Source organism: Mustela putorius, unplaced genomic scaffold, assembly GCF_011764305.1.
Source record: "Mustela putorius furo isolate JIRA1106 unplaced genomic scaffold, ASM1176430v1.1 tig00003875_pilon_pilon_pilon, whole genome shotgun sequence".
Classification (NCBI taxonomy): Eukaryota; Metazoa; Chordata; class Mammalia; order Carnivora; family Mustelidae; genus Mustela; species Mustela putorius.
In genome coordinates, this window is record NW_025422026.1 from 654,242 (window position 1) to 769,319 (window position 115,078).

At 58.7% G+C, this 115,078-nt stretch overlaps 4 protein-coding genes and 1 long non-coding RNA gene across 12 annotated transcripts; 3 read left to right on the forward strand and 2 right to left on the reverse strand.

Moving 5' to 3' along the window:
• The first annotated feature begins 4,707 nt into the window (after positions 1 to 4,707).
• WDR61 (WD repeat domain 61) lies at positions 4,708 to 21,400 on the forward strand. 3 transcript variants are annotated; one of them, XM_004781708.3, is made up of 11 exons: positions 4,708 to 4,760; positions 7,401 to 7,447; positions 8,216 to 8,243; positions 9,819 to 9,924; positions 10,307 to 10,479; positions 15,665 to 15,813; positions 15,944 to 16,037; positions 16,851 to 16,944; positions 18,345 to 18,437; positions 19,157 to 19,235; positions 21,157 to 21,400. In XM_004781708.3, exons 2-11 carry the CDS (start codon positions 7,436 to 7,438, stop codon positions 21,244 to 21,246), a joined length of 918 nt encoding a protein of 305 aa, XP_004781765.1. In that variant the 5' UTR covers positions 4,708 to 4,760; positions 7,401 to 7,435; the 3' UTR covers positions 21,247 to 21,400. The 3 variants fall into 3 exon arrangements, with proteins under 3 accessions (XP_004781765.1, XP_004781766.1, XP_044923271.1); XM_004781709.3 differs by having other exon boundaries at positions 4,737 to 4,828; XM_045067336.1 differs by lacking the exons at positions 4,708 to 4,760; positions 7,401 to 7,447; positions 8,216 to 8,243; positions 9,819 to 9,924; positions 10,307 to 10,479 and adding an exon at positions 11,040 to 11,225.
• A 679-nt stretch (positions 21,401 to 22,079) lies between these two features.
• Positions 22,080 to 36,069, reverse strand: DNAJA4 (DnaJ heat shock protein family (Hsp40) member A4). 2 transcript variants are annotated; one of them, XM_004781710.2, is made up of 8 exons: positions 35,930 to 36,069; positions 34,925 to 35,063; positions 29,559 to 29,739; positions 28,063 to 28,167; positions 26,863 to 27,090; positions 25,843 to 26,073; positions 23,799 to 23,899; positions 22,080 to 23,711 (listed from the first exon to the last, which is right to left on the reverse strand). In XM_004781710.2, exons 1-8 carry the CDS (start codon positions 36,007 to 36,009, stop codon positions 23,496 to 23,498), a joined length of 1,281 nt encoding a protein of 426 aa, XP_004781767.1. In that variant the 5' UTR covers positions 36,010 to 36,069; the 3' UTR covers positions 22,080 to 23,495. The 2 variants fall into 2 exon arrangements, with proteins under 2 accessions (XP_004781767.1, XP_044923270.1); XM_045067335.1 differs by lacking the exons at positions 34,925 to 35,063; positions 35,930 to 36,069 and adding an exon at positions 31,876 to 32,024.
• Positions 36,070 to 55,123: 19,054 nt separating this feature from the next.
• On the forward strand, positions 55,124 to 96,360 carry ACSBG1 (acyl-CoA synthetase bubblegum family member 1). Of its 3 annotated transcripts, XM_045067141.1 has the most exons (16): positions 67,967 to 68,138; positions 68,712 to 68,862; positions 71,388 to 71,486; positions 72,410 to 72,507; positions 82,127 to 82,347; positions 82,723 to 82,811; positions 83,085 to 83,205; positions 87,241 to 87,321; positions 87,404 to 87,553; positions 87,864 to 88,040; positions 88,683 to 88,864; positions 89,631 to 89,861; positions 90,345 to 90,562; positions 93,747 to 93,886; positions 94,288 to 94,534; positions 95,747 to 96,360. In XM_045067141.1, exons 2-16 carry the CDS (start codon positions 68,822 to 68,824, stop codon positions 95,830 to 95,832), a joined length of 2,181 nt encoding a protein of 726 aa, XP_044923076.1. In that variant the 5' UTR covers positions 67,967 to 68,138; positions 68,712 to 68,821; the 3' UTR covers positions 95,833 to 96,360. The 3 variants fall into 3 exon arrangements, with proteins under 3 accessions (XP_044923075.1, XP_044923077.1, XP_044923076.1); XM_045067140.1 differs by lacking the exons at positions 67,967 to 68,138; positions 68,712 to 68,862 and adding an exon at positions 55,124 to 55,370; XM_045067142.1 differs by lacking the exons at positions 67,967 to 68,138; positions 68,712 to 68,862; positions 71,388 to 71,486 and adding an exon at positions 55,150 to 55,370.
• Positions 96,361 to 97,176: 816 nt separating this feature from the next.
• IDH3A (isocitrate dehydrogenase (NAD(+)) 3 catalytic subunit alpha) lies at positions 97,177 to 110,755 on the reverse strand. Of its 3 annotated transcripts, XM_045067144.1 has the most exons (12): positions 110,627 to 110,755; positions 106,991 to 107,053; positions 106,073 to 106,189; positions 104,905 to 104,988; positions 103,576 to 103,690; positions 102,211 to 102,398; positions 101,726 to 101,859; positions 100,920 to 101,022; positions 100,761 to 100,825; positions 99,686 to 99,770; positions 99,124 to 99,276; positions 97,177 to 97,831 (listed from the first exon to the last, which is right to left on the reverse strand). In XM_045067144.1, the coding sequence occupies exons 1-12, from the start codon at positions 110,651 to 110,653 to the stop codon at positions 97,748 to 97,750; spliced, it is 1,218 nt and encodes a 405-aa protein (XP_044923079.1). In that variant the 5' UTR covers positions 110,654 to 110,755; the 3' UTR covers positions 97,177 to 97,747. The 3 variants fall into 3 exon arrangements, with proteins under 3 accessions (XP_044923079.1, XP_044923080.1, XP_044923081.1); XM_045067145.1 differs by lacking the exon at positions 106,073 to 106,189; XM_045067146.1 differs by lacking the exon at positions 106,073 to 106,189 and having other exon boundaries at positions 104,905 to 104,963; positions 110,627 to 110,699.
• Positions 110,756 to 111,669: 914 nt separating this feature from the next.
• On the forward strand, positions 111,670 to 113,302 carry LOC123388120. Its single transcript, XR_006602671.1, has 2 exons — positions 111,670 to 112,563; positions 112,810 to 113,302. It is a non-coding gene; the product is annotated as an uncharacterized LOC123388120 (long non-coding RNA).
• The last annotated feature ends 1,776 nt before the right edge of the window (positions 113,303 to 115,078 follow it).

The window sequence follows — 115,078 nt, forward strand, 5'->3', positions numbered from 1 at the left end:
CTGCTGTTGAACCTTCCCAGCACAGGGAGGAGGCAAGCCCTCTGCGCTCCTCGCTTTGTGGGGGCTCCTGCCCCCCGCTGGGGGGCTGCCACTTTCGCTGGTGCCTGGCTCACCTTCTCCTTCTCCAGCTCACCCATAGTGCGCCTGTAGCCCAAATTACAATCAAGGGGCGCTATGGGTGAGCTGGAGAAGGAGAAGGTGAGCCCGAGAATCTGTGATTTTGAGCAAGTTTCCCGGTGGTGTCGGAACCACACTGGAACTGCGGTTAGGGTGCTGGTGTTTTGAGCCCCGTTTGCTAGGTGAGAGGACTGAGGCCTGAGAGGCCCTTGCCCGGGATCCCAGTGGTCAGCAGTCCCTGCCTTTGGGGTCTGCAGGAGCTGAGGGCGGGAGCCTGCGGAGCGGCTGAGAGCAGGCGGTGACTGCCGCCCTCTGGTCAGCAGCAGGAAAGACGCGGGCTGCTGGCTCGGCTGCCTGGGCCCCTGTTCTCCAGCCCAGGACCTGCCCAGATGGGCTGCAGGGGCCTCCTGGTTCAGCCTCCCCAGACCCACTGGAGAAGGAGCCACAGGAGCCCACCGTTGGCTCCATAGCACTCCTGCCCTAGCCTGGCCACACCTTTCCTTCCTGGGATCTCCTGCTTCCTACCTTCCCCTCTCCCAACACCCTGCGATTGGGAGGGAGCAGGAGAGGGCCATCCCCCAGCAGCCTGGGTTTCAACCCCACGGTGCACCTGCGGGCCGAATGACCCTGGAGAAGTCACTTTGCTTCCCTCAGTGTCGGGATCCTTCCTGTTAGTCCCAAGAGGGGACGACCCCTGTGGATTAAGGCGGAGGGTTGAACGTCATGGGCGCTCTGCACACACGCGCTTCTCCGGCCACCGTAGCTCTCCGAATGTTTAAAATGAAAAAAAAAAAAAGTGGATATTTTGGGTTCTCCAATGTGGGATTTGTATGCCCCAATGGTGAGCAAGACCATGCACTGGGGTACAGGAAGAAAATATTAGACCTTCAGTTTATACTTACTTTGATTTCATCCTTTTTTGACGCTATCTTTGTATTTGTTTTAGAATATGTGTATTAGCAGAATAGTACATACACATAGCTAATAAATAGGGTACACGTGTCGAGGTGCATGGTAAAAAATTTTAGTGATAGGTATGTGGAGTCACAGCTTTGAAGGAGAGAATCCCGATCACTTTCTAGAAGTTTCCTTGTGAAAAAGTGCTCAGAGTAGATCATTTCTGGGTGGAGCCCGGGAGTCGTCCTGGCTGTCGGCTTCAGAGGCACGTGCCCTTAGGTGTTCAGAGAGCCAGTGAAGGAAGGAGAGCCTGGGCTTTCGGGGCCTTCCCCAACGGTAGGTTGTGTGTCTCGAACTTTCCAGAAAAACAACGGCATTGATTTCCTCGTATCAGCCCTAAAAGGAAGGTACTATCATCCCATTACCCCCATTTTACAGATGAGGAAACAAGGCCTAGGTTAGCTGCGGCGTGCGGCAGCCTAGACTGGGCCCGGGAGCCCTGGCGCTAGAGCCCGCGTCAGCCCCTGGGTGCCCAGCCCCAAACAAGAAGGGCCGGGAGCCTGTCCGTGGGGGCAGGGAACACAGAAGGAGGTGCACGTCCCTCCAGGAGTGGGAGTCTTGGGGCGGAGGGAAGGGTGGCGGCCCAAGAGAGAGGGGCACCGGTGAGATACTGCAGCCTGGGGAGAGGTGCGGGCCGGGGAGAGATCAGCCTGCGGCCAGGGGCTCCTGGGAAGGACGTGGGAGAGAACATGGGAAAGAGGGTGAGGTTCCTGACATTAGGTCTGCCAGACGGGGTTCTACGGAGGGTCACGGAGAGCCCCACACAGGAAAGACACCCAGCCCATGGAGTTCCCCTGCCCTCTGCCTGTTCTGAGCAGAAAGTAGGACCTTCCCCTGTGCCCCCACGCCACACCCACGGATCCCAGTGTTTTCTTGGAAGTCAGCTAAGGCTTCCTGGAACTGGAGCGAAGGCTGCTGTTCCTCCTGATGCGCTGCTGAGCTCCCTGTCTTTGAAGGTGTGCAACCAGAGGCCAGATGACCTAATAATGGGGTTGTGTAGAGGAAGATAGATGTGGGATAGATCTGGAAAGCTCCTTCCCCTCTGGAATGCTCAGACCCGTGACTCGGAGTGGCAAGGAGAGCTGTAGCAGGGAAGGTGCGGGAGACAGTGCCTGCTACAGCCTCCCCCAGGTCCAGCCTGCTTAGAAAGGCAGCTGGCCCCACTCTGGGAACAGCTCCGTCCTACCTGTCTGTCCCACCTCTGCTAGGACTTGCCGCCCAAACTTGGCCTCCGAAGGATCTGCACCGGAGCGAATTATTTCAAAATTAGCTTGGGTTTTCACTTATTTCCATTCTTTCCCTCCTGACCTGTGAGACCACAACTCATTGCAAACATTTAAACGCGAGTTACACCAGCAACTCTCTCCAGATCTGCTCTGCAACAGGCATTCAGGGGATCCGTGAGAACTGGGGATGATAAGTACAGCTTTATTTTCCTTATCCTCTAGCTAGAATTTAATACTTCCTGTAATTACAAATGCAAGCAGGAAACTGCAGAAGTATTAGCAAAACCCGTCACTTTGTTGCCAATACAAACCCTGTAGAGGTTCCTATCATAGCACAGCTGTTGCCAATCGCCTGAAGTCCTGTTTATGCTCATCCCTACCAGGTGAAGTTACAGATGTGCTTAGACCTGCGGCACGGAGAGAGCACCCCATTCATTACCGTTCCACAAATATTTTGATAATGTCTTTGATATAAGTGGTTTCCTTTGTAAACCCATGCATTTCATTTTATGCACTTCTAGACATTATATTGAGACAGGATTCTCGGACTTGATGAGATGCCAAAAAAGTGATCAGTGTGCTTTTAGAATAATCTAGGGGGATTTACAGTTAATGTACAGAAAAAGAAAAAATAACCACATAAGCCTGAATCATACATATTAAAATTCACCTTACTTACACAGCTGGAAGCACTTTTTAAAAAAGATTTTTTAATTTACTTATATGACAGAAAGACAAAGAGATCACAAGTAGGTAGAGAGGGAAGCAGGCTCCCTGCTGAGCAGAGAGCCGGATGTGGAGCTTGATCCCAGGACCCTGAGATCATGACCTGAGCCGAAGGCAGAGGCTTAACCCACTGAGCCACCCAGACACCCTGGAGGCAGTTTTGATAGCCACAATTTTATCATTCTTAAAGTGAGAGTCTTCGAAAATGCTTCTTTATATTCAAAAGCTAAAAGTCAAAGTAAAGTTGGCCCAATTGTCCTGGTTTGGGAGTGGTCACATCATTCAGTTGGTCAAATCAGTCTATTTTCAAAAACCGGAGAAACCCACAAATTTTGCCAACAAACACAAAGGGGCAGAACTAAGCAACGGGGTGTACAGAAAGGCAGCCGATTACTCACAATTTCTCTGCTAACAGCCAGTGCTCTGTGGACCGACATAAAGGCCTTTCTGCACGTTAGGAACCTCAGTTCCTTCAGCTTTGCGAGTTCAGTTTTCTGTGGTTTGAGCCTGAACAGGGTCCACTCAGCATGCAGGTCAATGTAATGGGAATCGCCCCTAGTTTGAAGGTATAATTTGTACTTTTTTTCTTGGCCTTAGGAGCAAATGTCCTGTGGTCAAATATAGCCAGAATGATTATAGGGACAGCTTGAGTTTTAGGAGGCACCACATAAGAATTTTGGCAATTAAGGACGTCTTGAAGCCTGCTCACTTCAACCCAAACTTCCTCAACTAGTGACCTGCAGGGGATCCACCGGGGCTGCATGAAGTTCCGGTAGGCCAGGAGTCACCGAAGGAATTACGGAGGGCCAGATAAAGGGTCTTGGTAGACTTGTGTGTGTATTTGGCCAATTTCCGAGCAAGGCGCCCTCCTCAAAGAGCCCCCACGGGTGAACTTTATATCGTGGTGTGAATAAACCGTTGTGGGTCTGGCGGTGTCCTGAAAGCGACGGTAGACCTGCAGACCGCCCTAACAGACCAGACCCCTGAAGCCCTAACTTCCACCGGGAAAGGACTGGGAGTCTTCTTGGCTTTACCCCAGTTTCAATCAGGAGAGACAGCAACCTGCTGACAGAGCTGGCCATTCAGGGTCAGCCCAGACAGCTGAGGTCCTGCCTGTCCCTCCATCCCTGCGGGGGTCACTCCAGCAAGGAGGGACGGCCCCCGTCGCCCTCCACCCCTGCAGGGGTCACTCCAGCAGGGAGGGGCGGCCCCCATCTCCCTCCACCCCTGCAGGGGTCACTCCAGCAAGGAGGGACGGCCCCCGTCGCCCTCCACCCCTGCAGGGGTCACTCCTGCGGGAGGGGCGGCCCCCATCTCCCTCCACCCCTGCAGGGGTCACTCCAGCAGGGAAGGGCGGCCCCCGTCTCCCTCCACCCCTGCAGGGGTCACTCCAGCAGGGAGGGGCGGCCCCCATCTCCCTCCACCCCTGCGGGGGACACTCCAGCAGGGAGGGGCGGCCCCCGTCGCCCTCCACCCGAGGGACGCGGAGGGTCGGAGGCCCCACCCAAGGGAGCAGAAGCCTAGAGCCTGCAGGTGCGGAAGGGGAAACCTGCAGCGGCGCTGGGGGCCGCGTGGCGCCGAGGCGGTAGGGGGCGCTGCGGCGCGCGCCTGCGCCCGGGAGCAGGGCGGGGCTGCGAGATGCCCCGCCCCCGCGTCGTAGCTCATCGCTGCGCGACGCTGTCGCCGCGAGCCGTGCGTCACAAGCGCGGCGACCGTGCAGCCGGCAGGACGGCGGTGAGTTGACGCGCGTGGACGTTGGGGACGGCGGTCTGTGGGGCCCCGGCGGACCGGCCGGAGGGCGGGTGAGCGAGGGTGCGCCGGAGGCGGCCTCCAAGCTGGTGTGCTCCGGGATGCTCCGGGCGGCGGGCCTGGCGGGGGCTCCTGGGCGTCCCCTCGCCCTGGCTTCCTGTGGGGGCGCGGGGCCCGAGCGGGGGAGAAGGGGTCGCGTCTGGCCGGAGGAGGCCCTGGGCAGCGGCGGGGCGGGGGCCGGCGTCTCCGCGGGAGAGGCCTCTGACCGTAAATGGGAGTTTCCCCGTGGTCGGCCGCGCTGCCTTCCTCGGAAGCGAGCTTCCCGTCGCCGGACAGGGGCCAGCACGGGCCGGGTGCTCCGGACTTGCGGTCCTGGGGCTTCCTGACCCGCCTGGGTAATAGGGCGCGTGTGGCGCTCTTCGGAAGCCGTGAGGAGCGAGCGATGACTTCGGCTGGGGAGAGTGGGGAGACTTCGTCCAGAAAGGGCGGAGGAGGAGGGCTCCGGGGCCTTCAGCTCGGAAATCACTTGTCGGGGGGGTGACGTCGCCTGGTCGCCTGTGCTCTAGCGTGTGTGCACCGTGTACCGTCCCTGCGATCCCGGGGAGGCCTCCTTGAGCTGTGAGGTCGTGCGGAGGGTGGAGGCGCCCGCAGGGGTGCCCGCAGAGTGGGGGTGGGCGGTTCAGAGAGCTGGTGCGCGAGCTCGCGTGGACCCAAGCCTTGGTTTGAGGAGGCCGCTCCCTGCCAGCCTTCCTGCTCCCCGCTGGGTTCCTCTGCTGCCAAGTACAGATCCGGACTGGAGGGGGGCCGCAGCCCTGTTGGGAGCTCCTCCCTGCCCTCCCTGCCCTGTTCTTGGGTCGCAGATGAGCTAACCCTGCCACCTTGATGGAGATCTTCACAGACGGGTTATTCAGAAGTTTTTTTTTCCCCTTGTCCTTGGAAAGTCTTCGTGGTGGCCTTTTGGGGTTTGCAGATTTAAAGCAAGTAACCTGAACCTGGGTGCCTTCATTGTGTGGTCTCTTCGCTCCCTGGAGGGAATTGGGGGGCATGAATGTGGCTGAGAAGAACTGCACTTCCAGGTTCCCTAATCTCCAGCCGAAATTCAGCATTTCCTCCAGTCGCGAGTACGGGCAGCAGACCCGGTGTTGACAGCGTGACTTTGTCAGCGACAGAAGTCACAGCTGCGTCCGCGTCTCGGGAGACTGCGTGAGCGCAGCACCCCGTGAAAGCAGGGTAGCGCTGAGACTCGCTGTCAGGCCCTGTTCTGTAGGTATCAAAACGCAGCTTCACAGATTTAACTTTCACGTTTTGGTGGCGTTTTACTTCGGGGTGCGGTTGGTCTTCCTTAGTCTCGGGCTCCGTATCGGCAGGTTTGCCTACAGCTGAAATGTACCTGTGGCCCCAAATCACACTCGCGGCGCTGTCATGGTCTCGCACGGATATGTGCACGGTGGCGGAAACTTGGGGTCCCCTGACACATTGTCAGTTGCAGCAGAACAAAGGGACGCCCTGCCTTCTTGTGACACTTCTCTTGTAAACAAGGGTCCTTTTTCTGGTCTATTTGGTGTCATGAGTTTTTCATTTTTGTGCTTTTTGTTTGCAGTATCACCATTAAAATCGTCTCCAAACGCGGTGCGAAAGTTTGTGTTCCTCAGTGCACCTCCTGTGAGGGGCCTACAGGGAGATGCGTGTGTGCAGTCAGCTTCGGGTAGGCTTAGGAAGTGCTGTGTTGGTTGGGACCCTGCCCCAGTATTTCTCCTGGAGCAGTGGGGTCCGTACGCACTAGTTTGGTGTTCCTGGTGACTTCACCGACAAAAAGAGCCTCGAGTAACAAGCTTTGGTTCCCTTTCTAGTCCTGTGCATTTACAAAATCCTGAGAAGGGGTTTCCAGGCTTGACAAGGTGGCTGGAGGTCTAGGGCACACACACGAAATACAAAGAACTCTTACAGCCTGAGAAGATAGGACTGATCTTTTTTTTTTTAATATTTTATTTATTTATTTGACAGACAGAGATCACAAGTAGGCAGAGAGGCAGGCAGAGAGAGGGGGAAGCAGGCTCCCCGCTGAGCAGAGAGCCCGATGCGGGACTCGATCCCAGGACCCTGGGATCATGACCTGAGCCGAAGGCAGAGGCTTAACCCACTGAGCCACCCAGGCACCCCTATATGTCTGTTCTTAAGGAAGTTCGTGTTTAGCTGAGCCCAGTCCTTGAAGAGCCGGGGACATGCATGTCTCATTCACGTGCCTGTTGGTTCTCGTGGGCGTATTTGGCCAAGATCCCTTCAGAGACTATAACCACTTTACTCCCACATATTTGCTTCTTGAGTTTTGACTAAATAATATTTGCAATTAAAAGGACCTGTGGTTTTGTCTCTCTGAAGAGCAGCAAGGGGTGCAGACTGGTGCCTCCCGATAGTCAGATTTGGGGAGAGGAACACGTGGCATGGGGTAGGTGTAAGTTGAGTCCCTGGGCTCCAAGAGAGAAAGGAGACCTTGCTGCCCTATAGGCCCCGCTGGGGCCGACCTGTGCTCCGGCAGAGGGTTGCCTTGTTTTCTTGATAAGGGGACCTCCTGTATCCCTCTCCGTCCTGATGACACCGCTCACTGAAGTCCTGATGTTTCCACAGAACCGTCTGGCCTGTAGCCTTCCTCAGTTAAGGAAATGACCAACCAGGTAAGGCCTGTGGTGAGGCACAGAACAGCAGCTGGTCTCCCTGGCAGGTTGGAGGGCAGTACGAGGTCTGGGTGTCTTGGCAGGAGACCATCATCTCATTCCTGCTCTGCTCAGGAGTGCTGGGGGACGGTGGGTACCTAGTCTCCGGAGGGTTAGGTGCGGCACAGCACGCACTGGAGGAGGCTGTCTAAGTCTCCAGGTTGACGGAGGGACTGAGGAAAATAATTTGTTCTCAGGGGTGCCTGGCGTCTCGGTCACTAAAGTGCGTGACTCCTGATCTCAAAGGCGTGAGTTCAAGCCCCACATTGGGCATAGAGCTTACTTAATTAAAAAACAAAACAAAAAGCTTATATTCAAAAACAAGAAGAAAACAAAAATCAGAAAGGGAGAGATCTTTGCAGTAAGATTAGGGACAATGGGAACAGGTTAGGCAGGCTGTTCGTTTCATACAACTACAGAACTTGGGCCGGAAGCTGGATGCAGAGCCTCCTGTGATCCAGCCAGGGGATGCACAGAATTGATCTGTCCCCTCGGGATGGGGGAGAGAGGACAGTTCCTGTAAGGACTGGTTTTCTCCTGGTGCGGTCAGCTCTGCAAGTCTTGGGTGAGAAGGACTCGGGGAGCTTGCAGGATGGGCAGGGCGAGGACGGGGGAGTCGCTCACACACTGGGGGTGGGGGGTGAGGTGGGTGCCAGGGGGTGTTTTAGGGAGGGGACGGGCTACTCTGAATCTGACCCCTGGTTTGATGAGGCATCCGTTCTTTTTTAGTACAGCATTCTCTTCAAGCAAGAGCAAGGTAAGCAGCCTGCCAGCAAATTCACCTGTGAGAACTCTGCATCATGTTGTTTCGGGTATGCTGACCTGAGGGACTGTCCCCAAGTGACTCACTTTGTGGAAGAATCAGCAGACGCGGCTGAAAACAGATACTTACAAGCACACTGCAGCAGAAGCCCCAAACAACTAACTGGAAAGAAAAAGCAGGAGTCACATGAGAGACACTCCGGGCTGAGGGATGTTTTCCCGCCTGAGGAAGATGCCGCTCGAGCTTCCCAGCTACCAGGGTGAAAGAGGGAAACAGAGCCTCAGCACTTGCCCTGGGGTCTTCACAACAGCTCCTCCGCTCAGACAAGGGCAGGAGCTCCCGCAGCAACCATGACCTTACTGAAAGTAGGGGACGCAGTAGTGTGGGGAGGGCTGGGGGCCATCCCGTCTCGGGGTGCAGCTTGCCAGGGGCACAGGGCTTCATGTGAGCCTCATTTCTTCACACCTGGAAGAGGTGTGCAGAGCCTGGGGGCGTTTGTGGGACTGCCTGAAAGCTCTTGCAGTCTGAGCAGCCGCCATTTAGGTAGTCTGAAGTTTAAGCCAGAAGCTTTCTTCCAGGTTAGCTCAGAGGGTTAACTGGTAGTCAGGCGTGCCAGTCGGCACTCCGGCTTGCAGCTCATGCCGTCCCCGTGGTGCGCTGGTGGATGTGGCTCTGGTGGGCATCGTCCTTGGAGCCACGGTGCTGCGCATGAGTCACAGCCGCTTGGTGCCAGTAGTCACAGCTTGGGAAGCTGGTCCTCAACTGTTGCTACGCGGCATGAATAGAGCCTACGCGTGCCCTTTGCCACGTGTATGGACCTGCGCCAGGTCTGCGGACCCCACGGTGAGGCCTCCGCATTTACGGTGGACTTTAGTTCTTAAAGAGCTTGGCTTCGAACCCCAGTTCTCCTTAGCTTTTGACTTCGCGTGAGTTACTTGGCTTTTCTAAGCCTCTGATTCTGTAAAATGATTGTCTGTAAAATGAGGGTGTTAATGGTACCTACTTCATAGGGTTGTTGTGATTAATTGAGATAATATTTAATTTAAAAATGTAGTAGCGGACTCATCAAGCACAGTAGACATTTGTGACAAAAGACTAATCAAATCAAGTGTGGAGATACGTATTTTCAGACCTGTGCTATTTGCTTTTGAACTGCCTGGTGGTTCCCAAGCATCCCTAAGAGAATGAGTCTTATCAACTTTTGGTCTTTCTTGGGGAAGGGAGGCCGGGGAGATCCTGCTGGTTTGCCTGGTTTTAACCAGGTGATGGCATTGCAGACTGAGGCCCACGGGAAGCAGGCTAAAGTGGGAAAGACTCGGGTTATTCCAGAACTCCCTCCCTCCCGGGGACACCTGAGATCTGGGCATGTGTGTGTGGGCGCGCACGCGCGCCTGCCTCTACTGTTGAAAGAAAAGCAGGAGGGAAAGCACTGGGCCGGACAGTGAGCCAGGTGCCCGGTTCACCAGCGGAGTGAACTCATAACTGTTGGAGCAGCATTTCAGCTTCCCTGGAGCCCAGGAAGTGTAGACCCTGCGTGCAGATTCTTACATGAGGTGCTTTCCGTTGTAGCCCATGATGACGCCATCTGGTCAGTCGCCTGGGGGACAGACAAGAAGGAAATCTCCGAGACAGTGGTCACGGGGTCCCTGGATGACCTGGTGAAGGTCTGGAAATGGTGAGCACCCTCTCCCCAACAGCCTCGAAGACTGGGGTTTAGGGTTTTTCTTCTGGACTCCGAGCAGCTGCGGTCAGGAAAGTGTTAAGTGTAGTCCAGGTAAGGAAGCAGGAGCAGTATGGTGGTCTAAGAAGACAGCCAGTTTTTTCTCATTTGTTTTCCTCTTATGTAGTATAAAGGCCTGTAGTTCAAGAGAAAAAAAAAAGTCCCACAGTTAAAACCTGGCTGACTTCGGTGTTCTGTGCTTGTGGGTTCTCTCTGATTCTGCATTTCACAGACCGCGGGTGATGGGAGCAGGGGTGGGTCACGGGGGCCCAGGATTTCAGATGCTGGTACAGCGCATTGTGTGTGAAGAAACTCATCTCTCTGTCCCCCACCGAAGGTCTGACGAGAGGCTGGACCTACAGTGGAGCCTGGAGGGACACCAGCTGGGTGTGGTGTCTGTGGACATCAGCCACACACTGCCCATTGCCGCATCCAGTTCACTCGATGCGCACATCCGCCTCTGGGACTTGGAGAACGGCAAACAGATAAAGTCTATAGATGCAGGACCTGGTAAGACTCTTAGGGAAGGTAACCTCTCACTGTCCCTTTCTAGACCTCTAGGGACAGAAGTCCGACAGGTCAGGAGTGTTTGGTTGCGGGGTAACATGGTGCACGGACTGTGTGTTCGGTACTGCCTTTGGTAGGGTGGTGGCAGTCCTCCAACCAGCAGAGTCTCAGCAGCTAAGCGGGGGCTTTGTAGGTCTGTGTGGGTCAGATTTTACTGCCAGGTAACTTTTGGTGCTAAACCTGTTGAAAACTCAACGGTTTTCGGAGGCTTTCAATTTTAGAATTGCCAGTTTGGGTTTGTAGACCAGAATTCAGATGGGCCAGAGCTGCGGTTTGCCATATTCTGATTTGTTACTTGCAGTGACTGATAGACGTCTCGAATGTAAGGTGCTGTGTCCTTCTAGAACCGTATCGTGGTCCTCTCTGCTCATCATGATTACAGGGCCTGATTCCCAGCATTTGACAGATAGGACACTTGTAGAGTAGCATTTTTTTTCACCGACCGTAAGACAGCAGAATCTTGTCTCTCAGCCTGCTGCATGTCTGGGGTAATAGGAGTTCATGATTTCGGTGGGCTGCATTAATGTGGAACGAGCAACACGACATCTCAGGCTTCCTGGGAGCCTTTGATCCCCCTGCGAATGACTGCATCGCATTCTCCGCCAGAGGCTGTCCTGCTGGGATGGGCGGCAAGCCCTTGAGAGCCGCCTGCCTCTGTGGTGCCCCTGAGTGGATGGGTGACACAGAAGGTGCTTAGGGGTTTCCTCAACATGGTCCTCTTGATCAGAGTCCCCAGTGGGTTGGCCTCCCGCCGGTGATGCTCCATAGCCACTACACTGAAAAGGGTAATAGCCCTGCGGTTCACAGGGAAGCGAGGCTGTCAAGAAACAAGAGTGTGTTTCCCCTTGGAGGCAATACTTCCATCTACGATTCTTACTGCTGGAGATTTTTAAAGAATATGCATGCCTAGGCCCTCTTTTGTATCCACTCAGGCACTGTTTTCAGGGTGTGTGGGGTAGGGTAGGTCTGGCAAAAGCTACCCAGACGCTGACTCCCCAGACGATGGTCTTCACCTGTATCCCCACCTGCTGACGTCACTCTCCGAGGACTTGGGGCCCCAGACCAGCCCCCAAAGTCTATGAAGACACAGAGCCAGGGAGAGGAGGAAAAGGCAGCTCTCTTGCTGCCTTTTTACATTGGGCACCTAAGCCTTCCCAGACCCGTGTCGCTGAGGTCACTGCAGGGCTCTGAGGCCCTGGGCACACTGCAGTTGAGAGGAGCACTGGAGCGCTTCCAGCGAAGAGGACCGGTCTGCACCCAGCTTGCTGTCCCCAACAGTGCCCTGAACATCTGGTGTCAGTTCCATGTTGGCAAGTGCTTGTGGAAAGGAACAGGTACAGAGAGTCAACAAGGGGTCGGATGTCCTTTCTCTTTGGACAAGAGTCTGGTCATTACAGAGCAGGTACTGGGGTAGTGAGAGCAGGTGCTGCTGTCGACAGCTGAAGAGCGGCTGAGCCCGAAGCTCACACTGCTCGGATCCTGAGCGCAGGGACACCGGCAGTCGTCAGAATGTGCATGGGGATGTGGGTCACCACGAGCAGCAGGGAGAAGGGAAAGAGAACACCCCCGATCCCGAGGAAGGAACAGAGGACGCAGTGGAAGGCCGTGACGCAGGGGAGGGCCTCGTGAGCACAGCAGCCAAGCTCCCCGGCGCTCAGGAAGGGCGTCCGTGCCGTCAGACGGGCAGCACGCCCGTGAGCGGAGAGCTGACCCGGTGGTGAGGTGCAGCTTGGGGACTGCATCAAGTTTCTGTCGTGCAAGTAGCAGGAGTCTTAGCGTGTGGGACAAAAACGCCCTGAATTCCGAGCATTAGGGTGTGTGACGTGAAAATTTCTCCATTGTAAACCAGCTAGTGGGAGAATAATTAGGAATGTTATTTTATTAAACTGCAAGGAATTCATGGAGTCAATCTCCTTTTTAAAACAAACATTTCATGAGAAAAGTGATAGAGCTAAATTATTTATTACTCCTTTGAATACGTGTGTTAGAGTTTGCAAGAGACTTGTTAAAGACACCTTGGGAGACGGTGCTGACCCGACTGTGCTGGGGCATGCTGGGACCTGCTGTCTGCCGTGTGTCGTTGGCAGTGGCCTCTCTTCAGTCCCACAGGCTGAGAAGGGGCTGTCCTGTGCGAGCCCTTCCTGGGAATGAGGACGGTGTCTTGGGAGAGAGACTTTCTCTGTTTTCCCTTTGATCTGGCAAGCACTGTCCTGTCGGGGCAGGGTGGCAAGACTCGGGGCGTGTTCCCCTACAAGAGTACATATGGCTAACGGGACAGGCAGGCAGTGGGCAACAGGATGACTCCGTGGCCTTGGCCCTGATCCCAGAGGCCCCCAGAGCGCTTTGGGATGGCCTCCGAAGAGGTTCTGAGCAGCCCAGGAAACAGTGGTGTGTTCTAGAATTCTAGAGCACATGGCTTGCCCCAGCGGCGCAGGAGTCTGGAGACCCCTCCATCGGGCCGAGCCGCACTGCGACGCTGCTTGACCAATCCAGATGACATGAATAGAGCTGGGTTTTGCCGTGTAACTGAGAAACAGGTGATTTTTCTAAAAACAATAGTGCCTCTTTCCAGTCCTTGTTAATCTGTGGTAAATTATTGGTCATATTAGAGTTCACCTGGGGAGCGTTCGGGGTAGTACATCTCCATTTATTTCCAGCTCCAGCGAGGGGAGCTTTCGCTTCTGTGCACTGTAAGGTTTGCCCGTTGTAAGTGTTCAGTGAGTTTTGGTCGCAGGTTGTGTGGGCACCACCGTAGTTGCAGGCCTCAGGAAGCCCCCTCATGTCCGAGGAGAGTCTGTCCACGCTCTGCCCTCAGACTCAGACAGCCCCCGATCTGCTCTCCATCCACGTGTCAGTGTCGGCGGGACGGTGTATGTCCACGCTGCAGCTGTGAGCGCTCCCTCCTGTTTTGTTCTGCCACCCACCTCTTGAACACGTGCATTCTTTCTACTTAGTCTCTAGCAATTCTTCTACTTACTATGTGGTTCCTACTGTGTAGACGCCGTAGTGCTGCGAACGCCCGTGCCCAAGTCTGTGTGGACGCGCATTTTCATTTTTGCTGGGTATACACCCAGGGATGGACTTGCAAGGTGTTTCTTAAGCTTGTTTTCATTTAAGAAACTGTCAGACTGTTAAGAAAACAATCCCATTTACAATCACACCCTAATCAGTAAGATACCTCTGCACCAACCTAACCAAAGAGGTAAAGGATCTTTACTCTGGAAACTATAAAACACTGATGAAAGAAACTGAGGAAGGCACAAAGAAATGGAAAAACGTTCCATGCTCACTGATTAGAAGAACAAAATTGTTAAAGTGTCTATTCTGTCCAGAGTTATCTACACATTCAATGCAATCCCTGTCAAAATACCATCAGCGTTCCTCACAGAGCTGGAACAAATCATCCGAAAATTTGTGTGGAACCAGAAATCACCAAAGAAATGTTGAAAAAGAAAGCCATAGTTGGTGGCATCACAATTGCGGACTTCAAGCTCTAGTACAATGCTGTCATCATCAAGACAGCATGGTACTAGCCCAAAAGCAGACACATAGATCAGTGGAACAGAACATAGAGCCCAGAAATAGACCCTCATCTCTGTGGTCAGCCAATCTTTGACAAAGCAGGAAAGAATGTTCAATGGAATAAAAACAGCCTCTTCAACAAATGGTGCTGGGAAAATTGGACAGCCACATGCAGAAGCATGACACTGGACCATTTCCTTACACCACACACAAAAATAGACTCAAAATGGATTAAGGACCTCAATGTGAGGCAGGAATCCATCAAAATCCTTGAGGAGAACACAGGCGGCAACCTCTTCGACCTCAGCCACAGCAAAGTCTTCCTAGGAACAATGCCAAAGGCAAGGGAAGCAAAGGCAAAAATGAACTATTGGGATTTCATCAAGATCAAAAGCTTTTGCACAGCAAAGGAAACAGTTAACAAAATCAAAAGACAACTGACAGAATGGGAGAAGATATTTGCAAATGACATACCAGATAAAGGGCTAGTGTCCAAAATCTATAAAGAACATACCAAACTCAACACCCAAAGAACAAAGAATCCAATCAAGAAATGGGCAGAGGACATGAACAGACATTTCTGCAAAGAAGACATCCAGATGGCCAACAGACACATGAAAAAGTGCTCCACCTCACTCGGCATCAGGGAAACACAAATCAAAACCACAGTGAGATCCCACCTCACACCAGTCAGAATGGCTAAAATCAAAAAGTCAGGAAATGACAGATGCTGGAGAGGATGCGGAGAAAGGGGAACCCTCCTACACTGTTGGTGGGAATGCAAGCTGGTGCAGCCACTCTGGAAAACAGCATGGAGGTTCCCCAAAAAGTTGAAAATAGAGCTACCTTACGACCCAGCAATCACACTACTGGATATTTACCCTAAAGTATACAAAAATAGTAATTCGAAGGCATACACGCACCCCAATGTTTACAGCAGCAGTGTCCACAACAGCCAAACTGGAAAGAGCCCAGATGTCTGTCGACGGACGAACGGATAAAGAAGATGTGGTGTATGTATGTGATGGAGTATTAAGTCAGCCATCGGAAAGGATGAACACTTACATTACAAGAGCATGGACGGAACTGGAGAGTGCCGTGCTGCGTGAACTAAGTCAGTCAGAGCAAGAGTTATCACACGGTCTCACTGATGTGTGAAATCTAAGAAACAAAGCAAACAAGCAAAGGGGGCGAACAGGCAAACCAAGAAACAATATTCTCAGCTCCAGAGAACACACTGCTTGTCCCCAGGGAGGCCATGGGGGCTGAGGGCATGTGTCCTGATGAGTGCTAGGGGATTAAAAGTTTTAAAAAGAGAGGAAAACTGTTTACCCGTTTCGGAGCGGCTGCACTGTTTTATGTTCCCACCCCTATGTGAGGATTTTGGTTTTTCCATATCCTGTTAACACTTGGTATTGTCATATTTTTATTGAAAATTTAAGTCCTTAAACTAAATTGGTAAAGGATTAACATCTTTACACATACGTTTTTGAGTCAGACATTGTTTCTAATTTTTAAAAAATCATCTTTTGATAAAGCTTTAAGTCTTAAAAATTAAGGTCGCACCTTTTCTCACTGTGTTTTTTTCCCTTTTTTTTCTGTTTAGTGGATGCCTGGACTTTGGCCTTTTCTCCTGATTCCCAGTATCTGGCCACAGGAACTCATGTGGGGAAAGTGAACATTTTTGGTGTGGAAAGTGGGAAGAAGGAATATTCTTTGGACACAAGAGGAAAATTCATTCTTAGTATTGCATATGTAAGGAAACACAGCGGTCTTTTGTCGGGGCCCTGCCCTGTGCGCTGTCAGCCTTGTGCTGGGGGCGGGGGTGGGGGGGGTGGCCTGACCGCACGGGGTCTCAGATGTCCTCCACATGTTCTCTGCACAGAGCCCCGATGGGAAGTACCTGGCCAGTGGAGCCATAGACGGGATCATCAACATTTTTGATATTGCAACTGGAAAGCTCCTGCACACGCTGGAAGGTACAGCTCGTTTCATTTTGTGCGGACTGGGCTATCAGGTCACAAAGGACAGGTCAGTCTTTGAGTAAAATGCTGCTAGATGACAAAGGAGCTTGAGATTCGCAAAACTGCGATCTCAGTCAGAAATCTGAAATGCCTCCAAGAGTTTTGTCATCTCCTTATAATGGGGGTGGGGGAGGTGGGGGTGGGGGTGTCCTGGTGCAAAGAGCGGGTTCCTGTGAAGGGGCTTATCTTTTCATGTGTTAATGTGGCTTAGCCTGAGGAGAGGAGGAGGAGGAGGAGGAGGAGGAGGAGGAGTGCTTCCTCTCCATCCTGATCCTCGCTACAGAACTTTATGATTAGGAAATTTGAAGGTGGATGACAGCCAGGCCCACGCCAGGGGCCTGCCGCCCGGCCTCAGGGCGTGAGTAGGGGCGCGTCTCCGACTCTGCCCTCTTCCTGCTGGTGTGAATTCTGACCTAGTGAATGCATTGCCTCCTCAGTTTACTGCTTACCCACAGCACAGGACGTGTAGGAAACAGCACCCTGTTGTGCATCCGTGCAGATCAGACCGTGTATTTCCTTGTTTGTCCGTGTCTATAGCAGAGGAGTTTCTCCCAAGCGGTGTGTGCTAAGGTCCAGCTCGTGAGGGAAGGGAACCGAGGAGAAATGGCTCCTGGAGGAGGGGCTTGGGTTGTGTGGATATTTCTAGAACACTGGGAGGAGGGGTCCATGCAGTCATTCCCTGCGTCTCTGACAGAGGCTCGTTACTAGGGACACTGTCGGTGGGGAGTGCACGATTTGCCACATGAACACAGGCTTTGTGAATTCCAGGCCACGCTATGCCCATCCGCTCCCTGACCTTCTCCCCGGACTCTCAGCTCCTTGTCACTGCTTCCGACGACGGCTACATCAAGATCTATGACGTGTGAGTTCCCATGCAGACTCGGGCTTCTCACCCAGGACCAGTGCCCTTCCTGTCTTCCACTGCTTGGAGGAGCCCCGGGTTTTGCAGGGACTTGTGTGCAGGGTCTAGGCATCGCTCCCCCTTCCACATCCCTGTCCTTGAACTTGGAATGTCATGGCTGCCCGCTAGGATCAGTACTTCCTGCCTGTTTCCAGCCTTTCCATCTCTTGTGGGCCTCATGGATTTTAAGTTCCGTCAGGGCAGTCAGCCGTGTAGGATGGAACCGTGTAGGTGGAACCACAGGTGGTCGTGGGCCCAGGGTGATGGCAAAAACATGGCCCTCCCGCAGGCTGTCCTCTGCGCTGCCAGGGTGGCTGTCAGTTCACTGGCCACCTCACTGCAGGTCTAGATGAAGGAGGCTCTTTGTGGGTGGTTTTGGCTGCAGGTGTAGGAGCAAGGGGTCATTCTCTTCAGGTCATAGCCATCTTTGGTTGTAAGCCTGTGAAGGCCCCTTCCTCCTGGGCTTCCCCAGTCAAGCCTCCCCTGGAAGGGGATTGACTGTGTCCTTGGCCCTTTGACTCAGTACCAGGCATGCCTCCGGTTCACGCCTCCCAAATATGGCCTCCTGGTGCCGCGGGTACACACGGCCCGCTTGTCCGTGCCCGCGTGGGGAGTGGGCACCGGGATTGCCCCAGTCCTGACTGTCCATGTGCACACCATCCTGTGGGCCTATGAGGGGGCTTTCCCAGGGTCTGCGAAGGGAGTGGGGACACTGAGAACAGGAGGTGGTCAGCAGGGCAGCAAGCAAGAGCTGGCTGGGTGCTGTGGCTCGGGAGGGGTGCCCCTGCCCAGCTGTGCCGGCTCATGGGTCCCAGAGCCCCAGGCCGCTGTGGCCTACACTTCAGTGCCCGACTCTGCACGTGAATCCGTCATGACTATAGTTCTGGCCTCCTGACTAAGGGGGACGAGTGTCCCCGAAGTGCAGAGGACAAGCCCATCCAGAGGCGGGTTCCTCTGAGGCCACCTCCCCTCCGACCCTCTGTAGTGCGCTCTGTGCTGCCCAAGGGCCTGCACCTCAGTCGGGCCACAGGGTTGTCCTCCCGCCCCTGCTGTCGGGCTTGCGCTTATGTGGAACTAAAAATGCCTTTTGTCGTTAGACCTGCCTTGTTCTCGATTCGATTAAAAATGGCCTCTCTGAGCTCCCTCTGTTCTAAGGAATGAGTGTGGCCAGCTCCAGGGACGGGAGCTCTGGCTCCGCGTGGAGAGGGCACTGGCAGCGCGGCAGGCTTGGAGTCTGCCAGCTTGCCCTGCTGCTTCGCTTTCCCCATCTCGGCAGTGGTCTTGCCTCGCGCCCTACTCTCTGCCGTGGGGCAGGTCACACATTCTGTCATGTCCGTTTTGTCTGACGCTCTCCGTTGCAGACAACATGCCAATCTGGCCGGCACACTGAGCGGCCACGCGTCGTGGGTGCTGAACGTTGCCTTTTGTCCCGATGACACACACTTCGTTTCCAGGTACGTGCGATTCTCAGCAGCTTCTTACATGCTAAGAAGGTGAAGGTCATCTTTCATGTATTGCCTTAAGATTTGAAGATGGTCTGACCCTTTGTTATTCAGGTAGACTTTGTTTTCTGCGTTAGTTTTTTCGGTGGTTTGGGTTTAAGTTATGCAGGTAGTTAGTTGTCTTTCACCAGAACAAAGATGAATTCTTTGGAACAGTTCAACTTTGAGTGTTTTCTTATAAATCTAGGCTTCCACATGTAGGGACCTTAGGGATCTCTGCGGTCCGGTAGGCACGTACGCTGCATACCTCTGTGTGCAGAAGTCGTGCCTTTGGAGCCTGTGTCGCTAAGGCCGAGGACGGCCAGCTTCTAGCGAGCGTCGCACAGCTACAGAAGCCTCTTCCTTTAGACTTTAGAAGTAGCCTTCAGTGGGGGCTTTCCCAGCCCCACCCCCACCGACCTGGAAACAGGCTCACGTGTCTGAGGCTCCTGGTGGGAACCCAGGGATAAGGACTGGGCAGATGAGAACTTGAGGGACGTGGCCGCTCCGTGCATAGGAAAAGCCACCAGAGAGGCCAGCACCCAGAGCTCCCTGGGGCCCCTGCTGGCCAGGGGGCACACAGGTGGGCAGAGTGTAGATGAGCAAAGGAGGGTGGAGTTTCTGGTCAGATTAATCCAACTTAAAACCAGACTACAGACTGTTTTGATACTAATGTTCCCTTCTGCACATAGTTCATCCGACAAAAGTGTGAAAGTTTGGGACGTCGGAACGAGAACGTGTGTGCACACCTTCTTCGACCACCAGGATCAGGTACGGCGGAGTTCAAATTCGCATTCCTTTGTCTTTGGTGGCTGGCGTTGTCTGAGCGCCGCCGCCGACGCCGACGGCCGTCCCCGTTCCCGGCCTGCTGCTGGGCTGCTCTCCCTGCGTGGGTGGTCCGACAGCCAGCTTCCTGCGTACACCGTCTGCGCCGTCGGCCTGGAGAGCTGTGAGGTGTGATGTCCCTTCAGGGGCCAGAACACACAGCGCCAGCCGCGTGGCCGTCCAGTGCTGGTGCCTGGAGCACGTCAGGAGCCCTCCTCCTGGTGCCGCCTGCCCTGGCCGGCTGGGGAAGGGCCTTCCTCAGAAGTGCCTGTTGCTCTGGGGCACCTGGTGGCTCAGTCAGTTAGGAGTCTGCCTTCGGCTCAGGTCGTGGTCCCAGTGTGCTGGGATCGAGTCCTGCGTCGGGCTCCCTGCTCAGTGGGGAGTCTGTTTCTCCTCTCCTCTCTGCTCATGTGTGTGCCCTCTCTCTCAAATAATTGTTTTTAAGTGCCTGTTGCTCAAACACACAGCACTTGTTATTTTTAGAGGTGTCCACAGAAGTGGTGTGATATTTTCTTTTTTATAACATACCCAAAGCCATAAATCCTTATCGGTTGTTTCGCTTTAAGCAACATTGGTAACTTTTGCTTCAGTCTTTAAATGAGGAGGAAGGGGCTCTGTGCTCCCACCGTTTTGTCTTTGCCAGCGTGGATGTGAAAGGAACTAGGGCTCCAGGGAAAGGCGGGAGTCTGCACAGCGCCTGGGCTCCCACATGTCTAAGCAGCTCCAAGTGAGGCCCGTGTTGCTGGTCCCAATTAGCACATCTCAGGAAACTAGTCACTTTAGGGAAGAAAATGCCTATGGCGGTAAAAAATTGGCTTCTAATATTTTTAATGAAGATCCTGAGGGTTTTTTTTTCTTTTCTTTTTTTTTTTTTTAAAGTAACGTGGGGCTTGAACTCACAACCCCAAGATCAAGAGTCGCACATTCTGCCGACTGAGCCAGCCGGGCGCCCTGAAGGGCTCTTTGGAACGTAGCTTAACGCTGACGTTGCTGTCCTGCGCTCTCACGTCTGACCCAAAACCATTGCTGATGAAGTTGGGGGGTTCGTCTTGATATTTCACCGTGAGGGTAAAGCCTCCCTGCGGGCTTGTTTCCCTGCACGTGAGGCTCAGAGCATGCTGTTGTCTCAGAAGGGCTGTTGGGATAGAAGGGAGGTCGTCGGCCCGCCCAGTGACAACACTGGGCTCAGGGCTGGAACCCGTACTTGGGGTCAGAGTGACAGGCTGACCTGGTCCAACTCCAGCCACATCACCTCTGTCAAACCAGTGCCCCGTGCTGGCTGCTGTCTCAGCTCCGGGGCCTGGCAGGCTCCAAGGGCCTTAGAGATCATCCCCAGCTGGGAGCGGGTAGTCGTGGGCCACCTTCTTTCTGGAGACGTGAATGAGAGCCCATGCTGGTCCCTTGCAGATGCCCGCTTCATGGGATGAGGTCACGACTCCCCAGAATCTGAAACTGAAAGTTCGTGGAGTGTGGGAGGTGAGGGAGTGATAAACAGTAGCTACACAAGGTGCCGGGTAAGGGGGGGGCCCCATTCCCGCGGGCTCAGCACCAGACACAGCCCCGTGTGTCTTTCTCCGTTCAGTATAGTGAGAGTACACAAGGATGTTTGTTCGTAAGGAATAAAGGCATTAGAGGGGCGCCTGAGGGGCTCAGTGGGTTAAGCCTCTGCCTTTGGTTCAGGTCATGATCTCAGGGTCCTGGGATCGAGCCCCTGTGTCCGGTTCTTTACTCAGCAGGGAGCCTGCTTCCCTCTCTATCTCTTTGCCTGCCTCTCTGCTTGCTTGTGATCTCGGTCAAATAAATAAATTTTTTTTTTTAATTTTTAAAAAAGGATACAGGCATTAGAACTTTTATTTTTGGTTTACAGGTCTGGGGAGTAAAATACAACGGAAATGGCTCAAAAATTGTGTCCGTGGGCGATGACCAGGAAATCCATGTCTACGATTGCCCTGTGTAAATGCCACTCTCAGACTGGTGTGTACATCACAACATTCCTTACCTTTCTAGCATTTATTAGAGCAGAAACCTAAATTTTGTAGATACAGATCAGTCTTTTCATGTTCTATTAGAAATGCTGTTCATGCTCGAACATAAAGTGTTCATAACACAAACACCGTGTTCGTGAACGGGCTTTTTCAGCTGCCCTGGTGTGGGTGGGAGCGCGGGAGGGGTGTCTGCCCCAGAGATGGCGGGATGTGGCGCTCACTGGCCCTCCCCAGCCCTCCCAGCCAAGAAGCCCAGGCTTGCTTTCCAGAGGGTTGAGCCCCACATACTGTCGGTCTCAGAGTGGGGTCCTGAAGGGAACGGGGGGTTTGCCCCACTAGGAATGTTCTGGAGTCCTGCCTGTCTGGGCATCTACTTGATAGCCCGAGAGCGTCCCCAGCCACACTGTGCACCTGACGGCAGCACAGAGGGTTGTGGCCTGTGGTGGACCCTACCGCCTCCGCGATGTCCCCAGGCTCCAGCCCTGCCTCCAGCACCCCAGAGGCCGGTGCCCCTTCAGCGGGGCCTGTGTGAAAATGGCTCACTCTGAAGATAATTGCTTTTTATTAATGACTTCATATGCCTGTGAGATTGCATGCTTGTCCCCCAGTCCCGTCACCCTCAGGATGAAGCCCGTGCCCCTCTCCTGCCCCTTGGCCTTGGCAGCACAGCCGTGGACGCTTCCCCCCGCCCAGCGTCGGCACTCGCCCCACCTCGGGTCCGGACTCCCGTCCGCTGGTGCGAGGCAGGCTGGCCCCTAACACCTGTGGGGGAGCTCCCGAAAACAAACAGCCAGAGCCGCTGGTCTCTCATCCCAGCTCAGGTTTAATTTTGCAGTGATGGGTGCACAGGGTGAATGAGTTTTAGGCAACACCCTCCAGATCCTACCCCCACGACCAGGATTGGGAGCTGAACATAGTTCCGCCCCCCAGCAGTCGCGCGGTGGGGAAGACCAGGGAGTTGCGGTCCATTTATGGACGGGTTTTCACACGGGCTTGGTTGGAAGAGTAGCTTTAAGGTCTGTCCTGATCGGTGGTCAAAGCAGGGACCATTCTGAGCAAGTGGCACCCACCCGCCCGGTCCTGCTGGAGCCTGGTCCCCCCACACAAGCCAGCTCAGCCCAACTGCGTGGGCCTGATGGACCCCTCCACCCCCGCCCACGGCAGCCCCTGGCGTCAGACTCTGCTTCTCCAGAACCAAGGGCGGGCGGTCTGATGAGCGAGCGGCTTCCGCTCTCACCCAGCCACATCTAAAGCATTTTCTGCCCCCGACGGCCATGGGAGGGAAGGGACCGGTGATGGCTGGGGCTGCGGCAACTCCATGTGAGCTGTGGCCGCCTGCCGGGAGTGAAGCCGTGAGGACGGTCCGTCAGGGGAGGCGGCCCACGCCACCACGCACAGCAGAGCCCTGCCCGAGCAGGAAGCCGTGTCCCATGGCCGCACAGCCAGAGGAACGACCTCTGGGAGGGGGTGCAGACGGACGGCTGTGCCTTCCCAGCCTGGGCTGCTGCTCCGGTGGCCTCTGCCAAGGCTACAGGGTGCGGAGGGGTGGGGTGGGGGTGTGTCCTTTTCTTCACGGTAAGCACTTGGGTGGGAGAACATTGCAAAGGCGGCCGGTAGGAAGTCCTCACGGCCACAGACAAGATGCAGGGCCCAGCAGACAGTTATGTCAGCCTGCTGTATCCTCACAAGGCCAGGAAGCTTCCGGAAATTTCTGAGAGAGATGATCACACACCCACTGCAGCCACAGAGCAGCAGCAAGGCTGGTGGCCCCGCAGCCCTCGCCCTGTGAACCAGGCCACAGACAGGCTTCTGTTCTGGAGGAGGATCGACTAGAATCTAGACTCAGCAGCCCTGGAGGCAGGGCAGGGAAGCCGCGCCTGGGGCGCTGCCCAGGGCCCTGGAGGGGGCTGCCCTGGCGGACAGGACACGGCACAGCCCCACGGGAGCAAGTGTCAGTGCCGTCACCGGCATCTCAGAAGTGTCCTGAAAACATGAATAAACAGATCCATGTGCAGACTGGAAGTGATTCACACTTGAAACGTTTAAATATAAATTAAGCTATAACTTAAGTGACAACCAAAGGAAAAACAGAAGAAAAACCAAGACGACACTCAGCACCTGAGCAGGCTGAACACATACACAGGACACCCCAGACACGAGGCCGCTAGGCGATGCCATTTTCATTGTGCCAACGTTACACTCGGGGCGCTCGCGCGGCCACTCACGCCGTCTGGCACTGCACCCCGGCCCGCGGCCCGTCGTCGTCCTCCTCGTAGGCCTCCTGCTGCTGCCGCCAGTTCTGCTCGCCGGGGCTGAACTCCTTCAGCTCCACCTGGTCCATATCGTCCGTGACCCTCACCTTCTGCCGCGGGGGCAGCAGGGCCTCCAGCTGCGGGAGCTTGTCCTGAGGCAGCCAGTGTTTCTCGGGAAAGATGACCTGCAGGGCGAGGAGCGAGCGGTGGTGGTGGGCCGGCGCGGAGGCACGCCCGGACCCCACCCGCGGCGGCCACACTCAGGAACTTACGAGGAACTGGATGATCAGGGTCCCTTTCTCCGGGGCTGCTTTGTAGATGGGCATCCCTTCGTTGCGCACACACCTCAGGTCCCCGTGCCGGATCACCTCGCCTGCCGCAGAGAAGGCTCAGTCAGGAGCGGGAAGACCCTGCCCGGGCTGGGGATGGGGACATGCCAGGGTGGCGCCCGGCCCCTCCAGCCCAAGGTGGACGAGCGTGGAAAGCGAACCAGGAACCAGAACCCTGGGGTCAGGGCTGGAGGCAGTCCAGCCCACACTGGGGTCTGCCACAACAACTTCCAAAAGGCACCACCGGGTCTGGGCCCCAGAACTGCAGAACTCCCATCTCCCCCAACAGAAAGAAAGGGCCCAAGAGTCTCCCTGGAGATAAGCTGTTCAGCCTGGCAGTGACGACACAGACAAGGGAGTGAACCTGCAGAGGAGTGGGGGAGGGGTGCCAAACACTGGTTGCCGGGCAGCCAGCTCCCCACTGCGGACTTGGCAAGGGGGAGGCACCGAGCACCCTCTCCGGGGGCATGCAGGGGCGTGGGGCCTTCAGCTGCAGGGCCTTCAGTGGTCCTGTGTGCTGGAAAGTTCTGTCTCCATTCCTACCCCTCATGCTCCTGCCTCTGACTGACCGGGCCGGGAAGCCACCTGCGGAAGGCCCCTCTCCATCGGCTGCCAGGGCGCCTTCCCCACCCATCCTGAGTCTCTGTGCCTTGACAGCAGGAGCGAAGGGACGAGAAATAACTACAAGACGGTGCGCGCAGGAAGACAGGACACGGAGCAGCGTCAATGAGCAAGACGGACAAGAGAAGTCTCCGGCAGAAGGTCCTCCCAAGCCCCAGCCCCTCCCGTCACCACGCTAGGAACAGGGTCTCCCCTCTGCCCCAGGCCACCAGCAGGGTACTGCCCATGCGCAGTGGGATGCCGGGAGCCCTGCGACCGTGAGGCTTCCCACGACTCCCTGCGGACGCTGGCCTGTCGCATCCTCGGTGCCACAGTCGGGCCTGGGGCCACGTGAGCAGACCCTGAACCCACTCCTGCTTGCGACCTTCTCCCCTCAAGCAGGGAGGAACTAGGGACCTGGGAGGGGTCGTGGCTTGCAGCTTCACATGGGCGTTGCCTTACAGCAAGGTGCCCAAACGGGCTTCAGTGTCAACAGGAGGGGATGACCTTGGTACTGTTTATTTTTACAACTTTCTGTGAGTTTAAAGTTTCCAAATAAAAAGCTTTTTAAAAAAAGAAAAAACTCTGATCGAGGCTTGGATCCAGAATCCATATCCTTTTACGTACAGAAAAGGAGGGAACAGTGTACAGGGAAGCCGCAGAGACAGTGAACGAGGCCATGGGAAGGAAGGAAGCAACCGGAGGCCGGGCCCTCTACGGTCTGCGCACCCTGCACCGGTCGCGCCACGCAGTGACAGGCAGGTCACGACCCACCCAGCTGCAAGCCACTCCCCGACCCTGGCAAGGAGGGCATGGGTGTGGCGAGGGGACCAGAGCAGCTCCACTCACGGCCAGAGTGTCAGCCTGCACCCCCCCGCCCCGCCCAGACGCACTCGGACACAGACGAACAGCCTCCATGTTGCCAGAGGCGGCTTCGTGTGTGCTGGGTGCACGTGCCCTGGAGGACACCGGCAGGCCTCAGTGCTGCCCCCCGGCCTGTGCGTGTGAGCAGCCGAGGCCAAGCTGACGGGCAAGGTCTCCTCAGGAAAACTGGACCTGACGGTGTCTCCCATGTGCCCACAGCACGGAAGCTGGAGGGGCACGCGCAGAACAGACCTCCACTATCTGCTTCCCACACTAAGTTTTTAAAGCTTGAGGTATGGGGCTTGGCCCCAAGATTGCTGCTGGGGGCCCTCCCCCTAACTTGGAATACTTTCTAGGAGCATATGTAAAGAGTCATAAAATTCTTCAGTCATCAGCAGGGACTCTAAACTTGAGAGCAAAGGACATGGTGCTAACGTCAGAGGTGAAGCGGGGCTAGCGGCCAGCAGCGTCCCAGACGCACCCACCCAGCCCAGCACTCAGAGACGCGCCTCTGAAACCTCACCCGACTTGGACGTGATCATGAGGATTCGATCATCCAGCGTTTTTAGCGTCTTCTTGAAGCCACAGAGGGCTTCAGAAAGCTGAATTTTCATTTTCATGATCAAGTCGTGGCCGCGCCTCTGAAAGACACTATGATCCTTCTGATCAAGCACAATTATGACATCGCCAGGCTCCAGCTCAGGCTCCTGGTCTCCTTCTCCGTGAAACAGAATCTTTTGCCCATCTTTCATACCTGTGAGATATTATCCTTTCTGATTAGCATTTCTCTTAAAAACCGTGCACTCTACAAAGCTCTGAAGACGGCACACGGCCCTTTGGGGACTTGGACGCATCAGACCTCCTGAGCTCATGGGCACGCGCACCAGAGCAGTGCTGGGATCACCGCGCGCCCGGGTCACCATCCACTTCTTGCTGCACCCCGGGGCCTGGCTCTGAGGGCATGCACAGTCACGTGCTTCAGTAGAAGTCCTGGAAAAACGCCCTCCTGGTGTTAATTTGTACACTTTGGTCTCATCTCTCATTAGTTCATATTCACCGGAGTAGGAACTCACAGAACAGCGTGGAAGTACCTGGAGAGCAGCTAACCATGAGAAAGGCCTTACACTGACGGTGTCGGGCGCACGGAGATGGGGGGGTGGGTACCTGGGAGCATCTGGGCAGTGAGGCAACCAGGTGCAGGAAGGAGCGAGCCCTCTGGCCGACAAGCGGCCAAGGCGGTCAAGAATGATACCAAGGGAATGGTATGAAATGGGGGAGGGTAGTTAACCAAACTCAAGGTCAAGCACCTTTCAGAGCACTGTAAAACCTTCATTCAAAAGGGGTTGTTTTTGACCTGGAAGAAGCCAGCTGCAGCACAAAGACTGGCTGGTGACCGGCCCGGCACTGAAGCCGGGAGGGCGGGGCAGCGGGACCAGTGTCTGCCGCGCTGCGCTCCAGGTCCCAGACGCCTGACCTGTGCGCCCCACGGTCAGCTGCCAGCAGCACACCGAGCAGGGAGGAGCGCCTAGCTGTGCGGCCTCACCTTTCTCCACGTGCACCTCGATAATCTTCTTCTCACGGATCACCTTGGAGCCACTGCAGCTGTCGCAGCGGTCCTTGGGGCTGATGCGCTCGCCCTGGCCCTTGCACTCGATGCACACGGTCTGGATCTGCTGCACCATGCCCGGCCCAATCTGCTGGATGTGGATCTGCATGCCACGGCCCTTGCACAGAGGGCACTTCTCCACAGACCCCTTCTTCCCGCCGACACCTGCAGGGGACGCGGGACTGAGAGCCAGGCTCCTCCACGGGTGGCCTGTGCCTCCGGCCAGCAAGGGCGGTCAGCAGCCCTTCCACGGGACACTGGGGTTGGAACTCTGTCTGCAGTCTTGGTCGGCAGTATATAGTCTGGAGGATTCTAACCCAGCAAGGAACATCCAGACCTTAACACGCGACTGTGAGTATCCGCAGCTTTGGCCCTGCCGGCCACATTCGTGACATGAGTTTCACCAGCTGGGCCTCCAGGTGGCCAAGGGGACTGGGCTGAGAGACTGGAGGGCAGCAGCCCCACTCGGCCAGCTCACGACCATGTGCGTCTGAGGTCACCAAGACGACTTTTCTTTAAAAATCCTAGTTTCAGGGGCACCTGGGTGGCTCAGTGGGTTAAGCCTCTGCCTTAGGCTCAGGTCATGATCTCAGGGTCCTGTGATCAAGCCCTGCACTGGGCTCTCTGCTTAGCAGGGAGCCTGCTTCCCCCCACTCTCTGCCTGCCTCTCTGCCTGCTTGTGATCTGTCAAATAAATAAAATATTTTTTAAAAAATCCTAGTTTTTAAAAACTGTGTTCATTAAACTTGCATGCGAGTCCAGGGACTGTAAACCACAGCCAGCGTCCCGGGTCTCGGCGGCTCTGCCCGTTTCTGCCCACGCTGCCGGGGACCTGAAGCACTTCCTGCCCAGCCCTGTCACAGGACAGGTTTGCTGACCCCTAAGTGGGGTGAGCCCTCTGCACTTTTACGGGTTTAAAATAATGATCTACGTGTTAAATAAATGTCAGTCTGAATAAAGAACGTACATGGCACAGTAAAACAGACCTGGCCCTTAGGTCACCAGTTTGCAGTCTGTTGGACCCTTATATTTGAAAAGACAAAAAAATGGACTTTTCTCCCCATTATGGAACAATCAGAACTGTTCCCAGGTCTAAGGGATCACAACCATGGGACTCATTCAGACATTCCCGCTTACCTTCACATTTCTCACAAATTACATTTTTCTGGAGGGCCAACTTCTTTGTGACTCCATTATACAAATCTTCGAGAGTTACAGACAGCTGATGGACAACGTTCTTGCCTTAGGGGGAGAGCGGGAACAGAGCAATGAGTAACACGGCAGGAGATGCAGTCGCCATGAGCTCCGGCTGCAGAGCCGTGTGGGGCGCTCACTCCCCCCCCCGGCAGATCAGGGTGCGTCGGCCACACACACCCCCACTACCCCAGCCAGCCATGAGAACGAACACCCTTTATAGCTAAGGGCCAATCCCTCAATCGTTTATAGACATCGACCAAAAGACCTTACATCTTTATTTCCTAAAAACAAACCTGAGGCCAGTGCCCCACGGAAGGGGCCCTAAAGAGCCCTTCTGTAATCTGTGGCCAAGTGGGAACTCTCTCCTCTGCTGAACTCTTATCTGTGGGCCCCATGTCTTTGGGGAGGGAGTCTGTGCACCCAGGGCCAGGCCAGAGTCGGATGGCTCGCAGGGTCCAGGGGCTCCCTCGGAGCTCCCTCGGTCGTGAAGACGCACTGTCCTGTTCACTGGCCAGGACACGGGAGCTATTCACCACGGACAGGGAGAGCACCAGGCAGGAGGGGCCCGCAGTTTCCATCGTGCCCATCGTCAAGTACATGAGCCAGCAGCCCCGACATGGCGCCAGGGCTCTTCCTGAGGGACTCGGGATTCTCAGCACCCTGTGTTCGAGAGCGGGTGGCCAAGCTTCTGAAGCTCAAAGTCGACAGACACTGCCTCATCCCTCCAGGGCCTCTCACTGCGACAACCCGCAACCCGCCCTTCGTAAACACCGGGGCGGAGCTCATACCTCATTTTACCCAGGATCTCAGTAGGCTAGGCTATCTGGACTCAAAGCAGAGTATCCACAGTCAACTGGACAGGGAAAGGGGCCACTGGGGACCATGCGTAATAGCCAGCGGCGGCAGCGCGTGGCCTGGCCGGCGTCACAGCTGCCTGGGGCCCTCGTTCACCTCCTGGGGATAAAGCCATGAACCACGACGCACGGCGGAGTGCGAGGCGGGCAGGCTCTTACCAACCTGGTCACACCTGCGCACCTGTGGGGGGACGGGGCCCGCGGACTGAGAAAGCGAGACAGCCCACAGAGCGCCGGCCGGAAATGGAGCGCACGGACCGGGTCGGGGGGCAGGGACAGGAGGTGCTGTGATGTCCTGTAGGACACCCCATGGCCTGACCCTCATGAGCGAGACGCAGACAGCAAAAGGAACGTCCTCCCCCCCCCCCCGCCCCACTCACACCCGCGGGCTCCCGTCGGGTAGTGTCCGCAGGTGTCAGGCGCGTGTCCAGGTGCCAAGAGGCTCGGGGTGGTCTGGACACTGGAGGGTGGGGGAGCTAGTTAAGGCTAATGATCCCTTTTAAGGCATGACCTGCCCCGATTCCCATGACTGGTAGCATTCAAAAATTATGAAACTTGGTTAGTGTCTTTAAAGGCACTCACCTCTCCTCTCTCGAGCCATCCGTCCCCCGCCCCCGAAGAACATGTCGAAGATGTCCATGGGTGAAGAGAAGCTGGGGCTGCCTGAGCCTCCTTCCTTGATGGCCTGCTCGCCGCCCTGGTCATAGATGTCTCTCTTCTTTGGGTCTGAAAGCACTTCATAAGCCTGGGATATGAGCTTGAACTTTAAAGTAGAGAGAGAGAGAGAAGGTGTGAGCCGCTCGGTAGACCACGACTCTGAGGTGCTGGCGGAGGTGTTCCGCACACAGTCACGCTCCCCAGCAGGCCACGCTCCCTCTGGAACCCGGCTGCTCAGGAGCGGGGGACTATGGGGCCTGCGGGGAGCGGTCGCTCCTCCCAGCCTCACCTGCACCCAGCTTGAAGCCAAAGACCGTGAGGTCAGGCTGGGTGTAACCCGGCGCCCAGCAAGGGCCCGCTTCCCGGCCTACGGCCGCCGGCCTCCCCGGCCCCCGCCGTGCACTAGCTCATCCACGCAGGGACGCAGCGGCAGACGCCTCAGGGGCACCTGTCCACGCATGCTGCTGACACGTGTGAACCCGTCCTCCGGGCCCGGCCCAGTCCCCCGTCTCCAGTACCGCCAGCGCCAAAACCGTGCTTCCCTTCCCCTCACACCTCAACTGGCAGCAAACCCTCTGCTCCAGTCCCTAAGACACCGCCCTCCTGCCACCAGCGTGCCACAGGGATCCGGCTGTAAACAGAAGTATCAGAAAACCCGGACTGAAAGACATTCAGCCAGACAGACCAGGGAACCAAGTGCCACATGTGACTGCAGATTGGGGGGTGCGGGGGTGACTACAGGAGGCCCTAGAGCGACTGCAGAAGGCAAGTCTTTCCTCAGGGTCCGAGTTCTCCGGCGAGGCCAGCGCGCACAGGCTGAAGCCACACAGGAGCATCAGGGCCGGGAGGTGAAGCAGGCGCCCCACGTTTGTGGGGGGCGGGAGGGGGCCCAGCGCTCACTGCCCCCACGCTCCTCTGGGTACATAGGTCTTTTTTTTTTTTTAATCAAAGGGCAGGGGGGACATGGATTTTTTTTTTTTTTTAAGATTTTATTTATTTATTTGACACAGAGAGAGAAAGAGAAATCACAAGTAGGCAGAGAGAGAGAGGGAAGCAGGCTCTCTGCTGAGCAAAGAACCCGGTACAGGACTCGATCCCAGGACTCTGAGACCATGACCTGAGCTGAAGGCAGAGGCTTAACCCACTGAGCCACCCAGGCGCTCCATGGATGTTTTTAAAATAAAATTAGAACACTATGAAATATCTGCGCTCTGTCCTCACCACACCGCATGCCTACGCCACAGAGGCCACCTTGCGCCCAGGGCCGCGCCGGAGCTCCTCAGTGGCCTGCACCTGTCCTCCACGTGCCGGCCTCGGGGTAGCCCACGGCACCCAGAGCCGGCCGGCACCCAGCCCACTGCCCCAGCTCTTTGAGGCAGCCTGTGGCCCCGGAATCCAAGCCAGACCTCACTCTAGGCCACCCGGCCAGCTGCTGCCTTGCGCTCCCTACAGCACCCCCCGCCCCCCACCACAGCGGCCAGTCCGAGAGCGCAGGGCACACGCTCAGCCACGCTCAGCCATGACCCGGGACCCAGAGCCACGTCTGCGTGTCTGATGAATGGCTTGAGGCCAGGAGTTCAGAAATGAGTACGGGACGTAGGGTGCCTCCAGAGTCCTCTCCAGTCTGTCAAACGGGGTCCCTGTCAACAGCCTACGGCATGGCTGGCTCCACAGCCGGAGAAGAGAACGTGCTAGAAGCAACCGAACATGGAAGCAAACAGAGAAGCTGGGTTTCCTCAGATCGCTGAGCGAGATCCACTCTAATTAACCAGCAATAAGCACGAGCTAACAAGTAACGAGCCAATTTAACAGACCCAGTCCTCAAGGGATGTCAGGCGAGCTCTCAAGGCAGCCACGTCTTGTGCTCCGTTGTTTCTCTCTGTTTCTGCGAAGCAGCAGGCCTCCCTCGCCCCTACCCCATCCAAGACAGGAAGACTGCGGCGTGGGGCGCAGGAGCCCCGACCTTCCGGGCCCGGCTGCACGTCAGGGACCAGATGAATACGCTGCCCGGGAACTTCCACAAGGACCACTCCCCAAGTCCTCCCAACACCTGAAAGTCACCCAATGACCAATCTAAGAAGTGGAAACGCCCTGTCCCTTGGGCAGTTAACAATGGGCCGCATCTCTGGCAGGGTGCGGGCACCCACAGCCCTGAGCAGGCCCGCCACACCCCTGCGGCTCCAGCCCCCCCTTCCAGTCGTCCCACCCCCTCAGCTTGAGCTCAGTGCTCTCACCGGCTCACCTCTCTGACTGTGGTCACGTCGTGGGACCGAGATCACCGCGTGGCTAGGAAGACTTCGGGACGATGTCACGGGTTGGAAGCGTGTCTGTGACACGGGCTGACGAGCAAACCACCATCACCCCGCGGGAGCCCATGTGCACAGCGGCCCGGGAGCGGCGGCAGGGTGCCGTGTGCGGCGGCGCTCCTCTACAGGCTCGCGCTTCTCGCACTGCTACGCTCTTGTGTGAGTTTTTAATATTTTATTTATTTATTTACTTATCTGACAGAAAGCGGCAGAGAGATCACAAGCAGGCAGAGAGAGAGGGAAGCAGGCTCCCCGGTGAGCAGAGAGCCCGATGCAGGACTCGATCCCAGGACCCTGGGATCATGACCTGAGCTGAAGGCAGAAGCTTTAACCCACTGAGCCACCCAGGTGCCCCTCACGTGTGACTTTTAACTTGAAAATCTATTATTCCAATGAAAAGCTACAGTGAAGTTGGCCAAAAGCCCGAATTCCTCTCCAGCTGTGGAAGGTAAGAGCCCTGACCTGCGAAGGGGGGCCCCCTGGCCCGCGGCCGAGCACCCCGTGGAAAAGCCACCACAGCGGGCCCCCACACACCCCAGGAGGGGCCAGTGGCCAGCACGGCTGCCCGATGCTTAGCAACACAGGACAACAGGACACAAAACAAAGGCCACTCCCTCCACCCCCGCTGGCTGGCTCACTCGCCTCCCTGCCGGGTGAAAGCACCGGCTTAATCTATTTTTGAAGAGACATGAATAATACAAACTGAGGAGGAACAACAAACATTCTACCAGTTCTTCCCACACAGAGAAGGTGGACAAGACCCGCACACAGACTTGCACGAGAAAGACAATGTCTACGTCTACACCGTGGACCCAGCACACAGAAGGACAAAAACAGGGATCTGGTGAATGAGTGAGGAAGCCCCCCTCAGGGAACCTAACGGCAGAGTTTCCATGAACTGTCACCTCAACCCTTTGATCTCCAACCCCACTTCCACAGCAACTGCCGTCCCAGACCGTGTCTGTACAGGCTGTGCTGATTCCCTCCACCAGCCCGACCACCTTCCAGCCCCTGCACGGGATAGCAGACCGGGGAGCGAGCGTGGGGGCCAGGGGGTGGGGGTGGGTGCAGGAATCAGACAAGAATTATCACCAGGGCAGGAGGAGGACGGGGCCGGGGCTCAGGGCAGGGTTCAGCCTGCTGGGACCACAGAACTGAAGATTCATGAGTGGTGGGGACATCACAGGACCCCCACGCCCCAGGCCCGCCGGCAGAAGCCTCACATGGGACACCGGTTCAGTGCCTGGCTCTGAGTAAGTACCAGCTTGGAGCAATCCAGACGGTCTACTGAGAGGGACGCACAGGCAGCACCCCCCGGGAAACGTGGAGGTCAAGTGAAAGTTTTCGAGCAGACCTGCTCCAAGGGCACGCACACAGCCTTGAGCACGCTCCTGGATGCTGCTCCGAGCCCTGACCGAAGCCAGCCTCAGAGCCGTCCGTCAAGAAGCCTGGACCCGCTCCCCCCGCCCGCCCCCCCAGAGGAGGTTCTCCCCGACAAGCTCCAGTAGGGCCACGAGCACGTCTGTGACTCCCCACACTACGGACGAAGCCAGGCCCTCCAACAGCCACAGTGACCTCTAAATATAGACGAGAGAATGCGAGTGAGCAGCGAACGGTCTTGCGGAAAGCATGGTAAACTTGTGACAGCCGCACTCGGCACATGTGGCTAAATATAACCTCCCAGCTCTACCGCCAGCCGCCAGCATGGGAGCAGGCACACACGGGCGGCGTCCGGGGCTCCTGCCTCTACCTGCCTGATCAGCAGCTTCAGCCACTGCTTGGGGGTCTCTGCTGTCCCTACGGCAGGAGACCCTCCCCTACACCACCTGAGACTGCAGAGTTTTCTAAGAAAGCGGCAAACCGTGGAAGGAGGAACGGGGACAGCTAAGCAGCCTTCCCAAGAACCAGCAGGCTGTCCTGCCGGTCACCGGCTCAGTGGGTAACGGGCCTCCTAGGACAGAGCAGGGCGGCTGTTCCAGTCCGGTCGCCACCATACACAGCATTCCCGCCCGCTGCGGGTCCTGAAGATTGACTCTGGGTCATTTGCCACAATAAACCTGAACCACTCCTGTAAAGTGCTGTGTCAGGGTAGAGAGCTCCCTGTCCCTGCTTAATAAATGAGATTATTCGGTGTCTCATGACCTTGACCAGGCGGGAGACGGGCACACAGACCAAATCCACGGGGTTCCCGGTGCCGATGCACCAACAAGGAAGAAACACCAACCATCCCACCCACGGCTCCGGCAAGTGCACAACTTCTGGTGTTGCCTCTGTTTCCCGGGGTTGCCAGCGGCCCCTCCTACAGGCCTGCCCTCCGGGGCTGTGCCAACCACACGCCCCCGGGAGCTGGACACATTGGGTGGCATGTGGGCTTGCCGTGGCAACGGAGGAGTGGGGGGCTCCAGGGCTCCCGGGGCTTGTTGCAGCCCCAACCACCCCCCCCACTCCCCCCATCTGCCCTCTCACCCCAATGACCACAACAGCCACGACCCTGTCGCCTGCCCCCACCCCAGCCCCCTGACCCCCACCACCTGTCCTGAACCTGAGTCCAACCCCAGTCCCCCAACCACAGCCCTGCTGCCAGCCCCTCAACCCCAGTCCCTTGACCCCTGCCCCCAACTCTAAGACCCCAGTCCCTCCACTGGCCCTGACCCCAGTCTCCCAACTCCCACTGCCTGTCCCCAACCTAGCAACCCCAGCACCTGCCCCAGACCCCAGCCCCCTGACCCCCACCGCCTGCCCCCAACCTCAAGTCTCCCAACCCCAGGCCGCCAACCCCTGCTGCCTGCCCTCCGCACCAGCCCCTCAACCCCGTTCCCTCCACCCCTGCCCCTCCACTGCCCGACCAGAGTCTCCCAACCCCCGCAGCCTGCCTCCAACCCCGCGACCCGGCCCCGCCGCCAGGCCCCCGACCCCAGGCCCGCGACCCCCGCCGCCAGCCCCGCCTCCCCCGACCCCAGGCCCCCGACCCCCGCCGCCCCGCACCTTCTCGCCCTCATCCGGGTTCTTGTCCGGGTGGAACTTGAGCGCCAGCTTCCGGTAGGCCTTCTTGATCTCCTCCGGGGACGCGCTGGGCTTCACCCCCAGAATGTCATAGTACTGGGTCTCCTTCACCATCTTGTCCCTGCGGGCGGGCGGGGCGGGCGCGGCGGGTCAGCGCCGCCCGGACCTCCCGCTGCCCGCCCGCGCGTCCCGCTCCCGCTCCGGCTCCGGCTCCGGCTCCCGCCGCCCTGGGCTCCCGCCGCCCGCCGCCCGGGGCCGCCGCACTCGGCCTCCGGCTCCTCCGCCGCGGGTTTTATTCGGCGCCGGCGGAAGGTTCCGCGAGAGACGGTGACGCCACAAAGGCCCAGAACCTTCGCGGAGGTTCCGGCGGCGCGCGGGCTGGCGGCGGGCGGGGCGGTGGGGGCGCGGCGGGCACCGGATCCCCCGACCCCGGACCCCGGACCCGCGACGGCGACGCGCCTGGCTGCAGACCCCAGTTCCCCGGACCCCGACCCCCAACCCCGACGGCCGGCTCACCTGGCTGCGGACCCCTGCCCTCCAGACCCCGACCCCCGACCCCGGACCCCCTACCCTGGACCCCGACGCCCAGCTTGCCTGGGTGCGGATCCCCGCCCGCCAGAGCCCTACACCCAGACCCCCGACCTGCGACGGCGACGCGCCTGGCTGCGGACCCCCGACCCCCAGACCCTGACCCCGGACCCCCGAGCCCGAGCCCCAGAGCCCCACCCAGACATCCCGGACCCCCGACCCCGACGGCCAGCTGGCCTGGCTGCGGACCCCCGACCCCCAGAGCCCCAGACCCCGGTCTCCTCATCCTGGACCCGCGACGGCGACGCGCCTGGCTGCGGACCCCAAACCCCGACTTGCCTGGCCCCCGACCCCGGACCCCGATGGCTGACTCACCTGGCCGTCTGTCCCCGCCCCCGGCTCGCCCGCCCCCCGCCCCTCTCCCCTGACGCGGGGCCTGACGCGACCCCGCGGGCTCACCCGGTCTCCTCTGCCACGCGCTCCTCCGGCTGCCCGTCAGACTCCCCGGAACTCCAGTTCTGACTGCCGCCCCGGGCCATGTCGGGGGGGCTGGGAATGGGGCTTCGGCGCAGTTACTGCCCTCCGACGACCGTCCTGCCGCCCAGGGGCCGCCGCCTTGCCCTTCCGTGGGTCTCCGGGTCCCCCTGGCCCGAGGACCGGCCGGCTCCAGGGGTCGCGCGGGCGGAAACCCTGCCCCGAGGGGTGGGACTGGGCGAGCTGCGTCCTGCGCGCCAGAGCTGGGCCGCGCCCGGGGAGGGGGGGGGCCCTCTGTGCGGTCACGGCTGGCGGGCATAGGGAGGCGTGGGGAGGCCTGCAGCGCACCGCTGCATGCTTGAGGGGTTGAGGGTAGGCGGGGGTCCGCGGCCATGGCGGGACCCTGGTTCCCTGGGCCCTGCCGCTGCTGGCACCCCCCGGGTCATCTTCGAGGCTGGCAGGAGCGTAAGCCCTTCCAGATTCGCACTGTGGTGCTCTGCCCGCCCCATCTGTGGACCAGGGCCTCCCTGCTGCGCACAGTGGGATTCCCCCCTGTCTCCCACAGGTAAGCAGTGATGTCGGGGGCGTGTGCGCCCTGACGCGTTTCAGGGGTGAGTAGCCACGTGTCCAGGTCTCCCAAGAGTGGGCAGCGGCCCCTCCTGTCGTGCGGGGGTGGGGGGGTGGGGGGGGGTGGACCTTCAGAACCACTAAGTTGGACCCGGCTGGAGGGCCCACCTGGTGGGCCCAGCGATGTGCACGTTGAGAGTGGGGGTTGGCGCTGGAGGTGGGCCCTGCCTGGGAGGCTGCAGGCACAGGTATCCCACCCACCTGGGCTGTGGCCTGCCCTGCCCCACAGCAGAAACGGGCCTAGGAGTGTTATCAGTAAACTGCAGGCTCCCTGCTCCAGCCCAGCCTTGGATACTGTCAGGGAGGGGAAGCCAACGCTCACTTCTAGGATCCCCTGGTTTTGTTTGGGGTCCTGTGGCTGAGGCAGCCTCCATGCCCTCTTCCGGGTCTGCGGGAGAGTGATGTGACTTTGAACATCCAAGCAAAATTCAAGCAAACTTCTTCTGCTTAGGGAGACGTCTCCGTCCATCAGGCTGCTCTAGAACAGAGCTCTAGGTCTAGCTGCAGGTCAGGAAGCAAGTTTCCGTAGCCGCCATCAGAAGCTGCTGAGCTTTCACCTGAGCTCGTCCGCAGGACCTGGTCACGGCCACCTGCCGCCCACCTCTCCGGCTTCTCTGAGATCAGATGGGATGTAATAGCAGAGGCTTATAGCACCGTGGGTCTCCGACCCGGGGCTTCTAGGGGTCCCTGGGTCTGGGCTACACTGCAGACCCATGCCCTTCTGGGGTGTCGCCGAAGAGTCAGCGTTTGCAAAGCTGCTCCGGTGATTCCAGGAACAGCCAGGGCTGAGAGCCGCTGCCTAGCGCCCGTGCCCACCAGCTTCTGTGCTCCAAATCAGGGACACCGGCATGACAGCCATCCAGGGTGGCCACGGTCTCTGGATGCAGAATAGGGCGATGAACTTGGAAGCCATGAGACGTGAGTGAGTTCACATCCCCACAGGGTTACTTCTGGCTGTTTGACCTTGGGGAAGTAACTAGCCTTTCTGAGCCTTACATTTCTAGAATTTCATGGGGTTAATGGTAGTAGTGTCTGTTTCCTGACTGTGAGAAAGGCCCGGCCGGCTCCAGACGCTGGGGTACTTTTTGTCTTTCTGCTTTCATCTAAGTTAAAGCAGCTGGCAGAGATCTCTCCTGTGTGACATCTACCCAGGCTCTTCTTAACTAGGCCCAACCCTGGTCTCTAAAGGCTGGAGCAGACACTGACGTTGATTTCCAGCAGTTCACGGCCGCATCCCTGAGATGACCCACCACCACCCCCAACCCCGGGAGTGCCCGCATGAGTCACTCACGGCTGCTGGGTAACCCGCAGACTTGTTACGGTCTGTTCCGCCCGACACCTGAAGCTGGGGCCTCCGTCTCCAGCGTCTGTGAGAGGGTGGAATCCGCCGTCAGCGCCAGCCAGCAGACCCAGCTGGTGTGCCTGTGTCTACACTGGCTCCTTGCGAGGGCCTGCCCCTCCCCAGCCGCCCCACCCCCACCCCCACTCCCACATCCTTTCTTGGGAGCATCAAGTTACTTCTGGACACCTAGAAGCAGACTCTTCTCCGCTGCGATAGTAAACCCGTCGTCCTCTAATGAACATGACGGGGTGGGGAGGGCAGGAAGAACCTTGTGGAGGAAGGTATGCACCGTGCACCAGCCATGCACCAGAAGCGATGCTGCCGTCTTGGGCCAAGGGGGAGGGAGGTTGTGCTGCAGCGAGGGCAGAACCAAGGCGGAGAGCACAGGACCAGGGTGGAGGGAGGCTCTGAACTGTGAGGAAAGTGTCTGCTTTCCCTCTGCGGAAAGCAGGTCCGCGGCGGCTGGGTCTCACACATCTCCCGGCTGCACGGCTCCAACAGCACTCCCCGCTCTGTGTCTCTGTGCCACACAGTCTCATAATTCTCCCAGTATTTCCAGCCGTTTTCTCCTATTTGTTAAGGAGGTTGGTGACCTGCAGTGTTACTGCTGTTGCTGTCTAGGGGCCCCAGGAGCAGCACCTGTGGAAGACCATGAACTTGCTGAGAAAAGCTGGGTATGTTCCCACTGCCCCCCCCCCACGCCCGCCGCCAGCTGCCCTGTCCTCTCCCCCCGCAAGACACACCAGGGTTGAAATTAGGCCACTTAATACCCCGACGGGGGCCTCGAAGTGTCCACACAAAAGGGAAGAGTCACCTGTGTCTCACTTTAAATCAAATCTAGAAAAGATTAAGCTTAGTGAGGAAGGTACGTTAAACGCCAAAATGGGCCAAAAGCTGCCCTTTCCCACCCGTTAGCCAAGGCGGGGATAGAGGGAAAAGTTCTCCAAGGGAATTAAAGGACCATGCCTGCCAAGGCAGGAACGACAACGGGAAAGAGCTGTATTGCTGATCCGGAGAAAGTCCGTGCGGTCTGGACGGAAGGTCCGACAGCCACAGCACCCACTTCCGCCAGAGCCCAGCCCAGAGCCAGGCCCCTGCGTGCTTCGGGTCCATGAAGGCAGGGGCAGGGCTGGAGCTGGCGGAGATGGTCTGTGAGGTGTGAGGGGGGACACCGCCTCCAGAACGCAGAAGTGCCTGGTGAGGGCACGCGTTCCCCGGCAGATCCCCTGCGATCGGGAAGGCGGCTCCCTGAGCAGCACAGCTTGTCAGCGCAGCCAAACCAGCCTTCCATGGAAGACGCCACCAGCTCGCCCCGCAGCCGTAGAGGGGAAGTCAGCATCCAGCTTCACAGCTTCACAGGGCCAGGTGGACTCATTCAGGGGCTCGGGCTGCTGCTCGCTCGAAGGTGACCCGATGCTCGCGAACCACGTGGGACATCCCTGGGCCGCCAGGAGCCGCACTCCATCCGCTCCGGCCATGCTCTGTCAGTGGCCAAAGCCGGCCGCTCAGGAGAGAGGTCCCTGGGAAGGTGCGAGCGCTCGCTGACACCGCACCGGCTCCCCCAGGAGCTGTGATGGAGATGGGCAAGACTCGGGTTGTCCTCACACCTGTGGACGGTCCGCGGCCTGTGGATGGAGTTATCTCAACTTCCAAGTCTTGTTCTTTAAGAAATACACTTTGCAAGACTATGGCTGCTCTGGACAGGGATTCATCTGAGGATCCGGGCACAGTAAGTGGAAAGCCTTCTGGAAAGGCTTCACATCCCAGATGCCATTAAGAACAAACACGATAGGGGCACCTTGGTGGCTCAGTTGGTTGAGCGACTGCCTTCGGCTTGGGTCATGATCCCAGGGTCCTGGGATCAAGCCCCACATCAGGCTCCCTGCTCAGTGGGGAGCCTGCTCCTCCCTCTCCCTTTGCTGCTCTGCCTGCTTGTGCTCTCTCAGAATCTCTGTCAAATAAATAAATAAAATCTTAAAAAAAAAAAAATCCACGATCTGTGGGAAGAAGACAAAACAACAAACAGGAGTTTGGAAGCCGTGGGTTCCTGCCCTCGTGGACGACTTTGAGGGGTTCCAGACTGAGGGGAGGATGTCACCGCAGACGTGGGAAAGCAAAACGGCCAGAATCAGAAGAACTGCCAAAATCCCATGATGATGCTTGAATGGACAAATTGGGGCTTCTGGACAAACCGAGAAACTGGATTCTTGAGATGGAATCTGCTCCCGGGGGAGATGCTGTGAAGACTGTTGGGAGGACACGAAGGGTCTAGAATATTCCATAAGCTAAGTTGGGGAGGCAGTAGGATTTCAGAGGCCTGATTCATCTTGAGAGAAGTGTAGACAGCATCACCCCCTACAGAGAAATCCTTCATGAAAGGAAGAGTCGCTCCATGCATCCGACATTGTCATCATCTACTTTAAGAAGCTGCCCGTGGCCCCTGTCTGATGCAGCCGGTTAAGTATCTGACTCTCGGTTTTAGCTCAGGGTCATGAGATCGAGCCCCGATCCAGCCCCATGTGGGGCTCTGCGGTCAGCGGGGAGTAGGCTTGAGATTCTCTCCTCCTCCCTCAGCCCCTCCCCCTCAAAGAAATAAATTCAATCTTGAGAAAGAACTTGCCCCAGCCCCCAACCCCCACCTTCAGTGACCACCACCCAGATCAGTCAGCAGCCCTCCACTCTGAGGCAAGACCTTCTGCCAGCTCAGAAGATGGTTGGAGTATCTTTTAGCAACAAAGCCTTTTTGCAGTATGTACATTGTATCCTTTGCACTTAAGGCTGTGGCACAGCTGGTCTGCTAAGGTATAGTGTGAACCCAACGCAGCAGCAGGAACCTCACACTAGGGCCGCGCTCCGCTGCACTGTCTGGAGCCAGGGCCACAGCTTCTCCCACTCGTGCCTGCAGCCTGCTGGGTTCCAGGTGGGCGGGGGGTCTACTTCCCAGACCTGTTACACGTTTACAGTCCATAACTGTATTGCTGCATGATCTCAGAAAAATCCCGCTCATTAATACAGGCTTTCTGCACACGTTGTCTTCTATTTTTGCTTAGTCCAGAACATTTCCGGAGCCCCTGCTGCGCTCAGCTTTGATCTGCAGACACTTCGCTCTTCTGAGGCATTGCCAAATTCTCAATGCTTAGATTCAGAAAAGAATCGTGAAGTTTTTCGCACCGTGTTCAAACATTGCAGTGGGCTCACATAAGGTAAATAACAGTTACTGTGAAAATGTTACAAATGGGGCACCTGGGTGGCTCAGTCAGTTAAGTGTCTGCATTCAGCTCAGGTTATGATCCCAGGTCCTGGGATGGAGTTCCGCATCGCATCGGGCTCCCTGCTCAGTGGGGAGTCTGCTTTTTTCCCTCCTTCTCCCCCTGTTTGTGTTCCCTTTCTTGCGGTCTGTCAAATAAAATTTAAAAAAAAAAAAAAAGTTGCAAATATTTTCATCTCATCATATACTTGGTATCTTTTTTTTTTTTAAAGATTTTATTTATTTATTTGACAGAGAGAAATTACAAGTACACTGAGAGGCAGGCAGAGAGAGAGAGAGAGAGGAGGAAGCAGGCTCCCTGCTGAGCAGAGAGCCCGATGCGGGACTCGATCCCAGGACCCTGAGATCATGACCTGAGCCGAAGGCAGCGGCCCAACCCACTGAGCCACCCAGGCGCCCCATTGGTATCTTTTTTTTTTAACAGCTTTGTTGAGGTAGCACTGACATACAACAGGTTGCCCATGTTTAAAGTGTACCATTTTGGGTGCCGGGGGGCTCAGTTGGTTGGGCAACTGCCTTCAGCTCAGGTCATGATCCTAGAGTCTGGGACCAAGTCCCACATCAGGATCCCGGCTCCACGGGGAGTCTGCTTCTCTCTCTGACCTCCCCTCTCATGCTCTCTCTCTCTCAATAAATTAAAAAAAAAATTTTTTTTAAGTGTACCTTTTTGGAATGAAAGCTGGTAAAGCCACTCTGGAAAACAGGATGGAATTTCCTCAAAAAGTTTAAAATAGAGCTACCGTATGATCCAGCAATCACACTACTGGGTATTTACCCTAAAGATACAAATGTAGGAATCCAAAGGGGCACGTGCACCCGAAAGTTTATAGCGGCAACATCAAAGGAGCCGAACTGTGGAAGAGTAGATGTCCATCGACAGATGAATGGATAAAGAAGTGTATACCCTCGTGACCACCACCCGGATCCAGAGAGAGGACGTTTCCTTCATCCCAGAAAGTCTCCTCTGTATGCTGAGCTCTGGCCCCACAGGACGGCTGTGCCCTCTGCGGCACCCCATGCGGCCATGACGTTCACGTCCCCCCGCGCAGCTGCCATTACATCCGTGTGCGCGCTCACGGCAGCGTGTGCGAGCCCCTGCAGCCTCCCAGTGTGCCGACACCGGTGTCACCAGCCTGGTCGACTGTCATTCCTGGTGACTGTCGTCCTAGGGGAAGGCTTCCGTCGGCTTCCCTGAGAACCCAGCATGCTGGGCATCTGTACCCACTGTCGAATGCCAGCTGGGAGATGTCAAGGACCCAAGGCGTCATGGGGGGGTCCCCTGAAGATCCCCGTCCCCCATGGGGTGGGCGGGGAAATGTGCACCTGTCGTCATTTCCCAACCCCTTGCCGCCACCTGTGGGCCGGCGATGGAGGGACCGGGGAAGCTGACCTTGTGTATTTGGGGCCCAAATACAGAAACCATGGGGAGATGCGGCCTGCGTTGAGCCATCACGTGAGGCTCCTGGGCAGTGCGTGGACCAGATCGGTTCTGACTTCCCTGTGCCGGTGGGGAGAGGCCTAAGGAGCAGCCCCACCCGGCAGCCCAGTGCAGTGAAGTGTGTCCTACCGAACATGGTTATGCGACTGCCCAGCGCCGGTCTTCTTTCCCAGGAGCCCTCCAGAGAGCAGTCTCTCCCTGGGAGGGGCTGAGTGCCCCCGGCAGAGCCCGCCTCCCCTCCTGGAGGCCAGGGATGAGGGCATGACCTGGAATTGGCCACCAGATGCTCCTTTCTAAGACACCAGGTCCCACGAGAGTGACCCAGGTGGAAGAAGGCCTCCAGGCAGCTGTAGTGGGGCTGGCACGGCTCCCGGGCGCTTGGCCTGTTTCTTGCTCCTGGCTTCATGGCCCCCAGAGCACCTGGAGGGACGCAGCCCATAAAGCTGGTGTCTGGCCTCCTGCCAGTTCTGCAGGTCCTCCCACCGCCCTCAGGTAGGTGGTCCCGGGTCTGAATGCAGCTAACGGAAAGCAAGGGGAGGGTTCGGACGCCAGGCCCCAGGAGCCCTCCTGCACCAGGGGAGACCCTACCCGCGACTGCATGTGGGCAGGTGACCCGGGAAACCGTGTGCTGTGCAGTAGAGCCGCCTTCTGCCTCCGAGTCTGACCCGGCAGGAAGAGCTATCCTAGTTCTCGGGTTTTCCCAGGGCATCAGCCAAGTATGCCCTAGCTCACAGAGCTGGCCAGAGCCAGTTTCTGGTGCCCACTGCCAAAAATGCTCACCAACGAGACCTATCAGGGAACTCGACACCTACCTCAAGAAGGCATGCGCAAAAATGCCAACAACCGCCATTTCTGGATGACGAAATTCTGTGTAATTTTTATTTTCTTACTCTGCTTTTCTTTGTGTGTATCTCTCTTTTTTTTGCATGAGCATTTATATAAAATACACTTAGGGAAAAGTCATTAAAAATAAGCAGGTTTAGGGGCGCCTGGGTGGCTCAGTGGGTTAAGCCTCTGCCTTCGGCTCAGGTCATGATCCCAGGGTCCTGGGATCCATCCCCGCATTGGGCTCTCTGCTCAGCCGGGAGCCTGCTTCTGCCTTTCTCTCTACCTGCCTCTCAGCCTACTTCTGATCTCTGTCTGTCAAATAAATAAAATCTTAAAAAAACAAAAAACAACAACAACAACAACAAAAAAACAGGTTTGGATCCTCTGAGACCGGGCCAGGGCAACACCAGTGTCCACCCAGAAGGCTACAGGGTTTGCAGAGGTGCGGACGTAGGGCCCCTCAAAAGTTCTCAGAGCCATGGCGTCCAGCCCAGCAGCCTCCCCAGCTGTCCCTCCCTTGTCAGGACCTTCCCCGAAGTCCTGTTTGCCTCACAGAGCGGGGCCGGGAGCTGAGCACAGGAAGAGAGACTGGAATGCCATCCAGTGAGGTGTCTCTGGGCCTGGGGTCAGCAAGCCCACAGGCCCTGGGAGGGCCACCCAGGCAGTGAGGACAGGGCCCCAGAACACCAGCACGTACTCCTCCCAATTCTCTGACCCTCCCAGGGCTGTGGGCTGGCAAGGGAAGGCCCTCGAGGCACTGGATCGGCCCTAGGAGGCCTCTGTATCTTTGCGTAGTTTGCGTGAACACGCTGTCAGGAGGACCGGACGTTGGCTTTGGGCTGGTCCCCGCAGGAGACCTAGCTCGCCAGCTGGAGGGAAGCACCACGGCCTGGCCCCTCCTTGCGGAGCTTCACGCCTGCCCAGCAGCGCGGGCACGATCACCCTCAGTTCCCCAGTGAGGAGACAGACCCCCGGCTTACCCCGGCTCACAGACTGCGAAGATGGGGACCCTGCCAGGACCCCAGCCCCATCCGAAGGATTCCAGCGCCCTCCGCGTTCTTCCCAGTCCGGCACACCTGCTGTGGCCGAGGTCGGAGAAGCGCCGGTACCGGTACAGCCGAACCCTCACGTGACCAGCGCGAGGACGTGGAAAACCTCTTCAGCTCCCACAAAGTCTTGGCCTCTTTCTTGTCTTTTATGAGGAGGCTGGTTAGCTACAGGGCAAACATTTTCCTCAGTTTCTGCAAAAATCGAATAATCCACCTACACACCCTCCCAATTTGGGGATGAGGAAATGAAGACCGGAGTGGCCCCAGCTTGTCCAGGGTCACACGGCGTCTTCGTCCTGAGCTACCCTTGCTCCCAGACGAGCCCCGTACCACAGCCAATAGAACGCCCTGACCACTGTCCTCTGCTCTCATTCTACTCTGTTGTATTTTACATTCCGGGACAGTTAACGTAATTATATTAGTCTCACCCAGTGCTCACGGTGAGTGTAGGCTCAGGGATCGGAAAAATAAACTTCTTACTACGCTTATAACGTCCCCACCAGAAACACACCAACCCCAAGTACAGGGCTCATCCAATCCCCACAAAGTGAACACTCCCAAGTAACCCCAGTTGAGGGTTTCGGAGCAGCCCCCACGGCCCCCCTGCCCAGGGAGCCGCCCCGACTTCAAGCACATGGAGTCGCGGTCCCTCTTTGTGAACGTGGTCTGAGTGAGTCCGGTAACACGTGAACGTGGTCTGAGTGAGTCCCGTAACACGTGTCCTTCTGTACTCGCTGCTTTTGCTCGGTGTGAGCTTGGTGAGAATTACCCGTTTCTATCTGACAGTAACTCGCCCTCTCTCCGCCACTGGGTGCCCCGCGGGGTGCGTCTGTCTCCCATTCTGCTCGCGTGCGCATTCAGGGTGTTTCGGGTTTGGGGCTAGTGTGGCCACGGATCGTGCGTGTCTCTGGGCCACGTGTGTCCACGTCTGTAGGTCCGGCCCTAGGGGTGGGATCTCCTCGTGGGCGTGGGTGGCGCTGCTTCGCCCCCTCCCGGTCCCTTCACCCCATGAAAACCACAGCTTGGTGCGTGGAGACGTCCCTGTGGGGCGTGCGCAGAATGGGCCGAGGGCCGCAGCGGGCACAGACGCGCTCCTGCGGAGCACTGCCCCTGCCCCCGCTGCCCCCGGCTCCCGCGTGTCCGCAGAGAAGGGCTCCCCGAAGAACCCTCCAGATAACCCTTAACAGATAAACAGAGGCCCCACCTGCAGGTCGGGCCCTGGCTCTGTCCAGGCTGCCGCTTGGTGATAACCTGCTGGGCCTGCGCGGCCTCTGGGGGGTTGGAACGCCCTCCCTGCCTTTGCACAGCGCCCCCCTTGCCCCTGTGTTCCCCAGGCCCCGCGCATTGCCCGCTACAGGGAAGGCGCTCGGTGAGTATTTGGGGGATTGAATTTAGCTTTCTAAAATGCAAACACACTGGACATGGTCAGTAGCCCCTTGTCTGTCCCCATGTCTGTCCCCGTGACTGCTGCGCTCAGGGCCCTTCCCCCGTCTCCTGACTCTGTGTCCGTGGTCACATCTCCCCTCCTGTGGGCCCTGCTGCCTCCCTCTTATAGGGACCCCTGTGACCACATTGGGACCCCCGATAATCCAGGATAGGCTCCCATCCTGAGGTCCTTAACTTGAGCACAACGGCCAGGTCCCTTCTGGCGTGGATATTAACATATTCGCAGGTTGTGTTAGGACATGGTGGCCGTAATCCTGCCCCAAACCCAGGAACTGCCTGGTGGGTCCACACACACGCTCTCCTCTCCCGGCCCACATGCCCCCGGGTTCTCTGAACAGCACCTCTCTATTCCCACAGCCTGGTTCCTGGAATTCTCAGACTCAGTGCCCCCGACCCCCTGAAGAGCCCCCTTCACCAGGGAGCCCCGGAGCTGTGTGCGTGGATAATGGCTCAGACAGGTGGCACTTATGGGCTCAAAGTCTGGCTCTGTCCTGTGCTGTGTGACCCCAGGCCAGGGTCCTCAGGTGTAAAATTATAATAACACAGTTTTTTTAAGGTTGTATAAGGCCTAAACAAGAGAATGTGCATAAAGTGCTGTAGCATAGAGTGTGGTAAAGAACAGCTTGATTCAAACAGTGGTCCCATTTCCATGGTTACTGATGCCCAAGGCCCCCTTCCCAGCCAGGCTGGACTCTATGCCTTCAGAACTGTGTTCCTCATCCCCGTGCCGAGTGACCAGTCCTTGGAGACACCGGGAAAAACAGAGGAGCCCCAGACTGAGCAGAGGGGCCGGCGTAGCTGTGCATGGCAGGGAGCAAGTCTCCATGGAATGTACCAGAAGAAGCGGGAGCATATAGGGGTATCTGGGAAGGCTTCCCAGAGGAGGTGAATGTGGGAAGCCTGGAGTGAGGGGAGGCAGCCCTCCCCGCATTGTGCCCCTCCGTCACCTCTCCAGCCTCCCATGGCCCTGCGGCGTGAATGCCCGCTCGGAACAGGGGTAAGCCCAAGGGAAGGCAGTTACAGATGCTGAGAAGGTCCCTGGGGGTAACTCGCTCCTCTCTGACCCGGGTCCTCAGAAAGGGCTGATGGAAGCCGATCCTGAGCCCCCAGCTTCCCCCTGGGGCTCCACTCAGTCTTCTTGGGGGTTGGGGGCTCAGAGTCTGACTGTTCTGCCCCAGGGAGAATTCCATAAAGGCTGGATCTCCTGAAGTCCTCCATAGCAAAAACGGTCTATTGGGGTGATCAGATTCTTATTTGGGGGAGGGAAGCTTTTCAGACTCCTGGGCAACGCGTTTAGCTGGGGCTGTACCTGCCCTGAGCTCCATTCAGGAGGCTCCCTGAGCACAACAGACACTCACCTCCCGCCCCCCATCAGGGAGCCTCCCCAGAGTTCCCACCACGTTCAGCAAGCCGTCCATGTGAGCTCGGGTGCATCGGGACGTGGCTCTAATCAGAGGGCCGAAAGCCGTCAGTGGAAGGGCCAGGAAGGAAGCCCGAGTAGGGGTCTCACCTGGCAGCGCCTTCCGTGAGCCAATCTGGGCTGGGTGTGATGGCCCCTGAGCCGTCTCCGAGTGAGCTCCAGCAACTTACTTCACCAGGAGCACCTGGGGTGGGGCTTTCTACCACTTCTGGACCGCCAGCGTGTGCAGCGGCACGTTGAAGCCCGCGGACCCACGACCGAACCCGAGAGCTCGTGCAAACTCTGTGCCCGGCCCCGGGTGAGCTTCCTGCAGTGACCCCACTGGAGATGGCTCTGGGAGCTGTCTCCCGGGCTCCCTACTTGTAACAAGGCATTCCCACATGTCCTTGGCTTGCGTTCCATGTTCCATGTGTCTCACACAGAGGGCAACCACCTCCCAAGCTATACTAGCCCTGCAGGGCCAGGCCCGGCTGGGAGGTCAGACCACCCGGGTTCTGGCCTCAAGTCCGTGACAGTTTGCTATGGAACCTCGGCACATCCTTGCCTCTCAGAGTATCCCCGTCTGCACAGCAGGGTTACACGGATGCCTCCTGGCAGGGCCATCCTGACACACACACGAGCCTCAGGCATGGACACATGGCACGGTTCTGGGCCCGTGGGACACCAGCGTGACCCCGCTCCCCTCTCCTGTGTTAGGGGGCCAGGCTGCCGGCCCCAGTAGGCCAGGATGCGGCCACTCACACCTAAGCACTGGGGCACCTCATTGCTTCCCAGCTGGTGCTCTCTGGACATCGAGGAGCAGGGGCTGGACAGGAAAGGGTCAGAACTCGAAAGGCCCCAGCCTGACTCTGCTAGAGACGCTCTTCTGTCACACCCTGCTGCCCGGCCTTGGAGGCTGGCCATTAAGTACAGCACAGTGTTCGAGCAAAGGACACCCGCTCCATGCCTGTGTGTTCAGTCCCAGCAGGGACCAGTGCTGGCCTCCCCCAGGGCCTCGGGCCCATTGCCTGGCTGCCCAGGCCATGTGCCAGGACTCCAAGGCCTTGGGGGGCCATCTGCTGGAGAGGCCACAGACAGAAGCCGGAGGGTCCCCAGACCCTGTCCCCTGCTCCCTGACGTTGGGGGTCTGCACTAGGACCTGGAGGGAGGTGGGTGTGCCCAGGGCCTTAACCCACGTGGCCCAGCTTGCGTCCTCTCTCTGGGCCTCAGTTCCCACAGGTGTATCACAGAGGCCAAGGCGCCCAGGCCTGGCACGCGCACACCTCGCCTGGGGCAAAGACTCACTAAATTTTCAATCAGTGAAGCCCTTGGAGCTCCATGGGCCCAGCCGCGGGGAAGCCCCGAGACAGGTGTGCACATAAATGTTGCTTCATAAGTGGGGAAACTGAGGTTCTGGGCCACAAAGACCTCTCCCAGGGTGGTACACGCTGGCGCCGAGGCCTGTGGACCCTCGTCTGGGGCTCCCTCCCCAGCCCCAGCCCTGCCCCAGCTCCAAAGGCAGCTGGCGTGGGCTGGTGGGCTGCGGCGGGGACCTGAGCCACAAGCTGCACACCCCCACCCCCTCCGGGAGGACCTGCCTCTGTGCCAGTCGGCAGCTTTCTCGAGACCCAGGGTAATAAAAACAACGAACACTGACTCCTGCTGAAAGTTCCCACGGCTCTCGGCGCTTTCTGTGTGATTAGCTCCCTGTGAGCCGTGAGACGGGTTATTAGGGCTCCATTTTTTCGGATGAGAAAATTGAAGCTGCAGAGAGGTCACATAAGGTCACACAGCTTGTGAGCAGCGGTGTCCTCCCGGGCTCCCCAGAAAACAGAGCCAGAGGCAACGCTTCTGCCCTGAGGCTTTGTTGGGGCTGCACTTCTTGCGGGGGCCGGGTGGGGGGCAGTTAGGCGGAAAATAGTGGAAAGCAAGTGCAAGGTAATGAGCCATTGCGGCTCAGGGAAACAGCTCTTGGTCTCAAGCCCGTGGGATCCCCGGTCTGTCTCCACGGGAGGGAGCTGGTGCAGACAGTGTCTGGGAGCACGGGGTCCACCAGGCGGCACGGGGCGGGGCCGGGGGAGGGGGCAGAACGGGCCGGTCCGCTGGCAACCTCCCCACCCCCTCCCCCATGATGACTTGTTATCCCCGCCTTGGAGTACATCACTGTGGGGTCCTTGTTCCTAAAGCTGGCTTCTGCCCCTGGCCACCAAGAGTCCCCATTTTATAAATGAAGAAACAGACTCAGAGGGGGGTGACTTGTCCTGGGCTGGGTCATAATCCTACGCCAGGGCTCAGCCTCTGCCCCGAAAATCCCAGCCCTGTGGCCCCCCGTCTGGACCTTCCAGGTGAAGGCAGAAGGGAAGGGGTCTCCTCTGCGGACGGGCAGGCCTCCGCTGATGCCCACCTGCTCCTCGACCACCAGTCTCCTCCCTCAAAGGGCTCGTTCCCAGGCAGACCCCCGCCCCCACCCGGCCATGCACCCACTCGTCAGAACCCAACGCATCCCGTTCCTCGGCCCCAGCTCGGGGAAGCTCTGCCCTGGTGAGTCTGTGAGGTCCTGGGAGAGGGGTCTGAACCTCAGGGACCCCCTGAACCCCTCTGATTCTGTCCAGAGCTGGAGGAAACGCAGCTCAGAGCAGAGGACCCAAAGCCCTCCTGACCACAGGACACAGGCACAGCCCTGGCCACAGGGCCCTTGGGTGCACAGGGGCCTGGCAACTGGGCCCTGGGCCCCGGGGGCCTGCTATGGGCCAGGGCAAGAAGGTAGTTCCTGGGGGTGGAGGTGGTTCTTGGAGATCCGGCACGTGGGAGCTGCAGCCGTTCTCCTGAGCCCACGGCTAAGACCAAGCAGCCCTAAGTCAGGGCCCCAGAGCGTAGCATGTCAATATTTAAATCACAAAAACGATGCCCTAGGAATACATACACATGGCATCAGAAAACAGCCCAGAGGAGTCGATGCTGAAAACAGACAGCAAGGCTCCCCTAGCCGGAGCTGCAGACGCGCCCATGGGCTGTTCTGTTTCTTGACCGTTTCTGTTTGTACCCCCTGTGTCTTGAGAGGGCTCCACGGGCTTAAAGCCTACGTCATCTCCCGCGGTCTTGGTTCATCAGTGTTGGTTCATCAGCGGTGAGGGACACCCGGTAGGACGACTTAGCTCCCCCGGCCTCCTGCCCGTGCTCCGGCACTGTGCTCCGATCGCCGGCTCTGTGATCTTCTCCGACAGCTCTGAGCAGCACCCTTATGCCCCCAGCCGCGCTCCAGCCGCGTCCACGGAACCCGGGAGTCCTCCGCGTCGCTGCGGGGTCCGAAGCCCCCCACTCACTCGTGCGAGGCTCTGGGCAGCCGCTCCCTGACGCTGGCGTGCTTCAAAGGAAGATCATGTACACCCTTCAGCGAAAATTAAACTAGATTTCCCTGGCTTTTTCTATAGCAGATTCCAAAAGTGTCCCCTGACCGAACGGAATATGTAGAATGGACATTTTTTGGAAATTTCCTGGGAATTTCAGCGTGCCTTGGGAAACACGTGTGTGGAACCAGTCCTGCTGTTGGTGACATCACTGACAGAAAGGCTTAGGATGGAACCAGCATCAGGCTCTAGATTTTAAAAGTGGGTCAAAGTCAAGAGGAATATTTAAGGGTGTAGGAGGCCAGAGTGTGCAGACCTGGCAGCCTGCGATGGTCTGGAACGAAACAGAGTTGGCCTCGGTCCTCCAGGCAGGGGATCCGTAGGGACATGCAGACTTGATTTTCTCCCAGCTGTTCACAGCGTTGCCACATTCACATTTGTGCCAGGATTTGTCTTTGCAGGTTGTTTTCTTGGCACTCCAAACCGCCTGTCCTGCCGTTCTGTGTCCGCCCTGACCAGATGGCAGTTCTCTGGGTGCGGCCACTGAGTCAGGAGCAGGCCTGTCCCAGGAACTGCCCCTTGTGCCGGGAGACATCCTCTTTCCTAAAGGAGCTACACAGTGGCCAGGGTCACACAGAAAACTCCGCCTTCCAGGAGAGTGCATTCTGGTGCACAGGTAGATGACAAAAACCAGAGCATCCCAGAATTTGGTGATGGTAAGGCGCACACAGAAAATCGGGCGCCTGGGTGGCTCAGTGGGTTAAGCCGCTGCCTTCAGCTCAGGTCATGATCTCAGGGTCCAGGGATCGAGTCCCGCGTCGGGCTCTCTGCTCAGCGGGGAGCCTGCTTCCTCCTCTCTCTCTCTGCCTACTTGTGATCTCCCTCTGTCAAATAAATAAATAAAATCTTAAAAAAAAAAAAAAAGAAAAGAAACAGGAAGGGGGCGGGGGGTGCTGGGGGAGCGAGGTTCCAGCCCCGTGCCTGGAGAAGGCGAGGACGTCTGGGCAGGGCTGAGGGATGTGAAGGAGAGATAGCCAATATTTGTGGACGGTGTGTTCCATGCAAAGGCCCTGAGGCAGTGGGAACGGCAAAGAGGCTGGTGTGGCTGGGGGCCCAGCGCTTGTAGGAGGTGCTGGGACTGTGGCTTTAATTCTGACAAGGGAAGCTTTCGGAAGGGTCTGGCACAAGAGCAATGCGCTCTCAGCGATAACCTAACCTGTGTGGCCACCCCTGCGCGGGGCTCCAAGACGCCCCTCTGCTACCTCAGGTCCAGGCCTGGGAAGGCCAGTCCGCGGCTGGTGGGGGCAGGGGCTCCACCCGCAGCCGGCACACCCTGTCCCCTGGATCCCTTCCTGGACTCGTCCTTCCCGCGCCGCGCCCCTCCCCCCTCCCGCAGCCCCGCAGCCCCTCCCCCTCACTGCCCTTTCCCTCTCCTTTCCCAAACCCGCCTGATCTAATCTCCCGGAGAGGGAAGTGCCTTCTGCGCGCACATTCCCACGGTCGTGTTCCAGGTCAGTTGGGCAGGGCCGGTGGGGGGACCGTTGTCCCCCAGGCCCCGGAGCAGGGAAGGGGGCAGAGACCAGGCTATTCCTGCAAATGCAGTGGTGCCGCGAGGAAGCCCCATCGGCTGCCTCTCGGAGCCGGGCACCTCCCCACCTTGTGCTTCACTCCTCCCCCACGACTCTCAGAAGTCCGCCACTCCAAACCCACCCGTCTGCGGCCACACTCAGGCTCCTGGGGCTAGGGTCCTTTCCCCAAGGTCGCTCAGCCCCAGAGCACAAGAACGGGGAGCTGAACTGTGGTCTGTTAACCCCAAAGCTCAGGGCTTTCCTCCTGCTGTGGTTGCTCACTGTCCGATCACCTCGGGGTCTGCTGTGGGCTAGAGCCCTGTCCCTAGAAAGACGGGGACAGGTGGGGACACACAGAGCCTGTGATTCCAGGAACTTCCCACACCCCCAGCTAGGAACACACCTGTCCCACCCACAAGCCCCTCTTACCGATGGGCCTGGAGCATATTGGAGACACTCAGCAAGCCCTCCCCACCGACCCCCCCCCCCCGCCCCCGCGCCCCGACCGAGCAGAGGGGGCCCTCCAGCTGCTGCAGCACGAGGAGGGAACTCCCAGCCCACACACTCAGGCAGCGAACTGCGGTGTTCTCTCTCTGTACGCCTGTGAAAAGAATTGTAACCCTCTCCCCTTCTTCCTCCTAATGGCAGAATGTTCAGTCTGTCCCTGTCCCCAACACTGTCATTTCTAACTTTAAGCTTTAGAGTCCCACCCCGGCAGCACCACTGTGGGAGCTTGTCCTGGGGGGAAGCGCTGATGGTCCAGGCACCGCCACTCGCTGCAGCAAACAACCTCCACGGTCCTCCCAGGACAGGGGGCGGGAGAGCCGGTCCTCTGGTGGCCCAGGAGCCCGGAGGGGCGGCCCTCCCCGGGGCCACGCAGGGCCGCGTACAGGAGCGCGGACGCTGCTGCAGATCACGCCGGCCACCCGTGGGTGAGAGGACGCAGCCCCCAGCCTCTCCCTCACCCCGTGACCCCCTGCGTGGGCCTAGCTCAATCCCGCGGACGTCCACACAGCTCAGCTCAACCAGGCTTGGCCGCTCCCCGTCCTTCCCTTCAGCCCTGAGCCCCAGCACCGACCCTCTCTGCACGGCCTGTGCCCTTGGTCCTGGGGCCCAGCACAGGGGCCAGCAGCCTTTCGTGCCAGCCCCCAGCTCTGCCATCTCCCCAGGGGGGCCGCTGCTCTGAGGAGGGGGCCGCCCAGACCCTCCCATCTCTGGGGCCCCAGCACCATCTCCTCGGTGGCCCTTGGGGGCCTTGTCATCTCCACGTCAGAAATGGCCCAAGGAAGCCCCTCCCCGCACCCCTCCCCAGGGCAGCTCCCTTCCTAGGATCCCTGAAAATCTGGAGGAGAGGGGGAGGGGCAGGGTGTCCTGGCTAGGCCCGTGCACACCTCCTTCCAAACCTTTCTAGGCCCTCATCTTAGCCAAGAACTGGACATTGTTCTCCGACTCTGCTGCCGCGCGGCTGCGGGCTCCCCGACCCACCACTGCAGGTGAGGTCCCGCCCGAGCTCAGAAACAGGCCCCCCACCGGTCACCGTCCCTGTCCCGGTGGCCAGTTTCAGACCTTTACCCACATGATTCAGTCAGTCCAGCGGAGGCCCAGGGAGGGACGCGGACCCACGCAAGGTCCCAGGGGAGGGGGCAGGAGTGAGGGGTCCGGCCTCAAAGCCAGGCTCTGGGGCCCCGTCCTGTGTACGGTGAACAGCGCCGGCAGGCAGCACCCCGAGGCCGGAGGCCGATGTCCGAGTTTTCCCGCAGACTGCCCAGCTCCTCCTCGTCCCGCTGCCCCCACCTGCCAGGAAGCATCCCAGCGACCCGGCGGACCCCACCGCCCCTTTCGGGGTCGCCACACGGGGATCGCCACCAACAGCTCCTGCGTGGAACTCTCACTCGTGTCCCCAGAACTCACGGCCACTCAGAGCCCTGGAATGCGTCCTCACTTGGCAGGACGGCCTTTGCGGACGACGTGGGATGGGGTCAGGCGGGCCCCAGTCCCGGAACGGCCGACCTCATGGCAAGGACAGGGTGAGGGGCATAGGCACAGACTGGGGTGCGGCACCTCCAAGCCTGGGCTGCCGAGGGCGCCAGCAGAGCGGGGAGAGGCCGGGGAGAGGCTCTGCTGGAGTCCCGGAGGGGGCGCGGTGCTGCTGCTGCCCGACCTCCCTCGATGAAACGATGACCTTGTGCGCTTCATGCCCCCCATTCTGTGGTGCTTTGCTCCAGCCTCCTTCAGGAACCTCTACACAGTGGGAGGGGGGCTTTCTGGGATCCAGAGGAAGCCCCCTGTTCTCCCTGCCCCGCGTCCAGCCGTCCTCCGCGCCCTGTGTGCCTGCCGCCCAAGGGGACACCCGTGCTTGTACTTCGGTGCCCTGGGTGCTCTCCGTCCTCGGTCCCTCTCCCATGTCTGCTTCGGGTCAGTCGCCTGTGACAACGACAGGACAGTCCTCAGGGCGGGAATGTCTCTCCTGCCCCGAGACTGGGCTTCTGGAGGACAGGAGTCAGGGACCCCCTCAGCGGGCCCTCGTCTGTCTGGGCAGGGCCCGGGCAGGGAGGTCAGCGGGGAGACAGCCAGCCGGGGCTGGTGGGGCAGACGGTGAGCTCGGCAAGGCTGCAGGCTGCGGGCCGTGGGGGCAGCAGCCGTGGGGGGTCTGGCGCACCTGGGGCCGGGATCCCCTTCTGCTCCAGCGCCGCCTGCAGGGCCAGGGAGGACCGTTGGGGGGGCAGCAGCCCGGAGCCCGGGGCCAGGCTTCCGGTAGATTTGCATCAGAAAGAACACGGCTCCATTGAAATTCTCCTCGCCTCCAGCGAAACAAAACCGCGAAGAAAAGTGAAGTTTTCATCCTGAGCAACTTCACCACCAGGAGCAGGCGCGGTCTGAGCTTCTGAAAATAGAGAGGAAATGGGCCTCATGGGGCTGCCCCGGTCACCGCCTCCCAGCCTGGGGCCCGCCCCCACTGCCCACTCAAGGGCAGCCTCCCGCCCCGTGGGACACCCGCCGCAGAGGCCACGCAGCTCTGGAGCTGGACGCGGCCACCCCGGAGGAGCCCAGCATGCCGGACAGTGTGGGGGCCCCGCAGGCCAGCGGGCCCGCCCCAGAAAGCTCGGCCGCCAGGTGAGCCCGCCGTCAGGCCGGTGTCCGTGCTCTGGGCGGGGGGCTCTGTCCTGGGGTCCTGGGGCAGCTCTGCTCTCTAAGCCTCGGCCTCCCCATCTGGGAAACGGAAAGAAGGGTCCGGACGGTCCGTGGGATGAGCGCCGGCTAGGACGGGAGTCCTTTGAGCTGTTCCTTAGGTTCCCCCGGGGTGTGAGCCAGGGGCTGCAGTGGAATGCGGGAAGGACCCCTCAGTCCTTCAGAGCCTTCCCTATCTCCCCACGGGCCCTTGGCACATGGAGTCGATAAGAGGCGAGGACAGGGAGACCTCGGGCTGGCGGTGTGACCTTGCACGTCCCTGCCCCTCTCTGGGCTGCGGCCTCCCCGAAGCCCCGGCGCTGTGTGTTCTAACAACCCGCGATTCAGAGGAATCAGACACTGGCTGGCACCCACGCAGACCCAGGCCCTGTCCGCCCAAGGAGCGGGGGCTCCTGAGAAGAAGGGACCCAGTCCCGGCCACAGAGCGCTCAGCCAGGAGGCAGGAGAGGGCAGACATCTCCAGACGTTGTGCTCGGTGCCCAGAAGGGGCGCCGGCCCCTGGGGAGGGAGAGACTAATAACTGGGGGTGCCGGCCGGTGAAAAGACACGCAGAAAGTCGGGGACTTCAGGGATGGGAGAGGTCCGGGCGCCCACTGTGTAGGATCCGAGGGGGACGAAGGGGAGCTGCCAGGTCTGAGCTCCAGCGGGACCGGCCGCTATTCTAACGAGAGAGGGTAGGAGAACAGGACGAATGTTAACGAGCCTCAGAGACAGAGGCCCCTACAAGGGCTGGGCCCTGGGTCTCCAGGGAACCCTCCAGAAGTGGGGGGGGTCCTTGCCCGCAAGTCCACAAGTGCAGGAGGTCCGGCATCCCTCCCTGGACATAGGCCGTATCCCGAGGGTCAGTAGGCCCCTTGAGGTGGCTGGTGGAGCAGCCTCACCCAGGGGTAGCTTCTGGACGTCTCTGCACACGGGTCGTCCCGGCACCAGCCTCCATCCTGGGAGCAATGCGCTCATAGGCAGGCCTCAAAAGCTCACCCTTTGACAGGAAGCGCCAGGCTCTGCTGGTTCTCTGGGTTCCCCATGCCCGCGGACAAGCAGTTGGGGTTGGGGGGGGTGTCAGGAGCCCAGGGTTTTCTGAGGTTCGCTGAGAAGGTCCATGGGGACAGGGGTGGCCAAGGGTCCTGTGCACTCACTGGGGCCCAGCCTCTCTGGAGGGGCTGGGGAACAGGGTCTGCAGAGGCTGAGCCTGGTTTGTAGACACCAGGAAAGGGAGGCCATCAGACAGGGACAGAGCCCCCGTCGGGGAAAGAGGGCTAAAAGCGCAGTTACAGGACCTGCCCCTCTGCCTTCTTGCTTGGAGGCTCTGGGTAAGTCGTCTGGCCTCTCTGAGCCTCAATCCAACCCTTCGTGCCCACGAAGACGGACCCTGACCCCCGCAGATCCCGTAGGCTGGAGAGGATGGCCTGGTTCCGGAAGCAGAAAGCCATCTCCCAGGCACAGGGGACGCCCTGGCAACGCGGGGAACTCTCTTAGTGGTTCGGGGGATGCTGGTGGCAGGGGATCTTGGGTTCCCACCACGCTCTGCTCCGGACCTACTCTGACCCTGGGCAAGTCTGGCTGGCAGAGCCTCCGTTCCCCCGTCCGTCCAGTGATTGTGAGACCGCGAGACCGCGGGCCAGCTCTCCTCCAGTAGCCCGAGAGGGGACTTATCTGCCCACCCTGCTCTCAGGACTACAGAGGGGACGACTGGAGGTCAGAGGGGGGGAAGGAACTGAGAGCCAGAGGAGGGCTGGCGCACCAGCCAGACTGACGAGAATTCCCTTCTGTGCCAAGCTGATGGCAGGGCTGGCGCTGGGCAGGGTTGAAGGGAAGGAGCCAGACTCAGGCCGGCAGAGCTAGAAGCCGCGGGGCCGGAGCAGGGTCCCCTTGAGACCAAGGTGGGAGCCATGCCGGATGTCGGGAGCACCACTGGGTGTGTGCAGAGCCCCTGTTCCAGTCTCTGTCTGGTACAGAGAGCAGCTGTCTGAGGCTGAAGAAGCCCATCTTGGAGGAAAGCCTTCAAAGGAACCGGGAAAAGCAGCCATTCTGGGGCTGGGAGGTCGTGGATGCCCAGGGGGCAGGCAAGGGCACCGCCAGGACTGAAGGTGTGGGTGAGGGCAAGTCAAGGGCCTCGTTAGACCGGTCAGAACGGGCCGGGCTAACTTCTAGGTCTGGACGGGCTGGTGTGGCCAGATGAGGGGTGGCCGGAGCAGCTGGCCCTGAGGAGCCCAGAGAGCACAGAAGCAGAGGAGAGCCCAGGACGGGGGGGAGAGGAAGCTGGCGGGGTGGGCTGGAGGCTGGAGGCCAGAGATGGGAGCCTGCAGGGCGAGTCTGGTCCAGGGAAGGACAGTGAGCAGACCACACTCGCCCTGGGCTCCCAACTGCCCCCTGCCGGCAGGGCCCACCCAAAGACTGGGTGCAGAGAGATGGCCCGCGGGAGCCAGGGACGTGAGGCAGGCAGGGCCCCAGCAAGCCTGGGGCAGGAGGCTGTTCTCCCTGACGGAGCTTCCCAAGGAGGACAAGGGGTGAGCTCCCCATCTCTGCGCTGGGTAAGCCTAGGAGGAACAGTTAAAATGCAAATACTAGGGGAAGGATACAGGCCTTCGAAACAAGGGAGGGCTACCCAGTACCTCCAGGTTCTCCCCGGCCTCCTCCGTGCTCCCCTGTGTACGAAACACGGCTAGGGCGGGGCGTTCGGTTCGTTGTCGTGGCATCTTCGTTGCTTTTCTCTGCTTTCCCAAACACACGTTCACTTATGCAAAATCATTCATCACTGACGACGTCAGGCCCTGTGCTGAGCCCGGCAGAGTCATCACGGAAAACCAGGCAGGCTCTTGACCTGAGGAGCGAGTTTACATCCATGCCACGAAGACCCACATCACACTGTAATTGTGCAATGACCTACGGACTTGTCATTGCGAACGTGCCACGGAGGGACTCGGGAATGGGGGGAGAGGATGAGCAATGACACCAAACACTACTCGAAAACGGCTAAACTGGCACATTTGTGTGACATATGTTTTATCGCAATAAAAATTGTCTTTAAATTGTTGGTAATATTTTTAAGGAAATTATGGATAGCACATAACAGATGTCCAGGCTAGGCTCGACAACCCCTTAGGAGAAGCAACACCTGAGCTGAGATCTTAGGTGTCGAGGAAGGGGTGATTAGGGGAGCTTTCTAGGAAAAAGTCACAGCACATGCAAAGGCCCTGAGACGGGAAGGAGCTCAGAGTGTTTGAGAGTGTGCAAGGCCAGTGGGCACAGGCAGAGAGCTTGGGAGTCTACGTGCCCCCTGGAAGGCTGGTGCAGATGCCAATAGTCCCTGGGCAAAGGGCACATCGGTAGAGTCAGAGTCCCCGGTCCCGGACATCTGAATACAGATCCGGATGCCTTTGGGATGCAGGTCAGCCCAGGCCAGCTCTGGGTCCTTGCAGGGGGTGCCAAGCTGTTGGCTGGGGACGCCAGAACCTAAGCTGGCCTAGAGTCAGGACACTGGGCCCAAAGCTGACTTAATCTGTCCCCACGCAAGCCCTCGAATGGTAGACCCTCAGGTCACTGGGGTTTTTTTTTAGGTCACTGAGTCTAACCTGCTCCATCAGAATGTTCATAAATTATCAACCTACCCTGACTTGGAAACTCCAGTGATAGGGAACTCACGACTTCTTTGTCCCTGCAAAAGATGTGGTTTCATTTAGAGAAATCCCTGCATCACTCTCTCCTCCCAGGCAGTCCTGGCCCCTTGCAAGGGAGCCGGTGAGGGACACTTGAGGTCAGGGCTAGGATGGTGCTTTGAAAACCGTGAAGGTCATGGCCATGGGAGGGCCAAGCAGCTGTGAACTAGACTTTACATATGCAGAACCTAATAGGTTGCGTCCTGTATTAATGGAAGGAAGTTGTTTATAGAGTGCGACGCACAAAGGCGAGTAGAACTTGATCAGTGGGCTCGGCGACACGGTAGAAACACCGAAGGTTTCATCATCCCAGAACGTTCTCCTACTCCCCGACAGTCCGCCCTCGCCCACTCTTACTTACGTCAGCAGCCCGTGGGAACAGACCCTGCTCTGGCAATTTCTGGACGTCCTGTTAATGGGTCACACAGCAGGTGCCTGTTCCCTCCTCCCTGTGAGACTCACCCTGTGGCTAAGTGTTTCTGCCACTCACCCTTCTGCGCTGCGGGGTGAACGCTGCTCCGCGCTCTTCCACACTTGGATTATCCTCTCTTCCGGACATTTGGGCTGTTTCCAGATTGAGGATTTTATGAACAGAGCTGTAAGGAACATTCTTGCCGAGCGTGTTTTGTGACAGGCGTATTTGTTTTCTTGGCTCAACTCCTGGGATCCTACTGCCGGCTCCGGAGGGGGTGGGAGGCTGGGGGGGGGGGGATGTTTGAAGAAGCCACCAGACTTGTCTCCTCGGAGTCGGGTCGTGCCGTCCGCGCTGGCGTGCTCCGCCATCCCGCATCTCTGCCGGTGCTGGGGCACTGTTCTTCGCGAGCCACTCTGCGGGGTGAGTGGTGGAGTCTCCCTGGGGGTTTGGTGTTCGTTGCCCTGCTAATGGGGTTGAGCCTGCTTCCAAGTGCCGACGGGCCGTTTCTCCACATTCTGTTGTGAGGTCTGTTCACATCTCCAGCCCATTTCGTAACTGCACTTAGCCCTTTTGCTCTTGTTTGTCGAGATTCTTTCTACGTTCTGGACATCAGCCCCTCATTAGATACAGGGCGTGCCAATATTTTCTCCCACCTTATGGCTTATTTTCCCTTTTGCAATGCTGTCTTGATGAAAAAACGTCTTCTATTTGATAAAATAGTCTCCTTGGGGCGCCTGGGTGGCTCGGTGGGTTAAGCCGCTGCCTTCGGCTCAGGTCACAATCTCAGGGCCCTGGGATCAAGTCCCGCATCGGGCTCACTGCTCAGCGGGGAGCCTGCTTCCCCTTCTCTCACCACCTGCCTCTCTGCCTGATTGTGATCTCTCTCTCTGTCAAATAAATAAATAATATCTTTTTTTTTTCTTTTATGGTTGGAGACACTGATCATTTTAGCTTTTACATTGATGTATATGATCTGTGTCAAATTAATATTTTTCCACACATTGATTCAAGTGCCCTTTGTCAAAAATATTTTTTTTTCACTATTAAGCTGCCAAGTCTCCTTTGTAAAAAAAAAAAAAAAGAAAGAAAGAAAGAAAGAAAAAGAAAAAAATCATTTGACCATATGCGTGTGGGCCTTTTTCTGGACTTTCTTCCCGGAGCCAGTCTTCCATCCTGATGTTCCTACCATATTGTCTCCTTTGCCCTGGCTGCATTGTAAGTCTTAAAACCAGGCAGTTTTGGTCCCCCTTGTGGTTCTTTCCTCCTGCTTGGGCAACGGCCAGTGCCGTTGGCGGCCTCTAAGTTGTTCTAGGACTCTTGCCTCCGGATTCTGTGCAATGGCCACCTCTGGGTGTGCGCTGAGCTAGTGACTCATCTCTAACAAGTGGAGAATCGCAGAAGCCGTGGGATTTCGCTTCAGAAGTTGGGTCACAAAAGGCTCATGCTTTCACCTTCATTTTCTTGCTCGTTCTGAGGGAGAGGCCCCTGTGGCAAGGGCCGAGGGAGACCTCTGGCCAAGAACGAGAGAGCTGAGGCCCTCAGCCCAATGATCTGCCAGGGACCAAACACGAGCAAAGACAGGAGTAAGCTTGGAAGCCGGTCCTCCCCCAGTCAAACCTCCAGATGAGACACAGCCTGGAGGACAGTTTGACTGTGGCCTGTGCGAAGCTTCGAGCCAGAGGCAACTGCAAAGCCACACCAGACTCCTGACCCACGGCAGCTCTGAGGTTATCAGTGCTTAAGTGACTGCATTTTAGGATGCTTGTTATGTAACGATAAATGACTAACACACTCACTGCTTTGTGTCCACACACAAAATTTAGAATCATCTTGTCAGTCTCTGCAGAAAAAGGCCGTTGGAACTTTGATAGGGAATGAGGGAGACTCTTCTGATCCATGAACATAGTCTGTATTTTCATTTATTTAGGTCTCTGATTCCTCTTATCTGTGATTTGTAATTTTCAGTGTAGATTTCTTGCACACTTTTTCTTCCATTTGTTCCTAAGAATTGTATGGCTTTTGATGCTATGTAAATGTATTTCACACTTAATTGTCCAACATTTATTGTTGGTAGATAGTAAAACAATTGATTTTTTAAATTATTGACCTTTGTGATCTTACTAAATTCTTTTATTAATTCTAGTAACTTTTTGGGGAGGCCCTCCCTAGGATTTTTTATTTGCAAAGTTTTGTTATCTGTTAATAAAGATAGCTGTATGCTGTATTTCTTCCTTTCCAGTCATTATGTCTTTAAGTTTTCTTATCTTATCGCACGGGCTAGAACCTCCAATGGAACTTATGTAGAGGGGACATCCTTCCCTGTTCCTGACATCATTGGCATTTCCAGTGTCCTTCATTCCTATCTGGAGATTTATGGTCCTGGTGCAATCCCCGTCAGCCTCAAACCAATAACGATTATTTATTATTTTTCATGGTTTCCATGGGTCACAAGCAGCTTAGCAGAGGGGCTCTGACTCAGGGTCTCTGGAGGTCATAGTCAAGGTATCAGTCAGCCAGGTGCCAGATATCTGGACTTGGAGGACCTGCTGAAAACTGTATTTGTTTCCTGTGGACATTGTGACAGGTCACCACAAACCTGGTGGCTTCAGACAGCAGACATTTATTCTGAAGTTCTGGAAGTCACACTTTCATGGGGCTCAAGTCAAGGTGTCCGCAGGGTTGTGACCCCCTCCAGAGGCTCTCAGAGAGATTCTGTCCCTCAGCTACCCATCGTCCAGCATTTGTCCTTGACCTGGGGCTTCACCACTCCAATCTCTGCTTCTGTGGTCACACGGACTGTCTCCTATGTGTGTCTCCCTCTGCCTGGCTCTTGTAAGCATACAGGGGACTGCGGTTAGGGCCCACCTGGAGGGTCCAGGTCAATCTCCCTGTCTTAAGATCCTTAATTTAATCATGTCCGCAAAATTCCCTTTTGTCATATAAGGTAATAGTCACATGTTCCAGAGACTAAGAGATGGATATTTTGGGGGGACAGTTTTTAATTTACCACATTGGTTGTTGGCCAAAGACTTTAATTATGCCAGTGGACCTCTCTGTCGGCTTCTTGAGAGATAACGCCCAGAAGAAGCAAATCTATAGAGTAAGAGTAGGTTAACAGTTGCTTAGGGTTGGGGGGCTTGAGTCGAAATGGAAGGTAACTGCTAAGAGGTTCAGGGTTTCTTCTGGAGATGACAAAAATGTTCTCAAAATGACCATGATGATGACGGCACAACTGTGAAAATATTAAAAATTATTGAATTTTACAGTTCAAATGGTTGCTTCTTCTGGACATTTTATGTCAGTGAACTCGTGTATCATCTACCGTGAAAGGCTTCTTTCACTAATCCTGCTTTCGTGATTCAGCCACGTCGTGCTGTGTGGCCGTGCTCGTTCAGTGGATGGCCAGCTCACATTCCAGTGCAGGGAAGCGCCCCATTCTGCTCGCCCTCTCACCAGCTGGAGGACATTTGGGTTGTTTTCACTCAATGGCCGCAGTTCATGACGCTGCCAGGAACACATGCTCAGGGATTTATCAGGACATGTTTGTATTTCCCTCAGGTGTCTATGTGGGGGTAGAGCCGCTGGGTCATAGGAGGACTCTGAGGACCCGCCAGACTGTTCCCTATGGTGGCTACACCCCCCCCCCCGAGTCCCCAGCAGCTGTGTGCAGGGGCTCTGATGCCTCCCACCCACTCAGCACTCCTCCTCATCTCTCCGACTACAGCCGTCCAGGAGCGGGATGGATTGTCTCCTGGTTTTGATTTCCTGACGGCTGGCTGTGCTGAGCGCCCCTGCGTGTAGCTGTTGTCCACCCGTGCATCTTGCAGAAATGTCCACTGAAACACTTTGCCTGGTTTTAATCAGGTTACTTGTCATCTTGTTGAGTTGTAAGGGTTCTTTGTATATTCTGCATGTAATTCTCTTAGCAGAAATATAATTTGCAAATGTTTTCTCCCATTTTGCAGGTTATCTCTTTGCTTTATTGATGCTGTCCTTGAAGCACAAGAAGGCTTAATTTTGATGTAGTCCAATTTATGTGTTTTTCTCTTGCTGCTTCTGCTCTTGACATCGTGTCTCAGAAGGCTGTGCCTAACCCCAGGCCTCATAGACTTCGATTTTCTTCTAATGGTTAAAGTTTTAGCTCTTACTGTTAAGACTTTGACTTTAATTTTTTTGAGTATGGTGGGGTCCAACTTCATTCTTCTGCATGTGGATATCCAGCTGTCCCAGAGCTATTTGTTGAAAAGACTATTTTTCCCCTACCGAATGGTCTTGGTGACCTCGTTGGAAACCAGTAGACAGTATATGCAAACTTGAGTTCTGGACTCCATGTTCTGCTCCCTTTATCCACACACGTATCCTTGCACTGCACTGCGTTGTCTAAATGACTATAGATGTGTAGTGTGGTTTGAAATCAAGAGGTGTGAATCCTTCAGCTTTGCTCTTTTTCAATATTGTTTTGACTATTCTGGGGCTTTTGAATTTTCGTAGAAACTTTAGACCAGCTTGTTGATTTCTGAAAACTAAGTCATCTGGGATTTTGATAGGGATTATGTTGACCTGTAGATCAGTTTGGTGGGGGGCGGGGGTGGAATTGTCATCTTAATATTAAATCTCTTGATCTTAAGATGACTTTCCATTTGTTTAGATCTTAATTTCTTTCAACAATGTTTTGTTATGTTTAATTTTTAAAAACCTTTTTTTCTCCCTATTCTTTTGATTGAATAATTTCTACTGTTCTGTCTTCAAGTTCACAACGTTTTTCTGATGGTCTCAAATCTGCTGTTAAATCTCATCTGCTGGGCTTTTCATTCAGAGATTGTACTTCCCTTATACTTTCCATTTTCATGGGCAACCCTCCGTTATTCATCAATGATGTCGCTATTTTTTCTTTCAATCATCAAACATGTGTTAGGAACTGCGTTAAAGTCCTGGCACGCTCATCTCAACATCTGTGTCAGATACAAGTTTGTTTCTGTTGACTGCCTTTTTCCCTCAATTTTGGCTCAAATTTCTTGCTTTTTCGGATGTCTGGTCATTTTTTGTTATATGCTAGATATTGTTATGATAGGTTGGGAGTATGTTGATTCAAAGGGTTTAAATCTGCAGGAGCGTCAGCTGGTGGGTTTAAATCTGCAGGGCTCTGCCTTTCTGAGTCAGTCACTCCTAAGAGTTCCCATGTTGCTGGCTGTGTGCAGCGGCCCCAGAGCCTGGCAGACACCCAGCCACGTTCGGGCAGTGTGTACGGTGCTTGAGAGTTTGAAGTCTGGAGTCAGACTACCTGGCTTTGAATCCCAAATATTCTGATCACCAGCTGCATCAGCTTCAGCACTTCAGCTCTCTGTGCTTCCATAACCCATATGATGCAGATTAGAATTCAGTACCTACTTCACAAGACTGTGGGTATAATTGAGTGACTTTGCACATGTAAAACGACTGGAGCAGCACCTGCCATATGCTAAGGGCTCAGGACATGTTAGTTTGAACTTTTAAAAAAGTGAAATGAGGGGCACCTGGGTGGCTCAGTGGGTTAAGCCTCTGCCTTCGGCTCAGGTCATGATCTCAGGGTCCTGGGATAGAGTCATGTATCGGGCTCTCTGCTTGGTGGGAAGCCAGCTTCCCCCTCTCCCACTCCTCCTGCTTGTGTTCCCTCCCTCGCTCTTTGTCAAATAAATAAATAAAATCTTTTAAAAGAAGAAGAAGAAGAAGAAGAAGAGCAGTGGACACTAGTGACAGGGACAGGAAGTGCCCTCGTCGGCCGTCTGAGGGCTGCCTCTGTTCACGTCTGTACAAGGTGTAGAGAGAACAGCCTGACATGTGGAGCCACATAAATGCTAGCTACCGGCTATTTACATAAAATTATTATTTCTGCCGGCTTTCCCTCTGCCCCCTCTGGGCTAGGGGCCTGGTAACACCCAATCTGGCAGCCTTGTCCCTGCCCGAGGCAGCTGAATTCCGGCCCAGATGCCAGATCACCCTTCACCGGTGCAAGGCGGGCCCAGAGAGGACCAAGGACTCACCCACGATCACCCATCCGGGGCAGGCCCCAAGCTAGAAGCCACAGGGCTCAGTGTCCAGAACACTTTGTCTTGGGCAGGACGGGAATGCCTCCCGGCTCAGTCTGGGTTTTGCAAGAGAGCCTGACGATGGACAAGTTCATCCCCATGCAAGCCTGTGAGCTTTGTCCCGACAGGGCTGGAGACTCTGGGTGTGGCCAGAGCTGGGTTAGAACCCAGCTGGCCGGCCTCACCCAACATGGCAGAAGCCAAGCACGCCACTCCCCAAACACACCTCTGTGGGGGCCTTGCCCTGGGGACTCAGTCCCCAGGTGCCTGCCACAAATATGTTCCTTCTAGTGGGTGTGGCAAACTTGGCTTAGACCACTCGTGCCCTGGGTCCCCCAGGAGCTGGTCTGTCACGGGGTCTCAGCTGCCTCCCCTCGGAACACATCCTTCGTCTCTGGCCAAATAGACGCATCCTGTCTCCTTGCCAACTGTCTCCTTTAATTTCGCTGCGCCGGCCCCCCACCCAGCCTGGGTTTGGTGCCCCAGTGACCCTGAATGCTCCTCCATTCACGGACGGTCCCCGGACTGCCGTCACCTCTCAGCCTTCGAGGCACGAGCCAGGCTGGCTGGCTCCCTCGGCCCCCAGACCCCCCACACAGGGGAGGTACTGAACCACTCCCCGAGGTAGAAGGGGGAATCCTCTTGGTGCTGTCAGTCCTGGGGAAGGGTCAGATCATTTCCAAGGAATATGGGCTTCATTAGAATTTTTACTTCATGGTAGACGGTTATGCTTAACAAAACAACACCCAGCCTCTAGACTGCATGCTCTGGGAGGGGGTTAGCTAGAGCGGCTCCAGAGGGTCCCTCCCAGAGGGCTTCCTGGAGGAGGAGGAGTCTGGAGAACAGGAGGCAGGCCAGTTTGTGGATTTTGCAAGGGGATGGAAAGTGAAGACGATGTATCTCCCAAGCCACCCTGATCCCAGAAGGAGCCTCTCGGCCTCCTCGTCTGTTTAGGAACTGCTGTAGATCCAGCTGTCCGGGGGGGTGCCGAGGCCTGGGCATGGGGTAGCTGCCAGCCCTTGAACGGAGGCGATCTCTGATGCCATCCCCCACCCCACCCACAGCCATGCCCAGCGCCAACTCTAATCATTAACACCACCAGCGCGAAGCCCTCGGCCCTCAGCGGGCATCATCCATGTCCTGGGGACAGAGGAGGCCTGCATTCCTTCCTGGGGTTCGTGGGGGCTGGGAACCCTTTCAAAGCACGGATGGGGGGGTGAGGAGGGGGCTTCTGGCAGGTTCTCAAAGGAGCACCTAACCCATGGGAGGCTCAGGGCTAGTGCCCCAGACCCAAACTGTCAGGGTGTCCTGAGGCCGCTGTGGGCGTGCATGGCCAGGAAAAGGGAACTTGAAGGAACTGGAATTTGGTGAAAGGCAGAATTTTCTTGAAGTTGGTCCACTGGCATTGGCATACCAGCTTCCTGGGGCCGTCTGGGGGGTATCTGCCATCTGACTGGGTTCAGGCCCTTGGAACAACCGGTGTCCTGCCCCTGGACCCTCCGAAGGGACTTACAATGCCCTCAACACCCAGCGGGGCTCTGCATGTCTTCACCTCCCCCAGAGGCAGTCCAGATCCTGAAGCCGTAGCTTGCAAGTGATGAGTAAAGGTGGGGACCTCCCGGGCTGGAAGGGCAGCTGGGAGGAGTTTCCAAGGAGCGGGGTCCTGGTGTTCGAAGGTTTGGGCTTGATGTGACAATCCTGCCAAGTCCCGGGGGGGAGAAGCAGAGGGGGCACAAGAGGGCAAAAGGGCACAGGGCAGGACGCTGGCTGCCGCGGCACAGGGACCCTCCCAAGGCAGAGGTGAGGGAGCAGGGGACTGTTTCATGACGCAGAGGATGAGTAAATGTAGCACCCATTGTGTCCTGGTTCACGGAGACCCGGGGTCCCATCCCTGTTCTGCCTCTGGCTGGGCACACGACGTCGACCCCGTCCCAGGCTCTCCAGACCTCTGTGCTGCCTCGCCCAGAGCTCGGAGCTCTCCACGAAGCCTCCGCTGCAGGGCTGGGAGACTGCAAGGGGAAGGCACACCGGGGCTGCTGGACACCGGGCGTGCATTTAGTACAGAAAAGTTAAAAAGTCAAAACCAAACCAAAAGTCAAGCTTGTACCCTGCCGCTGGGGCCCGGGTCGGCTTCAGGAGCAGTGCCCAGCCGAGGGCGGCACCAGCAGACTGGCTCCCCAACCCACACCGGCGGGGCCCTCTTCCTCGCCTGTTCCCCGTCCTCTTGTGTAAGGCTCGCAGGTGGGCAGCTGGGCCTGTGCCAGGTGGGTCAGAGGTGTCTGGGGACACACCTCACCCACAGCCCCGGGGCAGGCTGGGGCGGGTCCCCACGCATGCCCGGCCCCCCTGCCTCATTACCTGGAGCTCAGGCAGCACCAGCTCCCACACTGGGAGCCTTAGCCGGCGGCGCGCAGGGAACACCGAGCCCTGTCCCTGCCTCTGCCTCGGGGAGGCAGGTAAGCCCCCTGTGGGGCTGGACCTGGGGCTGCCTCCACGGGGTTTTCGGCCCGGAACCTGGGATCCTGAGAGAGCCGCGGGGGTCCAACCGACCTTTGAGGTGAGACAGGCCATATGGACTAAGGAGAAGCAGGGACATGGACCACCGTGTGGGGGGGTCAGAGAGGCCCCGAGGAAGCGGCTCTCTGCAGGGCTGGTGAGCCTGGCTTCCGCCGCCGCGGTGGGGACAGTGGGATCTGGAGGAGGAGCTGCTCCTCTCCCAGCCCGGGCCTTTTAGGATTCGGGGAATGTCTGGGCAAGGCCCTGAACTGGAAATCCTCTGCTGAGTTTCCGGAGATAAGGTCTCCCGCTTGCACTCCGGGCGGAGAGAGGTGGGAACGGGAAGAGGAATAGGGAAGGCAGCCAGGGCGGGTGGCGGGAGGCGCAGGAGTCCCGGGGACCCGGTGGGTTTGCTCGTCCTGGTCAGCGCCGCCTGGCCCTGGGAAGAGAAACTGGAGCCCGAAGGCGAATCAGTGCTGTTCTCGATACAATCAGGTGTGTGGGCTCAGCAGGCGGCAGACTACAGTCAGGTGCCCGGCCCCAGGAGCCGGTGAGTCCTGCCTAGCAGGGAGGGCACCCGCGTCCTCACCCAGCCCGGCCGCGGGCCGTGACGCACGCTGTGTCTCTGTTGCAGGGCGGTTTGGTGGAGCGAGGCCTCTCTGGGGCTGATGCGTCCCCTGAGGTCCCCACTCTCTCCTGGGGGAGCTCGAGGGGCACAGCCGCCCCACGGGGACCACGCCAGAGATGCTCCTGCTCAGGTCTGCCAGCTCCGCCCTGAGGACCGTGTAAGGAACCAGGACCCCACCCTCCTGCCAGAGACAGTCCCCGCACGGCACGGCACGGCGCCTGGACCCCCAGGCCTGGGCTTGGCGCCTTTCTTTCCGCTGAGTCACCCTCCCAATCCCATCAAAGAACTTTCTCCTCCTTTCTCCCGGGAAGACCCCTGGCAGCCCCCCAGCAATACGGGAGAGCGGCTGAGCGCACGAGGCACTTTGCAGGGTCCCGTAGCCTCACCACAGATGCAGGGCTGGCCCAGGACCCCGAGGCTCAGAGAGGGACGGTGACTTGCCCAGGGTCACACAGCCAGCGGAGCTGAGCCCAGACAGGCCGGTTCTGATGAACCTTAGAAAGCATTTCTTGAACACATGTTGCATATGGCCCAGTGGCTCGGCTGTTGAAAGTGGAAAGGGAAGAGTGACCGAGTCGGAGGAGGCGGACCCGCATCCAGGAGGGGCTCCCATGGAAAACCAGGGTTCCTCTTGGCTTGTGGGTCTCACACATGGTGATAACTCGGGATGCTTACTGAGCTCCAGCTGTGTACCTCAGGGCCTCTCAAGGCCGGAGGACAGACAGACTCATGGAGCTTACCAAGTTGCGAGTGGCCTTCAAGGCCCAAACCGGAGTGTCCAAAGGCCGTGAGAGTGAGAAGGTGTTGGGGGCAATCCCTGAGGGCTTCCTGAAGGAGGAGCTGAATGAGGCCCAGTAAGCTCTGTCTTCATAGGGTTCGCTTCAGCTCCTGGGGCAGGACAGGAGGACAGAGGAGAGTTGACCAGAGACGGTTGAGAGAGGAAGTGCGGGCTCTCACAGCCCCCTCTGCCTGTCCCACAAACCTCGAATATACCTTCAGTATATTACCACACATCAGCCCTTCAAGAGCTTCCTCGCCCCAGGGCGACCGGGCCGCTGCTAAGGACATTTGGTTTCTGTGCCGGCGGCGTGAGGCCAGGTGCTGATGGGGTGCGTGCGCGCAGGAGGGGGTCTAGCTTGCCAGAGGGACAGGAATACTGTGTTCGTCCGTTCCCTTGGACAGGCTCTGGTCATGATCACGGTGGACCCACCTCGCCTGCTGGTCCCTTGCCGGACCCCGGGGCTGCCCAGAGCAGCAGCAGGAGTCCAAGGGCCCCCGTGCGTGGGAGGGTCAGAGCCGTCCCAGTGGCTGCCTTCAGAGGACGCTGTGGAAGCCGGGTCCCCAGGCAGAAGAGGCTGGTTCGGTGCGCTTGGCTCTCCCGGCCCCCAGGACGGCTGCAGACAGGCCAGCAAAATGGGGGCGAGGTGGGGCTGGAGCCCGTCCCGGTAGCGGCAGGAGCAGGAGTGAGGAGGACCACTGGAGCCTCCACTGCGGCACCCCCGCCCGGACACGGGGCAGTGGCCACACAGGGAGGGCTTGGCCCCTGTATCACACAGCATGGCTCCCTTCCCTTCCGTGCTTCGAGCGGGCCAGGACGTCAGGGAGGTCCTGCAAAATCTGTTTCCGAAGGGGTTGGGCGAGGGTGACAACCCCTTCCAGGGGCCAAGATCCAGCAAGGGCAAGGCCACGCCTTCCTCGCCCAGGAGACAGGACGCTGCCCTCTCCCAACAAGGCATTCAGCATTCTGCAGGCTCTGGGCCATGCGCAGGGGGAGCGAGGTGTCCCCGTCACAATCCCCCAGGACGGAGCTGGACGGCAGCGCGTCTGAGCCGCCAGAGCCCGGCCCATGCGTGGGGCTGCCAGGTGCTCGGGAAAGGGCCCCACACAGAAGCAGAAACCGGAAGCTCTATCAGGTGCAGGACAGGCTGTCTGTACCCTTGGTGGTGGGCATTTTTTTTTTTTTTTTTTAGGATTTTATTTATTTATTTGACAGAGATCATAGGCAGGCCGAGAGAGAGGAAGGGAAGCAGGCTCCCCGCTGAGCAGAGAGCCCGATACGGGGCTCGATCCCAGGACCCTGGGATCACGACCTGAGCGGAAGGCAGAGGCTTAACCCACTGAGCCACCCAGGCACTTCAGTGGTGGGCATTTAAAGCAGACTGTGCCGGTGGTGGGCAGCCTACACGAATCTGGCCGTGGGGAGTCCAGAGGCCCGTGGCTGTAGGCCCCGGGTTTGCCCCTAGGGTGGCCTCACCCGCCCTTTGAGGACACGGCCAGGAGAGTGTGGGCCCCGTACCAAGTTCACCGTGCCTGCTCAGGAGCTCCCAACGGGGGACCCTCGGCCCGTGCCTGTGCATGTCCCGCATCCACCCACTATTTGCGGTGTCTGTGCCCAGAGTTCGGGGGCCTTTTGGTACCAGCATGGCTGTCTCTGTCCCAAAGCAGACGCAGCATCCACTCTGTGACCCGAGAGGGTAATGGTGGTGGCCAATGACCCAAAGTCAGCAGGAAAAGTCCCACGTGCTCAGACCCTCCTAGCACAGGGGCCCCTGGCCCCAGACAGAGGGGACTTGCTCACAAAGTTCCCAGGAAGGGGACCACCTTGGCCCCCACCCAGCCCCCTCTTTCCTGGCCCCTCCCTTCATAACCTCCTGATGTCTTTCGCTTTAAAACCTATCCCAGGTTCTTAAGCAGACTGCTGCCAGGTGGGCCTGGGTGCGTTCAGAAACTTAGTTTGAACCTGCAGAACCAGCAAGGAGTAAGGCCGAATGTGACAAGCAGGTAACTGGCGCAACAGCCTGGGAAACGGGCACGGATGGGACCAGCCCCACCCTGACAGACAGACGAGACTCCCTGGAGCCAGGGTCCTGCCCTCAGGGCTGCCATGACCAGCTACACAGGTTGCACACTGCACAAATCCAGTAGGCTCTGTTTACATACTGATGCGTGTGAAATATGCCCCTGGAGCTGAGTGAGGTTATAGCCCTGGTTGACCCTGGTGCGTGTACTGAACTCCATCCACTCATCACCCAGGACACTGAGGTCTGGCCAGTTGAACCCTGAGGAGGAATGGTGCTGAGGTTCTGTCGATTGACAACAGAGACCCCATAACCCCTTAGGCCGTCCAGCTGGAAATGGAGATCCATTGTCCACAGCCACCATGCCTGAGCCCCAGATCTCTCTCGCCCCACACCTGTCCTCTCCCTGGAGGAGTAGGCGAGGGTCTCCCCACAGGTGCCCCGGGGGCGGGGAGGTCCTTGCTGGGGCCCGCACGGGACGCGTGGAAGCCCTAGGAATGTCCTCAGCTCCAGTCTGAGCTTGTAAGCATGAGTGTGTCCGACGCCTGAGGCCCAGGGGTCTGGGCGTGAGCAGGAGGGGCTCTCATGAAGTCGTGCCCAGAATCGGCCAGTGCTGGACCCCCACCCAGCCTTTCCTTGTCCAGATGGGGACACTGAGTCCAGACAGAGCTGTGCCCTTGCCCAGAGTCACACAATCCAGAGCAGAGCAGGGCTGAGCGCTGAGAAACCACGGTGGGGGGCTGGGGGGGGCGAGGTCAGCCCTGCAGCTGCTGCGCTCTTGTCCCCAACCCCCACCGGGAGGCAGGGACGCCCGTGTCACTCCCGGTGCCCAGATGTGTGCTGGGCGAGCACCAGGAAGCCAGGCTGGGCCCGAGGGTCTCACGTTGTTTCTCCCCTCCCCGCCAGCTCCCTGACTGATGCACGGAAGCTCTCCAAGGAGTCCCTAAGCCGTGCTCTCACGCTCTCATCCCCGGAAGAGAAGGATGCCCAGCTGGATGGCTCAGGTGAGCCGGGGGGTGGTGGGGGGACCGCGGGCTGTGCCGGGGTGCTGGGGGACTGCGGCAGAGCCCGGGCAGAGGCGAGCTCGGGGAGCCACAGGACGAGACTTTGGGGGCCGGATCTGGTGGAAATCCTGCTGGTCGCCACGTCCCCAGGAGCCCCATCACACCCCTTTTCTTATGGCCACGTCAGGGCCCAGCACAAGAGAAGGCAGTGACTGGTGGGGAGGACAGAGACAGGGGGGCGGCCGGGGACTCTAGACGGTTCGAGGTCCCGAGCAGCAGCCTGGATGCCTGGGGTGTGGGGCCGCCGGGGCCTGGAAGGGGGCGGAGTCTGTGGGAGGCTCGCAAAGACCTTCTCCCACAGCTGCCCAGGGAGGGCGCAGAGCTATCATTTACCCCGAAGAGTCATCCCAATGACAGTAGCCACGTAGCTTCGCTCATTTTTATTGGCTGTGTGACAACATTGTAGCAGAAGCGCAGGTCAGAGGTAAACAGAACCAGGAAGCGCCTGGTGCGCAGATGGCCGTCTCCAGGTCCTGCGCGGTCCCTGGGGCAGTGCCATCCTGTGTCACCTGCCCCTGAGCTCCTGGGAGCAGCCAGGCGTGACCCCGAGGCTGCCCCCTTGCGTGGGTGTTGGGGTGCAGGCTTTTGAACTCGGGGCATCTTTTGCAGAATGTTCTTAAATTTGGGTCTGCCTGGTGTCTTCCTCGTGCTCAGACTAGGTCTGGGATTTGGGGAGCAAGTGGAACTAGCTGGGGAGGCCATTTCTTTCTTTCTTTCTTTTTTTTTTTTTTTAAGATTTTATTTATTTATTTGAGAGTTGGAGAGAGATCCCAAGTAGGCAGAGCGGCAGGCGGGGGATGGGGTGGGGGCAGGCCTCCTGCTGGGCAGAGAGCCCGATGCAGGGCTCGATCCCAGGACCCTGAGATCATGACCTGAGCCGAAGGCAGAAGCTTTATTCACTGAGCCACCCAGGCGCCCCTGGGAGGCCATTTCTTCTGGTCTCCGCACAGGACCGAGGGGAGGGCAGAGCCAGCAACAAGTGGAGGGGAAGCCCGGGCCCCCTCCCCCAGATTTCTTCTGGCTGGGCTTTCCGGGTCGGAGGACTGAGGAGTGTCAAGGCAAAGTCACCATGTGTGCTAGAAGAGATGCCAAGAGGCGTAAGGAGAGCATACGCCTCGGGGCAGAGGCGATGTTGGCAGGGCCAGGGGTGCTGTCCGGCCCGTCGGGAGCCCCACAGGCCCGGCACGTGGGTCGTGCTCTGCCAGCCTGTCCTGTACAGCCCCAGGGCCTCTGGGGTGTGGCCACAGTGGGATCCGAGTCCCGCAGGGACCGAGTGCCCGCCACGCGCCCGCCTGGTGCCGGGGCCGGGCCCTCTTGCTCTCGGGACTGCCCAGCAAGTCCCAGCTCTGTGGAGCGTGTAGTAGACGTTTTGTCTGGGCCCGGAGCTGTCGTGTCTGATGTTGTTTCGGAGTATAGGGGAGGTTGATGGGGTCAAGAAAGAACCCTTGAAATTTCTTTGGTGCAAAATGTGGTCGTATTAAAGCTCGGCGACAGGCCCCGTGGGCAGAAAGAGCCGCCCCAGGGCTGAGAGGCTGATGGTCCGTTTGTGCCCGTGGCCCAGAGCTGCCCCTGCCTGTCCCGCCACCCCCACCCCACCACGACTGAGGGGGCGCGTGTTCAAACCCGGGGAAGGAGGGGGAAGTAGCCTTGCAGCTGTCTGTCCAAAAGCGCTCTCCATAGGACTGGGAGACGGTCGTGGGGAGGGGCTGGGGGGCGGGGGGTTCAGTCCTCCTTCTCCACCCGCCTGCCCCGGAGAACACGGGGTGCGTGCTCAGCTTTGTGCCGAGGGGTTCGCCGTCCCGCATGTTACCTTCAGAGAGCGGTGTGGAGCTCATTCCCACGTGACAGAGGAAACCAGGCTCCGAGAGGTTCTGTGACGGTCTCGTCACGCCGCTAGTAGGACGTGGAAGTCTTCACAGGCCACGCTGCGTCTTGGGGCCCCGGGGAGCATGGCCCCCTCTGGGCCCACCAGCCCCCACCTCCCTTCCAGTTCTCCTCTGAGCCGCAGCCCCCCTGGGGAGTTCAGGGGAGTCTTGTTTTCCTGTCACTTGCCACCGGGGCCTCTGTGAGTTCCCAGAAGCAGGAGGGCCCTCGAGCCCCTGTCCCCAGGCCAGGCTCTGAGCTGGGAGGCAGGCCCCCTGAGTCGGGCCTGCGAGCTGCTGGAGTCTGGCCTCCACACAAAGGCAGCCGTGTGCCAGGCCCTGGAGATGCAGTTCTTTCTAGTTCTTTCCAGCGGAGCATGAACTCCAGCTGGAGCAGGGCAAGGCCAAGACCATGGGAAGGGGAGGGGGTCCAGGGAGAGCAGCTGCTCGGGAGGGGACCGGCAGAGGGGCTGGCCAGAGCCGGGTCCCCACGCCCACTCTTCTGGAGGACTCCCACACCCCCGGGGAGCTCTGAGCCCCATGAGGCCTGTGGTTGGGTCGAGGGCTGTACGGGGCCTCCTTGTACGGCTGCTCTTGGCTGGGAGGAGGCAGATACCACCCTGGTCCTGGGACGCTCACAGCCTGAGGCAGGGGAGCCCCCACCCCACGGTCACTTCTGCCTCTGGCGGGGGAGGGGTGGGGAAGGACAGACGTCCCCGAGAACAGGGCAGATGCGTGCAGGCAGCGCCTGACCAGTGGGAACCTCAGCCTCACCAGCCTGGAAGAGAGGGGACCCTTGTGCGAACTTCCCTGACCACGGGTCCAGCTCTGTGGAGCGTGCAGTAGACGTTTTGTCTGGGCCCGGAGCTGTCGTGTCTGATGTTGTTTCGGAGTATAGGGGAGGTTGATGGGGTCAAGAAAGAACCCTTGAAATTTCTTTGGTGCAAAATGTGGTCGTATTAAAGCTCGGCGACAGGCCCCGTGGGCAGAAAGAGCCGCCCCAGGGCTGAGAGGCTGATGGTCCGTTTGTGCCCGTGGCCCAGAGCTGCCCCTGCCTGTCCCGCCACCCTCCACCCCACCACGACTGAGGGGGCGCGTGTTCAAAGGAGGGGCTGGGAGGCTGGGCTCCTGCCCGAATCGACAAGAAAACTGCCTTGGGCCCCTGGGGGCCAGCCACAGGGTTGCCCCTGAAGAGGGTGCCGGCAGAGGGAAGCCGGGCTCCGCGGGGCAGGTGGAGACTGGCTCCGGGCTCCGAGCGTCTCCAGCACACGCCCACCACCAGGCAGGCAAAGCCCATCTCAGCGACCCCACTGAGTGGTCCAGGCCTGGACGAGTGGCATCCTGGGGTGGAACAGGAAGGTGGGACAGTGACCCCAGAGGCCGTCAATCTAGTCCGTCCCGATTGTCATTCAGGTGGGGCAACCGAGGCCCGGGGGGGGGATGGGGTCTGCCCAGGCTCTCCCTGCTGAGTGGCCACAAGCCCGAGCTCATAACCTTTGGGTAAGAAGGTTGCGGAGTGGCCAGCAGGTGGAGGGGGTCTCAGACACAGAGGAGCCAAAATCACATTCTAGGACATTCTGTACAAGGTCTGGAGAAGCTGTTCTGTCCCAGGCAGGCCTTGTCCTTATCTTGAGTTGTGTTCTGAGGCCACCATGACCTCTTTCCCTTAAACATCCCCACGAGGGCCTGGCATGGGTCTGAGCAGGGTCCAAGGGCTGAAGCAAAGGGTCCCTGTGCACAGAGGGAGCGTCTGTGGCCCTGTCCCGCCCCCTCCAAGCCCGAGTCCAGGCCCCGTCCAACACCCGCCCCCGGCTAGGCTGACCTCGACAGCAGAGATTTGGGGGCCCAGAGCTGGAAGGAGCAGCTCGGAGGCAGATCTGTCCCAGGCCCGAAGCCCCGCCTCCCCACCTGCCCACCCCAGGCCCACGCATCCCTCCAACTGTACAATAGGCTCCTTCTCAGTCATCCCCACAGACGGTGGTAAACAGCCCCGGGCTTCTCCTCCCCCACCGCCCTCGCGCTTGCCCAGTGTTTTCTCCTTCCCAGCCAGTTCAGAGTGATTTCCTCTGCTGCTCAGAAGCCTTTATCCCAGAGCCTCAAGGACAGCAGCTCCCAGCCCCCCGGCCACCCCCAGCATAATGGGTGATTGATAAGACACAGGCTGGGTCAGGCCAAGACCAGTGACCCCATGAGCAAGAGGAGGCGAGCAGAGGGGGACCGGGCCTTGGGAAAGCCCATCCCGGGCACTCGGCTGGCATTCTCTCCTGTGCACTGGGGGGTTGGCTGCCGGCCGCAGCCTGTCTGCTAGCTGGGCTGATCGAGGCGACCGGGGACCTTGGCTGGGTTGCGGCTGTATTCTTGGCTGCTCCTGGAGCCGTGAGCTTGGTGGGGCATGCGGATCTGCGTCCCTGCCCAACATCCGGGTTGGGGGGCGAGGACGCTTTAAAGGGCAGGCAACTCGGGGATTCGGGCTGGCTCCGTTGGTGGGGCATGGCACTCTTGATCTCAGGGGCGTGAGTTCAAGCCCCACGTTGGGCATGGAGCCTACTTAAAATAAAAAATAATAGACAGAAAAGAAAGGGCTAAAGGGGCCTGGCAACCCGACCTGATTTCGGTCTCCGCAGTCACCGCGGACACTGCCCCTGGAGCGGCGGGCTGAGCAGCCCCGCCAGCTCACGGGCCCTCCTCCCTGCTTCGGTCTGATAGGGGGCCCGGCTCCTCCCCCAACACCATCCCCAAGGGAAGGGACCATGGACCCCCACGCCTACACCCCCTTCAGCTGCCAGGACTGACTGCGGTCTGGCCCTACTGTTGCCCTGAGCTGCTGTGACCCTGGCCACCCCGGCCCCCTGTAAGGAAGCTCTCTCAGGCCGCCAGTGTGCTGTGTGTGGGAACCCCAGCCGCTTCTCCACGGAGGCTCTGTCCCCATCCACGATGGACGCCACAGGATTAGCTTTACCTCGTTGGCGAATGTTTGCGGCGAGCATGGTGGTTGCACGGGCTCAGGTCTGTCTGGAGAGAAGGAGGGAAGGTTCCGGAGGTGCCCGCTGTGTCGGTTCTGGGTGTGGATCTGAGAGGCAGCCCGTTTCCCCTCCACCTGCAAGCTGACCCCACGTCCCCCTGGATGTCGTCCACGGGCATTTCTGTGTCATTAAACTCTTCAGATGCCTTGTTCCTGTGACTGCTCGGCATCTGCGGTGTGGCTCCCGCGATGCATGCGCCCGTCCCTGCTGGGACACGGGGTCAGTCCCAGGGACCGTGCTCAGAGCAGAGCCACGGACAGATGGGTCTCTGGACTCGCAGGCTCCGGACCCTGCTCTGGTTGCTCGAGCCCGTCCGGCAAGTGTGGCTGCTGCTCCGAGGGGACTCCTTTCCAAAGCCCTTTGGTGTATCTGGCTGACTGTCCCCAGGGAGGTCGCACCGACTCCCACTCCCACATGGCCCAGGGCCCGAGCCAGTCCTGAGCGGGGTCGGCAGGGCTGGCGCTGTCTTTGCTGCTGCCTCACACGGGGAGAGGCCCCGGGCAGGAGGCTGGTGGGCCGATGAGTGGACACGGCTCCACCTGGGGGGTCGTCGCGACCACAGGCCAGGCAGGAGGAAGTGAAAGCGGAGGGATGGGAAGTAATAGATGCCGTGGCTCCGGCGCCCACGGCCGCCGCTGCGCACACTCCACCTGCCACTGGCCTCTCTAGGCTCCCCACCTGCCGCGGCCCAGGCCTGCCACACGTGCGCTGCGTGAGAAAGGCTCCCACGGCACGGGGACCCCATGGGCCTGGTCCAGGGCATGAGACTCCGGAGTTCCTGCGGCCAAGGTGCAGGGCTGGGGTCCAAGGCTCGTTGCTTTGTGGGCCCGCCAGCCCCGCCCCCGACGGCTCTGCCCACCTTGCTTCATCCAGAGGTGTGTCCTCTTCGGACAGAGGAGGGGTCGGGAGAGGGAGCGGCGTGAGCAGAGGCCCAAAGGGGGGCCCGTGTGCACATGCGAAGACAACGGGGAGCGTGAGGCCCTCCCAGGCTTGGAGAGTCCCGTGTCTTCCTTCATTCCGTCCCCAAGCCCACGGGCGCTCAGCGGCGGGCACCAGAGGCCATGGCCCCTGAGCTGTGGCAGGCTCCCGGGCACGCGGGACGGAGGTTCACGGGGCCGCCTAGGCCAGCCCCGACTCGGTGGGCCAGCCTCTCTGGGTACTTGGGCAGGAAGCTGACTTGCACCACCGTCAGGCCACGCCGGTGACCGGAGGACGGAGGCCTGGGTGCCCTAGACACATGGTGGTTCGGTCCCGCCTCCCTGGGACGGGGAGGGGACAGAAGCGAGCTCCGTCCTCCCCGAAGGCCCCCTGACCTCCGCTCTGGGTCTGGCTTCCGCACACAGGCCCCAGGGAGGAGTCAAACCTGCTTTCGAGGCCTCCAGCTGTGGAGAGGCGGGACCCTCAGCAAGGCCCAGCGGGCCCCGGCCCCAGCGTTCAAGCAGCAGTGGTTCTTGGGACAGGAAATGCAAGAGCCATGCGCCCCAGTGCGAGTCCCAGGCATAGAGGCATGGATGGGGGGATTGGGGACTAGGAGTTGCTCTGACTGACCAGAAGGGGAGTGTGCGCTAAGGTCACAGAGGGCCTTCAGCAGAGGCCACAGCGTGGAAACCGCCCTGTGGACAAGGTCAGACCTGGGCTCCAGAAGGTCACTCCAGGAGCTGCAGAATGTGGGAAGGGGCATTGGAGGCCACTGCCCACCGCTCCTGGGCTACCCCCCCCAGGCCTTGGGCAGGAGGTAGAACAGTCCTTTCCCAAAGGAGACGCGGGCGCTGGGGTCAGTGTGGGCTGGGAGCCGGCCTGCAGGTGGGAATCGCCGCTGCGCCGCCAGCTGCACAGGTGCCTGCCCCCCTGTTTCTCCGAGGGCCGGCTGTGCCGTCCGGTCCGTGGAGAAGGTTTACACAGCCCACGTGCTGCAAGGTGGGCGCTCACTGCGAGCCAGGACCATGGCAGCCGTCCGCGTGCAGGGGAGCGGCTGGGCTTCTGGGACCACGGCAGGCCCCTTGCCCACTAGACCCCTTCCTCTGGCGGGTCTGAGGGCTCAGGGGCCCAGCTGGCTTGGCTCAGCACGGGGAGCTGGTGACCCTCCGGGGTGGCTCTCCTGTCAGGGCAGAGCAGCCGGGCTCAAGGGCCCACCACATTCCCTCTCCTCGCCGTCCCCTCTGTCCCCCTGCGTGCCGAGCGTGGGCACCACCAGGCAGGGCCCTGCCGTCCATGGGAGAGCAGAGGTCAGATGAAGGAACTCCGTGGAAACCTATATGCCAATGGACCCATGTCTAGAGACGTGTCCTTTGGAAAGCCTGGAATAAGGGCCAAAGCTGGGGGCCGTGGGGAGCACGCGTGGCCGGGGCGGTGTCTGGGAGGGGCGCTTGCCCCCCGCTGCGGACCCCACCAGGGAGACTCGCTGGGCTCAGAGAATTGAGGAGGGGGATTTTCCACAGCTCTGTGGGATGTTTCTTTCAAAGTGTGAGCCAACATTTGAAAACAGGGTGATTGCACACAGACACCCAGACATCACGGGACCCTCGGTTTTCATTCCTGCTGGGCACCAGCTCGCGGTGCCCAGGGCGGCTGCCCCGCAGAGGAGCTGTGCCCGCCGCTCCCGCCCCGCCCTGCCCTGTGGCCTCCCCGGCGCGGGGACGAGGCTCGGGGTGGTTACCGTCCCCCTGGACTGCGGCCCCCTTCGCGAGGGCCGTTCCTGCTGGAGAACGGAGAGCGGGAGGAAGACCCTGGAGCCGGCGCCTCTGGGAGGTGAGGAGGAGCCTGGACGCCGGCCGGCCCTGGAGCGCTCCACTCCCGTGCTATTGTCTTCGCACGTCAGGTTTTAGAAGATTTTAAGTTTTCATTTGAGACGGAGAGAATACCAGCAGGGAGGGCCGAGGGGGAAGCCGGTTTCGGGGAAGCGCCTGCCTTCATGGGGTCCTGATCTCAGGGTCGGGGATCGAGCCCCGCGGCGGGCTCCGCGCGCAGCAGGGACCTGCGTCTCCCACTCGGTCTGCCGCCTCCTCTCTCGTGCCCCCGGGGGAAGCGCCCGCGGGAGAAACCACCTATTCTGGTTTAGGGACCAGGGAAGGGAAGAGGGCCTCCGGCTGCCCGGGAATTAGAGCAGGTTCACTGAGGTAACTGTACGGCCTCGAACTGACCCGGTGGAAGTGTGATTATTTTTCACGGAAAAAAATCATTTTGTCCGTTATTTGTAGCGAGTGTTTATAGTTGCGCCAATATCTGCCAGCTGACTTTAGAACCTTTCCGCCCTGGTGCCCGTTGGCGGGGACTCCCCTCCGCCAGGCAGCCACGAACCCGCCTTCCACCGCGCCGTGCCCGAAGCGGTCGCGACGGCCACTTCTGAGCCGACCTGCGTTTGGGGATGGTGGGCGGCGGGGGCCACGCTGGACTCTGTCCACCAGCGGACGGGCGCTTGCCAGTCTGCGTGTTTGACTGTCCTAATGGCGACCACATCCACGTCTTTGCGTGGCAAATGCCGTGGGCTCGTTGGAAAGAGGAACCTGCTGTCCTGTCCCAGCCTGGGGTCTCCTGTCAACCTCGAGGGTCTGTGTGCCGCCCAAGAGTATCTGGAGGGCAGGAACGAGGTCGTCCCACAGGACGGAATTGAGGTCGGTGCTGCTTCAAGAGGACATCCAGCGTCTGGGGACACCCCTGCGGTCCGGCCAGGAGGTGGCAGAGCCGCCCCGCCTCCTGGGGTGGTCTGCTCCAAAGGACTGTCTCGGGCCCTGGGGGGAAAGCAAGCCCAGAGGACGGAAGGGTCTAGACCTCTGGCCAAGCCTCCTAGGAATTTGGGGAACTTGGGAAATCGGAAACGTGCATTTGCTGCAGACCACCTGTGTGTCAGGGTTCTTCGTGGACACGGTTTCTGTTGACCCCCGATGGTCCCTAAGTCTGCATCCTTGTCTCTCCTTCGACAAAACCGACTCAGAGGCTGCACGGTGCGCCGAAGGCTCTGGTACGCGGCAGTCAGGCTGTCCCACCCGCCACGCAGGGAACGGCCACCCGAAGCTTCTGGGCGGGGTGGTGCCCGGGAGTGAGCTGTGGCATCGGGCCTACGGGGCCAGCGCTGTGACCTCGGGGAAATGCCTGGGCCTCCCGGAACTGCCCGGCTCCATCTGCAAACCGAGGGCTCAAGCCCTGTGGAGCAGACTGGCCGCCCACTGGAGGGAGTCGGCACGGCGCCTGGTGTCCGGCGAGAAGGCCTGAAGTCGGTCCCCACGGTGGGGCCACTTCTCGGGCCATCGGAGCCTCCGGTCTCCGGCCTCCCCCTCAGGAGGGCTGCACTTTCTGCTGCTTTGACCTTCTGTCCAGCTGGGTCTGTCTGCAGTGTTCAGGAGGCAGAGGAAGGGTAGGAAGTCTGGGGCACCGGGAGGTCTGATGGGCCCCTCTCCGGAGGTGGCCCGAGCGCCGCTGACCACCCAGCCTCGGGGGACAGGTTCGCTGGCAAGAAGACAGGAAAAGGCCTTTGCTCTCCGCGTTTGCCTGGCCTCCTCCTCCAGGCAGCCTCCCAACTACCCCAGTCCCTTGCTTGTCTGCCACCACTCAGCCCCGGAGGCACCATTGGGACCGGCAGCCTGGGGGCTCTGCCCCTGGGAGGACCGGGGCCCCGGCGGGGTAGGGAGGTGACTCTAGGCCAGCATGATCCCAGCCGTGGTCTTCCCTCCCCTGCAGAGGAGAAGCTGTGGACAACGCGGGCCGATGGGCGCGTGCGCCCACGCGTCCACCCTGCCTGCCCACAGCCCCCCTACACCGTGCATCGGATGTTCTCCGAGGCCCTGGACAAGTATGGGGACCTCCATGCTATGGGCTTCAAGCGCCAGGGCACGTGGGAGCACATCTCCTACTCCCAGTACTACCAGCTGGCCCGCAAAGCCGCCAAGGGCTTCCTGAAGGTGAGGGCCCTTGAGACGCAGCCTTCCCTCCCCAGCCCCGGCTTTCGGCTCTGGACCCCCGTAGGCTCCTCCCTGACCCCCAACCTGGCGAGACTTTCGGGAGAATAACCGTAAAACCGCTCCCGTGTACTGGCCCGCTGGTACGTGCTGGGCCCTCCCCACGGGCCAGCCGCTCAGCCACTGGTTTTCCTTCGTGGTCACGTCCAAGACGGGCCGGGCTGCCTGCTGTGCCGGGTGGGGGCAGCAAGGGCCCCACGGCATTCACCCAGTCCGTGCGCCGGGAGGGCGGTCCCTGCGGTCTGGAAGGCGGCCTGCTGGGGAAGGGGAGACCCCTCCCGTGCCCGCTGACCCGGCCTGTCTGCCTCGGTCCCGCAGCTCGGCCTGCAGCAGGCGCACAGCGTGGCCATCCTGGGCTTCAACTCCCCAGAGTGGTTCTTCTCCGCGGTGGGGGCGGTGTTTGCCGGGTGAGTGGCTGGGGTGGGGCGCGGTGTCCGGTGGGTCGCAGGAGGGCAGAGGGGAAAGGGGGTGGATCTCTCTTCTCAGAGCTCCCCATGCCCTCCCGGCCCCATCCCCCCCAGGGGCCCTCTGAGGACGCCTCTGCATGCCCCTCGACCCCCCACTCCCCTGCCCCCCACCGTCTGTCTGGGGGCGGCCCCTCCCTGGGGCAGGGTTGCGGGGGGGGGGGGGGCGTGGCCATCGGCGCTGGCTCACGTGTGAACCCCGGGTCCCCCCCGCAGCGGCATTGTCACCGGCATCTACACCACCAGCTCCCCGGAGGCCTGCCAGTACATCGCCCACGATAGCCGCGCCAACATCATCGTGGTTGACACGCAGAAGCAGCTGGAAAAGATCCTGAAGGTTTGGAGCGGAGGGGAGGTGGGCACAGGGGCCAGAGGCTGGCGTCCTGGAGGAGCTCCGGCTACAAAAGGACTTTTCCATCTCCCTTCTGGGGTCGCCCTCATTCTGTGCGGCGACCCCATGCCACACAGATGCACACAGAACAAAGCCAGGCGAGGGGAACTTACCCACTGCCCAACTCGGAACACTGAGGATCAGGAAGCCCGGGATGGGGTGACAGCCTCAGGCGAGGGCCGCCAGCTGGCCCGCTGCCCCCCGGGGGCACCAGTATCCTCAGCTTGTGTGACAGTGACCCTGGGCCCGGGCACCTTGAACACTCAATCCCGACCCTCGGTGCGGGGCATGGGGCCGGCCGCAGGTCTTGTCAGGTCTTCTAAAGACAGTGGGGGCAGAGCAAGGGCTTGACATCAGCCCCTGAGCCAGCCGAGCCTCCCCCGCGGCCAGGGACTCACTTAGGAGCCCCCCCTGATCAGCTGCAGCCCACGTGGACCACGGCCGGGGCACGGCAGCCCAGGGACAGCCCTGAGCCCCCGCTGCCCCGCCACCTGCGAGGCCCTCGGGGGCTCCTTGCATCCCAGAGACCTCTGGGGTGGACTCAGTTCTAGAGATGCCCAGCCCCGGCTCCTGACCTGCCCCTGCCCGGGGGACAGTGGGTCTGGAGGTGCAGAGAGGAGACTGGAGCAGGCGTCTCCCTCCGTCCCCAGTGAGGAGGTCCCCCCCTCAAGCCCAAAGAAAGAAGCCAGCTTGGCCATTGGCTCCCATCAGAATCCTGGGCCTGCCCCGGTGGCCGCCCGTCCCCTGAGCCGGACTCGCTGGCAGGCGACCCCAAATCAGAGTGAGTTTTGAAATCACTCTCGCGGTGAGGCCGTGGGCCCCCCACTTCAGTTTGCGAAGGCCGGTGTTCGGGACGTGGCAGCCTGTCATCTCTGCCTCCCCTCCGGCGTCGGGGGACCCGAGCTCCCCGTCTGCTTCTCTGCATCCAAATCCCTCTCGGTGAGGACAGCAGCCGCGTCAGGGTCAATCGCTGAAGCCTGGTTCCCTTGGTAGAGACCGGATTGCCCCGTAAGAGCACATTCTAGGGGACTGGAGTTTAAGAGTTCAACAGATCTTTTTTGGGGGGACACAATTCAACCTATGTGAGTGCTTTTTTTTTTTTTTTTAAAGATTTTGTTTATTTATTTGACAGAGATCACAAGTGGGCAGAGAGGCAGGCGGCGAGGGGGTGGGGGAACCAGGCTCCCCCGTGCCTGCAGTTTGGGATTCTTCTGAAAACCCGCTTTCTCCCGGCACTTTGGACCTGCTTCCTTTGAGGATTAAAGATTTGCCTCCCGTTGGGCTCACCTCCCTGGGGTCCTCTGGGATGTGTTTGCAGGACCTTGTCGGGAATGTCTCCATCCTGCTGGGACTGGGGAGGAGGTAGGGGTGCGGACTGCTGGGGCCACAGCATGTAGCCCAAGCCGTCCTGGGCGCCCCTCCTCACGCCCCCGCCCCCACCTCAAGCACTCAGGCCCTTCACGAAGCAGAAGGGAGGCAAGTACTTGGAGAGTGGTGACCAGCAGGGATGTCCCTTCACAGGCCGACCTGGCTACCCCGGGACTCAGTGATTTCCTCGGCCTTGGGGGCTCCAGAGCCCTGAGAGTTCTCTGAGGCGAAAGACCCCCTGCCCCACGCCCAGCCAGGAGCGGACCCAGGGCCCCTAGGCCAGCTTTGCCGGGGCCTCAGCCTCTAAGGTTTCCCCGAGAGCCAGCGAGGTGGGGCCTTCTCCCCAGCTTCCATGCGGGCACCCCAGAGTCAGAGGGCAGGAAGGCCTCCCTCCCCTAGAGTCTGCAGCCCTGGCACAGACCCTTGATTTAAGTCCAGCGCTGTCCTCCTGGCTGAGGCCCAGAGTGAGGAAATGCTCCCCGCAGGTCACCATGCAGAATAGTGCCGTTCAACAGTAGGTTCCTTTGAATCAGGACCTAATGGCCCCACAGCTGCTGGGGATGGTCCCGGAGTGTCTTTGACCCAGAGCAAAGCCCCACCTTTCAGGGACTGTGGCAGCCTGACCCTGCGCTGACCTGGAACTCGTCAGAAACGCAAATCCTCAGGCCCCACCCAGGCCTCCTGTCCTCTGATGCACCCTGTGGGGAGGGGAGCACACCTGCAGGTGCTTCAAGCACGACAGGGAACGAGGTCACCTGTTAAGCAGTGGCCGGTGGGGGTTTACCCGCCCGCTTCCACCCCTGCTGCTCTCCTGGTTCTCTAACCTGGTCCCCCACAGGCGGATTCCATGCCCACAGCCTGGGTGGGGGGCATGGCGGGGTGGGGGGACCCTCGCAGGGAGCTGGGCTTCGTCAGCATGTGGTGGGGGGCGCCGCGCACAGGGACGTTCCGCATCAACCTTTCTCCGAGGACGGTCGTGGCCTGAATATGTACCTCGTGAGTGGCGGCAAGTGAGAGCTGGTTTTCTGATTCATCCGCCGGACTGTTTCCGGAACTTTCTCTCCCTGCCCAGCTGGCGCTCTCTGCCACCTGGGGCACCTGCTGGTACTCGCGCTGGGCGGGAGGCGGCTTGTGCTGGTGAATGTCCCGGCACGTCCCAAGGGAGGGGCGTCGTGCAGCCGCTGGGTGGGAGGTGGCCGAGTGCCACGTCTCTGCGCCACGTCTCTGCGGCGGGCGGCGTCGCGATGTGCAGGCGGCCGTCTCCTTGACCCCCTGCCTCCTCGGTCCGTCCAGGACTGAGAAACGGAGCAGCGAGTCGCCCAGTATTATTGTGGGTTTGTCCCTTTCTTGTCGTTGCAAATGGCAGGATTTCCTTTTTTTTTTTTTTTTTTTTTTTTGACGGCTGAGTAATACCGCGTTGCAATATACTGCATCTTCTTGCCCGTTCATCTGCCGGTGGACGTCCGGGCTCTCTGTGAGGGTGGCTCTGTAGCTGACGTCTCACGGACCCTCTATACCGTTTGCCAGAGCGGCTGCGCCAGCCGGCAACCTGGCCAACAGCACACGGACGCTCCTTTTTTCCTCTCTGGTTGCTTTTAAGGCTTTTCTCTTCATCACTGAGGTTTAGCTGTGACTTGCTGTGTTTTTTTTCTTTGTGCTCATCCTGCCTGGGGTTCATTGTGAGTCTGATATTGGCAGATTTATAATCAAATGTGGAAATTTCTCAGACTGCTTTTCAATTTTTAAAAAATATTTCCTGAGACTCTGATTCCATGTGCGCTGGGTGTCTTGGTGTCCTCCCACAGGCCCTGCCCTTCCTGTTTCCCTGTCTCTGAACTTTGAGACTTGGGTTTGGCCATTCGGGGCAGGTTTACCAGGTTTCGTGCCAGCGCTCAGATCTGACCTTTCCGGGTTTCCCCTGAACGTCTCCGGGAGCCCCCTGCGTGCCGCCTGATAGACACACAGACAATTCTGACCCCCTGGGAGCTCTGTCCTCCAGCCCCGGAGGCTGCCATGCATGCTGGGACTCAGCCAAAGACCCTGGAGCCCTGGACATCTGATGAGAGAGTTCTAGAACTTTCTCTTCCTCGGTTCTCCTCACTAGTGTCCAGTCCCACAGACTCTAGCCACCATGGCTTTGGCTTTCCTGAACGCTGCGCTCTGTCACCTCCGCTCAGCCAGACAACCGAATTCTGTTCTCCCTCCCCTGCTCCCTCTCTCTGTCCCCCCCCCCCCCCGTCCCCTCCCCGTCTCTGTCCTCTCTCCCTCTTCTCTCCCCTCTGCCACCCTGCACCTCTCCCCCTCCCCCGCCCCATCCCTCTCTCGGCCCCCCTCCCCCTCCCGCTTCTTCCCCCCCCCCACCCCCAGTCTTTCACAAAGTTCTCTGTCATGGGATAAGCCATACTTCACTCAACCAGGCCCTGGGATGCTCAGTTTTCTCATGAGGGGACAGCTCTGCATCAAGAGAGACGAGTGTCCCACTGAGCTGCAGGTCAGACTCTAGGAACCCAGTGACCAAAGTGCCCATCAGGCAGAACACCCAGACATGGGGCTTTTCTCAGCAGGTAACTTCTCTTTTTCAATGAAACCCCATTATTTTTCCTGCCAACCCAGACCTGGAAACACCTGCCACATCTGAGGGCCGCGGTCATATACAGAGACGCGCCACCGAAGAAGATGGCCAACGTGTACACGGTGCGTGGGGGCCGCGGGGGGCGGGTGGGGCCCGTCTGGCCGCCCCACTGACTGGGCGCCCGCGCTCTCCCTCCTGCTGCAGATGGATGAACTCTTGCAGCTGGGGGACGGGCTGCCCGAGGAGACCCTGGACGCGGTCATCGCCACCCAGCGGCCCAACCAGTGCTGCGTCCTGGTCTACACCTCCGGCACCACTGGCAGCCCCAAGGGCGTGATGCTGAGTCAGGACAATGTACGTGGGTCCCAGCGGGGTGGGTTTGGCCGCAGGTGGACCTGGGCGCGGGACCTGCCCTTACAGCCCCTGGGGATGCTCCTTTGGCCCCTCCGCTGAGGGAGGTAGGACACATGGGACGGCCCCTGGTCTGTGGTCCAGACCAAGTCCACGGAAGGCGATGGGGAGGGGAAGGGTGGCCTATCCTGGGAGCTCCCTGCAGAGACGTCCAGAGTTGGGGGGTGCCTGAAGAGGTCACCCAAGCCCCCCAGGGTGAGCACTTCCAGGACGGGCTGTGGGACCCTGCCGGGCCTATGTACCTGTCCTCTAGATCACGTGGACAGCACGGTACAGCAGCCAAGCTGGCGACATCCGGCCAGCAGAAGTCCAGCAGGAGGTGGTGGTCAGCTACCTGCCCCTCAGCCACATCGCTGCCCAGATCTATGACCTGTGGACGGGCATCCAGTGGGGGGCCCAGGTCTGCTTTGCCGAGCCTGATGCCCTCAAGGTCAGTCTGCCTCAGTCCGAGCAGGGGTCTGTGGACATGCGCTCTCGTGTATGCACCTGGGAGCATGGGAGCGAGTGGGTCCCCTGCACACTTATCAGCCAGAACTCTCTCTGCCACAGCCAGCATGGCCCATGTGGCCCAGCAACAAGGGGCTGATGCCGGTATGTGGAGGAAAGGGGCCACGTGCCATGAAGGACAGGGCATCCTCAGAGGAAGGCTATGGTGCACGGCCCCCTGCTTCCCAGGCTCATCAGCTACCCTGTTCTTTGGAAACTGATTTTAAGTAGGCGGAGAGCTCTCCCGGACCCCCCCGCCCCCGACCGGCACTCGGCCCGACACCCCCCCCCCACCTCCAGCCCCAAAGGTCCCCTCGGCCATCCTGCACCGGTCACTGCTGGGGGGAGGGGTCAGGTTAGAGAGGAAAGAGGGCTGGCAGGGGACCAAGCAGCGCTAAAGCGTCGGGCCACACAAACAGTGGGGACGGCCGCCCAGCAGCCGTAGACTGCGCGGAACATGGCATGTGCAAGGGTGCGTGGGCACCTGAGTGGGCACCCGGGGGACGCTGTGGGGGTGCGCCCCTGACGCTGGTGTGGGGGCCTCCTGGCACTGAGCCGGCGGGCCTCCCTCCCTGGTGCCGGACAGGGGAGCCTGGTGAACACGCTACGGGAGGTGGAGCCCACGTCGCACATGGGGGTGCCCCGGGTGTGGGAGAAGTTCATGGAGCGGATCCAGGAGGCGGCGGCCCAGTCTGGCTTCATCCGGCGCAAGATGCTGCTCTGGGCCATGTCAGTGGCCTTGGAGCAGAACCTCACCTGCCCGGGCAGGTACGGGAGGCCGGGGGAAGAGGGGCGGCAGGGTGGGGGCACAGGGCCAGCAGGCACCCGGGGATCTGCTGGGCTGGGCTTGTTCTGGGGACCCCTGTGCAGAGGCCCCAGCACACACCGGGCTGGAGACCTCTTCCAGACGGTCCAGGAGACGGTCCCCACCTCTAGGTTCTGGCTGGCAGGACGGCCTCCCGCCCTCTGGGTGGCGTTCACCTCCTGGGAGTGGTTCCTTGCGGTCTCCTGGGGGATTTCCAGACTCCATAGGGGGCCAGGGAACGGGGCACGGTGATGCGCCGTCTTCCAGCCTTTCCAGCCCCGAAGGGACCCCACGGCCATCTGACTGCTTGTCCCACGCCCACACAGCCCTGGGGACGGTCCATGGCATTGCCCTGGCCACCCCCAGCAGAGTTGTTTTCCATCACTAGTGAGTCTGTGAACCGGCATCAGGTCTCGTGAGAAGCACACGCATGTCCACAAACATGGCCTCGTGTGCACAGACAGGGACAGTGGACACACATGGGCGACTTGTCTGTGGGCTTCAGCGGGGATCACGCCCATTGGCCCTGCGTGTCCGTGCAAACAGACCACAAGGTTCCGCACACAGACGGCCCAGCTGGGCTGACCTCCAGGCTCGGGGCGTGGTGCACACGGGGCACAAGCACCCGGGCGTGCGGGCCCGCTCACGGCCAGCAAACAGCCTCCCGATGCCCCCCTCGCCCCTGTGAGCACATGTGTTCCTCCGCCGACCACTCCCCACTCCCCGCAGCGACCTGAAGCCCTTCTCGGCCCGACTGGCGGATTACCTCGTGCTCAGCAGGGTCCGGCAGGCGCTGGGCTTTGCTAAGTGTCAGAAGAGCTTCTACGGCGCGGCTCCCATGACAGCCGAAACGCAGCACTTCTTCCTGGGCCTCAACATCCGCTTGTATGCAGGCTACGGCCTCAGCGAGACCTCGGGCCCCCACTTCATGTCCAGCCCCAACAACTACCGGCTCTACAGGTACCCATAAGCCTCCTGCCCTTGCTGGACCCTGGGGCCACCACAGAGTGGCTGTCCTGAGCCATCACTTCCATCCTGGGCCAGGCCCCTGGGACCAGGCGTGCGCGTGGTCTCGGCCATGCTGTCCCCGGGGGCCTGAGGTCGCAAGCTCCCCCCTCCCCCATCCCCCGCCACGGGTTCTGGCTCCGTCCCCTCCCTCCTGTAGAGTGGGGTGTTGTCACAGGCTGTCCCTGCTCCACTGTGGGAGGAGTAGTGGGGAGGGCAGGGCATCGGGCTCTCCGCTCGGCAGGGAGCCTGCTTCCTCCTCTCTCTCTGCCTGCCTCTCTGCCTGCTTGTGATCTCTGTCTGTCAAATAAATAAGTAAAATCTTAAAAAAGAAAAAATACAAAAGCTCTGGAGGCTAAGAGGGAGAGGTTGGAGAGATGCTCCTGGCAGAGTCTGACCCTAGACTGAGGCCCGACCAGCCCCCTCGGCCGCCCGCAGCTCCGGCAAGGTGGTGCCAGGCTGCCTGGCAAAGGTGGTGAGCGAGGACGCCGAGGGCGTCGGGGAGATCTGTCTGTGGGGCCGCACCGTCTTCATGGGCTACCTCCACATGGAGGACAAGACGCGGGAGGCCATTGACGACGACGGCTGGCTGCACACGGGCGACATGGGACGCCTGGACGCGGACGGCTTCCTCTACATCACGGGGCGGCTCAAAGGTGAGCGCAGCCGACGCCGTGGCTGCAGGCTTGGGGGGCACGTGCCGCGGCCTGGGTGCCCCGAGTCCCGAGCCCGTATGGAGCTCGTGCACTTGGGCTGACAGCATCGTAAGAGGACGCCCAGAGAGGGTAAAGGACTTGCCCAAGGTCACCCAGCTAGTAAATGGTGGGGTTGGGCTCCGACTCCCTAGAGAAACAAGGCAAGTCTTTCCAGAAGACTCTGGGGCATAAATATCATGCATTTTTACATGCAAAATGGGTATGATATTGAGAACACAGATTGGATATAAAATTTAGAATAAAGCAGGAGACTTCAGAGAAATTTCCCATGAGGGATGTGGCCCTGGCAAGGGGGACAGCTGGGGACTTGCACGGAAATAGTGTTTTGCTCACTGCCCAAGGGGATGTAAGCCCAAGCACATCCCTGAGGGGAGATCTCTGCCTGCTTCCCAGGGGAAGCCAGCTCAGTGAGTGGGGGAACAACTCTGCAAATCTCGCAGGCAGGAGTGCCATTCAGCTGGGCTCTGAGTGTCACAGGGGGCCGGCCCTCTGGGCAGAGTCTGGGCAGGCCTGGCTTGAGCCTTGGGAGGAGCTGAAACCGTCCTGGCTGCCAGCCCACTGCCCAGGGCTGTGAGATCCCTGGAGGCACAGTTCTGCCCTGCCCGGCCAGCTGAGAGCGCCGCCTAGGGCCCTGCTCGGTGACAGCAGCTGAGGGCCAGCATGCTGACGGGGAGAGTAACCAGAAACATCCAACCTGAGTTGGCCCTCCTTTCAAAATAGTATGGTTAGGGGTGCTGGGGTCAGGCGGCGGGGAGCCCTGTCGGTGAGGTGTCTGCCTTGGGCTCAGGTCAAGATTCCAGGCTCCAGGGATCGAGCCCCACATCGGGCTCCCTGCTCAGCTTCTCCTTCTCCCTCTGCTGCTCCCCCTGCTTGTTCTGGCTCTCTCTCTGTGTCAAGTAAATAAATAAAATATTTAAAATAGTATGGTTAGAGGCTGGAGTCCAGCCGGCTTTTCTGCAGATAAGCATCTACGGCCCAGCCTCCGTGCGGAGGAGACCGTGCTCGCGGGCTTACCTCAGGGGGCCATGTGGGAGCCGCTCGTCCGCCTGTCCTGGCACCGGAGGATCTTGTGGTACGGCCTGTTATCTGGCTGAGTGAGGCCCACAGCCTCGGTCTTCAGGTTTCAGACGACCTTGGCTGGAATCATGACAGTTCCCTACAAGATTTTGACTTCGGTATAAACAAACAAAAAAACCTCCACGTGGTCAAACCACCAGGAGCAAAGACAGGCGTCACAGCCAGGGAGAGGTACCTGTAGCTCCTGAGGTGGGCACCGATGGGCGGAAGCGACACGGCCTGTCCCTGGGTTTCAAACCTTCAGCTTTGTGTCGCCCAGCCGCGTTTCCTACTGTGCGGTGTGGAGGTTTCTGCACATTTCTCCTTAGATCTGCTCCCGCGTATCTTATTTTTGAGGTGCTACAGTACAGAGCATCATTTAAAATGTGCTTCTACTTCTTTACTGCCGGCGGAGGGGCCTTGTCCCACGGGCTGGGGTCATGTGACCCCGGGGGCGCCAGTTGGAAGCTGGCGGCTTCCAGCTCTCTGTGCACAACACCCGATCGTCTCAAATGCTGACAGTTTCGTTCCTTCCTCTCCGTTGCTTCTGGGTGTTTCTCTTGCCTCCTGCGCTGATAGGACGGGCAGAGCAGCAGGGGGTAGACGTGGGGACAGTGGCCGTCCGTGGACCGTTCCTGATCGTGGGGGAACGCTCCCAGCATTCGATCCCTGAGCGGGGATTTTTGGAAAGGTGCTCCTTGCCGTGCCCAGCCTGCTGAGGGCTTCTATGCACACTAACGGGTGAAAGACAGTGGTAGGAGGTGGGGGGAGGGGCCAGAGAAAGTCCCAGAAAGAGAAAGGCCGGGGTGCTGACGGCCGCTGGGCTCTGCCTGGCTGTGGTGCCCTCGCCGCCCCACCCCTGCGCCGCCGACAGACCGCGGTCTGCACGCCTCCTGTCCGGCCAGCCTCGGGAACCACTCCTCTATCGCCCCGCTCGCCAGCGTCCTGAAGCTCCGAGCCCCAGCTCAGCAGCCGGCACCCACCCGGGCAGCCCCTCGCCAGGCTCTGGAGGGGCCCCGCTGCCCCGCCGTTGCCTCCCTGCCGCCCCAGACGCACAGGTGTGCCCTCTGCCCACGAGACCCAGTTCACACTCAACATGCAGCCGGGCCACGAGCCTCGCTGTCCCACCACCCTGGGAGCTCCCTGCCGCCAGGTGTCCGCACGGGACCTGCACACAAGGGGACTAACTCCTCCTTGTTGAACTAGACCTGGGGGCTAATCCAGCAGAAACTGGCCAGGTGTGTTGAGCAAATGTCCGCTTACCACCATCTGGCCTGGCCGTTAACCGCCCTCCAGGGAGGAGCCCAGAGCGCTAAGTGCAAACGCTGGTCTCGCACACGTGCCCGCGGCGGATGCCTGAGTGAGTGAGGCAGTGGACGAGGCCTGGATGCTGGGACTGCAGCTCTGGGGGGGGGCCGGCCCCCCCAGAGGGACAAGGGCTCCCTGAGAAGAGCACGTGGGGTGTTAGACGGAGTCGGGAGGGCTTGTTGGGAAGGTGCAGGCGGGGGGAGAGGCTCACGGCAGGAGCTTGGGAACGGGCTGTACCGTGTTCCCGAGGCTACTCGACCTTGGACAAGACACCTAACCGCCCCAGGCCTCAGTTTTCCCATCTATAAAATGAGCTGCTTTCTAGGCCGGTTGTGAGGGTTCAGTGAACCACTGCACATGTAGGACTTAGCACAGTGCCTGGCCCACGGTGCGTGCCGGGTGCCTGCCAGGGAGCGGCAGCTCAATTGTTGGGTGACAGCGGCACGTCCAGGGTGCTGGGTGAGGCCTGAGCAGGCAGAGTCTTGGACGATGAGCCAAAGAGTGGGAGCCCCAACCAGGCATTGCTCCAGGAACTGCCCCGTCCCTCAGTAGGTATCCCCCCGGCAGGTGTATCTCCCAGTGGGTGTCCCCCAGCAGGTGTGAGGAGCCTCTGAGGGTGTGGCACTGCCCCCCGACCCTGAGTATCCCCAGTGCTGCCAGGCGCTCCTGCCTCCAGAGGCTGGGGCCAAGGCTAGGGTCCTGGTGCAGCCGGGGCACCTGGACTGAAGCCTATGCCGGGGGCCTGGCCCTGCCTCCCCAGAATTAATCATCACAGCGGGCGGAGAGAATGTGCCCCCTGTGCCCATCGAGGAGGCTGTGAAGACGGAGTTGCCCATCATCAGCAATGCCATGCTGATCGGGGACCAGAGGAAGTTCCTGTCCATGCTGCTCACCTTGAAGGTAAGTCGGAGGGGCTGGCTCTGCGGGGGGTGTGGGTCTGGTCCAGGCAGAAGCCATGCTCCGCCGGGACACATCTATGTCTCAGACTGTTCTGGGCTAACCCGCTGGCTGCCTGCAGTGGGGGCGGGCAACACAAGAGGTCACAAGGTGCTGTGATGACCCATTATAGTCCAGCTCAGCCTGGCTCCCCAAGGCTCCTCCCCTGGCTCTCCCTGACCAGATGCTCCAAGCCCAGGCTGCTGAGCGGGGAAAAAGCCCCTGGTTTTCCTGGCTGAGGTCCTTCTGGCTATCCTGCCACCACGGGCTCTTTGGAACAGCTCGTGGTGACCCACACCCTCCGAGACTGGGGCTTGGGTCTTGTGGGCCGAGGCTTGGGCCCGATCTGACCTCTGGCTTTTCAGTGCGTGCTGGACGCAGACACATCTGAGCCAACGGACAGCCTGACGGAACCAGCTGTGGCCTTCTGCCAGCGGGTGGGCAGCAAAGCCACCACTGTGTCTGAGATCGTGAGCGCCAAGGACGAGGCCGTGTACCAGGCCATCGAGCAGGGGATCCAGAGGGTCAATAGCAAGGCCGCCGCCCGACCCTACTGCATCCAGAAGTGGGCCATTCTCCAGCGGGACTTCTCCATTTCGGGTGGAGAGCTGGGTAGGGCTTTGTTTTTCCTGCTTGTCTGTTCTCACTATCGCGGGGGCTGTGTGGGCAGGCAGGGGCCACAGCAGGCTGGCGGGAAGCAGCCAGGGCAAGCAGAGAGCCACGGACGGTCCCTCCTCCTGGAGGGAGGACACGGTCGCGCGGTGCCGGCTCGCGCCCGGTGGGAGTCTGCCACATGCACTAAGTGTGTGCTGGAGCCTATGAATTCAAATGTACAACATTTAACTTTGCTCTGACTGGGGGGCCGTTCTCCCCTGAAATCACAGTGGGAGCAGCAGGCAGACCCCAAGGCCCTAGCTCTGGGGGCTCAGCTCATGTACAGGTAAAGGAAGACCTTCTGGACCCTGGTCCGCGAAACCAGGGAAGCTGCAGTACAGCCCCGGCTGGACAGAGAAGTGACTCTCGGCTGTGGCACGTGGTTCGCGGCCGGGGGAGGCGGGATGGTTTCTAGGACAGCCTCTGGCCCGTGAGGCTGCAGCAGCACGCTGAGAGGCCCTCAGAGCGTGGAGCGCGTCTGGCTGGCCAGCACGAACAGAGGGACACAGGTGTCCTCTCTGACCAGCTCCGGAAAGGCCTTTGGTTCTGAAGTGTCTGGTGTCACAGCCCAGAGTGCATTCAGCCTCTAAGCTGCCCCCAAGCTACGTCGCACTTGTGACTGTACTTTAGAGGAGCAAGGACAGGGATTTGGGAAGACCACGGTCGGCGGAGGTGGCGCTCCCAGTCTCCCCCGCCCGTCGGGCAAACAGAGTGCAGCGTCCGGCGCGGTCGTGTGCATGGTCCCCGGCAGCTTGTCAGGACGTCAGCCGCTTGCCTGCTCGCCCGTGCGGCTGTTGGCCGCAGCCTTGTCCTGAGGCTGCCCGTGTGCTCCCGGCACAGTGGCTCGCCGAGAGCCCCGGACAGAAACCGTAGTTGTGCGGGTCTGTTTGTCTCCATCATTGATTCACCGAGAGAACAGAAAATGCTTGGGGAGGACCAGAAGTGGGTGCAGGATAAGGAAGGCGGCACCTCATGGTCTTTCGTGATGCCTGGTGGCCCTTCGGCTGCGGGCACAATGCTGGGGCAGTGGAGGGGGGCACGAGGGTGTAGCCGCAGGGGCTGGGTCACTGGGCACCACCCAGCGGGCTGGCCTCACCCAGATCCTTACACACACCTTCCCAGGCTTCGCGGCGTCCGGGCCTCACTCCCTCTTTCCATTTGCTCCTTTAGGTCCGACGATGAAGCTGAAGCGGCTCACGGTTCTGGACAAGTACAAAGACATCATCGACTCCTTTTACCAAGAGCAAAAGAAGTAATCAGGGGCCATCTTCCCAGCTTCCGCTGAAGACGGCAGGTCTTTGGGAGGGCCGGCCTGAGCTCCGGGCGCCTTCGGTCTGGGCGCTCGGACACCTGGCAGGGCTGTGAGGTCGCCGTGTCTGGCCACGACACGGGCCTCTACGTTTGCCAGGTCCGGGGCCAGCAGCAGCTGACGACTCCAGAAGCTTCCCATGTGGGTAGTTTTAATCTTAAGCATTGCTTTTTGTCCAGGGGACGCATGAGCTCAGCGCTCGCCCCGGAAGTAGCAGGCAGGTGGCGAGCTCGCGCTGGGGAGGAGGGCGGGGACAGTGGAGAGGACGGCTGGAGCTCCTTCGCACGCTGCCGGAGAGCCGGTACTTAGAACTCACCTCCGGGCTGACCTGCTCTGGAACCGCGGCCGCTTCTGTGCCTGTCAGCACCAGGACACCTCACACTTGCCAGCTGATCTGATGCTTAATAAAACCGCTGCCGCCTATCTGATTGTACGGGTGTGATTTGAGTATTAAACCGTTTAACAGAATTGCCAACAAGGACCTGGTTTTTCTTGTCCGTGGAGCAGGCGGGCCGGGTCGGAGTCGTGGCTGTTTCACCCATGGGACCATCGCGCCCCGGAGCCCGCGGGGCACAAGACGGCGTGGAGGGGCGCACGCTATAAAGGCTGGCGGCCTGCGCCAGCCCCACACCCCAAACACGCGGAGCCCCGCCAGGAGGCGGGCGGGGAGAGGAGGCCCCTCAGTCCATTCTGGAACTGTCTATTACAGCAGACCCAGGAGCCACGGTCACTGCGCCACCCAGCGAGCAGAGGAAGCCACGGCCTGAACAGACCGACACACACGTGACACTGTGGGGACCAGCCTGAGGCAGCACCCAGACGGGGACCCTCGCTAAGGAATCCCACATGCTCAGGGCGTGGTACGCAAAGTCCATGGGTCCACAACGCCGTGCGGGGTCCAAGACAGGACTGGAGTCGCTAACAATAGTGACTTAGCGTCTGACATAAAGGACAAAGGTGCTGGATGGGGAAAGAGGCGGGGGGGGGGGGTCAGTGGCGTAGCCCAGGCTGGACCGCGGGCTCATCTCTCACTGGCGCTGCTGAGGCAGGACAGCGGGCAGGGACTCGGTGCCCTGGGGACAGGGCAGGCCGGCCAGCACCCCCAGTTTAACCGCAGCCACAATCGAGGCGGTAGGGGCCTTGAGCTGCTACGGGCAGAGGGACACGTGCTGCAGGGTCCTGCAGCCGCCCCTCCGCTCTGCTAAAGCTCTCCCGGAGAAGGGTGCGTCTCCAGGTAACAAAGTAACTGAACCCACAAGCCTTATTAACAAAAATTACATCGCCCATTACATAGTTCTTAAAGTCTTTATTCACGTCAGTAGTTCACGTTGCAGGACGCGCCTGTCTACTCCCCACATCGCTAAGAAATATGCCGTATCCACTGGTTTTGACCTGAACTTTCCAGGAGTCCTCTCCCGTGCCCGTGTAGTTTTATAAGAATATCACCTTTACTAACATGTCGATAATCTATTTTGTTTCTATTACGTTCTTCATAAACCAAGGAAAATAGGTTTTCTTTAAAAAGTTATGTTTTCTCTTATTAATTCTGTATCGTATTTACAGCTGAGGAAAAACCATTTTAACCGAAATGTAAAATGATTAACATGGCAAACGATACAGTCCACTCAGAATTTACAAAAAACATACACCAGATAGACACCGAATAAATAAAACCAGCACTTGGGGACAGTCCTCGGAGAGCATGCCTGGGGACGTCACCGGCAGCCTCTGCACAGACTTTGCTCAGAACAGGCAACATCTAAGTGGCCCATCAGGAAAGAAGCGAAGCAAACTTGGGCACGACGGGCGGGACCTGCGTGGCTGGTGGGACGGACGGGCACAGACGCCGCGCGCGCGGGGCCTCAGTCCAGATCTCGTACCCGACGACAGATCTCGTCCGTGAAGTCGGAGCACTTTGCGTTGCCTCCTAAATCTTTTGTTAAGCTCTGCGAGAAGAAAAGAGCCAAGATAAAAGGCAGCCACGCGCTAGAGCACAGCCAGGCCGGCTTCCCAGAGCGCTCCGGGGAGACGCGGGCCGAGCTGGTCCGGCCGCCCTCCCCGGAGATCAAGACCCCCACCCGGGGTGACGGGCCCAGTTAGCGCACACGGAACACCTGGCGAAGCCAGGACACGCTGGCAACAGGGAAGGAGGGAGGCTCTCCAGAACTGTGCCTCTGTCAGTACAGCACACCCTAAGAAAACAGTCGATTGTGGACCTTTAAACGAAGCACAAATCCCTTGGGGGAAGTTTCAAAGTTTAAAAACCAGAGTTGACCTTATTTGGGGAAGCTGAGAAACTTCCGAACTGAAGGGCCAGCGTGAGTCCCGCGGGGCCCGACTCATAAGCCGGACACAGCGCGGCTCCCAGTCCGCGGAGACGGCCCGCCGGGCGCTCCGGCCCACCGGCTCCGTCTCTCTTCTGACGAGGGAAACCCTCCCGCAGCCCGGTCGTCCACCAGCCTGTCCTCCCTTTGCTCACAAAGGGACCCCGAGACACTTAGTTCTCCCGTCCCACCGCGTCCCACCACCTCCCGCACAGCTCCAAGGGCCACCGTGGACCCCTGCGGGGCTGGTACAGCCGCTTGGAACAGAGCCTGTGCCTTCGAGGCCCAGCCTCCTCCCTGCCCATGCGCAGAACCACCAGACCGGGCCCAGCCCGACTGCGCACCAGCCCCAGCTGCCCTGGAGCAGCGGTGGGAACTTGGACAAGGCAGGTTCCCTCACCGGGGGAGGGGGCTGCTCCCAGCCCGGACCCCCCAAAGGGGTGGAGACGGACAGAGACGCCTTGTGTGGGGAACACACAGTCACGCAGTACTGACAGCTACGAGGGCTGCTTTCACGAAAGCTTCCTTACCCTCACAACTCACATAGAGTGCTCCATCTCCACACACCCGATTTGCACAAACCGCTTGGCCCCCCGCCCCCGTGACCGGGACCTCCACTCCCCTGGCTGTGGAAGATCACGCAGACCTTATCAGGGGCACCACCCGGGTTTGCGGGGGAAGGGGCAGGGACCTGGCCCAGATCGTGCGCCCAAGACAGGACATCGAGGCCTCACAGGCTCCGGGCCCCAAACCATGTTTCCTCCAGCAGCACACGGGTGTCTCTGGCCGGTGCTTCCCAGGCCTCCCTGGAGAAACCCGCAGCTCCTCTCCCCAGAGCACACACCGCATGTGCTCGGGAGCCGAAGCCTGCTTCCTCCACCCAGATGCAGCGTGCACAAGACGACGACCCGTACCTTCCCGTCCTTAATCGTGGCAAAGCACGCGGTCTCCACCCTCGCCGCATGGTCGAAAAGGCCCATGTGCCGCAGCATCATGACGGCGCTGAGCAGGAGGGCCGTGGGGTTGGCCATGTCCTTGCCCGCGATGTCCGGGGCGGTGCCGTGAACCTACCGGCGAGAAACGCAAACATGGTCGGGGGACAGCCACAGTCCCCTCCCAGAGACGCTGTGCCCCATCACGTCCCTTATCGTCAGCCATGGGGCCAGGACAGAAAGCCTCAGAAAAACCAAGAGCCAGAATAACGGGGAAAGTGCAACAATGCAGACTGAGGACCCTTTCCAACTTCTGCGGAGTGCTGCAACCGAGGAAGGACACATCATAACAAGGACACAAAACAAAGAAGGGGGAGGTGAAGGAATGAACCACGCTTGTACGGACAGCCCAACGAAAGCACCGTTTTCTTATGACTCCTGGGAAAACTCAACACTTGAACCGTATTTGTGCAGATAACCCGTCCCGGACCCTCGGGCCGTTCCTAAGTGAACGCTGCTTTTCCCATGTCACCCAGGTCCTTACCGACTCGAAGATCGCGACCCCGTTGGCTCCAATGTTGCCACTTGGTGTCACACCAAGACCTCCAATCAGTCCCGCACACAGGTCACTGGGGGCAGAAAAACATTTCAAAGGGTGGTCTGAAAAATTAAACACCTCGCCCAGACTTTGGATTTTATCTAATATTTTAAAAGGATTTTATTTATTTATTTGACAGAGAGAGAGAAAGCACACGCAGGGGGAGCAGAAGAGGCAGAGGGAGAAGCAGGCTTCCCACTGAGCAGGGAGCCTGACGCAGGACTCGACCCCATGACCCTGAGATCATGACCTGAGCTGAAGGCAGCGCCCCGGACTCCATCCTCTGCCAAAAGGAACCAGAGCTCCTTGAGAAACAGCTGATCTGGGACCACAGTCAGAAAACCAGGATGGGCCGGAGGCAGCTTACTGCTGCAGAAAGCAGATGGTGGGCTGCGTCCAGAAGACATGACAGCACAAAGGGACATGCACTGACTAACACAGGTAATGGTTGTGACGGTTATACCCGTGAGTCAAACGGACAGAAGGACACAAGTAACTATGAGAGAAGGGAAGCGACCGTCGCGGCAGAACGCCGACTAACAGACGGAGCAGTAACGGCCACCTCTGCGCGTGCTGGGGAGGGGCCCACCAGGAGGGGGAAGGCAGGCTGAGCGCGAGAGAGGGAGAAGTGACGTTAGCAGGGGTGCGCTGCGGGGGCAGGGGACACACGAGCTCCTTGTCCATCTTGTAACATCTCTGTAAGTCTGAAATGACATCTCAAGTCACAACAATTTTGTAAAAAGGACTGCCTCCTGGCCACACACACTGCAACCAACCAACCAACGAAACCGCTCCGACAGGGAAGGGGGCGGGTCATCAGAGCACGGCCCAGAGCCAATGTGGCAAATTAAACGCATCAGCCATCCAACACGTGATCACTGACATCCCCACCACCGCGCCAGGACCCAACTCATCCGACACACGCTGTTCTTTTTGTATTTGAATGAAACTCCTTAAGCCACATGCATTTCAGGGCACGTGCAAATAAGCGACAAGCACGCCGCCGCCGAGCAGGGCTCACCTGAGGATGTCTCCATACAGATTCGGCATAACGAGGACGTCGAACTGCGACGGGTCCTGGACCATCTGCGAGGGACGCACAGTGAGTTCAGCGACCAGCAGCTGGGCTGCCGTGCCCACGACAGTCGCGGAAAGCAGGCGAGCAAGCACTTATACTTACATTCAGACACACTGTATCAAGGTACATCTCATTAAACTTAATATCTTTACAGTTTTCAGCAACTTCCCTGCATTTTTGCAGAAAAAGCCCATCTGACATTCGCCTGTATTTAATCAAATAAAAATGGTTGAAAGAAAGGTTTGCAGAAAGAAAAGGGTCAGGTCAGAGAGCAAAGTTAAGTTCAAGAAGTGTTAGTTCCAGAAGCCCAGACATCTGATTTCAATCATAGTAAAATTATTTTTTAGGCAGTTAATAAAAAGCAAACTGAAAATGGGGATTTTTCTGGAAGTACAAGAGGGCATAAAAATGTAAAATAGTCAGATCATAATAAAAACTATTATTTTTAATAGTTCTGTCCAGCAAAAATGAAGAAATGTAAGAAAATGTTAAGACTGACTCCTTTAAATGGTTGTACCACTGGACACACCCCAGCCCTCTCGCGGGTCAGGAAACCGTGTCTGCACCCATCCAGAGCTGCCTTCAGCAGCCTGGGGTTAGCAGAGGGTGACCGCCGAGGACCCGTCAGACGGCACTGGCCGGGCAGCCCCTGGCACACGGCCGTGTCAGAGACGCTGCCCCAGCCCACTTGGGACACGCCTGCCCTTCAACCTGTGTGGCCTCGGCTAGGTGACCACACCAGCTGGGGATCTAGTCTCCAGTGTCTTGCTCTGATGATGCCCAGTCCCTCCTCCCTGCCAGTCTGCTCACAGACAGAGCTGCCCGGCCCGCTGGCCAGGGAGAAGGAAGGGACGCCAGTCGCTGAGCCCCCCGACGGCAAGCGGGGCCGCGGCCCAGCAGGGACTCACATGATGTTGGCTTTGTGCACGGCCGTGACGTTGCTCCGGTGGTTGTTGCGGGCGTACTCGAAGGCGAACTCTGCGATGCGCCTGCTGGCCTCCTCGGTAATGAGCTTGATGCTCTGCACAACCCCGTCCACGATCTGAGGGGGAGCAGGTCAGCCTCACTGCGCGGCTAATGCTGGGCGCCCGGCCACGGGGGACGCGTGGGGCTCACAGCAGCCCCGGCCCCCAGCCCTGGGAGGCAGGCGTCATGGGGCCCACGAAACAGATGGGGACAACTGAGGTGCAGAGGCCACCTGCCCCAGAACACACCTGTGAGGGGGATCGAAACTCCCAGCAGACGCCCGCCCCAGGCCAGTGTCCAAGCCCCCAGCTCACAAAGGTCACGGTGAGCCGACCCCACAAGGGGCTCCCGACACCGGGGGACCCGAGTGACAGTCCCAAGTGCACAGAAGGCGACGCGAGTGAGAACGTGCGTGAGACGAACGTACCACGTGCTCGATGCCGCTGTACTCGCCTTCCGTGTTCTCCCGGATGGTGACAATGTTCACGTCGGTGTAAGGGGTCTTATAGCCCTCGATGGAGACACACGGACGGACGTTCGCATAGAGGTCGAACGTTTTCCGCAGCAATAAATTCATAGATGGGTGACCAGCTGCTATTGGGGTCTTTAAAGGGCCTGTGACAAAGAAGGACACCCGGAGGACACATTCAGGACACGCAGATGACAACGGGGTACGTTCTGGGGCCGCCTTTTCTTCTTCTTTATGGACACAAGTACAGAATGTTGACTTAAAGTTCCAGGTTTTCCTGCTTCACTTTCCCACTGGGGCGTAGTCAGGATGAGAGGTGCCTTGTGACACGGGCACCGGGCGTGCTTCCGGTGGGCGCACCCAGGCCACATGCTAACCCACCTGGGCTGCCACGCAGAAGGCCTATCCCTGACTGTCCCCCTCCCGGACTCAAACAAAGGAGGAAGAGTTGCCTGGAAGCCTTCCGGAACATGACTACACTCAAAAACACCACACACCTCCCCGGGGAGGACTGGGCGTGGCAGTATCTGACCCTCCCCACCACCTACAAGGTGACAACATTCCCGCTGTCATTTAGGGGAAGGGGCGCCTGGGAGGCTCAGTGGGTTAAGCCTCTGCCTTCGGCTCAGGTCATGATCTCAGGGTCCTGGATCGAGTCCTGCGCTTTGGGCTCCCTGCTCAGCAGGGAGCTGGCTTCCCTCTGCCCCTCCCCCGGCTTGTGCTCTGTCAAAAAAAAAAAAATTATCTTGAAAACTAAAAATAAATAAATAAACTAAAAGTGAAGGGAAACAACAAAAGCAAGAGTAAGAAACCAGCAGAGCCCCCAGCACTGAGGGGCGGAGGGGGCACTTGAACTCGCGCGTGTCTGTACCCACAGCCTGTGCTCCACGGGACCCAGGCACGCGCTTGTGTTTTCGATCATGACCTGAAGCACGTATTAATTAAAATAATAATAAAAACGTGGAAAGTGTGCAAAGGTAAATCTGGGTGAACCCACACACAAACACTTCTGTCTGACACTGGCCAGCAAGCCTGTACTGTTCTTACTGGGGGAAAACATGCCCAAGTGAGAAACCACCTCGCCGTGACCAGGCTGCTCCGTGCGGCGCCGGCAGGAGGGCAGGGAAGGCGACCCTCCACGCTGCGCACCCACAACCACGTGCGTGTGTCAGCCGCACACCGGTACAGACACGCGGGAGAAAGCAGAGGCCGCCCCACGGGGACGGTTGCACCGCAGCGTGGTCAGCCCCAGCTCCGACGGCGCAGCCCTGCGCGAGCACAGGACGTGGCGCAGAGACGCACCCAAGCCCGCACGGCCACTACCTTTCAAGCCCATCTTGTTCTTATCCATGGACTCTTTGGCTTCGGGAGGGATCATCCACTTTCCTCCGGGTCCTTGGATGGCCGTCACATTCCGCTCCTCCCACTGAATGGGCGCCTAGATGCGGCGACACAGAGCACAGTGAGCTGCAGGCTGCGGGGGTGACTGGCACCCACCTCCAAGGACCTGTCTTCCCTGTCGGAGGGACTGGTGAAAACGCACAATAAAGGTCCAGAAAGCTCCTGGCATGCGAGAAGAGATGTCATTCCCTAGTGTGACCGGAGGGCCTCTCCGCGCCAGCCTGTCCAGTCCGCACCAGGCTGCCGCGGCCCCTTATTCTTCTCCCAACTCCTACCGCGGTCAGAACACCGCGGCGAGAGGAGAAACACGGCCGCCCAGGGCACAGGCATGAACTGGAAATCATCGGATCATCGAAGACTGCACAGTAGAAAACTATGCACAGGAAGTGTCCGGAAGAGGCCAGTGTGTGGACAGAAAGTAGCCAAGTGGTGACCCGGGGCCGGCGGAGGGAGGGGCGGGCTGGGAGGGCTGGGGGACGAGCAGCGAGCGCGAAGGACAGTAAGATTTCTGTGTGGGCGGTGACAACAGTCTAAAATTAGACCGTGGTGCTGGCCGCACAGCTCAGAGCACGCACCGAATACCATGGACTCAGACCGCGTTGCAAAGCAGCAAGTGTGTGGCAGGTCGGCTGGACCGCAGTACAGCTGTGGGGAAACCCCAGATACGGTCCATAATCCACACAAGGGCCCGCCAGGGTCCCCTTCTTCCCCAGATGCGCCCCGGCAGCCAGCACAGGAGACTCCCCTGGTGTGGGGGGTCCTTCTCCACAGGGCACTCACAGCGGGGGAGCAGCCCCGGCTCTCCGCGCCACCTGCCCTTCCGCAGGGCTGCTGCTTACGGAGACGCGCTCCGAAGCGGCCCCCTGCGCGGAAGGCTGCGCCGCCACGATAATCGTTCCCACGCTTCAGGGTGACCCCACAGCGGGAATGTGGTTTCATCTTTCAAAATCTCCTACGCGGTTTTTTGGAAATAGCAGCTCTGGTCGGGTTGGCAGGAAGGCAGGGGCGAGGCGGACGGGGGACTGGCAGGGCTGAGCCCGCGGCCTAGCGGCACAACTCGCAGGACTGCCACGATGAAGCCAGCCTACGCTCCTGTCCCCACGGCCGCAGCGAGCCGCTCTGAGCCAGGGTCGTCGTGGCGACAGCGACACCACCCCACCTCCCACAAGTTATCCCAAGAGCTCACACACTCCAAATGCCCAAGGAAAGTTCTCTACAAATGATCATTCCAGACGTTTTCCCGGCACTTACTTTGGCAGCATCAAAAATCTTCATCACGGCAGCTGAGATCTCGGGGCCGATGCCGTCGCCTGGAATTAGAGTGACTGTCTGAACCTGAGCGTGAGAATCACCAAAAAGGACAGTCAGGGTTAACTCTGGAAGGTCCGGAAAGAACATCACTCGAAGAGAAATCCAGCTCCCGGGGGGCTGCTCGGGAAGACCGGGAGGCCTTCAGGAAGAGAGCCGTCCCTCAAGGGAAGAGACTCTACGCTCCACCTGAGTTCCGAGGCCTTCGTAAGGCTTACGTGATGCTCTTCAGATAACACAAAAATCAACTACTAAGCAGACTTCCCAATTGATATTTTTTTCAGACAAGCTACAAAGAGGCCAATTAATTCACGTCTGGGCAACCGAAGAGAACAGAGTTCCCACCACGCTCGTCACGGGAATCCGGAGGGCTTCCCGTGAAGGCAGCTGCTCCCTCGCCACAGGGACTCTAGGGAGGTCTGTCCTACCCCAGCTGCTCAGGCTTAAAAACACTTTCAAACACGTTCCCAGAGGACTGCTGCGGTCTGTTCTAGAACTCAGAGAACATCGGACTTCCAATCACAAGGGGGTCCCCGCATTCCTGAGTCCCTCTGTGACACCGGCGCCTCAGTGACAGGTGTCACCTAGGGAGCCCGGCGGAGTTTCTGTGGGGCCTACAAGAGCAGCACGTATAGTCACACCTGAGAGTCTGCGCTAGCCACAGAATGACAAGGTGTTTATAACGCAACAGCAGAGCTTTAGGACAAAGACTCAAACTAATCAAGCCGGCATTTCAAACGTAGAAATAAAAATGTGTAAAGGGACGTGACAACGGGACCTCAGTGAGGTAAGACCATATTCACACAGCCTTTCCCCTTCGGAGACAACAGGTCTCAGGGGGACTTGCTCTCAGTGGGAAGTCTGGTCTTTTCCCGAGTAGCTGCCTGCGCTACACTGTTGTAGATCACGGACTCAAGGGTCACTGGTCGTCTGCCTTCCGCTGATACTCCCTGAGCAGGTGGACTATTTCTGAATTTCTCTGTTATTACCGAAGACATCTTTTAAAAATTTAGTTCCTCTTCTTATTTCTTTCAAATATAACCCCGTCCCACCGGGCAAATATCTTTACAAAACGGACAGCTTAAATCACAGCAGAGAGCGCGGGTCGCACCGTCAGCTCTGAGCGCATCCGAAACGCTAGCGCGGCCAGCCTGACGCTTGAAATGCAAGCCTCGTTCTGCGTCTTTTGCACAAGCAGGAGCCCGAAGAACCCTTCAGCTGCTTCTTCCTGTTCTCCCACCACGTAAAACAAACGCCATCAGGCCACCAGAAGAATCCACTTTTCTTCCACAGCACAGAAAGTCAATGGAAGAAAAGAGGTTCGAAGGTCTTACAAACCCGTCCCAGAGTAAGACGCTGTAGGGGAGCAGAGGAATCATGGAATCCAATCGAATTCTGTAAGAAGGGGATAACCAAAACCCACAGGAAGTCGCTGACCCACAGTCTTAGAATGCTCTAACAGTGTGGTGTCAGCTCTTGAAGCACAGAATTCCAGGCTGGGGGTTCTAAAAGCAGCAGATTTAATGAGAAATGGGAGATCCACTAACATGTCTGTAAAAACTGTGAGAGGCCATGCGAGCCCGTGGGGCTCAGACAAGTCGGGGGCCCTCCTAACAGGGGTCCCTCTATGGTTTTTAGGGAAGCTCACAAAATAAAAATGCAAAGCAGGCTTTGAAGGTTCTCAACAATTTTCTCTCAACTTGTACTAGTTTAGAAAGAAACCGTCTTACCAAAGTGAGATTGCGAAGGGAAGCGACAGGCTCAAGGGTGATTTCTATTTTTAACCAGGCTCCTTTAAGACATCAATGTGACAGGCTTAACAGAGCCAGCTGTAAGGTAATTCTTAAATGTGCAAGTGATCCGATGAATTTACGCGTGTCAGCCAAGAATCTAAATATCCAGTGTAAGTGGGACACGGTTTTCCCAAATTTTAAGTAAATGGCAACAAAAAACTGTATCATAAATGTGTTAGAGCATCTTTCTTGAGAAACTTCTAAAACGAAAAAATAAAAGATGGAATTATACTCACACCACCGGCAAAACCTCTGGTCACCTGTTTTTGGTTGTGGAACACCCCCAGCAGCCGAGAGACCTACATCAATATCAACGAAGAAATGTCATGCACAGAATTAAACCACGCACAGTGAGGAGTAGAGATGAGGCCGTTTCTGATGACTGAGGATGCGGCAAGTCTGCACACGTAATTCAGGAACTTCTATATTAGCTCGATGTGACGAGCTATCTCAGATTTGAAAACCTCAGTTTTTGGCTTACCTTTGCCTTGAAAATTTCAGTACTATGTACTTTTACATTTCACTTGATGAATTTAAGTTGCCCAAAAATGCTGAGGGTCAAATGAAGCTATCCCTTTGAACTCAAACACAGAAATTTTCTCAGACGATCTGGAAGGTTTTAGGTCAACATTCTTGACTACCGGGTCATTTTGGGGGGAACACATATTCAAAGAAAACTATCACAAATTTTAAGCTGGAAGCGTCCTTAAAAATTCCAGAGCCCAACTCATTCATTACACAGGTGGAGGCATGGCGTCTCAAGGGTCGGGATCTGCCTACAGCTGCAGAGACCAGACTACAAGTCTCCTGACTCCCAGTCCAGTGCTCCTTTGGTGGAAGGAACTACTGACGGAACCAGAAGAAGTGCCTGTTCTTCTCCCATGAGTATTTAGTAATTACACTTTATAAAAACAAAATATAATAAAGTTTATTTAATACCATTTGACAGCTATGTCACACAGAATGAAGATTTTACTTATTTTTCTAGTAATACAAGTAATGTGGTCATTATTATTAATTGTCAGGAAAGATACAGAAAAAAGCAAAGTGACCCCCTAACCCCACTAGCCCAAGATGTTACCACTGGTATATTGGTTTCTACTCAATGCTACCAGACACTAGAAACAAATTTTAAAAGGTTACTTTGAACTTTAAAAACTGAGTCATTGAAAACTGGTACAAAGTCCTATTAAGAAACTGGGTCCACAGACCATAGGTACTAAAAATTCATTACATGTTATAAAGGTAACTTTTTTTCACGCTAGATACGTAAGCCATCTGTTACACCCTGGCTTGGTCTACCCTCCTGGGGATGGTGCTCGTAAGGTCCGACCCTTTGCAGTCACCCTGGCGTCCACTAACGAGACACCAAGCAAGAGCCCAGCAGGTGCGAAGGGCTAGTGTTCTCTAACCTGGCATGTACAGTCATCCCTCCGAACACTCTGTGCCAAAACCGGTGGCAAAAACCTTAATCCCAGAACATGATTCATCCACAGACAGACGGGCTCCTGGAAGAGAGGCTGTGTAACAGCACTCGGTGACAGGAACAAGATAAAATGTGACGAGCTCGTCTGCCCAGCCCTGCCCAGCCCAGCCCATCCCAGTGAGCGAGAGGGGGAAGACAGTCATGCAAAACGGGCCCATGTTCTATGACAAAAAACCCAACCAACCCATGATTTAAAATGTCAGTCTACAAGCACAAAGATTTTTATGTCTTCATTGTCGGACCTCCAAGTGCCGACAACAGCACGGGGCTCACAGGAGGTGCTCAATGAATGCATTCTGGAGAGACACAGGCCAGCCTTGACCATCTCTTTTATCTGACAAGTCCCCACCCCAGCAAACATCTTAACACTTGGGACGATTTTCTCTCAGATGGTCCACTTTGTCATCTCTCCCATAGAGAGATGATCTTGGACTAAGGCAGTAGACACCTAAGTCACTAAAATGACCCAGAACTGTAAATGAAATGAGATTTTTTTAAGACAGAGACGGTATTGTACTTCACACTGCATCTGTACACACATTACATTACGTTACCGCTACAAAACCTGGAGAGGCAGCTGGCAGTGGCCCGTTTCAGATTAGGAGACTAGGGCCAGGCTCACGGAGCGTGACCTGGGCTGACTTCAGGTGCTGGGCCGTCTCGATCCACGGCTCCTTGTTCCCTTCACATCTTCACAACCCAACTTAAATATACACAAATACAGTGTTGGGTGTATGGCTGGTCTCACTCCCTACATGTTTGCTGCTGGGGAACCTGCTCGTTGTTTACTAGGGCATTTCAGAACCAGAAAGGTCTTTAGAAACCTAGTATTTTCTCTAAATAAAGCCTTTTTTTTAGAAAAAAAGATTAAGCTGCAGACCACTTTTTCAGATTAAACCCTGCACATACCCCCAAGAGAGGAACCGCTCTGCCCGACCATGAGCCCAGCCTCCCCAGCATCCCGGGGAACATGGGGCTCTGCAGCACCTTCTCGCTCAACCCCTAAAGGGAGAAACGGGCCCCACAGAGGTCCAATGCTGGCCAAGGGCCACATGGGCGACCACGTCAGGGGAGACCCTCATTGGATCCCACAGCCCAGCAGCTTCTGAGCACCCGCCGTGTGGTTTCTCCTTGCAGTCTGCGCAGCAGGCAACGCAGGCTGACCGGCACATCATCACCGGCAGCCGCCTGCGCCCCCCTCTGAAGCGCAAGGAACCCACCGAAGACAAGGCAGTAAGTGGGGGCGACCTCCATGACGAAAGGTTTGATTTCTGCTGAGACCATGACCAGAAATCACTTCACCTTCAGGAGCAAATGGGGCAAAATAGTGACCGTCAGGCACAAAGCCGGTCCGGAGAGGCTGACAAAGCAGACCTCACTCCCTGAGGCCCAGGAACGCCGCCCGCCGGGGAGTGCAAGATGGACAGGGAATGCTGGGGAAGCTTCTGGGCTGCGCCTGCGGGTGAACTCGCGCCCTCCCAGGACCGCGTCCAACGCTCAAACAACCCCCTACAGACCGGCGCGCCAGCCCAGAGATGTGAAGCAGCCGCTCAAGGTCACACAGCCAACCCGCAGGGCTGCCCCAGATGCAAACCTAGGTCTGACGGGGTGCAGACTTTCAGAGGAGCGCTCTGGTCCCTAAATCACAGTGACCTGGGATGCTCTTTAAGCTCAAAGCTAGGGAGAAAAATAGCAACAAGTTTTACCAAAAAAAAAAGGGAATTTCCTGCGGCAGATTTCCAGGGGCCATGCTTGAAGCGCAACAGGAGACCCAGGGCCTACTCTTCCCTGTGCCTGCCATGGGGTGACCTTGGCCACGAGTAGGGAGAATGCGACCGACAACGAGGAAGCGGGACGCCCAGGGCCGCCCCCAGTTCCGACCCCGACTCCCCGCGTGACCTTGAGCGGCGGCGTCTGCAGAAACGAGCCCAGGAACCGCGGGGGCCCTGACGCCCCTTCCGGGTTCGGCCCCCGCCCCGAGCTGTCAAGGGCAGCGACAGGTCTCCTCGAGGTCGCGGGGCTCTCCGCAGGGACAGGGCGGGGTGGGGGTGGGATGTCCCGGGGGCGGGGGGGTGGCCCGCGCCGTGTGTGGCGGGCCCGGGTGTCCCCGCGAGCGGCGCGGCGCGCGCCCGGGACACCATCCCGCCCCAGCCCCGCCGGCCGCGCTCGGACCCCCGCGCCACCCGGGACCCGCCACCCCACCCCGGCCGCCGCGCGGCGCTTGCGGGCACACGCTGGCCCGGCCGTGACCTTGGCCCGCCTCCCGCGCGCCCGTCCGGGAGCGCGGCCGCCCGCACCACCCGCGCCCGTCGAGGCCCGCGCGCAGCGCCGCCGCCGCTCGGCCCGCGCATCCCGCGCGCCGCACACCCGCCGGCCGGGCTCTCACCTTGGAGATCCACGCGGGGCCCGCCATCGCGTCCCTCCCGGCGCCGCGACCACAGCAGCGGCAGCACTGCGCAGTCGCGCAGTCGGGGCTGGAGCCCCGCCCCCCGCGGGGGCCACGCCCCACTCAGGCCCCTCCCCGGAGCCCCGGTCCCGCCCCTGTCCGGTCCTGCCCCGGACGGGCGTCGTCTCTGTTGACCAATCGCCTGCCTCTCCTCGCAGTGACGTAGAGAGACGCGACCCGGAAGCATCGGGAAGGCCCGCCCCCTGCTGGGACGGGCGAGACGGTGCTGCTCACCGCAGTTTGCAACTTCGTGCGGCTACTGGGGACGCCTCGCTCCGTCACAGACGCTTCTGGTTTGTGACGGCGTCACCGACGAGTGGTCCCGGAGTCCGGCGGTCGGCCGTGAGCGCTGGGTCCCGTCCGGCGCGGGCCCGCGAACCCCGGCGTCGGGCGTCACGGCCGCGCGGGGCAGGCTGCAGGCGGGGCGGGGACGCGCTGGGGGACCTCGTCCCGGGGCGGGGGGCTGGCCGGGGAGCCTCGTCCCGGGGCGGGGGGCTGGCCGGGGAGCCTCGTCCCGGGGCGGGGGCTGGCCGGGGAGCCTCGTCCCGGGGCGGGGGCTGGCCGGGGAGCCTCGTCCCGGGGCGGGGGCTGGCCGGGGAGCCTCGTCCCGGGGCGGGGGCTGGCCGGGGGAGCCTCGTCCCGGGGCGGGGGGGCTGGCCGGGGAGCCTCGTCCCGGGGCGGGGGGCTGGCCGGGGAGCCTCGTCCCGGGGGCGGGGGGCTGGCCGGGGAGCCTCGTCCCGGGGCGGGGGGCTGGCCGGGGAGCCTCGTCCCGGGGCGGGGGGCTGGCCGGGGAGCCTCGTCCCGGGGCGGGGGGCTGGCCGGGGAGCCTCGTCCCGGGGCGGGGGGCTGGCCGGGGAGCCTCGTCCGGGGGCGGGGGGGGCTGGCCGGGGAGCCTCGTCCCGGGGCGGGGGCTGGCCGGGGAGCCTCGTCCCGGGGCGGGGGGCTGGCCAGGGAGCCTCGTCCCGGGGCGGGGGGCTGGCCGGGGAGCCTCGTCCCGGGGCGGGGGGCTGGCCGGGGAGCCTCGTCCCGGGGCGGGGGGCTGGCCAGGGAGGCCTCGTTCCGGAGCGGGAGGCTGGCCAGGGAGGCCTCGTCCCGAGGACCCGGGGCGCCGCGGCGACTCCCTCTAGGGCCGCCCCTGCCCGCCCTGCAAGGTGGTGCTCAGGTGAGAGATGACGCCCAGGGCCTCCGGGAGATAAAACAATCAACCACGGCTACGCCTGCGGCCTGGGCAGGGCCGGGGGACCTCGCCAGCCTCCCCCTGGCTCTGGCGGTCTTGGGGCCTGGCGATCCGGCCCTGAAGGGTCCGCGGACTCTCTGCCTCCGTCGCCTCCAGGCCTGCCCTGCCCTGCCCCGGCCAGCCCTCCTCCCCTCTCACTGGACCACCCCGGCTTGCCAGCTCCCGGCTCTCCCTCGCTCGCTTCTCACCAGTGTCTATTTCCAGCCGAATTCCCGCCCCTCCTTGCCGCCGCGCAGTCCCGGAGTGCCCGCCAAGCAGGCCTGCTGGCCAGCCCCCAGATGCTTCCCGTGCTTGGCTGGCCCCACGCTCCTGCGGTTCCCGCTGCCTGGCGGCCCTTTCGTCCCCTTCCCACCTGCTGAAATTCCAGCCACCCGCTGAGACGGCTGGGACGTGGGTTCCTCGGGGAAACCCCCACGACCTGCCCACCTGTCCCTCTCCCTGCTCAGAGCTCCCCAGCCCTGGATTCCCACCGCCCCTGGGGAGCCTTATCGAATTCTTTCCTGCTGTGTATCTTTGAGATCTCCCTCTAGCAGTCTTTGCTTTGGGAACAGAAACCAGCACCAGTGACTATAAAACAAAGACCAAGTGACTTGCTCCAGTCTCTGTTGAATCCCCACAACAGCCCCAGGAGGAAACTGAGGTAGAGCGGGCTGCAGTGATGCCGCGTTACACTGGGAAACACAATTCCTGAGGGGTCATCAGCTTCCCAAGAGGAGTCTGGTCAGGTGCTCTGCCAGAACAAGAAATGAGCCCCCCCGCCCCCCAGTCTCGTGAGGGAGACACCCAGACACTGAGATAGGGACAGGTGCTTGAAGGGTTTTGAACAGGGTGGGGTTGGTTGGGGAAGATCCCACTGTGAAGATGGAAGTTAAAGTGGTCCTTGCAGAGCCGAGATGTCAGCAGCCTGAGATGAGGCCAGGAGAAGGGACTGGTGCCAGCAAAGACTTGGAGGCAGGAAAGCATCAAATTCTCAGAAGCTCAGGTGCTCGGGCTGAAATGGACCTGGGAGGTTTCCCAGCCAATTCCCACAACAAGGTGCTCCCTGCCTGCTGAGCAGCTGAAGGGCCATCGAGGAGACAAACGCTGCCTCAGCCCCAGCTGGGAGCCGCTTTCTTGACCAGGCCACAGGATCCAGAACCCCTCAGACATTCTGGAGCGCCTCCGACATGCACGTCACTCTCCTCTGGACAAGCCACTGTGTCCTGTCCTTACACTTTGTAGCATCCAGACGTGCCATCAGCACCGTCTATTTGCCTCTCAGGAGAAGGATCTGAAGGTGTGCCCTTGAGACTACAGCACCACCCAATCCAAGACAATGTTTTTAATCAAGACAGCAACCTTTAATAAATCGGCAAAATATGTGCTATTTATTCACATACCAAGGGCTTCTTGTTACTTTTTATAAAGGGAGCACAAATTTATTTCAATAGGGCTTCCCTCATTTAGTTTCCTAAACATTAGAACTTTAGTAAATAAATGGGCAAGGGACCCATGTGAATGATCAGTTCACAGCCAAAGAAACAAACAAAAAAATCCTTAAAATATTTAATGTAGGGGCTCCTGGGGGCTCCAGTTAGTTAAACATCCAACTCTTTTTATTTATTTACTTGATAGATCACAAGTGGGCAGAGAGGCAGGCAGAGACAGAGAGAGAAGCAGTCTCCCTGCTGAGCAGAGAGCCCGATGCGGGGCTCGATTCCAGGACCCTGAGATCATGACCTGAGCCGAAGCAGCAGCTCAACCCACTGAGCCACCCAGGCGCCCCAAACATCCAACTCTTGATCTCAGTTCAGGTCTTGATCTCAGGGTGGTAAGCTCAGGCCTGCACTGGGCTCCACTCTGGGCAGGGGCCTGCTTAAGAAAACAAAATAAAACGTCCACCCTTAGCCATAATCGAGTACATGCAAAAATTTAAAAGTTAGAAACCTTTTTACCCCCTTTTTTAGGAAGTACGAACATGCTAATACCCTCTACTATGTAATGGATGGTGATTCCGGCTGGCTGCCTCCCACTGATACCACCACGCCCTTTCTGGAAAACATAGTAGACACTGTGTCTCTGGCTTCTGTGTTCTTACCCCCATCTCCTGCATAGATCCATTCCTGAGAATCCCTTGAGAAAACCCACAAAGACAAATCCATCAGCACAAAGACACTCATTAGAGGATTGTCTGTAATTTTATTAATTGAAAGAAAAGCAGTCTAGATGATTAACAGGAAGTGGTCATGTAATTACAGCAAAGGAATTGAATGGGACACCACACAGCCCTCAAAAGTGATCGTTACAAAAACTTTTTCGGTATCTTGGTAATTATTTATGGTCAGAAAAAAATGTATCAGAATTTAACATTTATCTAGGAAATAGGAGAGAGGACATTAGGATTCAAAGCCAATGGGCAAGAAAGACTTCTTGAGACATCCTTGGTGCATAATGTTTGTTTATTAAAGCACAGGGCAGGACCCATGGGCATGAAGAGCTGCAGCCCGGGGGTTGTGAGGGGTGGTGAAGGGTGGCTGAAGGGGTTGGGGGAGGTAAGGAAAAGGGAGGTTTCAAAAGAGGACCTACAAGATACCAGATGCCTTGCCATTGTCAAGTTAAGGTCGTTTTCCCCTCTAGCAAAGCATTAAGACAGTTGAGAAAGGGGCACCTGGGTGGCTCAGTGGGTTAAGCCTCTGACTTCGGCTCAGGTCATGATCTCAGGGTCCTGGGATCGAGCCCTGCATGGGGCTCTCCACTCAGCGGGGAGCCTGCTTCCCTGTCTCTCTCTCTCTTTCTGCCTGCCTCTCTGCCTACTTGTAATCTCTGTCAAATAAATAAATAATTTTTTTTTAAGTTAAAAAAAGACAGTTGGGAAATTCCTGACGAATGTCACACAGGTGCCATCCAGGAGTGGGCGGTGGGGTGGGGGCAGAGGGTCCAGGGGTTCAGCTTCTGCTTTGTCTTCTGCGAGCCTCGGGCTCCCTCATCGAATCTTCTGTGCTCTGCGATCACTTTGTGCATGTGAGCAAAGACAAGCAGGGGACCTGCTCCCTGACTCAGGCTTCCCACGTGGTAAAATCCAACTCTAGTTTCCCCTTCTGGGGCCAGAAGCCTTGAGGGTCGGCTCTGTTTTTCCAAGTAGATCTAGCATTAGATACTCCTCCCCCCGCACGGCT

What these genes read in the sequence shown, in the direction of transcription:
- WDR61 (XM_004781708.3), top strand. An exon ending in GTCTATAGATGCAGGACCTG is followed by an intron (nt 10,480 to 15,664) that starts GTAAGACTCTTA and finishes TTTTCTGTTTAG; the next exon opens with TGGATGCCTGGACTTTGGCC. An exon ending in TCTTCGACCACCAGGATCAG is followed by an intron (nt 19,236 to 21,156) that starts GTACGGCGGAGT and finishes TTTGGTTTACAG; the next exon opens with GTCTGGGGAGTAAAATACAA.
- DNAJA4 (XM_004781710.2), bottom strand. Translation starts at nt 36,009, where the DNA reads ATGGCCCGGGGCGGCAGTCAGAACTGGAGTTCCGGGGAGTCTGACGGG. An exon ending in CGCGTGGCAGAGGAGACCGG is followed by an intron (nt 35,064 to 35,929) that starts GTGAGCCCGCGG and finishes GCCCGCCCGCAG; the next exon opens with GGACAAGATGGTGAAGGAGA. An exon ending in CCCTGATCATCCAGTTCCTC is followed by an intron (nt 23,712 to 23,798) that starts GTAAGTTCCTGA and finishes CTCGCCCTGCAG; the next exon opens with GTCATCTTTCCCGAGAAACA.
- ACSBG1 (XM_045067140.1), top strand. Translation starts at nt 55,309, where the DNA reads ATGCCGGACAGTGTGGGGGCCCCGCAGGCCAGCGGGCCCGCCCCAGAA. An exon ending in TGATGCTGAGTCAGGACAAT is followed by an intron (nt 87,554 to 87,863) that starts GTACGTGGGTCC and finishes CCTGTCCTCTAG; the next exon opens with ATCACGTGGACAGCACGGTA. An exon ending in CCGAGCCTGATGCCCTCAAG is followed by an intron (nt 88,041 to 88,682) that starts GTCAGTCTGCCT and finishes GGTGCCGGACAG; the next exon opens with GGGAGCCTGGTGAACACGCT.
- IDH3A (XM_045067144.1), bottom strand. Translation starts at nt 110,653, where the DNA reads ATGGCGGGCCCCGCGTGGATCTCCAAG. An exon ending in GCCCCGCGTGGATCTCCAAG is followed by an intron (nt 107,054 to 110,626) that starts GTGAGAGCCCGG and finishes ATATTGATGTAG; the next exon opens with GTCTCTCGGCTGCTGGGGGT. An exon ending in ACAGCGGCATCGAGCACGTG is followed by an intron (nt 101,860 to 102,210) that starts GTACGTTCGTCT and finishes GCTCCCCCTCAG; the next exon opens with ATCGTGGACGGGGTTGTGCA.